Genomic DNA, 144,179 nt, shown 5'->3' with positions numbered 1-144,179 from the left:
AAAAATCTTTAATAAATAAATCAATCAACCGTAGGTTTTAAAAAAGAAAAAAATTAAAATACACAGGATTATAATTTAACAGCAGGCTGCCAAGAGTCAATTATTTTGCCACTCAGTCTTTTAATGTAGTGGTTTTGAAAGTGGTCTGTGGATCTGTGAAGCTCAGGCAGTGGGTCCATGGTTGTTACTGTTGCTGTTGTTCTTCTTCATCTTACTGGCATCAGGTTGAATTTTCCCACCGTGTTATTGGGATTGACTCTGGATCAACACTGACCAGAATGAAGTGAATGAATAAATTATTGTACATTATTTTAATGAGGAATAGTTTCATAATCTTCATAATATGAATCCATTCTGAGAGAGTCATTGGGATTTACACTTAAAGGGCTTCCTGGTTGCAGAATGTGTGAACATTTTGATGAGTTTTATCCATTTGGTTATAATAAGCTCTATACCTTGATGCTTTTAGCCACTATGGTCCTGAAGACCTACCTGAAGACTTCTGGATCAGGTACGTTAGATATGGGATACAGCTTAATTCTCTGGAGCTTAGATCTATTAAAGTATGGCTAGTGTGGCCACTGCTCTAGACCAACTATGTGTCCTTGACTTGGTATTTTAAAGACATCATGACCTCTTCTAGTTCTCCAGCTACTAAACAATCTCCGCCATACCTTTTCCGTCTAAGATTTTGAAGAAAGTTGCCACCCAACAGTTCTGATCTATTATAAGTATTAATTAACAAGTATACTTGATTTAATTATGTTTTTTTAAGCATAGTATCAGTGCTGGTTAAAGTGGTTAAAATTCCCTGCTGCTTGTGGATATGTTTCTGTCTTGGCACTGTTGGACCCAAGTGCTGCATTTGACCATGATATTTTAATAGACAGGCTTGAAAAGACAGCTGGGATTTTGTTTGTGTTTCAGGGGACTCGGTCAAAAGACAAGTAAGCTTTAGTTACTGAGAATCGTGTGTCAGTGCGGAATAACAGTGGAAAATTGTGAACAGCTGGATACAATTATTTACTCGTGATAATAAGCTCTCTTGTATAACAATATAACTCCTTTTTGCAACAGTCACATTCACTGCTATATATCTGCTATGGACAGAGCCAGATGTAGAAGGTCACTGTCTTCCAAACTCGGACACAGTGATACCTCTTTTTTTTTTTTAGTACAATCAATATGCACATGGAGTACTTACTGTATATACACTCTTCAATCTGAGAGTGAGTCTTACACTCGGCTCTCTTCACACACACAGCTTGCTCATATAAAGGTGGCATATTGAAAATTTTGATCATTTATCATAAGTATCACTCAGAACATCTCTTGTTCCAACCTCCTCATTCATTCACCCACCATCTCGATGATGAGTGATTTTACACTGTCTGAAAAGGGCATGCAAGACAGAGCACATCAGTCCACTGTAATATAACTCCCTAATACCCACAAATTAAGATCAATGTAAAGCAAAAATGTGGGGGGGGGAAACGGATACAAAACATTTGTTTCTTTAAATGGTAACCCATCGGGATATAGCAATACAATATCCCACACTAAATATCAAGGAAGCAAACGGGAAAATAAAATACAGCTCGTGATTCATCACACACATGACGTCTGCATCAAGCAGTTTGAATTAAATAAACCAAATAAACCTTTTTTAATGAGGACTGCTGAGAATTATCTTTCAAGAAAGATTCTGGTTTATTTGTTCATGGTTTTGTGCATGAGATTTTAAAAGTAATGAGAGCACTAACAGAGGCAGGAATAGCTTGAGGTCTCACTAATTCTGCAACAATAAGCTACAACAATGTATAGCCTGCATGGACCAGAGATTTAAATAAACATTTACAAAGAAAGTATTTTAGTGATTTGAAGAAGTCTTATGACAGCTAGCTTAATCAAATGATGTGAATAGCCTATAGTGTCAGCTTTGGCAGAACTTAGGATGAAGGCAGAAGTATACACATGCATGTATTCTGTATATATGTAATATGGCAAAAAAACAGCTAAATATTAATGATGTCAAAGGTTGCTGTCAATGCGAGGTATTTTTTATACCTCCAGACCAATCAGGTCACAAGTAGGGAGCAATCAAGAAAAGAAAATGGAGGATAAAATAAGATGGTGCCTAATGAATGTCATCATTTACCGCATACTGAATAGAATATTCCAACTTTGCTTAAAAAAGTGGCTATTTTACAAGTTTTCTGCCTTAAAGTCAAACAATCAGCTTTTCATGCCTTAAAATTCTGCCTCTGAAGCTACAGCAAAGACAAGCAACATCCTCAATCACAGAAATCAATGAATCTTGTATAATCTTCATCACTGAGAATAAAAAAATCTAATCCAGATTGCATCTTGGGTCACTGCTGCCATGAGCTACAGGCGCTAGGTTACGACTGCGCTGTGTCCTTCACATGAGCTGTTGGGTTTTTTTGTTTTGTTTTCATATCAGTAAAAGGCTCTTGAACTAGCTCTTTTTCTGAGTGAACAGCGTGAATGCAGTATACGGTATGGAAGTACACACTCACAGACACTGAACAGGTTATTTCACTGTCACTCTGATTTATAAGGAACATAGCAGGAGAGGAAAAAACCCCAGAAATTGCCATTGTCACAAATTTCATGGTCACCGGAAGAGAAGTGTCAGTGGAGTGGGAGGGAGAGCGGGGAAGAAAAACTCGACTTCTTCGCCAAAATGAATTTCAAGCCTCATTATTGATTCCTGCATGAAAACATTAAACTGCTGCCACCTGTTCTGCGGGAGAGTCTAGCCAATATGACCATGTGCACAACATTTCCACACACACACACACACACACACACACACATTATTAATGCAGCTAATTAATGTTATGTGTATACCAAAATCTTCAGGGATTCCCTAAAGGAAACATCTGGCTCGCTTGATTTTTGTTTTTAATTTAATTTAATTTTATTTATTTATTTATTTACTTTTGATAGCTGCAGCTTTTTTGGAAAGAAAACAACAGGTTGTCTCATGAGGACCAGCCGAATGTCTCCACAAGATCAAAAGTGTCAGTTCAATTTTATTTCTAGAGCCCTTTTTTACAATGGGCATTGTCACAAAGCAGCTTCACTTTCAATTTCAATACGGCATATACATTTGAAATTTATAAATTTATTCCTAATATTTATCCCTAATATGAGGAAGAAACCTTGAGAAAATCCAGAACCTCATCCTCATCTGGGTGACAAGGGATAGTGTAATTATAAATCATTTCCTGTACTATATAGTTTACTACATAGTCAAAAAGTGCAATGTGTTACCAGGAAATTCTTTCTAGTTTTGGCATGAAGTCTGACTTGTTGAATTTATCACCTGGTCACTGATGGAGACTTAAATATTGTAATTGTTTATAACAATTACAGTCCAAAGCCATCTCCACAGTTTCTAAGAGCCATCCTCAGTACTCTTGTGAATCCCCATGTGGACCCATCCTCAGCAGCAGATATACTTATCCTTGTGGATAAGAATTCTGTATTTGGTCCCAACTAACCAGGTTAACACTAACCAGGTTTCTGATTAAGGCTGGCGTTTGTATTTTTTATTAGTAAATACTTTTGAATGCTTTCGTTTATCATTGCTGGGCATGAAATCACTGTTTTACATTTCCACTTGGAAACTTGATGGACAGGGATGTTTCGGATGTTGCTTCACCAGGTGTACATAAGATCTGCAGTGAGGGTGTGAACAATGCGGCGCTCACAATCGATCGTTTCCACAAACACACCAAAAGAATTTTTTTTCCCCCTTTGCTTCACATCGAGACATATATATCCCCATCCGAGAGTGGAACACAATTCTTACAAATAAACTGTTAAATCAGTACAAGGAATATTTGTTTTTGTTCGTTTTGTTGTGTTTTTTGTCATGTTACACATACTGTATGTATCCTACAGACGTAATAAAGATTCCAAATGTTACAGCAGTCCCAAGTCTATAAATCTGGAATTTCACAACTAAGGTTAGTCAAAGCAGAAATTTCCTAATTATAAAATAATCAAATCTGGGGTCATTTAATCAAAAAAACATTTAAAAGGCAGGTTTCTGCCAGCAGTCAATCCACCCACACAGCAACGTAGGTTTCATTAGCTCTCACACAGATTCAACCTCTCTGCCTCAGTTTCACTCGGTTTCACTCGGTTCCTGTCACTGAAGCTGAATAGAGCATTACAACACTGCTCATAATAATCTCAGTTCCTTACCCGATACTTTCATTTCCCTCAGAAAAGCTTCAGTTAACTTTGAATGACTTTTTACACAGGGCATGAGACAAATGGCTCAGTAAAATGAGTACGTGAGTCAGACTGATGAGAACGTGGCTCAAATCGAGCTTCTTCGTGTGATATTGAGTGTGTCTGTGTATTATCAGGGTTAAAAAACACACTTTGTACACACACTACACAAAAATCATTTGATTTTTCAGCATTCCCAATGCACCTACTAGCATGTTTTTGGGAGGAAACCAGAGAACCCAGATGAAACCCCATGCAAACGTAAAATACAGAGCTCAGGACCGAACCAGGGACCCTGGAGCTGTGAGGCGGCAATGCTACCTGCTCCTCACCCACTCTCCACTGAGTTCCTCCTATTTTACAGTGCCAGAGATGTTGGTGTTGTGAGGAGCAGCCGGTACAAATAATGATGCTTTATGTCTGAAAGCCACAGTGGCAATTTCTACAGTGTTTTATATGCACAAGACAATATAATATGGAAGGAGACACCGAACTGAACCTGACATGTGATTTACGGCAGGATGTTAGCATCATTATGTAATCACTGACACCTGCTGGCTCCGTAAACAAGTATCATATATCACTCCTAAAAAGAACTTTTGTCACCAATTTCTCTCCTCAGCTCATTGAAACATCACACAAACTTGCAGTCTGTTTCCTTCAAGACTGCCCCCTTAAACATGGAAATCTGAAGTAAATTAGAAGTCGTTTGTATCACTTCACTTCATTGTCCCAGTGTCTCTAATGGCATGGATTTATTCAGCCATACCATTCCCTGCAAACGTATTAAAACTAATGTTTTGACATTTGGATTTGAGATGGAATGAAAAACGAGACGATAGATCCGAATTTCAGCTTTCATTTTCTGATATTTAAATCTCAATCTGTTGAAAACAAATTAAAACATGACCTTCCACTGGCAGTGGGTTTTGGATCATTGTCTTAATGCATGATGAAGCTCCAAATTAGTTTGGATGCATTTCTCTGTAAATTGTCAGACAGAATGTTTCTGAATTTCTTCTGCTGCTCCATTTCACTTCCAGCATCAATGTAGCTTAGCGAGAATGTTCCAGAAGCTGCTGTGCAAGCCCAAGCCAAGACACTACCACCACCATGCTTCACTCATGAGCTCATATGTTTTGGATAAGGAGCAGATCCTTTCTTTCTCCATACTTTTTCCTTTTCATCTTTTTCATCTTTACTAGAAGTTAATCTTTATTCCATAATTTAGAGAATTTTTTTCATAGTTCTCACAACTTCACAATCACTGTGATGAACACTCATCAATTACCTGCTGCTGGTTTTCTTGGCTGAGCTGCCGGGTTATACCAGTGCTTTCTTTATTAATTATTTCCCTCTTTTCATTAGCTTCAAAATGATTTGATAATCTCAAATGAACAGCTCTCTGATTTTCAGGTTGGTTTTTCCTTTTTAACAGCAAATGCCGTGAAACCCAGAGCTCAAACCAAACGTAAGCATTCAAATATGTTAATAGTTTAAACTTGTTTAAAGACATCTCTGTAGATGTTAATGTCAGGAAATGAAAGTGAAAATCATCCCATGTGCATCTTTTGATGAACCCAAATGTCTTTCAAATCTTGGCGTTCCAATACTTTTGGAACAGTCTGTATTTCTATTACCTTGCTATTTCTCTCGTCATTCTCATTTATTTCTGTCTAATGTATGTTCTCATTATAGTTGAACCAACACATTGCAAGTGCCTTAAAAAAAAACCTGTTACTGTGTTTCACAGCTTCACTTTTTACTTGCAAACAAACCAAGTCAGACAGTTAACAGATGTTCATCATCAAGCCTCAGATTCCACAGGAAAGAAGTCCAAGAAAACATCTTTCCCAGCACACAGACCCTCTTCCTGAGCTGAGAAGAACAACAGCTCTGTTTCACTGTGGTTTACTGGCATCTGTGGATAGACAGAAGATAGAGAATGGAGGCAGGTTGTTGCTGGAATTGGGGAAAACAGGTGTGTTGGGAGCGCTGAACAGCACAGCATGATTTGTGAAAGGGGAAAAAAAGGCGAATTCCAGTCACAGCATGATATCACTGTCTATTCCTGCATGAATTTTCATGCTTTATCACCATGCTTTTCTGTCACCTTTATCACCAGAAGCTGAAAGTTCCACTAAGATGTAGCCACATGGTCTGATTGTGGAGAGTTTACAGATTGGTGGATTCATTTAAGGGGAATTACATATCTTGAATTTAATGAGAATCACTCCAAAAAATGACTTAGCACATTGTAGCAGAGGACATTTACATGTGCAGTTGTACGGACAAATGATGTGTGTGTAGCAATGTTCTGGCCATATTGAATTTTCTCATGAAGTGAAGAAGCAGTGGGCTGTGGACAGGTACAAGGAAGGAAATAGCTTTTTATACATATAATTTTTTTTATATGGTGGCTAGCAGGATCACCCTGACCAGAGCTTATCTGCATTTCTGAAGATAGCTATAGAGCACTTGGGAAGAGGCTGGACTCCATGCCCTGACTGGGATGGGCTTATCACTCATCTCCTCCTTTCCTGCTCTGGTGAGGAAATTGATATTCAGAAATCTACTTTCACATGGAGTCATCCAAGCAAGCAAGAAAGAAAGCATACACCTTATCATCTGCAGTCTCAGTCACAGGAGCTTTACTTGTTTCAGGCTGTAAGCTACATGTATCTGATCAAATAAATTAAGAGGAGAAAAGGAAGCTTATTAGCAAGCCATTATAAAATGTAGAGAAAAAAGAGACAGCATTCCTCGAGGCTACAATTAACAGTGTGCAGGTAGCATCGACTCCTGGCTACCCTACTGATTATAGAAAAACCTGAGTAAAATGTTTTTTACAGATCTATATGTATATCAGACTGGGATACGAATGCAGGAAGAGGAGCAGGGAAAATTGAAGTCTTTAATGTCACAGTGAAGACCTGGTGCGGTACGCATGCTAAAACAGCTCCGAATTTCATTTCAGACTGCTCAGTGGGGAGGTTTACACACCAGGCTCCATCCAGCGCACTGCACAAAAACGCTTACATTTACATCCCTAAATGGTTCTTCTGTTCCTCTCCCTCTTACCTGATATCAGGACCATTTTCTGAAGCAAAGAACCCAAAAGATGCTTTAAGGCACAGGACACTAATGTCATTAAGGTTCTAATGAGCGAGGGTGCAACATGACTCGGTGTGAAACTGTACACACATCTGTATCAGGAAGCTTTCGCATTATGCAAAGCAAAAATAAATAAGGGTATTCATAGCCAGAGAGACCTGATCCATTTATTTCCATTCACTTCCAAGTTAAAAGGGGGAATAGGAGAAAGGATCTGTTTCTTTTTTTTTTTTCTTTCTGAACCAGTCTCGGTAGTTGCACCAAATGACTCTGCTAGAGAAATGACCCCAGACCTGGCCATGACTGACGATGTGTAAGATGAAAACCATTAAGGCTACTTTAAGGTCCTTCACTGATACAGGCTTTTATCCTCACCCCCAATTTTTCCCTCTTCCCCACCTGTCTGATCAAAAAGAGGGATGAATCTAACGGAAGCTCCACAGCTTTCAGCAGCTACAGATCCAGATGAACAAATATGCCAAGTCTTTCGTCTGTTTAACTTTCTGACTGAGATTGAGAGGTTATTTTCAGAGAGATAGTAGTTTCTGAGAAAGGGAGGTTTTTTTAGCTGTGGATAGAGGGAAGAATTTGGCAATGGCTAATCAGCTAGTTAGTATTAAACCACTGGTGAGTTCACTGTTTTTTCATTTGCTACACTAGACGTTTTCTCAGTGGTGGGTCACCACGATGCTTCTGATCCATCAGCTAATGTTCATTTGGTTCGGAAGTTCGTGGAGGCCTTTTCATTTATTTAATAAATCTGCATATTACAGATCATAATGTATGATGTCCACCTTCTGATTTATTCATTAAAATAATCATTGAAAAGCATTCATAAAATATTTAAATAGTTTCCTCTGCAACATGGAATCTAACGAAGGCCTAGACCTTAAATGAACGACTTTCCGCTGATGTATGTAAAAGTGTGTGAAATGTAAAAAGATGAGCTTCTTCCTCAGTGGTAGTGCAGGAAGCTGCCTGGAAATAACCAGTTCATGATACTACTATAAATCACAATCACTCAGCAGGCTTTAAAAGTACTGTCATTGTACTTATTTCCAGAATTCTGCTATGAGGTTTTCTAATCACATTTCACAATTCAAAAGAGAGAGAGAGAGGGAGAGAGAGAGAGAGAGAGAGAGAGAGAGAGAGATTAGATTTATTTAATTGAGTGAAAAAAAGTCTCTCAGCATTACAAATGAAGTTACTCTCTGCATCTTGCAACAGCACAGTAAAAAAGGGTCTTCAGTCTTGAAAAGTGAATACTGGAAAATTTTCATTCAGAACCATGATAGCTGATAGAGGAGCGATTACTTCTATGTGGGAAGCACGCAGTAAAATCGCTTCCCTGCTGTGGATGGAAGGAAGGTGTGATTGAATCTAGACAATCTACTTCAAATGCCTCATTTCCATTTGATCCTTTAAGAACATTTATGTCTTACGTGATCAAGGTCAGTGTCAGATGAAGAGATCTGGTTAATCCGAAATCTTATCCTGATTCCTTGGAAGAAATTTCAAGAATCAGATGTTGTACAATTGGTTCTAACACATACAGAGGTTCCATAACTAGCAGTTGCAGTCCCACATGGAGGTCCCTTTATTTATAACTGCAGGGTTTTTTATTTATTTAATTATATTACAAATGAATATTATTTACAATTAAGAGTGGAAGAACTGCCCTGACTCTGACTCAACCCCACTGAACACCTTCGGGATGAACTGGAACACCGACTGAACCCCAGACCTCCTCACTCTTACAACATCAGTGTCTGATCTCACTAATGCTCTTGTAGCTGAATGATCACTAATCCCCACAGACACACTCCAACATCTAGTGGAAAGACTTCACAGAAGAGTGGGATGTTCATCAAGCACACATGAGTGTGATGGCCTGGTGTCCACATACTTTTGTCTATGACTATAACAGTAAGAACATTAAAAGCATTTTATGAGGTGAGTTGTTAAGTAGCTAAAGCTCTGAAAGCAGATGCTTGGAAAACATTAATCCTGGCAACACCAGTTGATATGGTGAGAGCAATGTGCAGGAATGAAGAGGCGCACAAACATAAATCTATTCCGCTTTCAAATAGCGTGCTGAAACAAAGGAGATTTGCGATAGCAAGCAACCTCAAGAGCCCATACGAAGCGAGTGAACAGTTCCCTCGCGAACACTCTTCAAACGGATGTTAGCTGTGAGAGCCGTGATGCTCCTGCTCTTACTTACTTTGCTATATGTGAAGACTCCACACATGAGGATGTTTTGTACTGCTTTTGCAGCTACATGGAAGAGAAGCAGATCCCATGGGATTGAAATAGTCAGATTTTGAGCACACACAATCATCATGAACGACGTGCAGACTCTCGTTATGGATGTGGCTCCCTCTGGTGTGTGGACACACTGCATGGTCAACCACGAGCAGTTTCCGAGTCCAGACCTTGGACATGTCGGGTCTATTGAGAAATATATTTAGCCTTACACACACCCAGAGTTTGCTAAGCTTTCCTAACGATGGGGTCTGAGCGCAATGTCTTGCTCTTTCACACTGAAGTCCATCGGTTGTCAAAGGGGAAAAGTGTCGGAATGATGCTTTAAAAAACTGTCAGCTTTTTGTGCAGTGCAAATAAAATGAACCTTCTCACATCTGCTACCAATATATTCAGAAAACTAAATGAACTGAACATGAGTACGCTGGGAGAAAAGAAGATTACACTGCAGATGAGTGATCAAATCAGTGCATTCAAAAGGAAGATTGCTTTTTTGGAAGAAAGATTATACCACATTTCTTTTTGGTTGATGTCAGAGAACAGCACTGATCAGTGTTTCCCAACAAATAAGGAGATGTCAGTAACGCCTGCTCGAGCACTTTCAGACACACGATCCAGATTTGTCGAAAAACCAAATGAGCGGTTACACAACCTGTTTGTCTTCAAGAACGCTTCAACTGATCTGCCATCGCAGTTGATTGAGTATGCTTTGGAAGAGTGTTGGTTTCTGTGCATGCACTGAGATGATGGTTTATCCTACAAGCTCCTGAAGATGGGTTCAGTGCCCTTGCCTGCATAAAATCCAAGAATGGTTCTGTTGCTGCAGAAATCAGATGCACTGCCTTCCTGTTAGGCTGGCAAGTCAGTGCAAGGGATATTGCTCTGGTTATTAATCATTTATATTAAATGAAAATGACAAAATGTTATAGTCCATGATGTCCATTTGGGGATATTTGCTCCTAAGTGCCAGAACCTGGTGTCAGACCTCTGTCCCGTGCAGCCAAAAGAATAACACTCCTGGACGTGACCAGTGAGCACTGTGGATATATAGATGCAATCTGTCCAATAGGAGAGATTTTTCACTGTGTGCAACCGATTACATGCGAGAAATCGATGTGCTTTACCTCAGCTGTGATGAAAGAGCCAGTCTCTCATTAGACGACAGCTTTACCTCAAGCTTCCTTCTGACCTCAAGGAAGAAGGGCTTTAATTAAATCCAGTAGAAGGGACCGAGCAAGCAGCCAAGTTCCAATTACTGAAACCAGGGCATAAAACTTCACTCTGCCAAAGTAAACAGAGGGAGAGATAGAGAGTGTGTATTGATTAACACCACAGTGCTCATGTTCATCACTTTCTTTCTCCCTCGAGGTGCTGGCAGGCTAATGACGAGACAAATTAAGGCAAGAGAGGGAGGCACTTGTTACATCGCTGTTAACCCACCTCAACCCAGACCCTCTGCCTCTCGTCCTTCTGCTCGGCAACCCCACGAAACTCGTAGCACTTCAAATGAATAATTCACTCAGGTACTCCAAAAGAGATGGGATATTAAAATTACATAGTTGCAGTGGCACATCTGTCAGGTGTTGTGACCTTGCACTTGTCTCTACCTCCTGATGATTAAAAGAGTCTGTGTGAGTTTCTCTCTATTGCTTTACATTAGCTAAGTGGCAAAGCAAATCAGAGCGCCAATTTATTTTTTTTCCTCTCACTCATGCCACTGTAGAATGTGGATGGAAATCCCTAGCAGTGTTACTGTCATTTTTTTATATATATTTCCCTCATTTATTTCCATATTATTACATTCCATACTCTTATTATTATTCAATATTTTTCAGAATTTTTTTTTTAAATTGTATTTCTTTGTCCTTATGGTAATGAGGGAAAGGGATTTTTTCCACACTAAGGTGTATTGAGGAGACCTGAGTGAGCCGGGAGAATCAGTGAGGATTTAGGAGTACAGGTTTGGGAGGCGAGCTCAGAGATGATGATAGAAGAGACAGGACCATCCACATGATTTCATGACCTTTATGTGATACCGTACACTGTGCTGTTAAAGTGTGTGTGTGTGTGTGTGTGTGGATGTGTGAGAATATGTGCTGGCTGACCAGAAAGCTTTTTTTGTTTAGTTTTGCGTCACTGAATTTTTTCAAGCTGGAATCAGTAAATAATAGATATGCTGATGCTTTAGTTTCTATTATATGTGTTATAGCCTATAAACCTGCTGCAGCAGCTACACACAATAATTCCAAATTAGCCTTAAAACTGCCTCTCAGCACTGACGTCAATATCATAGTGTTCACATATGATTAATGAAAAGCCTTGAACCGCATCACTTTCTCTGCCTGGAGATTAGGAACATCTGTGCTCGAACAAACTCATTCAGCAGTGTGTTTGAAACATTTCAGAGTGTAAGATGTTGGCTACGGGTCACTTCCTCCACACTGATAACCACTAGAGGATCACCCTCTATATCAGTGCAGTAAACTGGAACAAACTGTCTGCCAGAACATCCACACGAAAGAGGAAATCATCTGAGCTAGCATTTTCAGACAGGTCAGCCCTACATATCTGACTCTCTGCTGCAGTTTGTCTACTGTTTATTCTACTATTTAGAACCCATGCTGGAGCCAGACATGTAGAATGGGAATTCTGAGAATAAGTATAATATAAGTATAATATAATAAGTATTATCAGAATTATTAGTATTATCATGTAAAGGTAAAAATGTATGAAGACAAATAAAATATTAAGACAAATAAAACTAAAATAAATTTTACTTGTATAATTTTATCATTTTGAAAAGGTATGAGATTTATTCCATCCATCCATTCATTTTCTGTAGTGTTTATCCTATACAGGGAGAATGGAGTCCATCCCAAGGGATTAGGCAGGAGACACTGTGGATACTCTACAGGCAATTTGGAGATGCCAGTCAGCCTGCCATGCATTCCTTTGGACTGAAGGAGGAAACTAGAAAACCCAGAGGGTTAGAGATGGATATTGTGGGTAGTGCCAACCTATTGGCATGGCAACCCTTCTGGCCAGCCCAGTAAGATGTAATTATTAGTATTAATAGTCATCAGTGTAAAAAGGGGAAGGCTTTCCAAATCTCGTTGTGAGGCAAATTCCCAGGACTTACTGGTCCCAGTTCCCAGGACCCAACAAACAAACAATTCAAAATCTTTTTCCACTTTCAGAATTCAATAATTCGATGCATTACATTAGAATTCTTCATTTAACAATTAGCCAACTGTGTGGAATTTGTAATTGATTGGTTTGTTTGTTTATTTGAGTTTGTGTGTGTGTGTGTGTGTCCAATAGAGATCCTACATAGATACAGACAGCCATTGTATGTAATTTTGATTTGATTAGTATTGTGACCCACCCTTTTATATCATCTTAATTAAGTCTAACCTGGCCATCTCTCTGTGAAAGATCTGCCTACACCCCTGTTGTGTACAACATGTTCTTTTGCAAGCTAGAGAAATGGTTCATGGGGAGTGGAGTGTTGTTTTTACAAGCGAACAGCAGATAAACTATTCCCATCTATTTAAGCTTGACGTGTATAAATAATGCTGTGGTGTGGTGTAGCTCAATTGGTTCCCAACGGCCAGCTCCAGGAAGTGGGATGAGGGACCAGCAATCTTTCCCCCACTGTACGCTTTCACTCCAGACATAACAACATAAAACACACAACATCACAACATAGAAAGTCCCAGCTCTGATTAATAGACTCTACTGGACAGGGAGAAAGGTGTTTCCATACAGAACAGAAGCAAGATGGAGACTTTTCTAAACTGAAAAGGCAGAAGGAATGGAAAGGCAGAGAAAGGACAAGAAGACAGAAAAGAAAACAAATGACAAATGAAAAAAAAATTCTGCCGGTCGTGATGGCCAGAAGAAATTTTCTGGCTGTCTTAAAACTTCCCAAAGTGAAAACATCTATAAATCTACAGAGTGTCAGCGAATAAACAGCAAGTTTCAGACCAGTAATTCCAATCTCAGATACGACTGTCCTGTCTAAAAGCAAAAAAAATAAAATAAAATCTTTCAGAGTTCCTCCCACGAATCAAGCATTGTTTACCACTGACTCTGCCAGACTGCGGGAAGAGTTTCCTGCACTAACCCATCAGTATTTTCAGCCAGACACCAGATTTCACAGCCGCCTGCCTACCAGTTAAAAAGCATAGTGGTAGTCATCCCCTACCACTGTGGAATAATAAAGACCACAAAACTGCAACTTTCTTAACCAAATTTCTTAAACTGGCATTGGACATTTCTAGTAAGTCATTCTGCACCAGCATACTGGCTGCTCATCATAAACTACTGTTCATCTACAGAGCATCAGGAATTATGTCCTGCACCTGTATCTTCTCACGTGACTAATTTACTGACACTGCTCCACAGGACACTCCACTCACTCCCTGCTCTTCCTGCTGAAGCGAGGATCAAATACAAAACTCTTGTCCTTGCTTTCAAGCCTTGAAAGGCTCAGCATGACAGTTCCTCTAAACCATGTGTCTGAACTACACCCCAGAGAGGCAAGTCAGATCCTCGCCTTCAGCAAGCCTGGGATCTTCTTGGTTTTAGATCTGAGCATGCTCACAAGGTAAAGACGTGTTGTTTAAATGCATATGCCTCTCAACTAGTTATACCAGAGCTATTACTTTGTATAGGCTTTTTTTTTTTTTTTCTTTTGACTTTCAACTCCCAGACCATCTCCTCCCTCCTGGAGGTTGCGTGTGAAATCACTCAGTAAGAAACGGACCATTGGTGCAGCCAGCTGGCATAATCCAAATGAAATAGAAAATAAATGTATATCATGCAGTGGTGGCTGCAGGATTCAGTTGAACTGTATGCACACAACTGCCCACAACCACAATGATTCATGTTCTCACACACACACACACACACACACACACACACACAGTCAAAGTCACCTTTATTATCATTCTGCATATTGCACAACTCGCTCACATAACTGGATTACTGAGGTCGCTCTGGTATGTTTTGCTATATTATGGTATAGAAACCTGCCTGTAAATTAATCAGACTTATTCACAAAGGACTGTATGAAGAGTTAAGTTCAACATCAAATGTAAAAGAAGGCAAATACTCAAATAGTCTTATATAATGAGATTATACTCAATTCCACTCATATTAACTGGCCACTGTCTTTTACAGTAACATCATTAGCACCTGATGAAGCTGATCCTAATGATTACACTCACCAACAAAATCCCCAGTAATCAGATACAGACTTATTATGTAACAACAGCAAAATAGCATCACAGGAAAGAAAGAATATCTGGAGATGGACTGTTCTTGGATCAGAAATGATTGAGCTACTAATCCCCATATACCCTCTCAGTGATGGTGTGTTAAAAACGAGAAACAGCTTGTCCAGGGGAGAAATACTTATTCTCATTATTTCCTATAAGCATTTTATCCTCATTGCCAGTCCCATTGTGCATTTCTTGAGCCCCTGGGGTCTTTGCCACTAGGGATTTCTGTAGACCACTGGTGATTCCTATGGGTTTAACAAAGCTGCAGGATCCAAATCCATGCATTTAGTACAGCTAAATCATACACACACCTACACTAGCCAGTCACTTTATCATTGACATCTGTTCAGTCATGCAGTTGTCCATTCAGCCAATCATGTGGCAGCAGTAATGCAGATACAGGTCAAAATTAATACAGTTAATGTTCACGTCAGACATCAGAATTGGGGGGAAGTAATCTCAGTGACTTGGCCGTGCCATGGTTGCTGTTTTTCTTCCTGCTGAACTATTTTCATGCACAACATTCTCTAGAGTTTATATCAAATGGTGCAATAAAAACAATATAACATACAGTGAGCAGCAATTCTGATGAGAAAAACCAGACTAGAGGCTGACAGGAAGGCTATGGTAACTCATAACCACTCTTTACAACCAGGATATGCTGAAAAGTATTTTAGAATGCACAATATACTGAGTCTATAGGCAGATTTACTACAACGGTAGAAGAATTTCTGAGAAACAAGTGGCGCACTGAACTGAACTGTTGAACGATAAAGGTCTGATGAATCTCGATTTCTGCTGCAGATGGTACTGTGGTACTGATGGTACTGTATTTGCTGGTGGCAGTGGTGTAATGGTGTGGAGAATGTTGTCTTTGCACACAATGGGTCACTTAATGCTGACCATGTGCATTCTTTTATGGTCAAAAATATCTGCTTCCAGCAGATATGATGGATCAGAGCATGTCATGGATCACAATCTCATTTCCAGCATCTTGTTGCCTCCAGTCAGGTTGTACAGGTTGTACTTACCCAGTTATTAACACAATGTCCCTAATCAGTGTAAGCTGAGTGTGTGTGCAGTTTTCAACAGGCAGTTAAATTGCATGAAGCTAAAATGAATTCTTGTGTCAGCAGAAATGTCTGTTGTATGTCCAGAGAATGGGACGCTCATCCCTAACCACACTTCAAGCATCTTCGAATGCTGCTTAGGGATTTATAAACTGATCTTTTGTGGATGATGAAATCACAAAGTTCTCCTTTCAGACGTTGTTGGGAAGTGGCCTAGGGGTAATGTGCTGCAGCGTTAGTCACCTGGGCCGCTCTGGACTCGAAGAAACTGTAGTAAACTGTTAGAATGTTATGAGTTCATGATTCCATTCTTTCTCCTAAAGAATGATTTTCAGCCTGGTTGTGTGGAAGCCGTATGCTATGACTCTATAGGCTTAATGATTAATGACCTGACCATATTGTATTGTGCTGTTTACTGAATATGTTGCATGCTGAGGGCACGGTGGCTTGGTGGTTAGCAAGTTGGCCTTACACCTTCGAGTTCGCTCTGTGTGTATGGAGTTTGCATGTTCTTGAAGGTTTCCTCCAGGTATTTCAGCTTCCTCCCCAATTCCAATGCATGCATTGTAGGCTTGATCTGGTTTGAATGGGTGTGTATGCGTTTGTACCCTGCAATAGACTGGCATCCTGTGCAAGGTGTATCCTACCTTGTGCCCTAAGTCTCCTGGCATAAACTCCAGGTTCCCCACGACCCAGAAGGATAAGTGGTGTAGAGAATGAATGGATGGGTGGGTGGAGGTTGAATGCTTGTTAGAAGTGAAGTGAAGCTAATTTTCCCAAGTTGGTGACATGTGCAAGTGTCATTCAAAAACATATCTTTTTTTATATTGTACACTTGGCCTATGAGACTCAGAACATGCGCTGCAATTTTGTGTTTTTATTTTTTTCTCCAGAAGGTTAAGGGTTGAGTGTTTTGCAGACATTAGAATAATAATATCAGAGTAAGCACTAAGTGATTGTAAAGGGCATCCGCTGTAATAACTAAATAATAAGTATAAAAACACAGTTCAGAGCTGTATTGCACTTTTCTGGACGTGTTAAATGACCTCATGTTGTAGCAGGAACAAGTAGTTTCCTAAAGCAGTAATATTTTATAGGATTTGCAGTGAACACTAAGCTGTCAGACAGTTAGCTCCTGGTTGAAATCCTCTCCATGGCAAATTTGCAAGTGAAAGTTGCTCACCCACAGACCATTGCACTGAGGGGCATTTTGAACAGTCGCATTAAAGGTATTAAAAAAAAATAGATACCTCCATAAGTCATTGTGAGAACTGGAGAGGAAAAAATCTGACAAACTCCTGCCATTGCTTGCAGAAAGCCTCACCTGCTTGACTGTGGGAGCTGCCACACTTCATCTGGGTGTAATGGGTTTTTTTTTTGCTGTGCCTCCTACAGAAGCTGGTACACTAATGGATGAATACAGGAGACAGTTATGAGCCAGATGTGAGAGCTTCTTGGCTAAAATCCAGATTATTTACATGAACACTGTAGCTGAAACACTTTCATTTTTCTGCAAAGCTTCTGTAAGCCAACTGGCTATAAAATAACAAAAACTGACATCTTAGTGAAAAATACTTTGGAAAGAAACCATTTAATCCTCCTGTTGTCCTTGAGGTCAAATCTGTCCCATTTTTAAATGCTTTTTTGTGTCAGAAATATGGTTTATTGTATGTAAATGAGGTCTAATGACAAATGGAATGAAGTTCATTAAAACATGTAACAGAACTGAGTGATAATTTTACATTTCATGTTTTAAAAACAGTTAAACCAGACTGAGTCAATACTGACCTGCGAGGACAGAAGTCACACGGTCAAGGGGAAGACAGGACGAAGGTTAAGGAACAATGCTAGGTTTATTGACACGTTCATTTGGCGAGCTCCTTATATTCATTTACTTGGTCAGTGGTTTATACGATTATGATGAGCTAAAAATTGGCTTTCTCACATGATCGATGTTTAATCTTCTCGGAATATAATAACACTGCATCCTGCACAACACTGCATACTACTACAGTAGCTAGTACGATGTACACAGGTGAGGGACTCAGTATATAACACAGCTCATGACTGGGCATCTTGAAGGATGCAGTAATACACAACTAAGTGAAGGGAGAACAGTTTGTGTTTGTCTTCCTAATGAGATACCATGTGTCGGAGGACCAGAAGCACATTTTCATTCTTTCAGTTCCACTGACAGATACAAAAAAAAACCCAGGTGCACCATCTGCACTCGCTTGCTCTTCCTCACCCTCAGCTTTTCTCAGTTTACACAACAGCAAGCTCAGCAGCTGCCACGCTGGCCGTCTACCTGAGAGCCATCCTTCCAAGCCATAATCAGCAGACGACTGGAGGAAGCTTCAGGAAGCTTTTCTTCTCTCTCATATCTCCTACGCACACACACCCACAGATACTCGGTGCATATACAAAATACACTACAATAAACCTCTGGAATAATGGAGGTAAGCCTGAATTTTTATTATTATTATTTTATTATGCTTTTTTTTTTTTTTACCTCACACGCAGATTTTCTGTGTTCTCTGGGAAATGGAAATCCTGCTACTTTCAGGACTATGGATTTGGATGGAGAATTATACTCCCTTATGAGCTCTAAGAAATTAGAGCGCAATTTATTTTTTTATCAATTTATATCTGAAGATTCAGTCGCATTAGCACAGAAGATCCCTGTTCTCTAGTCATGCCGCAACACCAACTTCTTTTAGTTAGCTAGGACTCCCATGTTAATGGGGTGAGTGTGAGCTACTGCACCATTAGAATAAATAAATACACCTCCAGCTTTAATAACCTGTTGTTTTAGCCTCATTACTTGGCCTGACTGATGAGACTGAGGGCCACAACATGTGAAAGCAAATGAATTCAATAGTGATTTGTCTGATCATTTTCATGTAAATCTGCAAGAGACTAGAATACGATCATTTCTCTTTATTTCTCTCTCTCTCTCTCTCTCTCTCTCTCTCTCTCTCCCTCCCTCCCTCCATCTCTCTCGCATTCTCCTTCTCTCCCTCCATCTCTCTCTCTCATTCACCTTCCCTCCCTCCTTCTATCTCTCTTTCCCATTCTCCTTCCCTCCCTCCATCTCTCTCTCTCTCTCCCATTCTCCTTCCCTCCCTCCCTCCATCTCTCTCTCATTCTCATTCTCATTCCCTCCCTCCATGTCTCTCTCTCTCATTCTCCTTCCCTCCCTCCATCTCTCTCTCCATCTCTCTCTCTCTCTCTCTCTCTGTCTGTTTAAACTAACCTTAATATAAACACATTTCTAATGACCAGACTAGATGTAGAGTGAGCGTGATCAATTCTCTTAGTATTAAACCAGTAACATTGTGAAATCCCTCCTCTTATATTTAAGCAGTTAAAGCATGCATGGTAGAATAGCACAGTGGGAAAGTGTCTGTTGTGAAACACCAGCGTTAGATTTTATTTTGCGCTTTGAAAATACACAATGTACAAAAACTAACTGTGTTAATGTTACTCAATTAAATCCCTTGACGAACAAATCTGAAATAAGTCGATTCAATAAGCTTTTTCTTCATAATAAGCTTTATTTCCTCTTAGTATATTACAACGAACCAAATATAAGAATTATTAAACCTATTTCTATACATTTCTTCTCATTTCAGACTTTTGTATTCTGTTAGCAGATACAGTCATTTTGCTTCTTTTCCAGAAATAAATACTTAAAATTAGATAACCAAACAATTTCAAGCTAGAAATATTAATCTAAATAACCTTATATTTGGTTGATTTTAATTGTATAACAGGAATCATACAAGACATTTGCTGAAATTCAAGATGTGTTAATATAGTGTGAATGTAGTGTGAATTATCATTACTAGGTTATAAGACTCACAGCATCTTAGGAACATCATCCATTCATCCTTTCTTTCTCTGTAGCTCTTATTACACAGGGTCACGCAGAGGCTGGAGTCTACTCAGGACACAAGGCAGAAGACAATCACACACTACAGACAATTTTGAGATGCCAGTTAGCTTACAACGCATGTAACGGACTTGGGGAGGAAACCGGAGAACCCTGAGGAAACCCTGGAGAGAACATGCAGACTCACATATACAGAGCAATGGTGAGAATCAAACCCAACCCCAGGGATGCAGAGCTACCCAATATCAAGCAGAGCTTCAGTTAACCAAATGAACTCGTCTAAACAACCAATAGCTGAATCAATTTAGAGTCTGATGATATAATATCAGATCTCTCTTAAGTAGCCTGCTACAGAGGGTACAGAGGTTAACCAAGCAACTAAGTGACAAGTCAGGAAATACCACAAACCTCTGTTGACAGCAAATAAAAAATTGGTGTAATTTCTATACTTCTATTCTAACTGAACTGTATCACAGGCCTAAGCTTCAGCAGCAGAAGGGTGAATATGCATGAAAGTGGAGATCGGGCTATGAAGCGCTGTTCGCTGTGTCAGCTCAGAATGAGTCAAAAGTATGTGGAATGAGGAGGTGTGCAATGAAGTGTCATCAGGCTGCGAGAACCCGGTATAATGCCTAGTTTTTTATTCATTTAATATATACAGACACACATCGAGTCAGAGAAAACTATCTATAAGAGCTACATTTGGAGAGAAAAGCTGCGTGAAGGATACTTGAGCTGAATCTGCTTATGGCGAGAGAGAGAGTGGGGATCGAATAAATCATCCCAGGAAGCGGTGCTGTCTTACATTGCTGATGGGATTAAATCACACATTATGGCTGAGACTAGCAAATGATCATAACACAACAATGTGCTGTCATCGTCGCAAGAAGCAAACAAGGTCGTTGGAACGTTATAAAGACAGAAGTGACTCGTGTTGTGCTGATGTATGTGAGATCTATCTGGGAAGCGTTCCATGTTACTAAATCTTTTACTGTCAGCATGCTAGATGTCACAAGAAGCTTAAATATTGACCTGTTTAATCTCTGATTCCTCTACGACTGAGCGGTAAAAACCTATAACCCATTCTGACTGGCTGACATCCTTCAGCAGTGTCGTTGCATTAAAAAACAGGAGCAGGAAGAGGAAATCTGCAAGAGTGCAAGAGCAGAAAAATGAGCATATGTGCATAAACACAGAGAAAGCAAATCTGCACAAATCATTTTGAGAGGAAGGTCCATGAGCAAGCAGGACAAATTTGTGCATGTACATGTATTTTTGGATAAAAAAAAAATAAGAGTGTGAGCAAACAGCTACTGCAACAGACCTGTTGTTTTTAATGCACAATATATAAGAAAACTAGGATTATTAGCTGACCTGGTGTGGGGCAAGAGTCCTTAGAACTGAATTAAAATGTGAAGGTAATAAAAATGGCGTCACAGATCATGACTGATGATATTTAAATTAAAACAGAGATATTTTAAATGTCATATCAAAGCGTTCGTGTGTGTTTATTTTGTCACTGGTGTGTATACACAATCCCCTCCAGCAGCACTGGAACAGCAAGGTCAGTTCTGCTGATGAGATTCAGGTTTGAGATCAAAAGATGAATATCAGAATTTCAGCTTTCATTTCCGTATGCCACCTTTTGTCTGAACCACCTATTTTTCAAGTGATCCAAGTTATTGGAAGGTCTAGATCTGTCTTGTTATTCACGTTTGCTCTGTTAGATTGATTGTTTAAACAATTAATTGCTCTGAATGTCTACTCCTGCTTTGAGCTCTGGGTTTCAACTGTGAAGACTGCATTTGTTAGAAAAGAAAGAAAATCAATCAGAACCATTGCACAAGCACTGGGCATGAACAATACAACAATCTGGAATGTCCTGAGAAAGAAAGAAACCACTGGTGTAGCAACCAGACCTGGAACAGGTCAACCAAGGAGCTGATAAGAGAAACGTTGGGAGAGCTGTGCAGAAAAACCAAAAACAACAGTCAGTGATGTCACTAACAACCTCCACAGGTAGTCACAGTATGAAAGGTGTGCAGAAATATAGAGACCATACCACAAGATACCATTCCATTCATCAGCAGTAAGAACAGATTGGAATTCACAAAGAAATACAGAGATGAGCCAAGAACCAAGATGAACCTCTAATACTGTGATGGAAAAGCCAAAGTGTGGAGAAAGAAAGCTCCTGATCCAAATCATACGAGCTCATGAGTAAAGCACGGTGGTGGTAGTGTCACGGCTTGGGCTTGCATGGCTGTTTCTGGAACCTTCTCACTAACCTGTATTAATGATAGAGCTCATGATGGTATCAGCAGAATGAAGTCAGAAGTTTACACAATCATCCAGTCTGGCCTTTCTCCACAGAAATGTAAATCTGATTGACAGAAACTTCAACATGGAGCAAGACAATGACAATCAACAAAGCACTGAATAAGGTTGGCCAAGCGGATCAGCTGACCTTAACTCAACAGATCTGCATTTCATCTGCTGAAGAGGAAACTGAAGGGAGAAGACAAACTGCAAAAAGCTGCACTACAAGCCTGGGTCAATGGCTTAATGCAGTTATTGCACGCAAGAGATAAGCAACCTAATATTAACTTAAGAATGTCTGTTCCTGTACTTTTGCTCACCTTACAACTTGGTGGTCTGCCACAAAAGGTGCTATATTTCTAAGATGTGTAACAGATCTAGATGTAAATATCAGGAAATTAAAGCTGAAATGTTGGTCTATCGTTTCATCTTTTCATTTCAAACCCAAATTTCTTCAGTGAATAGCAAAAACACAAGATTTGTCTTGTCGTAACAATACTTTTAGAGGTGTATTTAGTCTTTTTGTCTTTGAGATGTCTTATGATGAAAATATATTCACCTACTAAAACGATAACGAACACAATCCATTAAACCCTCATGTTACTAATATTAAAGCATTATATTCATTGAAGTGAAAATGTTAATGCTAATAACGCGGCCTGAAACTATTAGCCACCCGTCATGTCTGTAGTGCGACTTCCATTTCATTGTTAAAGATTGAATTAGTAGCTCTTATTACCATGAAACTTAAAATAGTGGACTAGAACAGGCACCATGTAGCTTTTTTAAGGGCCTACACTCTCTTCTCCATCAACAGATTCATCTTAGATTCATCAACTGAGTTGAGGTGAGCTTCAGCTTTCACATAAACCTCGCATTGTGAATGTTTTAAAAGCAGTTGTACGTGCAGGTCTGGATAAAGATCCTGCAGAGAAACATATTTAACTGCAGTGTGGATGTGGATATTGTAGATACATGGCCTGGAGCTCTGGCTCACCACCACCATGACTTCCACCAAACAGTTGGATGCCGTTTGGTGAAGGGCTAAGAGGTGAAGAAGTGGAGGTGTTTATTCTGAGGAATTGGAGGGATGTGCTGTGAATATATTCACAAACTAGATGAATTCTATGTTTTATACATATATATGTATAAAACATAGAATTCATCTAGTTTGTGAATACAGGTCAATTGTGTAACTAGGAAAAAAGAGAGAACCGCTGTGAAGCAGTGCTGACCAGACACTGAAAAAGTTCAGGTTTTATTAATATCACCTGCATACTGATGAACTTTTCCAAAGGTGTTGGATTTGCAGGTCACATGATCAGCACTGAAGCTGAAGGCAGTATATTAATGAGAGGTTAGCAAGTCTGTATTGCTTGATGGTGATCATGGTGAGGATGAGGATGAGGTTACCCGGTGTTGTGGGTGAAGTAAACTTTGAACACCTCACAGATCTGATGAAGGCAAAGAGAAAGACATTTGTGAAAGACGTATCTGCTGGTGACACAGATCACCATAATATTAAATATTATATTAAGTAAATATCACTAATTACACTTTTTACACCTGTCAAGGGGTAGATCAGTCAGGAGCAGCCATGCTGCAGCCCCCTGAAGCAGAGAGGAGTAAGGGCCTTGCTGAAGGGCCCAACAGTGGCAATTTGACTGTGCTGGTGCTTGAAGCCCAATCTCCCAATCCACATCCCAGACCCTTAACTAGTTGAGCCACCACTAAACATTAGTCAGCAATTGAACTGTCACTTCTTGAGTTTGGTGTGTGACTTTGATGACTGGGTCAGGTTATCTCCAAAACAGCAGGTCTGGAAGATGTTACTGGTATGTAGTGTTTAGTGCCTACCAGAAGCTCTCCAAGGATGGACAACCAGTGAACCAGTAAAGGGAGCCTGAGGCTGGTTGATGCTCTCACCTGTCCACTGCTGAAGGAGCCTACAATGGGCCTGTGAGCATCAGAACTGGACCATGGAGCAATGAAAGAAGATGACTTCTTATTTTACATAATGTGGACGGCCTGGTGTGTGTGAGTCACACATACCACAGCACACCTTCAACGCTCTTGTGAAGTCCATGCCTCCATGGCTCAGAGCTGTTTTGATGCCACAAGAGGAACAGCACAACATTAGGCAGATGGTTTTAATGTTCTGGCTGATCGGGGGATGTACCATACATTTGTATGAGTGTGCATGCAACTGTCTATAAGTGTGTTTGTCTGTGATTATTGTGTGTGAGTGTGCATGCAGGTGTGTGTGTGCATGCAGGTGTGTGTGTGTGTGTGTGTGCGTTGGTGGGAACCAAATGTCCTGACAGGAATAAGAATATCTGACAGGTCTGACTTTGTGGGGGACATCTGACTGGAAAACTGCTCTCTCATTTTTTTACACAAGACTGTAGCTTTTATTAAAAACCTAAAACAACCACAATGTTTCCTTTCGGTTTATTGGATTTGGAATAAGTTTAGATGTAGGCATAACATTAATAATTATGTCAGTGAAAGCAGTGGAGTGCTGCTGAGTGGGAAATGGAAATATGCTCAATAAAATCACTGTGATTTGTACAATACAGTTATAAGTGTGACTCACTCATGCGTTTGGGGGAGATGACGCTTGAAAACCAGCAGATGCTTCTATATTATTAACATTGCTTATAAAAAATAAAGAATGCATGATTCTGATTGGTTTAAGTAGGGTTGTTTGTTATAGAGCAATTATTGAGTGAAACAGTGTTATTTGACACGTATATAAGCAACTGCAGATGTTTGGGTTGTGTTTCATGTTGAGCAGCCACTAATAAATTTTTGGAGCTGTGATAAAACATTTTAAAGGTGTTTAAAACTGATACAATAGTAAGACTGTGTGTGTGTGTGGGTGAGAGAGAGAGAGAGAGAGAGAGAGAGAGAGAGAGAGATCTTCTAAACATATCATCTGGTAGTTTGGTATGAGACCGTATGAAAGCTACTAAGCACATGACCTGATGGTATTTTTTCATCTTAAATGCTGAGAGAAAACTGACTGTTCATCTGTAGAGATCATGACACACGAAGCACAAGAAGATAAAGAATCTCTGAGTAGTTCCGACTGCCTGCTTTTAAATGCTATAAATCCTGTTGACACTTCACTTCTGGGAGCAATGAGAGAAAGTTTACCTACAAATACACGTCTAGATACACAAGCGGATATACATATATGTGTGCATAAACACGCATACACACACACTAATGACAGTCATGTGTTGTGTTATTGCAGTACTGCAGTGTGAGTCATGGTAGCTGACATTCTTCTAGGGGGAAGATATGTGCTGCTATGTCACATGCATCATTAGCCATTGCGCAGGCATATTGTACAGTGTGTCTACATTAATCAGTCAGACTCGGGTCAGCTAATAAACCTTAGTCAAACACCAACGAGCCTTGTTCATTAAAGTTTGCTTGTTAATTGGGCGTGCAGCATTACGCATCGGCTCCATAAAAGTTATGTCTTTGTTTAAGCTACACAATATCTGAAGCTCAGTGGTGCCGAAGATACAGCTGAAGTATTATCTAGAACGAATTGCCTATAAACCAGCTGCCATTATTTAACTAATCAATCCTGTCATTTGTGACACATACAAAAAAAAAAACAACAAATGAAGATTCATCACCAAACATTTCATGTTTATCTCAAAACCAAAAGGCCAAGGATGATGAACGCTCGCACACCACGGCCTGCAACAACAGGCTAGAAGTGTCACACTCCCCAACTGCATTCACATCACATCACCCAGGCCCATGAGGAATAAGTGCAGTGTCCCTTACACCTCTCAGCCACAACTCCTCCTGACACACAACAAACAAGTGCAGAGAAATGACTCTGAAGCCCAGAAGAATTTTATAGGTAGAGCTCTTCATATAGAGTGAGACCTACAATGCACTCAAGATGCAGCTTCATTCCCAGCAACTGTTTTAGATACAATGATGAGTGAAAAACCTCAGCAATATGGACTGTTGTATTGGTGCATCATTCGGCTTACCTTGAATAGACGCAGGATATTGGCCACCATGATGGAGACGGAGCTGGCAGATGCTCCTATCACTCCTACTATCTTATCAGGCTTGGCAAAGACAGGGGGGTCACCATTAGCACAGCGTACATCCGAGCCATCGCGCTCGATGAGTGCTTGGACAAAGGTGAGCGACTGCTCGAGGGCATATGTGTCCCGGGAGCAGGTGTCCAGAATGCGAGCACCGAGGGTCACATTAGGCAGCAGCTCCGGATCCTTGTTAATGAGGTCGATGGCAAAGAGCATGGCTTCCAGTCGATGGATGCCCTTCTCTTTCTTCAGCTCTCCGCAGGGCACTCCTCGTTCACCACGGGCATGCACGGGAAAAAGGCCGCCCAGGATGATGTCGCCATCTATTCGGATGGAGTGGGCATACTCTGTTGGTAGAGGCTCCAGACGTTGAGAAAATGATGGCAACCAACAGCAAATCTCAACCGTCAGGAGAAGAAGGAGATGGTACAGAGCCCAGTTCAGGATAGTGGATTGTAATGCCATAGTGTTGCTACAGAGGAATAGGAGATCCAGAAATCCCAATCATTTAACCAAAATGGCAGTGGTGGTGGATGGGACTATCCATGTCCTTTATACTTAATGCTGAGGTCAAACCTCCTGTGTCACGCAGACGTCAGCACTGGGATTTCGCGATGCTCCACACATGTCTGAAGTACATGTGTTGTGACAGAGAGTGAGAGATAAGCGCAAAAACAGAAGAGGAAAAAGGAGAGGGGATGTGAAAGCTCAGGTTCTACTCTGCTTTGTGCTGTATCTCCGGCTGATCCTGTAAAAGAGATAAACACTGATTGAGTAGATAAGCTAGCTCAAATGCAAATTCGAGACTCTATTGAACATTTCTTTTTGTCTGTTCAGGTGAATCATGATAAGCACTAGGCTACATATAGCCACTAGCAGTGTGATTCTTTCCTTGATTATCAGCCGGATTAGTTTTCCCTTGATTATCAACCATTAGATGTAGAGCTTGTAGTCGAAAGTAATTGTGATGGTTTGTAAATGTTTGTCCCAGCACACCGTTTTAATAGGTGTAGTCATGTTGTAAACACTGAGGTTGTTGCAGCAACACAAAGCATTGTGTGTTTATCATTGGGAATGAAAGATAGAGGGTTTTGTGGGGGGGGGACCTCTATTGTGACCTTTTTTCTCCCACCACTATGCATGCAAGATCAATGTGTGCAGCTGCGGACTGAAACTGCACCGCATTCAGACGTCCTCTGAAGTCAGGACTACAGAGGCAGTCTCCTGGACATCACAGACATTGCTGTCTTTTGCTTGATGTAGCTCAACTGATACAATTCCTGACCCATTGCAGCTGGACAGGACATACCACTGCACTGCACTGCTTCAGAGACGTGTCATGTTGAATGTTTCCATCTGTGGCTCACCCATAGTCTATTAGCAACTGATTAATAGACATTATCAAAAGAAGAAGGTTTTATTTGTAACATACTCATTAGAGTCAGCTGGCTTTACATCCATTATGAACACAAGTAATCGTATATGACATGTATACGGATTCCCCTGGGGGTTTAGTGTAGTTCTTCATCAGGGCAAAATAAATCAGACAGACCCACTCATGCTAATGAGGCGGAATTGATGGGCGGCCACAAAATTGTAGCTCTTTGATCGTTAGAGGTGACAGAATGATGGACGCGTTATTAAGCTCCCCTGGCACTGTCCCATCACTTTTTTCTTTTCTTTTTTTAATTTACAAGTATCGGTATGTGTCAAACCGTGTCATCTTCTTCTGGGGATTTGATTATATTTTCTCCAGCAGGACTGCTCTCAGGGGGATCCAAGTGCAGAAAGTGATAGCTTTACTGAATTCCTCCCTCTCTCTCTCTCTCTCTCTCTCTCTCTCTCTCTCTCTGGCTAGGTTTACTCCTTTTTTTTCTTCACATTGCATATTTTCAGCTCAAGTTTAGATGATTAGTACAGCAAAGCCAAGCCTTTCAGAGCCAGAAGAAGAAAAACGACTGAAAGGAAATCAGCTATTCACTATATCGTCTATGGATTTGCGCATACATTGCCCTCTATTCACAAGCATTTTAGGTCTTCCCCTGCCTTGTAATAATAAGCTATAACAAAAATTTGTTTTATTTCTTAAGACCTGCACTATTGTAACGCAAGGTGGTTGTAAAAAGAGCATTAGGAGAGCTGGTCCACGTCTCTAACTTCACTGCAGACCTCAGCAAGTCGCCTCATCAATTAACACACACCTCTTTACTTTAGGCATTACTGTGTGCGACATATTTATAACGCAGCTTATTAATATGGTATATGATGTATTTTAAAAAAAAAAAAAAAAAAGAAAGAAAGAAAGAAAAGAAAAAGAAAAAAAAAGGTGAGGGGTAATTTTCCCCCTCCCCATGATTCGGCATCGCAGAGCGCGTGAAACAAAACGGCAACCTCGTGCGCATATGAAATATGTTTACCCAAAAAAAACAAACAAACAAAAAAAGTATGATGCTAGTAAAATGCAAGTAATGGAAATCTTCAGTCTTACCTCCTGTCCTGGATGCTGCTGATGGTGCGTTAAAGCGCTCGTGCTTTGGTGCTGAAAAGAACAGCGCATTGAGCGCGAGACCGCCAAACCAATCACAAAAACAGTCTCCACGACTGTCACTGGTCTTCCCCCTGCTTCCCTCCCTCTCTCTCTCTCTCTCTCTCTCTCAAACCTCAGACAGCGTCCTGTCCAACTACACAGATATCATTAAGGAATTTCTGTGATGAGTAACACTTTTACCCACTGAAACGCATTCTTTGCGCGCGCGGCATGGACCTTGTTGCGGTGTATTACGTCACTCAGTTGTTGTGTCGAGGACTGAAAACGTGTCTCTGCAAAGACGCAATAGATCACGTAATAGATCGACGTTTAATAATCTGTCAGTATCATGTAGAGAGGTACAGGTAGCGTGTGTTATTTGGATTATTTGAAATACTTAGCATGCCTGAGAGATTAAACACTGAGAAAGAGATGGATAAAGAAAAGCAGTGTGTACATGAAGAAAAAGGAGAGTAAACATACACACTATTCTTTGTGTAGTATGTTCTTAATTGAGGCGCACGTGCAGAGACGGAAAAGTCCTTGGTGACGTTTTACTGCCCTCTAGTGCTGACTGTGAAATAATGAAATAACTTGCTCTGTGTGTGTGAGAGAGAGAGAGATAGACAGCGTGGCATATTGTCACACATTTTACTTACATTTCTTAGGCATTGGATTAAATGTCATTTTGAATTTATTACACCAACCTTATTTCAGTATGGAGTTATAGACCGTTATATATAAGAAGTGGGTGTGAAATCTGCCACATCAGTGGGTAAGCTGTCACATGGGACACGTCTTCATTCACACCTGGCATGAACACGTTTCCTGGGAATCTGAATGAAAGTTGGGCAGCGTCAAAATGTGTGCACTGTGTCCAGTGTGTATGAGGACACAGTGGACACATGGTAGCTCAGTGTTCGTTGCACTGGCCTTGTGATTAGAAGGTTATGAGTTCAAATCCCAGCACCACCAAGCTGCCATGGCTGGGCCTGTGAACAAACTCCCAAACTGCTCAGTTGTGTAAAGAAAGATAAATGCAAGTTTCTCTGCAAACAAGCTGTTCTGAAAATTTGGTTTAAAAATAAATTCAACATATAGTATTAGTGGGGTCAGAGACTTTCTAACCATTGATTCTGTTCTTAATACAATTAAATACAGACTCACTTATTCGTGTAGTTATCCAATCAGACACCCACATGGCAGCAGCAAATGTATAAAATCATGCAAATACAAGTCAAAAGCTTCAGTTACTTTCACACTGTAATGAAGAAAATGTCTGATCTCTGTGACTTTAACCATGACATAGATGTTGGTGTCAATGGGCTGATTTCAGAAACTGCTGATCTCCTGGGATTTTCACACACAAGAGTCTCTAGAGTTTATACAGAATGGTGCAATGAAGAAAAATCAACCAGTGAGTTCTGTGGCTGGAAACGCGTTCATGAGAGTGATCAATGGAGAATGGCCAGAATGGTTCGAGCTGGCAGAAAGGCTACCTTAAAACTGGATCCCTGCTGAAGCTCACAGATTGTAGGGCTAAAATTTAGCACCAGTGTGAGCCAACTTGTCTTGTGCCAGCAGTCCAGGCTGGTGGATGTGGAGTAATAATGTGGGGAACGTTTTCTTGGCAGAGTTTGGGCTGTTAAAACCAATAAATCATTACTTAAATGCTACAGAATGTTAGAGTATTGTTAATGATAATATGCATCTCTTCATGAGCACAATTTACCATCATCTAATGATTTCTTTCAGCATGATGATGCACCATGTCACAAAGCAGAAGTCGACCTCAAACTGGTTTTATGAATATGACAGTAAGTTCAGTGTTCTTCCCAGGGATCAGATCTGATTCCAGTAGATCACCTTAAGGATGAGGTACAGTGAGAGCTTCACAGCATGGAAGAGCGGCTGAAAAATCTGCGGCTTCACACAGTAGGATCTCCAAGGATATCTTGTGGAATCCATGCCATGACAATCTGAGGCTGTTTTGAGAGGAAAGGGAGGCTCTACATGATAAAGTGCTCTGTGAATGTATAATGTAATATATCAAATTTACAATAATTTCACATTATATATTAATAAACCTGGTGGGTAATTACACAATCATTTGTTTCTAAGATTCAGTCAGTGAGATTTCTATGCTGTCTTATACTGAGACAACTTGCCCTTAAATGATATACTAGCAGTGAGTGTTTACGACATTGGACTATTGATTAAAGGTCACAAGTTCAAATCCCATCACCACCAAACTGCCACTGCTGGACCCTTGAGCAAGGCCCTTAACCCTCAGCTGCTCAGCTGTATAAATGAGATAAGTGTAAGCCGCTCTGGATAAGCGTGTCTGCCAAATGACTGCATCTAACATGACACTTTTAATCTGTCCTCTACTCAGGATAAAACAGAATTCAACAGAAATCTGAATTCATATCTTGGAAGGTTTTATTGCATAAAATGTGATTTTTTCTGTGCTTTTATTTAAAAAAAAAACTTTTTATGCATAGTTAAAAAAATAAGACACTTATACTCACCACAGATCAGTCAACTTTGAACAAGTCACACAGAAAGAGCTGTTCACTTTAATGTCAAACCTCAGCTGTTGATGTAAAGTGTGATAAACCTGATAAACGTACCCCCAAGTGAATCCTGCTCTCCCCTTCATACATACTATTATCATATAGCGACAAATAAAACACTGAACCTCGATATTCCCATTTTTTATTGGCAGAAACTTTTGAAATTAGATACATTCCTTTAGCCCTAATAGAAAAGTATAGCTCTTTAACTTTGTCAGCATTAATATTACATCTTAAACCAAAAATGAGGTCTGTTGAAACATAATGAGCCTTTCATTCAAATTCAGCAGGAAATAATGCTGCTGTGGGCAACAGACATCTCATACAAGTGTGGGGAAATGCGTGAAAAATTAAGAGTACAACTAAAACTTCTCAAGACCAAAACGTTAGACTTCTGTGAATTAAATGACCGATATCAGTTAATGATTGATCCCGTACATATGAGCTTTGTATTACAACATAAGGAATGTCTGTAGATGGAACTTGCTGAACCTTTGATTTAAAAAAAACAACCAAAAAAAAACACCTTTTATATGATTTGGTTTTAACTTAAATAGTGTCTGTCTAAAGGCCAAAAACTGTCCAGGTTCTGGGTCATTTTCCCCTCAGTAATGAAAAAAGGAAATATATATTTGCATTGAATACCAATGAGTTTCCCATGCCTCATCAGCACCACTGCTACAGCCTTTAACTCTGGAGCTTCCCCACATGGTCTGGGGCTGATCCACTAAAACTGGATCCTGAAACAATATTTTCCTCACTTCTTGGCTGAGATTGAGACACTGCAGTTTAGCAATATCTTCAGGCAGGTCTAGTAAGAGAATAGATTGTTTTTTTCCCTTTGGAACAGTGGTTAACACCAATAATTCAGTTCAATTATAACATCCACTGTGAGGTCTAGACAGGCTAGACGGCTGTGTAGCTGAAGGATACAAGCAAACTTCTTTATTACCTACACAAGTCCATCAAAATACCAAAGCTATGAACCAGTAGAGTCAGATATTTACAGGTGCAGCATTATTCTGTGGTCCAGTCTTCTTTATTTTTGACATAAGCAGCTCTTTATTCCTGCCTTGCTGCCAGAAATCCAGTGTTTCTCCCAAAAGGGATCTGAGACAGAAGGAGAGAAAAACCAATGTGAGACAGCAGAGCATGGTCAATAAGTCTGGTAAAACACAGTGACTCTTCATCTGTTTTGTAGAGGCAGCAGCTTCACCCGGCAGAACCCTCAGGCACAAGCGGACCATGACTAAACTCTAATCAAACGTCTGTTGTTTTCAGACTGCTCTAACATACGGTTTCTCAGAGATCAGGACACTCCGGAAAGAGGAATGAAATTGAATATGGACGCTCAAAGCTGTTTAACTGTTACACTTCTAGAGACATGAGAGAGCAAGTGTGTTGTGTACAGAGGCACTGCACAGGGACGGAAAAATGCAGAACACTTAAATGCATCAGACTTGACAGCATTTACACAGCTTGCATGGGCTCTTTACTTTTTAACATCATAATCCACTACTACAAGTTAGCACTCAAAGGTGATGTTTAATAAAAATGGCAGATGAATCAATGAATGACTGACAGACCAAGGCTGTAATATTATGACATGTATTATTAGTAATGTTTCTAACCAGTGCGCTTGTCTAACTCAATTTCCCTGATTATAAAGAGGAGCTTGATGTGGCAGCCTCACTGTCTGTGAAGGTGAATAAAGAACAGACCGAGTTCATTAACAAGAAATAAAATCTAACAAATGCATGTTTAGCTTAGGGGGTATCAGGTGAACGTCAGTCCAACAAAATATTAACATACGCTAAAAGGTATACAAATCAACAGACACAAATGTCAGCCATGTTGAACCGTTTCCCAGATTCTACGAAGGACGTTAGACATGTGAGTAACTAATAACTGAGTAACCAGTAGCCTGTTTTTCTGTCTATAGACTGCTGCAGAAGTTCGAGTGCTCACATTTGTTTTTGTTTTTATGGGGAAAGTGTTGGGGTTTGGGACGAAGGTTTAAAAAAACTGGAAAATGAGTCCCATGGGGGAAAAAAGGTTCATCTGCCTCAGACCAAGTGCTGTGGGCAAGCACACGGATGAGCCATCTAGATAGCATTTTAAAGGAAGTCCCTCCATTGCCTCATCTCTAGCTTGGCCTGACAATGTCAAACCCCAGAAGACATTTAAACCCAGAGGGATTTTGACACAGCCTCATTTCTTTCCGAGAGAAATACTTTTTTTTTTTGCTGGGTTGAAATTCTGACCCTGTTCCTTTATTAAAGTTTGACAAGAGGCTTGGCAGAGATGGACTGAACTCTGGAAACACACTTACACACCTTTTAAGTTCATTTCAGAGCTTCCACTCTAAAGCTGATCCACTCTAAAGAAACCTCCTCTTTGGATTTTCATAGATTGGTCAATTAGCATGCGAGAGGCTACGGCAGCTAATAGTACTTTTCACTCACCAAAGAAGGGACTTGGAGCGTGTGCTCACGCCAACTGTTCTGCCATCAGTCTTGGCTGCATTGCGGTGGCTCCTCTTATGCGACTCCAGGTAGACCTTCTTGGCAAAGGCACGGCCACACATGTCACATGCGTGTAGTGAGAAGTTCTTGGTGACGCGCACTTCAGTGTTCTCCTGTACCTCTGCTCCATTGGGCGTTCCATTCGAGTTCTGGTTGCACATGACAGATAGAGTGTGTAGAGAAAGGCTTTGCCTGCGTGTGACTGGTGGCGATGGAGGTGGAACATCCTGTTTATGGATTACAGGAGGCACAGAAGATGAAGGGCTGACCTTCTGTGGGCTGTGTGACGATGTGGCGTCTCCCTTGTGATGGCCATCTGGATCTTTTGGGTGGCCACGCTTTACTGAACTGCCAAATACCGTTTCAACTGGCTTCTTCACAGCACGGCTCTCTAAACCCGGCAGGATCTTGGCCAGGTAGGCGGAGTTTTTCTTGTGCACGACAGAGACATGTCGCAGCACATCGCGCTTGCGGCGGGACTCGTAACGGCATTGAGGGCAGCGGTAGAACTTGACGAAAATGTCACCCCCGCTGTCTGTGTGTAGCTCGATGTGCTTGGCGAGATTCTGCCGCGAGCTGAACTGCCGCTTGCATAGTTTGCAGAAGAGCTGTTTAAAGTCGAAGCCCACAGAGAGCTTGGGTTTGCGCATCACTGGAGATTTCTCGCTTTTGTCCTCCTCCCGGGGCCTCTTGAGGCACTCGTGTGTATGCTTAGCGTCTGTGCCCTCCTCGGATTGAAGCTTTTTGCCAGCTGAAGAGCTGGAGACAGTATTTTTGCAAACAAGGATCTTGTGAACAAAATGCATGTGCCTCTTGAGCCGTGCCTGTGTGCTGTAGCTCCTCTTGCACAGCAAGCACTTGCAGGTGGCCAGGTTGTACTGAGGCAGGGGAGAAACTCTCTTAGAGTCAGGAGAGTGTGGGGCACATGGCACAGCAGGCGTGACCTCCACATCACTTGACTTGGTGGAGATATCATGTGTGACCAGGTCACACCGAAGGCCACGGTGGACCTCCTCAAAGTGGCGCCGGACGTTGGCGCTGGTGGCAAAGGTTTTGGAACAGACTGGGCAGCACTTTCCACTGGGCACTGGCGAGTGCACTTGCCGCTCCTTCACCACAGACAGCAGGCTGCTGGGCACTGTGCGCGTCTCAGTAAACTTACGCAGCTCTTCTAGCCGCTGCTTGTGCACTTCCCGGCAATGGCGGTGTACACTGCGCCGTGAACTGAAGCCTTTGCCGCACAGGCAACACGTGAAAGTCACATCATCCATTCCACCACTGATGACTTCCTTCTCACCTGCATTCTCCTGTTCGCCCTCATCTTCATCTCTTTGTGCACCTTTGTCTGCATGTGCCTCGTCATCTTCTTCATTTGCTTCCCCATTCTCGCTTACTCCACCTGAACTATGTTCACCCATGTCTTGCCCCTTGCTCTCTTCTTGGTTGTGTTTCCAGTCTTCCATACTGTGTGTGGAGCTTTGGCATGGAGAAGGAAGGTCCACATCACTCTGTTGCATCAGATGTTGAAACACAGCGTTCTGGTTGCCTGGAATGGGCTCCAGTCGCACCACGTGTTCCTCCGGTTTGGGATAAGTAACTTCCAGGAGCTCTTTAATGGCTATACTCTGCCTGCAGTTTCCTGAGGGATCTACAGAAATGAGATGAGACAGCTTAATAACTCTTACAATATCATACCTTTGCACTGTAATTATATTACATCATTTGAACTATTGATATAATCTTCTACAGAGCTGCAGGTGACAAAAGCTGAAAATACTTACCTACTTTTCAACTGAGGAAAAAAAAATCTGTCAGATATAATGAATGTGTGGACAGACCTGGTTCTGGTAGCCTGGGAAAGCAGTAGAACTCCTTGTGTGTGATTAGGTTAGGAAGGCCACGGAAAAGGCTCCGACAGAGCTTACACTCAAATATTGTGTCCACCTCTTTGATTAATATGTGTTTCAATTGTGTAGTACCTAAAAAAAAGGGGCACAAACGGGCAGTTTCAATGCTCGAACCATGATTGAATCATAAATGCTTTAACCCTTGCCTCTTCCTCTTTAAGATCCCATCTAAATAGGCCAGAATTGTAAACGCGATTAAAATACATATGATACCTGTGCGAAAACATTCAATGATCTGCTGAATGCCGGACTTGGACGTCTGGAGCTGTCTTTGTAACAACGGAGGGTCTCCAGGTTCTATACAATATGCTGAAACACACAGAGATAGAGAAAAAACGTTCAATAAAAAAACCTAAATAATCTATGAGCAGCCTGACACAAAATGTGCTATACTGCTATACTGAGCATGAATATTGATGGACTGTACACAGCAGTTTTGCATTACTATTAATCGTGGTTATGCCATGAGACACATTCCCAGGGCTTTTTCGGGAACTCAGGAACTTCAGGCATTTCATTTTTCTGCAAGAATTACGATTGATTTCAATTTATCGACTAAAGGCTGGAATTCAGACTAGGATAAAAACAGCATTGGGGGTTGAGGTGACAACTCTGGATTGAGTCAACATTCCACTGAAGTAACTCTGAACCAAACCCAATAGCACTTCTTATAACTAAACAGTTATATCTGTAGACGTGTTTGTATCTCTGATGGATTTACAGCTAATAATGAAACATACAGACATGTTTGTTTGTTAACTATATAACTATATATAAAGTTGGCTGTTTGATGAGGGAAATCTACATCACTCATCAAGCTCATGAGCAGGTTAGCTGTCTGTGGACCAATCAACAGTAAGAATGTACAAAAACAAAGCTCCTGTGTGACCACTACTTAGCCTTCCACATCTGCTCACCAAACAGACCTCCTGCCTGGTACAGGAGATTTATAAATTCACAGATCATAGTTCACCAGGGTAATCCTGACCCAAAGCAGTGGTAACTGTTACCAGAAACAAATGCACCTTTCACATCCCATGTCCTTTCCCCTTTTTGTGACCTGGCTGACAGCAGACAGCAGTTTTGTCTAAACTCTGATTTAGCACAGTTTTCATGCGTCTTCTGTATCGCAATACCAAGGCTAATCTGTAGACATTGAAACCTGTGTGCTACTACACACTACTGTTCTGGCTGAGAATAGATATATACACACAAAGAACACATGGTCTCACCTTCATTCAATCATTCTGAACCACTACAATGTTAACCAGACATCCTGATAAGCTACCCAGTACCCATTATCCATGCTAGAGTTATCTGTTTCTCTCTCTCTCACACACACACACACACACACACACACACACACACAGGTGTAACAATCAAGATTAGACCAGTATGTGTGATAGAGTATTAATACTGAATGCTATAGCTGCTATAGATCACAGTTTGTGTAGTAACTGAGGGACAGAGAGCAGGTGTTATTTACTACCCTTGTCGAGTAGCTGGGTTTCAAACAAAGCCTTGATGCCAACAATACTGAAACACAGTGAACCTTAATGTCTCTGAAGTACTCGAACATGTTCCTGTGTGATTTGGAAATCACCTGAATGTAAGTCAATAAGGCACTGGTTGTAGCCTTTTGTTCTAGCACAGAAGGTGGACAGACAGCAGATGGTGGATAAAGCAGGAGATTCAGTAGGAAGATTGATGCAGGAGCGACTGTAGGATTTACAGCTTGGTGGTCCAGCTTGAGGCCAGCGTGACCTGTGGGGTTTTTTAGTGCCCATCACAGAGACTTTATACTAGAAGTGTTTTATGGCTGTATGAGTTTTTCTTGGAAGGCTGCCAGCAGGTGGGCAGCCGATTGGAGAGGTGGTGGGCAGAATATAGACACAAACACATGTCCTGAGGGGAAAATATAAGGTTTTTGTCAATGCCTTAAATGGAATATTGACATTTTTGTTGCAACTCGCATCCCATCAACTGATGCATGTCGTCCAGTGCACTAGAGCTCACTAGCATCCTCCAAAAGGATTTCCCAAGCTAGCTTTGCTGCTAAAGCAGGTAAACAGTATAGAATAAAAAAACATAACACGTGAGAGAAAGGCCAGAATTTTTTAATCTCAGCTATAGAATGGATAGTTCACACTGACCACCACCCCCTGTACCACGCTTTCAACCAACTGCCCCACTACTGGCACCCTCAATCCAGCTTAAAGAGCAACTAATTTAATAACAATTGGCTTCAGTTAACGATCCTTTAGTAAAGTAGTTTGTAAATGTTTGAATCTTGTTCTAATACCGATCACAATAAAATGAGGAGTGATGGCAAAAAGCCTCTCTCATGACAGCATTGTAAATTATATTTTGAATCTATAGCAATAAAAAGATGGATTATTTGACAGCACCTGTAATGGTCAAAGCCTGGAGCCAAGTTAGGGAAGAATGTGGCACCTTGTAGCTTAACACATACCTGAATGGTCAGTTATCAGCTGAATGTACAAAACCACTGGGTGTTGGCTTTAGACAGGAGTCCCAGACCATGACGTCAGCTCAGAAAGGAGCACATCCATGTTCTCAAACCATATCTTTGTGCTCGACTACCTCACATGAACACACCCAAGTGACTGTAAATATATATTCTTAGAGACCAGGCAGTGGGAGGGTTACCAGAGAAAATGTTAGGGATTTTAAAATCCTGTTCCTACAGTGGTAGTTTTCAACCACAAAAACAAAGATCTTAATACAAACACTTTTGGAACATGTGACCATGTGACCATGATTTAAGGATGTCTGTACTCTGTTGTTTTACTTGCATAATTGTCTGTTGGTTTATTGGAAATTCAGGTCAAAGGCAGGTCAAGCTGGATATTATTCATTCATTCAGTCAAGACCAGAGCTTCATGTGAGCTGCTCTCACAGGAAGTACATCGATCTGTACTGGAAAGCTGCTATACCACTGCGTAGAATTAAAGCTTATTAGCTTGGCAATGCAAGCTGAGTGTGTGTAAAGCTGCTTTCCACATCTCTGTCGGTGGTTAAATGAGCTTTTCACACTTCTCAGTGCTGTATCAGCTCATAAGAGAAACTCAAGAGAGAGACAAGATAGCCTGTGTTATAGAGGAATCAGTGACTTCTGTGATTACATTTTGCTGAAGCACAAACACAAATGCCTTTATAAAACTGATCAGCTTTAAGATATTCATAGACTCACTAGTTTCTGTCACGTGTCTCATCTGTCAAAACACACCTTTATCTTCTACTGACAAATAAATAAGAGTGTTGTTCGGTTAGAGACACACCACCACCACAGCAGCAGAACCATCAGCAGCACCACCAACAGCAGCAGAACCAACACCACTATCAGCAGCAACACCAGTAGCACCACCACCAGTAATTATGTTAAATTAGTCAGTGACCTGCAGCACACAGTGTTTGAACATTCAATCATGACAAGAGGAAGAAAGTATACCAGATATGCTCTTTAAACTTTCACTGCACTCTACTCCCTACACTGACCCCAATTCAAATGAGGGCAGACCAGAGGCATTACCTAACCCTCTTCTTTTCACTTCATCCCTTTGCCTTCGTAGTGGTCAAAAGAAGAAAAAAAATTCCTTCCACTAATGTGCAGCACTTGACTGGCACTGTACACTTATCAGCCTAATATAAAGAATATAATAAGCGATCATGTCATGTTACACCCTCTTCCCCCTTCAAATCAATCATCAGAATGAAAAAGCCAATATACTTGATTCTGTGTGTGTGTGTGTGTGTGTGTGTCGGGGGTGGGAGACTGAAGTACAAATTTGTGTCTCAGCATTAGACTCACCACCACCACCATTAACTGTTATTAAACAACTACAGTTTCTATTCTAAATAAGACTCTCTGATTAACTGTAGTGAGACTTAATAATGCCAAAAGAAGCCTTTAAAGAAAGTCTCAAACACGTCTCTAAATCAGTATTATGTACATCACCACAAGCTCATCTATATAACAACCAGCAGCATAAACACGCAAACACACATCAACCAACAGGACAGATATGTTTTGGGTTTTTCTTTGTTTTTACAAGTTCCAGTATATGTTATATAGGTATGGAGGAACAAAAAATGCATCTTGCTCACTCAAAGAGCACAGAAACACAGCAATGCTAATGATAAAGAAGAAAGCACCATGTTTGTTTAAGAATGCCCAATATTCACAAGAAAGTCAAACTCTGAGGGTTAAAACCAAAGCACCAGCCACTCAAATATGCTGTTTAACTTGTATGTCACATTATGTAACTAAAATGCTTTCCAAATTCCACATGGTCCTGCCTCATGCCACTTAAAGCACTGTTCACACATCCCATTTCTTTAAGATGAGAAGCCAGGACACGGATTGTACTGAATTCAGCTTTAATTCCAAGCTCTGCCATGATGTTCGCTAGAAAGGCGCCAATTAATGCAAGTCTGGACAGCTGACAGCAGACCGGGTCCGGATGAAACAGCTACATTAGAAACACTCAGGCAGCACTAACGACTTTAAAACAGTCTCATCTGAGTCACTGACATCCTGTAAAGAAATGCAAGTGAGGGCTGCGACTGCTAGCAAGCCACTGAGTAAGGTTTTCGCAAATCATCCAGATCAGACAAAGCCTGTTGTAATTCACCCGCATAAAGCTCCAGCATGGGTTTAGCTGGATGTGGATTACGCACAAAAGTCCACGAGAGCAGGCGAGATTTCAATTCAATTAGCTGTATTAGCATTAACGTATGCAGCGGCAAAAACTGCCACAGCATTAAAGAACAGACTATTTTCTATATTTCTACATTTAGTTCTACCAGCTCTGCTCATCCATACAGAGGAATAAAGATTAGAGAACTGAAACTTATATCAATCATAGAGACTATTAATAACAGTGACAATCATAATGAAATAGAATCAGGGAGAAGACAAACTGTGTGTGTGTGTGTGTGTGTGTGGGCAAGTTTTACATCTTAGTGGAGATAGAAATAGCTGACATTTGGCTGGTCCCCATGAGGAACAAAAACTATATGAGCCAAAATGGTTTATTTTGGGGTACTGAGGTGAAGGTTATGGTTGGATTTAGTTGTGGCACAGGATGGAGTAGCTGCTATGATAATCATGACAGAGAAAGTTCCTCAGCAGTAATGCTGCATTTCATACAGAAAAATCAGATGTAGGAAGTCATGTTCATCTCCATGTCAGGCTTTTGTTAGCAACTAGCTAGCCAGCAAACTGTATTGTCAGTGCTATAAAAATTAATGTGAGAGAGTGTTAATTGATCCAAAGTAGATACTTTGGATCTAGTGTGTTAGTGTGTGTGTGTGTGTGTGTATAGTATAACCCATTAAAAGGTAAGAGGAGCCGCTCTGGTTCCTGCTCATGCTGTGAGCTGCAGTAGATTTGATGTTACCTGCTGAACTCTTTGGAGAAGAGGCCGTGCCATGTTTCTGAATTAGAAGTGTGAGTTGAGTTTTTTATTTTCTTTGAGTTTTTCCCTAGTCTTAGCTCAGAAGTTACACCCTTTATTTGTAGTGCAACAAGTATCATGTATAGTCCCCTTGGAAAGCACTGGAACACGAGGCCAAGACTTTTGTCATCAGTGGATAGCAAAAACATGGGCTTGAGCTCAAAAGTCCAATGGGATTATATCAGAATTTCATTCTTTACATGTAGAATTACACTGAACATGGCACAATGTGTTTCAACTCATCTGTTGTCAAGTGAGCAGAAATATTGGAACATGTGACTGAACATGTTTCCTGTTACCCAGCTGGTAACCAAAGTGATGGAAAGGCCAGAGTGTGGAGGAAAGAAAGGATCAGTGGTGGTAGTCTCATGGCTTGGGCTTGCATTGCTGTTTCTGGAACATTCTCACTAATCTGTATTGAAACTTTGTCAAGCAGCAAGACAATAATCCAAAACACACTGCCAGCTCAACAAAGCATTGCATCATGGGGGAAAAGTGGGAGGTTTGAAGTGGCCAAGCAAATCAGCAGACCTTAACTCAACTGATCTGCATTTCACCTGCTGAAGGGAGAAACAAAAAAACTACAAAAAGAAGAATTCAACAGTTTGGTGATGCCTGATACAGCTATTGCAGGCAAAAGACATGCAACCGAATATTAAGTGATATTTACTCTGAGACTATCTGTTCCTATACTTTTGCTCACCTCACACTTAGGCTCTGCCATGTTCTAAATTGTTCAATACTTCTAGATGTAAATAACATGCAATTTCTGATCTTTAGTTTCATATTCAATTTTTAATCTCACACCAACATATCTTAAGTGCATAGCAAAAACGATAGAATTGGCCTTGCTGTTCCAATACTTTTGGAGGGAGCTGTGTCTGGGGTTTTGAGTTTGTTGTGCTTCGTTAGAAAGTTTTCACTTGTTGAGGTTTATGCTGAATTTTAGAAATTGGGACTTTGGAAAGTTACTTCACTTACTTTTCTGTCAATGTGTGTTTGCAAAACAAATCTTAAAGAAAAGCATCAGAATGAAATCCCCAAATTAAGTACACAAACTCCTTTAGGAAGAGCTGAGCTCATCCTCTGTGAGGTTCAAGAGTGGCATATCCTTCACCAGGGAATACGATTTTCCATTAAAACATGAGAACTTTCTGAAACAAATTTCTACAATAGTTTATTATGCAGTGACCAACACCTCATAGCTCACAGGATAATTGGCCGATGAACGTGCTGAGGGTGAGAATTAAACACCCACTGCAGGAAAGCTTGACTTACAAGAAGATGCACATAAATATTTTTACATGAAAACTGAATGGGTTTATAGCTAATAACCCACAGAGGCTATAAAAATTGAGGTAATTAAAAAATAATGCACAAAGCCTAAAAACAAACAAATAATGGAGAATGAGAGATTTGACAGGATGAGGTACAACAGTTCTTTTTTTAAACAAGTATGGAAGAGAGATATCCACCTGAGAAGGTATCGCAACTTTTAAACAAAATATTATGGGTTCTCGTTTATATATATTAGGCATATGTGCTTGGTAAGTGTGTTACTGCCCTCTTGTGTACGTGTCAGTGTTATGTACGTTAGTGTGTTTTCAGACACTCTGGTACCTTCACTTGATCAGGCCTTGACTTTGGGATTTCAGCCAGAATTCAACAGCAGAAAGGTGTTTGTGTGTATTTGTGTGGAGGATGGAAGGGTGTGACCCAATGTCTTTAGAGGTCATGAACTCTGTTGACTCTTTTCTCTACAACAGACAAAGGAATGTCCTGCAGTCCCCTCTGACCCACTTCAGACAATGAGAACATGTGTAGAGTTTTTCCACAGACACTGCGCCAGTGCCGGAGCCAATTCAGTCCCACATCAACTCCTCTCCAATATTGTTTTGCTTAAGCATCAAGGCATCATCCTGGTCACGTGATCGCCTTCTTTTGTGCCGAGGCTGCAAGTTTCCCATCTCATCACAAAGACAGGATTCAACTGCACTCGTGTAATGGCCGGTTGCCTGATTGCTCCAAAGTGCAATGATCAACATGCATTTCTGCTACGAGTCTCATTACTTTGAAGCCCATCACTTTTTTTTTACCAGTCTTCAGGTCAGACCAATATTTAGGACAGAATCTATACATTTATTCATTTATTTTTAAGATATAGTGAACCTGTAGTGCATTTCTGCTTATAATATTAAACATGTGCCTAGAACACTTATTTAGCTTTATACAGAAAAGAAAAGTACATTGGTGTGGTTGTTTGTTATACAAAAATAAATAAAAATATAGCTGCAAGCAGCAATGACGGGCCCTCGCACTATGGGTCATCACTACACGGTGCCACCGCCGCCCAGGCGCACCAGACACAGTGAGCACAGTGGGTACATGCATTAAAAGGGAAATACCAAAAGGACAAGAGTGACAATTTGGGTCTAATGAAAGTGATCACAGCAACGAAAACTGACTTTCCTTCTAAACTATATAAGGACAAAAGGGACAGTATGGGTGTAATGAAATAGATCATAGCAATGTCCAGTGATGTCCAAAGGGACAATGACTCTCCCTCTAAACTATATTACTATATCAGTTTATTTATATATATATATATATATATATATATATATAGAAAGAGAGAGTGTGTGTCACTCAGAAAACTGTATACACATGTATAAATTTGTATGTAATGTATACACATTTCAGAATTTAAGAATTTTTTTTATACAAAAATATTTTTCTTTTCCTGAAGTATATATACATTTTTTGGTTGACTCTGTATATATGAATTGTGAAAATGAAGCAATATTGTAAAAAAATTTAAATAACGGGATAAGAGCCTCTAGTGGACATAGTCTAGTACTGCAGGAGTCAGGTGAAAATGGACTAGTCAATGGACTGATAAATGTAAAAATTTGTTGTGAGCCGTTTGAGCGTCACACAATCATGAAACTTAGCCTGGGTTTGGTGGCGGTTGTATCAATGTCTTGAGATCATATTAGCCTGGGTTTGGTGGCAGTTGTATCAATGTCTTGAGATCATATTAGCCTGGGTTTGGTGGCGGTTGTATCAATGTCTTGAGATCATATTAGCCTGGGTTTGGTGGCAGTTGTATCAATGTCTTGAGATCATATTAGCCTGGGTTTGGTGGCGGTTGTATCAATGTCTTGAGATCATATTAGCCTGGGTTTGGTGGCAGTTGTATCAATGTCTTGAGATCATATTAGCCTGGGTTTGGTGGCCGTTGTATCAATTCCCTAGGAGGAGTATTTCAAATTCCATTGGGTGCGTTTTGCAAACAACTCAAAATACCTCACTTCCTGTGGATTAGACTTAATGACATGCAGTGTGAAAGTTGTTCAGTTCAATGAGATCTAAGTGTGTACCAAGTTGTACATGGATACGTGCAAGTGTGTAAGGTTCCAGGGGGTGCTGTAACGGGTGTGTGCCACGCCCAGGGCCGAGCCACAGTGACGTCCTAATGGCCACAGATTCCAACCTGTCTGCTGATTTTCAAGAGTTTTTGAGCATGTTAAGGGGTCCAAAATGCCCCGAAAGTTTGAATATATATATATATAAAATTCTAACGAAAACAATAGGGCTTCCACAGCTACGGTGCAAGGCCTCTGGCCTCTGGCCTTGCTCCTTCGGTGCTCGGGCCCAAAAAAAGATTCGTTAATCAAAGCGGTTTGTGAAATCTATCAAATATTTCTTATGAGATCGTTATATGACAACTATAATACCATCAAACCTATTTCTAGCTTTCTACACCTTTATTATTAATTTTACTAGACACTTTTACTGTATTATTTATTAGTTAGTATTATTTAGCATTAGTATTATTCACACTTTAAATGGTCTTATTCTATTGGCAGATCTAAACATACACAACAATCAAACCAAGACCATCTCAAGCTGAAGTGATTTGTTTTAAAACAATCTAAAAGAGAAGCTTAAGGTGAATTTGTCAGTATTAAAGAATGTTTTTCTTGATATCGCAGTGAGAGTAGTGGTAGTTATTCTTGTCCTGGCATGAGGAGATGTTTTTGGCTGACATTCCGGAGAAGGGCATCAGCCAAATGCTATAAATGTAAATGTTAGGATCTAGGGGCAATAATGAACCACAAATCTTCAGTCTCGGTCATGGTGAGAAGCACAGCTTCATATTTTCTGTACAAATGTGAGGAGAATTTCATGAGGTCATGCTCTGGTACACCCACCGATGCAGTTACTGACCCCTCCCTCACTGTGAGGGTGGAGTCATTTCATTGCCACTACAAGTTACCCCACTAAACTTCTTTACTTCACAATCATTAAAAAAACATGAGCACATTTAAGGTTTTGATTTATAATGGACTGGCTGTAGATCACATTCTGCTGACTTTTGGTCAGTGTTTCTTTTATCTTTCCAGCCAATATGGCCACCAATCAATAATGTAAAACATGTGAGCCTAATCTCGTGACATGCACTGAGGGGAAAATGGAACAAAAAATGCTGAAGAAGTGAAACATCTCAACAATCTGGCAGTTTCACTGTCTTAAAGCCACTGCTATTTTCAAAGTTCATAAAAACCAGTGAGCCTCAAGGGGAAAGAAAGCAAATAATGTTAACACCAGTAAACTTAAGACACTTAAGAGTACATCATGAAACAGACTCCAGCAATGAACCAGTACACTGAACATTTCACACTAAACAACAGACTGAAAATGGGAGATTCGGCTAATTATTCATCACCAAACAATATATGTTTTGTTTGTTTTTTTTGCTGCACTCAATTAGAGGTCATAACTCATTCCCGACCTCTGACCAGGAAAAAACAAAGAAAGCATCATCTCAGGAAGGAATTCCTAATCAGCAGTTCGGGGCGGTCTTCAACTCCCAGGTCCTCAGAGTTCAACAAGGTGACATCAACTCTACATGACTGCTCACAGCATGAACAGTAAACACTGTGGCATGCCTTAGTATTACATCAGTTATACTCGACACATACAAGTATCTCCTTTAGATCAATCTACACAGACACATATTCGATTGTTAGACCTTTAAAGGAGAAGTTCACTTCCAGAACAAAAATATACAAATAATTTCCTCACCCCCTCGTCATCCAAGATGTTCATGTCTTTCTTTTTTCAGTCTTAAAGAAATGATGTTTTTTGGGGAAAACATTTCAGGATTTTTCTCCATATAGTGGACATCAATGGTGCCCGTGAGTCTGAACTTCCAAAATGCAGTTTAAATGCAGCTTCGAAGAGCTCTAAACCTCGATCCCAGCCCAGGAGGAGGAGTCTTATCTAGACAAACCATCAGTTCAGATATACTTTTTAACCACAAAAGCTTGTCTAGGACTAGCTCTGGGACACGTGTGTGTGACGCTAGGTACTACGTAATCACGTCGGAAGGTGAGGTAGGCGGAACAGTGTTTACTAGCATGGAGAAGTTGTTGCATGTGGAATGACAAAGTTATATCTTTGTGTCAGTTTTTTGTTTAACTTTGTGTCATCCCTCTGAAGCTGCAGTTAAACTGCATTTTGGAAGTTCAGACTCACAGGCACCAGTGAGTCTGAACCCATTATCAGTGATAATGGGGGAAAAGAATAGGTGTGAAATTAAATACATTTACTGTAGCTTGGATTCATCCAGACTGGTCTTTGGTGAATATGTAACTTTAAGAGTACAATTAGGCTGTGAACAGAATTCTCAGGATTTTACAGTACATTAATCACAGCTCTGCAGTCCAGCTCTGTGCTGTAGTTCTACTGACCAAGAGCAAAGAACGAGAGGCCTTACCTGGCATTTGGTTGAGGTGCTCTGGCCTGAGCATTGGGACTTTTTCCTCCAGCTCATCTGTCTGACATGACTTTTCGTTGCTTGGGATCTCAGCTGTGAGATCCTCCATGTTCTGAACTTGCTGAGCTGAACCTCTGAAAAGAGCAAGGAAAAAAATATTGATACAGTGCTGAAAGGGCTAAACGCTAATGCAACTTCACTGAGAGGAAAATGACACTAGAGCAGGCTAATAAAACTGTCATGAAGCAGCATAGGTCAGCACTAAAGGAAATAAGACATGCTATAGCATATTGATCAAATCGTAGCTGGTGCTTAAACAGCTCATGCGTGGCTTTGTTGCCCACATTACTGGATGTGTTATGGACAGTGGAAACTGACCAGTCAGGTTTGGAGAAAGGACACAGAGAAGTGACTCAGAGTGTACTAATGATTACTGAGATCTTACTCCAACACTGTCTCTATGCCTGCTCTTTCAGGCCACTGAAACTCCCATTTGCTCTTGAAAGCAAAAAATATCAGCAGCTAGCTGAATTCCTGTGTCAGAAGTTTGCGCTAATGTTCACAGAGACAAACAAAAGGAAAAATCCCTAAACCATTCGCACCCCTGCCTGTGACACTGTTATTCAATTAGGCTGCAGTTCACAGTCTGATTGTAATGAGTTCATCTGGGAGGAGTGTCTGTTCACCAACAGCCCGCTTCAAACCACTCGCTGAGACGCTCATTACTCCAAAAATAGCACAAGACACTTCATTATCTGGATTTGTGGATAAATATGAATGTGCACTGGGAGCATCTTGATGACAAAGGAAACTATCTTGTCCTCAGTTTGTGTTTTTTTCCCTTCTTTTGAACCACAAACTTTTTTTCTATTGGAGAAATAAAGGGCATGGTCTGAGCACTATGGATAGTCCACACAGAACATCTGACATGAAGAACATTTTCAGACTTAATACAAGGTTCTTGGAATAAAAAAAAAAAGAACACTAGATGGCGACAAACACCAGTTCCAGTTGAACAGCTGAGCAAGAGTGCATAAACTACTAAAATATCATCTATCTAGACCTGATAGGATGGAATTATGGTTATTGATTTCAACAATATATACATTATTGAGCTCAACTGTTTATTCATATGCATAACAACGAGTTCTTAGCAAAACTGAACTTAAATGTAATTTCTGTCTCTGTCTGTGCCTCTCTCTTTGTCGGTCGGTCAGTCTGTCTGTCTGTCTGTGTCCGTCCATGTGTCTCACTTAAGTTTGGTTAAATTAATTTGTAAAAGACACAACAGTAGAACTCAGGGCAATGTTTAATAATGACCACTTATCAGTAAGGTTAATATGTTAAAAAAGGCTTCAGAGAGAATAAAGAATGAACTCTGCAGCAATGGAAAAAGGTCATATGATCTGCTGAGTTCAGATTTACCCTGTTCCAGAGTGATGGGTATATCAGGGTAAGAAAAAGGGGCAAATGAAGTGATGCAAACCCTCAGACCTAGTGGTTACTGTACACGCTTGGGGGGGGGGGCAGTGTGATGATCTAGGGTTGACTCAGTTGCCCACGTCTGGGTTCGGTGATGTTATGGGCCAGAAGGTTTATCAATAGATTTGTTTCTTCCCTGGTGGCACCAAGATGTCCAGGATTCATCAGGCTCAGAGTAAGAGTGGTTCAGGGAGCATGGGGCAATAGTGATATCTATGTGGCTGAACAACAAAACATTAAAATTTTGGGTCCATGGCCAGGAAACTCCCCAGGTCTTAATCCCATTGGGAACTTGTGGTCAATCCTCAAGAGGCAGGTGGTCAATCAAAAACCCACAAATTCTGACAAACATTGATTATGCAAGAAAGGGCTACCATCAGTCAGCATGTGGCCCAGAATCTGACTGACAGCCAGGGAGGACTGCAGAGGTTTCATCACATCTGGGAACATTGTAACATGCCTGGGTTCCTGGGTGTAGTAGATTGTAGTAGATCAATCTACTACACCCTACTACATCATCAATCTACTACACTATCAATCTACTACACCCTACTACATCATCAATCTACTACACCCAATCTACTATACCCTACTACATCATCAATCTACTACACCCAATCTACTACACCCTACTACATCATCAATCTACTACACCATCAATCTACTACACCCTACTACATCATCAATCTACTACACTATCAATCTACTACACCCTACTACATCATCAATCTACTACACCCAATCTACTATACCCTACTACATCATCAATCTACTACACCCTACTACACCATCAATCTACTACACCCAACATCAATCTACTACACCCTACTACATCATCAATCTACTATACCCTACTACACCATCAATCTACTACACCATCAATCTACTACACCCTACTACACCATCAATCTACTACACCCAACATCAATCTACTACACTCTACTACATCATCAATCTACTATACCCTACTGCACCATCAATCTACTACACCCAAAATCAATCTACTACACCCTACTACATCATCAATCTACTATACCCTACTACACCATCAATCTACTACACCCAACATCAATCTACTACACCCAACATCAATCTACTACACCCTACTACATCAATCTACTATACCCTACTACACCATCAATCTACTACACCCAACATCAATCTACTACACCCTACTACACCATCAATCTACTACACCCTACTACACCATCAATCTACTACACCCAACATCAATCTACTACACCCTACTACATCATCAATCTACTATACCCTACTACACCATCAATCTACTACACCCTACTACACCATCAATCTACTACACCCTACTACACCATCAATCTACTACACCCAACATCAATCTACTACACCAAACATCAATCTACTACACCCTACTACATCATCAATCTACTACACCCAATCTACTACACCATACTACATCATCAATCTACTATACCCTACTACACCATCAATCTACTACACCCTACTACATCATCAACCTACTACACCCTACTACATCATCAATCTACTACACCCTACTACATCATCAATCTACTACACCCTACTACATCATCAATCTACTACACCCTACTACACCATCAATCTACTACACCATCAATCTACTACACCCAACATCAATCTACTACACCATCAATCTACTATACCCTACTACACCATCAATCTACTATACCCAACATCAATCTACTACACCATCAATCTACTACACCCAACATCAATCTACTACACCCTACTACATCATCAATCTACTATACCCAACATCAATCTACTACACCCTACTACATCATCAATCTACTACACCCTACTACATCATCAATCTACTACACCATCAATCTACTACACCCAACATCAATCTACTACACCCTACTACACCATCAATCTACTACACCCAACATCAATCTACTACACCCTACTACATCATCAATCTACTACACCCAACATCAATCTACTACACCCTACTACATCATCAATCTACTACACCCTACTACACCATCAATCTACTACACCCAACATCAATCTACTACACCATCAATGTACACCATCAATCTACTACACCCAACATCAATCTACTACACCCTACTACACCATCAATCTACTACACCCAACATCAATCTACTACACCCTACTACACCATCAATCTACTACACCCTACTACATCAATCTACTACACCATCCATCTACTACACCCAACATCAATCTACTACACCCTACTACACCATCAATCTATTACACCCTACTACACCATCAATCCACTACACCATCAATCTACTACACACATCAATCTACTACACCCTACTACAGCATCAATCTACTACACCATCAATCTACTACACCCTACTACACCATCAATCTACTATACCCAACATCAATCTACTACACCATCAATCTACTACACCCAACATCAATCTACTACACCCTACTACACCATCAATCTACTACACCCAACATCAATCTACTACACCCTACTACACCATCAATCTACTAAACCCAACATCAATCTACTACACCCTACTACATCATCAATCTACTATACCCAACATCAATCTACTACACCATCAATCTACTACACCCTACTACATCATCAATCTACTACACCCAACATCAATCTACTACACCCTACTACACCATCAATCTACTACACCCAACATCAATCTACTACACCATCAATCTACTACACCCAACATCAATCTACTACACCATCAATCTACTACACCCTACTACACCATCAATCTACTACACCCAACATCAATCTACTACACCCTACTACATCATCAATCTACTATACCCTACTACACCATCAATCTACTACACCCTACTACACCATCAATCTACTACACCCAACATCAATCTACTACACCCAACATCAATCTACTACACCCTACTACATCATCAATCTACTACACCCAATCTACTACACCATACTACATCATCAATCTACTATACCCTACTACACCATCAATCTACTACACCCTACTACATCATCAACCTACTACACCCTACTACATCATCAATCTACTACACCCTACTACATCATCAATCTACTACACCCTACTACACCATCAATCTACTACACCATCAATCTACTACACCCAACATCAATCTACTACACCATCAATCTACTATACCCTACTACACCATCAATCTACTATACCCAACATCAATCTACTACACCATCAATCTACTACACCCAACATCAATCTACTACACCCTACTACATCATCAATCTACTATACCCAACATCAATCTACTACACCCTACTACATCATCAATCTACTACACCCTACTACATCATCAATCTACTACACCATCAATCTACTACACCCAACATCAATCTACTACACCCTACTACATCATCAATCTACTATACCCAACATCAATCTACTACACCCTACTACATCATCAATCTACTACACCCTACTACACCATCAATCTACTACACCCAACATCAATCTACTACACCATCAATGTACACCATCAATCTACTACACCCAACATCAATCTACTACACCCTACTACACCATCAATCTACTACACCCAACATCAATCTACTACATCCTACTACACCATCAATCTATTACACCCTACTACACCATCAATCCACTACACCATCAATCTACTACACACATCAATCTACTACACCCTACTACAGCATCAATCTACTACACCATCAATCTACTACACCCTACTACACCATCAATCTACTATACCCAACATCAATCTACTACACCATCAATCTACTACACCCAACATCAATCTACTACACCCTACTACACCATCAATCTACTACACCCAACATCAATCTACTACACCCTACTACACCATCAATCTACTAAACCCAACATCAATCTACTACACCCTACTACATCATCAATCTACTATACCCTACTACACCATCAATCTACTATACCCAACATCAATCTACTACACCATCAATCTACTACACCCTACTACAGCATCAATCTACTACACCATCAATCTACTACACCCTACTACACCATCAATCTACTATACCCAACATCAATCTACTACACCATCAATCTACTACACCCAACATCAATCTACTACACCCTACTACACCATCAATCTACTACACCCAACATCAATCTACTACACCCTACTACACCATCAATCTACTAAACCCAACATCAATCTACTACACCCTACTACATCATCAATCTACTATACCCTACTACACCATCAATCTACTATACCCAACATCAATCTACTACACCATCAATCTACTACACCCTACTACATCATCAATCTACTACACCCAACATCAATCTACTACACCCTACTACACCATCAATCTACTACACCCAACATCAATCTACTACACCATCAATCTACTACACCCAACATCAATCTACTACACCATCAATCTACATCATCAATCTACTACACCCTACATCATCAACCTACTACACCCTACTACACCATCAATCTACTACACCCTACTACATCATCAATCTACTACACCATCAATCTACTACACCCAACATCAACCTACTACACCCTACTACATCATCAATCTACTACACCCTACTACATCAATCTACTACACCCAACATCAATCTACTACACCATACTACACCATCAATCTACTACACCCTACTACACCATCAATCTACTACACCATCAATCTACTACACCCTACTACACCATCAATCTACTACACCCAACATCAATCTACTACACCCTACTACATCATCAATCTACTACACCCAACATCAATCTACTACACCCAACTACATCATCAATCTACTACACCCTACTACACCATCAATCTACTATACCCAGCATCAATCTACTACACCCAACATCAATCTACTACACCATCAATGTACATCATCAATCTACTACACCCTACTACACCATCAATCTACTATACCCAACATCAATCTACTACACCATCAATCTACTACACCCAACATCAATCTACTACACCATCAATCTACTACACCCAACATCAATCTACTACACCATCAATCTACATCATCAATCTACTACACCCTACATCATCAACCTACTACACCCTACTACACCATCAATCTACTACACCCTACTACACCATCAATCTACTACACCCTACTACATCATCAATCTACTACACCATCAATCTACTACACCCAACATCAACCTACTACACCCTACTACATCATCAATCTACTACACCCTACTACATCAATCTACTACACCATCCATCTACTACACCCAACATCAATCTACTACACCCTACTACACCATCAATCTATTACACCCTACTACACCATCAATCCACTACACCATCAATCTACTACACACATCAATCTACTACACCCTACTACACCATCAATCTACTACACCCTACTACACCATCAACTTACTACACCCAACATCAATCTACTACACCCTACTACACCATCAACTTACTACACCCAACATCAATCTACTATACTATCAACCTACTACACCCAACATCAATCTACTACACCATCAATCTACTACACCATCAATATATTACACCCTACTACATCAATCTACTATACCCTACTACATCTTCAATCTACTACACCCAATCTACATCAACAATCTACTACACCCTACATCATCAATCTACTACACCCAATCTACTACACCCTACAACATCATCAATCTACTACACCCTACATCATCAATCTACTACACCCTACAACATCAATCTACTACACCCTACATCATCATCAATCTACTACACCCTACTACATCATCAATCTACTACACCCTACTACATCATCAAATCTACTACACCCAATCTACTACACCCTACTACATCATCAATCTACTACACCCAATCTACTACACCCAATCTACTACACCCTACATCATCATCAATCTACTACACCCTACATCATCATCAGTCTACTACACCCTACATCATCAATCTACTACACCCTACAACATCAATCTACTACACCCCCTACAACATAATCAATCTACTACACCCAATTTACTCCACCCTACATCATCATCAATCTACTACACCCTACATCATCATCAATCTACTACACCCTACTACATCAATCTACTACACCCAATCTACATCATCAATCTACTACACCCTACTACATCATCAATCTACTACACCCAATCTACTACACCCTACTACATCATCAATCTACTACACCCAATCTACTACACCCTACATCATCATCAATCTACTACACCCTACATCATCATCAGTCTACTACACCCTACAACATCAATCTACTACACCCCCTACAACATAATCAATTTACTACACCCAATCTACTCCACCCTACATCATCATCAATCTACTACACCCTACATCATCATCAGTCTACTACACCCTACATCATCATCAGTCTACTACACTCTACAACATCAATCTACTACACCCTACATCATCAATCTACTACACCCTACATCATCAATCTACTACACCCTACATCAATCTACTACACCCTACATCAATCTACTACACCCTACATCATAAATCTACTACACCCTACAACATCATCAATCTACTACACCCCCTACAACATCATCAATCTACTACACCCAATCTACTACACCCTACATCATCAATCTACTACACCCTACTACATCATCAATCTACTACACCCAATCTACTACACCCTACATCATCATCAGTCTATTACACCCTACATCATCAATCTACTACACCCTACTACATCATCAATCTACTACACCCTACATCATCATCAGTCTATTACACCCTACATCATCATCAATCTACTACACCCTACAACATCATCAATCTACTACACTCTACATCATCAATCTACTACACCCTACATCATCAATCTACTACACCCTCTACAACATCAATCTACCACACCCAATCTACTACACCATCAATCTACTACACCCAATCTACTACACCCTACATCATCATCAATCTACTACACCCTACATCGTCATCAGTCTACTACACCCTACATCATCATCAATGTACTACACCCCCTACAACATCAATCTACTACACCCAATCTACTACACCCTACATCATCATCAGTCTACTACACCCTACATCATCATCAGTCTACTACACCCTACATCATCATCAGTCTACTACACTCTACAACATCAATCTACTACACCCTACATCATCAATGTACTACACCCTACATCATCAATGTACTACACCCTACAACATCATCAATCTACTACACCCTACAACATCATCAATCTACTACACCCTACAACATCATCAATCTACTACACCCTACAACATCATCAGTCTACTAAACCCTACATCATCATCAGTCTACTACACCCTACATCATCATCAGTCTACTACACCCTACATCATCATCATCAATCTACTACACCCTACATCATCATCATCAATCTACTACACCCTACATCATCATCATCAATCTACTACACCCTACATCATCATCATCAATCTACTACACCCTACATCATCATCATCAATCTACTACACCCTACATCATCAGTCTACTAAACTCTACATCATCATCAGTCTACTACACCCTACATCATCATCAGTCTACTACACCCTACATCATCATCAGTCTACTACACCCTACATCATCATCAGTCTACTACACCCTACATCATCATCAGTCTACTACACTCTACATCATCATCAGTCTACTACACTCTACAACATCAATCATCAATGTACTACACCCTACATCATTAATCTACAACATCATCAATCTACTACACCCTACAACATCATCAATCTACTACACCCTACAACATCAATCTACTACACCCTACAACATCATCAATCTACTACACCCTACATCAATCTACTACACCCTACATCATCAATCTACTACACCCCCTACAACATCAATCTACTACACCCTACATCATCAATCTACTACACCCTACAACATCATCAATCTACTACACCCCCTACAACATCATCAATCTACTACACCCCCTACAACATCAATCTACTACACCCTACATCATCATCAGTCTACTACACCCTACAACATCAAGTTACTACACCCTACATCAATCTACTACCACCTACATCAATCTACTACACCCTACATCATCATCAGTCTACTACACCCTACATCATCATCAGTCTACTACACCCTACAACATCATCAATCTACTACACCCTACATCATCATCAGTCTACTACACCCTACATCATCATCAGTCTACTACACCCTACATCATCATCAGTCTACTACACCCTACATCATCATCAGTCTACTACACCCTACATCACCATCAGTCTACTACACCCTACATCACCATCAGTCTACTACAGTCTACAACATCAATCTACTACACCCTACAACATCATCAATCTACTACACCCTACAACATCATCAATCTACTACACCCTACAACATCAAGTTACTACACCCTACATCAATCTACTACACCCTACATCATCAATCTACTGCACCCTACAACATCATCAATCTACTACACCCTACAACATCATCAATCTACTACACCCTACAACATCAATCTACTACACCCTACAACATCAATCTACTACACCCTACAACATCAATCTACTACACCCTACAACATCAATCTACTACACCCTACATCATCAATCTACTACACCCCCTACAACATCAATCTACTACACCCTACATCATCAATCTACTACACTCTACAACATCAATCTACTACACCCTACAACATCATCAATCTACTACACTCTCTATAACATCAATCTACTACCCCCCCACAACACCAATCTACTACACCCCCCTACATCGATCTACTACGCCCCTCTACAACATCAATCCACTACACCCCCTTACATCAATCTACTACACTCCCCACTGCCCCTAATACTGCCCCTATGTCAATCTACTACACCCCCATCCAACATATCTACTACTGCCCCCATAACGCTCCCCCAACACCACCATTAAACAATAAGAGAATCTTTAATTCTAGTCTTTTCTAACAATTGAACCAATAAGCTAAGTTCTAAACACAGAATTGGGCCTGAATCTATTTAACTGTATACATTATTAGTTGATAACATTTATTTCACTGAATGAAGGTTTGTTTATATTGTTGGTATTTTAGCGGGATTACATTCACTGGTCCCTGCTGTGGGGATGGGCAGAGGTCAGTGCAGTAGAATAATACAGCCAGTATGTAATATTTCAGACTACAGGTAAATTTTACACATTTAGCTGCACACTGTAATATCAGACATCAGATCCTGTAACAATCAGCAGAGCCGGGAACTGGATTTATTTTTGGAATGGGAAATCTTTACATATAAAGATACTTGACTGTTTTCTTCTGTTAGGATTAAGTTGACTATATTTATAATATATAATAGTTCTATGTTTACAATGTAATAGATTTTTGGGGGTTTAACTTTGAGGAGCTACACTTTAGAGCGTAGTAGCTTTTAAAAGATCAGATGGATTATCGGTATTGGCTGATACTCAAGGATTCAGTATCGGCATCGGCTTCCGAAAAGAAAAAGTGGTATCATGCCATCTCTAATTTTAACCAGCACTTCAGCACCGTGAGATGTGAGCCCCTGTGAGCCAGTGGTGTCTGTGCAGTATGCAGACACTCACCACGCTGCAGGTCTGGTGTGAATTTGAGACATTACTACTGATCTAGTGTGAAAATGTTGTGTAACTCTTAACATCACGCTCATTTAGATTATAGTCTGATCGGATTACACACTCTGCCAGTAATACAGAATAATATTAGCAGCATGTGTCTACATGTTAACTAGCCTTAATCAGCTTCAGTGTACAACAGCATGAGAGTGTTAGAAAGGCACTTTGGATGGGACAGAGCAAGGACATGCTGCTGTCCAGAAACTGATACCCACATCCACACACTCCCCTCAAACACTCTCACCAGCACAAGTCAATCAGTTTAACTTCATTCTGTATAGAGAAGTGGAGCAGTGATTTACTGCAAGCAACTTCAATATAATGAAATTCTTTTACTGACTGTGTAGCAGAAAGAACATTACATCTTTTCCTATTAACATACACTACATGTTCCTGATAGTTTTGTCAGTTGCAGCAACTTTCAAGGGACAAACTGGAAAGTGTCTAACAAGAATTCCACTTTAATACAGTGCTTTAAAAAAATCTCTGAACGCTTTAAAAAAGCACAAACCAGAACATACTCATGTCTGTGAAGACATGCTGCCATTTTAGCAGACAAAAAATATCTGGCAACCTTTCAGACTCCATCACAGATGCTGGTCATTCAGTTTGAGGGAGCAGGTACAGTCATCTCACCACCTGCAGCCTGACAGATTTACCAAGACTTCAATCCCAACAACCAATCACTGATCACCACTGCTCCCAATGACCAATCACTGAACACCACTGTCCCTCCCAATGACCAATCACTGAACACCACTGTCCCTCCCAATGACCAATCACTGATCACCACTGTCCCTCCCAATGACACAGATCACCACTATTCTGAAATGACACAGATCACCACAGATCACCAATCAACACAGATCACCACTGCCGCTCCCAATGACCAATCACTGATCACCACTGTCCCTCCCAATGACCAATCACTGATCACCACTATTCCCACAGATCAACACAGATCACCACTGCCGCTCCCAATGACCAATCACTGATCACCACTGTCCCTCCCAATGACCAATCACTGATCACCACTGCTGCTCCCAATGACCAATCACAGATCACCACTGCCACTCCCAAAGACCTATCACTGACCTAGGACTGCTCCCAATCACCATTGTGATCCACACTTGCAGTGATACAACAGAGCTTAATCAAACCTTATATGGGGTATACTTTAAATATTTACATACAAATAACATAAGCTTCACAAAACAAAAGAAATAAAAACATAAATCCACAAATGAATAATAAAGTTCACAGCCTCACTCCATGATCAGTGAATCTGTGCATCCTCTGGTGTTTGTGAAGTGGCTTGTATTTATTCATAGATTTCTTGAAACTTTTCTCACACTGACTTGCGCAGTTCCACAAATAGACATGTTTTTCACTAAAAGAGTGGAACAACTTTTCACCCACTTCACTTCAACCAATCACAGCGGTTATCTGTTTGGTCACTAAGTGCCAGAGAAGTACTTCTGTAAAGAATCTTTGGTTGTGGTCAGTGGTGTTACAACACATGATCAAATAAGATCACTAGGTTTTAGCACCACTGTGACCAAAAACAACAGACCATAACGTTCCTGTAGTGTCAGAAAATTAAATTAAATTCTAAATAAATAAACGAAATTCTCAGAGTGTGGATGATGCTACAACACTCATCTAAAATTTACCAACAAGAGGATAGCTCAGGATTGCACACAGCTCACTGGACAGCTACCAATGTGCTAGTGACCATGGAGAAATGGAACCAAAACATCTGGGATTTAAAATAAAATAAAAAAAATAATAATAATTTTAATAATTTGCACAAATGTCTCCTGCTTCCAGCTCATTCACTGTAAAAGCAATGCCACAATTTTACACTCAGAGTCTGCGGGAGCTCCTGAAAATAAACAATATTCAGATGATTTCTGTAAAAACGCTTGCACACTACACTCTTCACGCTTTTAGGCTGGAGAAAGCCATCAGACTGTATGCATCGTCATACATAAACTACTACAAAGGTAAGAAAATACCTTATAATAGAAACAACCACCCAAGCTAACGTTAAACCAACACTACGACTTTATTAACACTAGTGAAAAACAAGCTGACTGACTGACGCGCTGTACTGCCAAACGTAAACAGCCAGCGGGAGACACTCAGTTCACATCCTTTTAAAATATCAATACATCTCTACAGCATCTCCTCATAGTTATATCATGACAGGACAACATGGCCTGAAAACAAACAGAGGATGAATTACGTCACAACAGTGTCTGTTTCTGACTTATCAGCAAGCAAAACAGTGATAAGGTGAACAACACACACAACACCAGAGGCATCACTGACACCAACCTCAAACAAGCTGACCCGTGCACACGTGAAGAACTCCGTCATCACTTACAACATAGTGCAATGAATAAAAATCACGTGCTGGGCCTTTAAATAACTTCCCAGGAAAAACTGCTGTTAAAAGATTTGCCATGTAATAAATGTAACTGTGTTATCATCTAGTCCTAGTGGAAATGCAGTGGAAAACAGATTAGTTAGGGGTAGGAGAAAACAATCTCGCGCCGTACAACTACATCATAACTATTTAATAAACACGCGAGCCTCGCGTCGATGACGTCATCGGTCACGTGGGCGCACAGGAAGCCTTTAGACGGAGCAGCTCGTGAAGACTTTGGCGATAGCAATGAAACTGCTGCGAAATGGACCTCAGATGTACAGGTTAAAGCGTTAGACTGAGTGATCTTCCGCAAACGGAAAACACACAGGGAGATACAGAGTGTTAAAGTGACATTGTTTCATCTAAGGGCCTTTATAAAAAGCGCGTATCAGTGACGCCACCTCGGGGCGCGTGCAGTGTGACACACTAACTAAACTTTGCGACTGAACACATCCTGCGAGTCCTAAACACCAGGCGCACAACTCCGACCAAAACTTAAGACAAATGTTTTTCTTCCTAATCGAAAGTGTGTGTGTGTGTGTGTGCGCGCGCGCGCTGTGGGAGGAATCAGCGATGCGATTTCGACTCGCTCGCCTGTTTCCTCGTCACGTCCTCCGAGGACGCACGCATGCACACGCGCAGCTAGCTGACCTGTTGAGGCGGGTCCAGGGGCCAAACACACATCAACAGCTGTTCCACAACAAGCCTGAAGTACTTGCTTTTTGTTTTTTACTCGACGCAGTGCTGCGTAGTGTTGAAGTTTAGCGGAAACAGCGCGGTGTGTCTCTGCGCTCAGCGGCGCGGTGGTTGCGCAGCTCCTCTCTGCACGCCGCCGATGCTAGGTGCTCGCGTGCTGGGGCGATAACTTCGCTCACACTCCACTGTCTTTTTTGGCAAAACTGCCACACAGGAGCGCAAAGGCACTTACCCACTCTCTCGTGGAGAGGCACGATTTGCATGAGTCCCCCCTTCATTATCCTCCACAAAATCTCTTTTTACACGGTTGTATTTTCACCCCCTGCTCTCAAACCGCACTGTTTTGGATCACAAAAGAGCAGATTAAGTTTATCAAAAGAAGTACAAAAAATGCATTTTTCACGCCATGACAGGGCCTCTTTACAGACTACAGCATGGCCGAGAGTGTGGCGTAAAAACGGGCTGAGCCGCCAGACAACAGCGCTGCGCGAGCACAACGCAAACCCGCTTGCCATATAAACAGCACTAAACGACGACACCGGAGCGACTGGAGATCAGATATCTAATCGTACATGATCCGAAAACGCCCGTGTTGTCATGAAGAAATGCTGCGCTTTGCACCTCGGCGCTCACCTTTTCCAAAGCAGCGGCTTGGCGCACAGGACCGGTGACCCTTCCGGCTTTGCGCGTCTTCCTCTCCGTTATATGTTTCAGTAAAGAGCTCCAAGAGCAGCCCGCTGACGACAGGAACATTTAGCCGAATGTATTTTGCTATTCGCAGTCGGCAAAGGCGACGGAAAAGGTTAGTTTTGTTCGTCGAAACGGACCCTTCCCCTAGCACGCTCAGGCAGAGCCGAGAAAACGGTGACGCCATTTTCTGCAAAAACAACCACGTTCTGCGAGCTCAAAGTCGCGTTTTTACACAGTTTCCAAGCCCCGTGACGCTCAAATCAAACGCGTGGAACAAGAAAGAAAGCCACTGATGCTTGTTCTTACCGGTGTTGGTTCCCGAAAGCTGAGTAAAATCCGATTTTGTTGAGTACGACGCGTGTTCGAGCCGGGAAGCTACTCCGAGTTTGCGTCCCTCCTCGCAGAGAGAGGTTGTGTTTAAACGCCTCCAAGCACGCGCGCACACACACACACGCACACACACTCCGTCCGATCTCCTCCCAGTGCACGAGGACAGAGCTGGCTCAGACTGCACTCACAGCAAGTGCACTTTCTTCTACTTTCCCGATTTAAAAGTGATAATAACAACAATAATTTCACCTCACGCGTCGTTTATACACAGAACAGAAACCTCGACTTTAACCTTAGCTTTAAGACACACAGCAAAACAGACAGAGCACGGGCTTTTCACGTTGCGCGCGCACACACTTCCCAAGCGAGTGATAAACACACGTGATTCTTGTTTCGCACGACTCAAGAGACAGGAGTGTGGTCATTCTGCGGTCAATTTGTATTTATAAAACATATGCAACCTTATCCTCCAGAGCTTCTGCGCCGTATCGTCCACACGAAGCGCTTTCTTCATTTGCACGCGCACACACGTGCGTGTTGAGGAAAAGTTGACTCGAGCACAGAAAGCGAAGTGGACATCGATGATAATCATCAAGTGTGGCGAATAAAAATCTTTTATTTCTCATTCCTGTCTGCAGGTGCTGCTGCTGCTGGAGGTTCGCGTGCTAATTCAGGTTTACAGAAGTAGCAGCTGCGTGAACACACACGCGCGCGCACGTTCACGCGCCCTGCCGTGTGCGCTTGAAATGCACACAGCGCCCACCCTTCAGCCGCGCACGCGCCGGGTTTTACGCGCAGTCATGTGAAGTTTTATTAAAACGGTGATGTGTTTAATCTATTTATTTCTACTCAACGTGTGATAGATAACTAACAGTGAAACACGCTATAAATATCACCAGACTTTATCTCTCTAAAACAAACAGACTTTCCAGAAACTTCTATCACATAAAATATTAAACTCTACTCAGATGACAGTGTTTGTGTTTCAGGACATCTCAGTTCATCCATGCTCAGTAAACTGGGGTAAAGAAATAAAACAAATAAATACATTTAACTTTATTTTTATAGTAGAAAGTTTAACTGAGGAAGGTTTCTGCTTGGTGTAGCTCTAAAATAAACTCCACAGACTCACTGAGCAAATATTTATTTTAGAAATATAATCCAATGATTTCAATAAGGATCATTATCTCAGTGTGTCCAAATACTGGAATATTCTGGAGCCCTGTATCTTTACTACTGTTGTTGTTGTTCTAATTCCCTGAGCTTCCACTAACAGAAGACATTAGGTCTAATTTCAGTTTAATTCCATTTATTTGTATAGCGCTTTTAACAATGGACATTGTCTCAAAGCAGTTTTACAGAAGTTTTTATAGAAACTGACATTATTTATAAGCTACTTGTTTTTAATTTTTTGAGGTTTGAATTAAATTCACTGAATTCAGGTGATCAGGCTCATAACTATAAGAACTCAATAAACAGTATAATCATTTTGATTATGATGGATTGGGATAATGGTTTCTGTAACACACACACACACACACACAGCTCTCCTAGCTATGCTTCATAGTAAACCTGTAGTCATGTGAGTTATTGAGTTTTGGCTTAAACCCATTCAGTCCAAGTGAACAGTTAAAAAAATATTAACAGATATAGTGATGGTGGGTTTTAAAGTGAAACTTTTATCTAAAAAATTGCGGATCTAAGCTAAGGCTAAGCTTCACAAACCCATAAAGTTTAGTGGAGTATATACACTGATCAGGCATAACATTATGACCACTTGCCTAATATTGTGTCGGTCCCCATTTTGCTGCCAAAACAGCCCTGACCTGTCCTGCACAGTGCATTCTGTCACTTTTCTATCAGAACCAGCATTAACTTCTTCAGCAATTTGAGCAACAGTAGCTCATCTATTGGATCGGATCACACGGTCATCAATGAGCCTTGACTGCCCATGACCCTGTCACCGGTTCACCACTGTTCCTTCCTTGGACCACTTTTGATAGATACTGACCACTGCAGACCAGGAACACCCCACAAGAGCTGCAGTTTTGGAGATGCTCTGATCCAGTGGTCTAGCCATCACAATTTGTCCCTTCATTAAACTCAAAGCTCAAATCCTTACTCTTGTCCATTTTTCCTGCTTCTAACATCAACTTTGAGGACAAAATGTTGACTTGCTGCCTAATATATCCCACCCACTAACAGGTGCCATGATGAGGAGATCATCAGTCTCATTCACTTCACCTGTCAGTGGTTATAATGTTATGCTGTGTATTTGTTTATTATCCAGTCGTCAGGTGTTTCTCTTGAACTTCTGTTTTTCTCTCTAATCTGATTACCTACCAGTTGACCAGTTCCAGCTCGCAGCTCTTACCCATCATATGACAGCTGTATACTGGGTATCTTGTTGCTTCCTCCACTTCACACACTCACAAAATTCTGCCTACCATCTTCCACATACAGAAGCTCACACACACATGACTGGAAAGATGAGAAGAGCATCAGTATGCCCCTCCCACCCAGGAAGCATGGCCAGTTTTACTTCTGTTAACAGCTACATTTCTATTTTCTTGTATATCCCTGATCAGTCGTCTGCCCCCAGACATTACATTTACTCTGATCTCGAACACAAGGATCCAACCTGCTCTAATAACTGAGTCGTATCGGGTCTCTTGAGGTTTTTACTGTTCTGGGAAATTCTGAACATACTTCTGTAATTATTATGTTTGAGTGCTCTACAAGAGATGTTAAAGCTCAGTGTTTCATAGAGTTGTATATGAATATCAAAATGCTCAGCATAATGAGGGGAACTTCGTGTCGTGTGTTATAGTGACATCACGCACATGTCTACCCCAAAATAAGCAGAATTACAAAATTACCACAATATATGAAAATGACAAAAAACACTCAGGACATCAAGGAGAAGTGGGTCCACTCACCTCCAAAAGTATTGGCACCCTATCTGTCCACTCACCTCCAAAAGTGTTGGCACCCTATCTGTCCACTCACCTCCAAAAGTGTTGGCACCCTATCTGTCCACTCACCTCCAAAAGTATTGGCACCCTATCTGTCCACTCACCTCCAAAAGTATTGGCACCCTATCTGTCCACTCACCTCCAAAAGTATTGGCACCCTATCTGTCCACTCACCTCCAAAAGTGTTGGCACCCTATCTGTCCACTCACCTCCAAAAGTATTGGCACCCTATCTGTCCACTCACCTCCAAAAGTATTGGCACCCTATCTGTCCACTCACCTCAAAAAGTATTGGCACCCTATCTGTCCACTCACCTCAAAAAGTATTGGCACCCTATCTGTCCACTCAACTCCAAAAGTGTTGGCACCCTATCTGTCCACTCACCTCAAAAAGTATTGGCACCCTATCTGTCCACTCAACTCCAAAAGTATTGGCACCCTATCTGTCCACTCAACTCCAAAAGTGTTGGCACCCTATCTGTCCACTCAACTCCAAAAGTGTTGGCACCCATTCTATCCACTCACCTCTGAAAAGCATCAGAAGTAACGACTAATTGCTTCGTCAAGCCAATATCAAAGTTTGTTATGACGAACTTCTAGGTGTTTTTAACGTTTTCCATCTATGGGTTCATTTAAATCTCTAATTTCAACCTAATCATTTTGTTAGTTTTATTGATCATTTTGTCTTTATTGCTTGTTATTTTCACTGTAACAGGTTAGTATGTGTATGTGTTTAGAGTTACACATGCTCATCTGATGTGTTTTGTGGAAATTATTTTCACATTTTTCTAAATTGGAACATTTTCGTGAGAATTTCATGAAATTAGGCATTTACTGTACATTATATTGTACATTATATGATGGAGAAACAGTCATGTAAATGGAGAACATTATGGAAGTCAGAGAGCCTTGCTGAATGGTTTTACAACAAATCATTAGTTAAAAACGTCTCTGCTCCCGATCCGGTGTACTAATGTGATTATATATGAGTTTTCCCATGTACATTTAAACAGCACATACAGCAATGCAAAATTTTGAACAGTTTTCTATTACATTAGCATTTAGTAACGTTCTAACATATCACCCAGACTCAGCTTACAGGTTTCTCCTTCACAGCATGAGGAACATCCAAGCATTTCTCTCCACTCATGTTTCTCAGGTACGTTTCCTCTCAATATGAGAAGAATCAGTATTGAAATGAGTGTGTGTGTGTGTGTGTGTGTGTGAGAGAGAGAGAGAGAGAGAGAGAGAGAGAGAGAGTATTTAGGTAAAATCAAGACGTGTGTAAGTTTTTAAATGTGTGTGTAAGAGAGTATTTAAATGTGGGTGTCCGAGGGTGTATGAGAGAGTAAGAGGATTTAAGTCAAATCAAGACTTGTGTGAGTCTTTAAATGTGTGTTTGTGTGTGTGTGTGTGAGAGAGAGAGGGAGAGAGAGAATAGTGTGTGTGTGTGAGAGAGAGAGAGAGAGAGAGAGAGAATAGTGTGTGTGAGAGAGGGAGAGAGAGAGAGAATAGTGTGTGTGTGTGTGAGAGAGAGAGAGAGAGAGAGAGAATAGTGTGTGTGTGAGAGAGGGAGAGAGAGAGAGAATAGTGTGTGTGTGTGTGTGTGAGAGAGAGAGAGAGAGAGAGAGAGAGAGAGTATTTAGGTAAAATCAAGACGTGTGTAAGTTTTTAAATGTGTGTGTAAGAGAGTATTTAAATGTGGGTGTCCGAGGGTGTATGAGAGAGTAAGAGGATTTAAGTCAAATCAAGACTTGTGTGAGTCTTTAAATGTGTGTTTGTGTGTGTGTGTGAGAGAGAGAGGGAGAGAGAGAATAGTGTGTGTGTGTGTGTGTGAGAGAGAGAGAGAGAGAGAGAGAGAATAGTGTGTGTGTGAGAGAGGGAGAGAGAGAGAGAATAGTGTGTGTGTGTGTGTGAGAGAGAGAGAGAGAGAGAGAGAGAGAGAATAGTGTGTGTGTGTGAGAGAGAGAGAGAATAGTGTGTGTGTGTGTGTGTGAGAGAGAGAGAGAGAGAGAGAGAGAGAGAGAGAGAATAGTGTGTGTGTGTGAGAGAGAGAGAGAGCGAGAGAGAGAGAGAGAGAGAATAGTGTGTGTGTGTGTGAGAGAGAGAGAGAGCGAGAGAGAGAGAGAGAATAGTGTGTGAGTGTGGGAGAGAGAGAGAGAGAGAGAGAGAGAGAGAGAGAGAGAGAGAGAGAGAGAATAGTGTGTGTGTGTGTGTGTGAGAGAGAGAGAGAGAGAGAGAGAGAGAGAGAATAGTGTGTGTGTGTGTGAGTGGGGGGGTAGATGTGTGTGTATGTGTATGAGCATGAGACAGTGGTATGGTTAAGGTCTTGGTCACTGATTGGAAGGTGGTGAGTTCAAATCCCGGTTCACTGAAGCTGCCAATGCTGGCCCCTGAACCCTCAAATGCTCAGTTGTATAAATGAGATAAATGTAAATAGCTCTGGATGAGGCTGTCTGCCAAATTCTACAAATGAGAGAGAGAGAGAGAGAGAGAAATAGAAATAGAAATAGAAATAGACAGGTTTTTGTCAGTAGAAACCTACACCAGGAACTCCATCATGGATGTGAGTGAGGGGGAACGTGGTGGTGCTGGCTGCAGGATGTTGAGGTGTAGGTCAGTGTGGCTGCTTTTATACCTCACAGCATGTGCACTGGACAGTCTGAGAGAGCATCAAGAGCATTCACATGGCAGCTCCGAGCGTCAGGGGGCTGGTGGGTGACTGAGCTGAGATGCACAGAACATTTACATCAACAATCAATCAACCTTCAGTCTAAAAGAATGTGTAAAAAGAATGAACAGATTTCAGGATCTTATGAAGCTTTATCTTTTGTTCAGTCATCTTCATACAATCTATTAAAAACTGAACAATGCTCCTGTTTTAATGAATAGCTTCATTTCACTTCACAATAAGTTGACATGTCAGGTTTATTCAGAGACAGTGGATAAGAAGGGAAAAGCTTTCTGCCATCCAGTCCAGCTCTGTGCTCTGAGGTGTCAAGACTGTCAGTGAGTGAAATCAGTGGATCTGGAGTGGCTGAGTGTCCAGTGTGTCCACTTCACCCTCTCTACCTCCTTCTGTTTAAGCACATCTACTCAACAATTTATCTTCACGACATCTCAGAGCTTGTTCCTTTGCGTCTGACAGGTTCGACATGAATTGTGATGTCAGATATGCTGCCATGATACACATCATATGTATGTAAAGCAGGTGGACGCCTATTATTTCCTCTGTGCTGTTATAACAAGCTCTACTCTTCTGATGTTGTAAGAGTGAGGAGGTCTGGGGTTAAGTCGGTGTTCCAGTTCATCCCAAAGGTGTTCAGTGGGGTTGAGTCAGTGTCTTAACACACCATGTCTTCATGAAGCTCAGGGGCTTTGTGCACAGGGGCATTGTCATGCTGGAACAGGGTTCGAGTCTCTTAAGTGAAGGGAAACGCAATGCAGCAGTATATAAAGCCATTCTGATGCAACTGTGTACTTCAGACTTTGTGGGAAAAGTTTGGGGAAGAACCACATATGGGCATGATATTCAGGCGTTCACATACTTTTGACCACATAGTGTATTTTTTGATAGTTTTAAAAACAAATTTCTCCTGAAAAGGCAGTAAAGCAGACATGGGCTGCATGTTTCCTGTCTAACACAACTTTCTCCAGCCACATTTATCTAAAATGAAAAATTCTACAGTAATTGCAGACATATGTGTAACACTTTTATTATGTAAATAGGCCTCATAAGCTTACAGGTGCATCAGGTGAGATGAATCTTTTTCTTTTTCAAGATCAAATCTCTAATAGTTAGGAGGGTTTGAAATGTAAATGGTTCTTGCCCATTTTCATGAAGCTCCACCCCCAGGATCTACAGTGACCTTTGGGGTTAAAGGTCCATAAAATGATTGACAGGAACTGCATCCAAACACACACAAGCAGTCCAAACCTGTTTTCTCAGAGACGTTATACACTTTTGCTATAACTTCATTGCATTCTTTCAGGTTCTACTTTTCCTCCATGTAAGAAAAATAAAAACTCTTCATTGTTTATCTACATGTACTCCTTTTTTAAAGTTTTGTTTGCAAAAACACAAAACCATAAAATCCCTTATCTAAAAGCTATAAAAGAGGACATAAATGCCACGTTTGGCTTTAAAACAATTCCCACAAAAAAGAGAGAACTGGCTCCAGGTTTGAGGAAGCTGAAGCTGCGAATCATGGGGTCTCTGAATCAGAGGACTGTGGAAGCAGAGTTTCTACAGATATTGAGCGTCTTGTGTGTTGCCTTGAAATTTTATTTCTCCTTTCCATAAAGTGTGGACGGTTTTCTAGTCTCCATCCCTGACTCAGCTCCTGGAATTGGTTGATCAGGTTCTACGCTTTTCCTGCCCAAACAGCTTTATTTATCTTCGCTATTTTGACCCTGGTAGCGAAGCACTGGACTTCAGTAGCCTTGTTCACTTAGAGGGAATCATCACTGCAAACAAATCCATGACTAAATATCTTAATCCTTGAGGAAACATTTCTATCCTGATGGGCATGGTCTCTTAAAGAGTGACCCCTACACTCATCCTCAGCCAATCAGCAGAGCTCACTAAATGATTTAATGAGGATGAAAATAACAGAAACAGCATGCTGTCGTTTTCACACTCACCAGATCTCAAACCACTACCACCATCAACATACTAGTACATTACAAATACAAATATCTGTTGGAAGAGTCTTTATCCTTTCCAGAGACTTGTACAATTGATACCAGAGTGTATGAAAACTTTTTTGGACAACTTGTGCTAGCTTGAAACTTAAGCATTAATATAGGCACATGCTCAGATTATCACAGTCCAAGCACCTTCTGCAGATATCTCCCTATATAACTTGCCAGGTTATATCGAATGATAAAGATGACATAACTGAACCTAGAATTGCTCACAAAACTTAATAAGAATGAAATATGTATAAAATGTTGAAAGCCATTTGGCGTCCATGTTTTTGTTTTAGGAATTAAAATCAGCTTAATCAGACTTCAGTCTCTGAGATTTCTGAACATGCTCTCTGATGTTATCTACACCCAAAACTTTGCACTCTGCACCTCCTCATAACATAAACAAAGATTTCTTCCAAGCTTAGATCCATACATCAGTTACAGCTGTTTTAGTCAATCTAGCTCCGCCCACTTACTCTGATTTGCATGTGAACACCAAAATCCTAGCGCTAGTTTGCAAAAATATATTTAGCATACTGTGCAAATTTTCATAAATTTGACTGAGTGTGATTAAAATCCAAGAAGCAGGTTTTTACTTTCTCAGCCAAAGGATTTAGAAGAAAAAGAAATGTGACTATTAAACTTATTTTCCAGTTATTGTTATTTCTGTGTGAAAAACCACAAACAGTGCCCCCATAGAGTGGCTGGTTTGAGTGAGCTACCTGAGCTAAATCCTGAAATTCTAGAAATTCTAGTATCAGTTTGCAGAAGTATGTTTTTCATATGATGCACAATGTTTGTGGACGGGGTTAAATGGTCTAAAGCAGTTTTTTTTAGAGTTTGAATGAAAACTGTACACCATATTTCCCCCAGAGATGTGTGTAGTTTTGTCTGCACAGACATGAATAGCGCCCCTATTGGCCAATTTGAGTAAGAGTGATTAGGATAGTAGTGGTTCTCTATCTGGACCTACCATTCCAGCTGTCCTGTGTGACAATAGGTCATCATCATCATCATCAAAGGTTAAATAGCCCAGATATGCACTCAGCTGATAATATTAGCTGAAAATTATTTGTTTCTTGAGAACTATTTATTTAAACGTATCTCAGCCCCGCCCCTGTTCATTAACATGCCCCAAGCTTTACATATGACCTCAGAACAGTTTCCTCTATTACACCTTTCAGGTTTTTTGCAAATCCATGCAGCTAGTCATGAGGAAAAAACGGTTTGAGTAAATTAGTCCAGAGCTGTTTGGCGTAGGTTTTGATCATTACCAAGGTTCACAATCTGCAAAAGTAGATTTCACATATTATAAAAATTGTCACAAATTTAAGTGGGTGGAGCTAATTCTGTATGGCTTGAGCACACCAATCAAGCTAAGGTAAGAAATTAAACTGGACATTAAACAAACACAAATACCTGCATAAATCTGTGCCTAATGGCAGCCATTTCTTTAAAAATAATTTGTTCATCATCAAATATCAATGTATTGATACAGCGTACCAAATTTCAGCTCAGTGTAACAACAAGATTCTGATCATAAGCAAAGTTTGCCTATAAGCAGACGCTCTCTATGCAGCAAACTTTGCTTATGATCAGAATCTTGTTGTTTATACAACTTTCATATTTGGTGCAAATCCATTGTCTGATGAAATTAGGCTCCTCCTCAATAGTGTAGATTGATGTGTTGTGGTCAACTTGTTTCAGATCATTACTGAAGTACACACTCTGCTGAGTGGTTTGTCATCTTAGGGTCCTAAAAACACAAATAAAAATGTATGTTAATTATCATAAATTAGAATGGACACAGCTAAATGGCTCTTGGTGTTTTTTGCAATATAAATCCGTGTGCTATTGTTTGACCATTGGGCCTCTGTGGGTCTCTTTATGTGCCTGGGTTTTTGGGGGTTGTACTGCACCTTTCCTTCAGATTTGGTGTCAGGAGAATCATGAGAGACAAAACAGCCCAAAATAGAAAAGCACACCACTAAAAGAGGAGAAATCCTGAGTCAGCATTAAACACTATCACAATGTCTTGAGTGACCACATGTGATAGACCCAGAGATCCCAGTCTCCATATCTGCTGTTAGAAATCAGCTGTCTTTATTCTAGATTTAAACTAGGAAAATTTCAAAGTCTATTTCAAAGTTTGGCAGCCATTTAGAAAATACTCTAATGTGGTGTTTATGATGTGTGGTGTTGATGGAGCTCCTGCCCAGTGGATCCAGTCTATTCTAATAACCTCTACAGTTATTTTGATGGATTGAGCTGATAGGGAAATGTACAAATTCTTGTATCACATTTTACACATAAATCCTCAGAGTTAGCTTGTGTTACTAAATGGGACATGGGAATACGATTAGTTTGATGTATGATTGTACTCTGATGGACAGGAATGTCAGACACTCAGAAAGTTGGTCCAGTTACACAGTCTTGACCTCGGAGTCGGAGATGATTTTGCACTGAATTTGGGTTTCAAATGTTGATTCCCAGGTTCCTGGTTCAATCTTGTGCTCTAGTTATTGTATGGGTTTTGCATGCTACTAAAAATATGCTGGTAGGTGGAATGGAGTCTCTAAACTGCCTGTAGATGTGAAGATGTGTGTATGTGTATAGGGTACTGAAAATTAGTATCCGCTCTCAGCCCTGAGAAGGATAAAGTGGTCACTGAAGATGAATGTATGATTGTTAGGACATTTTTCACACCATGATTCCAATATTATTGGCACCTTCATTAAAAAAAAAGGTTAGGATAAAATACACTCACTGTCTATCCAATCAGACAATCATGTTAAAGCAGCACAATGCATAAAATCATACAGATACAGAAATAAGAGCTTCAGTTAATGTTCCCATCAAACATCAGAATGAAGAAAACGTCTGATCTCTGTGGTTTTTGGGCTGGTTTGGGTATGTCAGAAGCTGTTGAGCTCCTGGGATTTTCACACACAATAATCTCTAGAGTTTACACACAGAATGTTGGGGAAAATAAAAAACAGTGAGAAACAGACTGTCTTGTGAGACTCAGCACAAATTTCCCAGGGTGAAATGTCTGAAAATCTCAGATGCTCAGCAGCTTCTGAAATACTCAAACCTGTCCATCTGACACCAACATCCATACCCAAGAGTTAAAGTCCCAGAGCTTTTCTTCATTCTGATGTTTGACGTGAACATTAACTGAAGCTCTTGATCTGAATCTGCATGAAAGAGCAGGCAGGTGTACAGGTGTTCCTAATAAAGTGTACAGTGAGTGTATACCCGTGGTTCATTACAATATGAGAGAAATCTATCCTTAGTGTAGCATTTAGATTAAGAAAACAAACTATGACAACTATTTGCAATGATGTAACTGAAGCATTTTACTTTGTTTTCTCACTTGAATGTGTAAGAAGCAATAATCTATGACTTCCTGTGACTCCTTGACACAGAGGCAAAATTCCTTTAGTCATCATCATCATCATCATCATCATCATGGGACACAGAACACACAAAGGAAATTAGGCAAAAGTGTGTTGACCTTCATCAATCAGGCCCTGGCTATAATAAATAACCAAACACCTAAAAAATATACAGATTCACAGTTAGGGTAAACATGTAATGTTTAGAACAGGAGCTGTGATAAACCTACCAGGAAGAGGACAGGAGTGTATTTTGCTCCACACACAGATGGTTCAATTCAATTCATTTGTAGAGCGCCTTTTACAATGGACATTGTCTCAAAGCACCTTTACAAAAGTAGAGAAACAGACCAGGAAAAACTCCCTGAGATGATATGAGGAAGAAACCTTTAGAGGAACCAGGCTCAGAAGGGAACCTCATCCTCATTTGGGTGACATTGGACGGTAAATAATGTAACTGTAACTGATTAATGTCCTTTCTATAACAGCAACCAATGGCCCATGAGGAACTATTAGGTCAGTGTAGTTTCTAAGGTCATTATAGACACTAATTCTTTGCTGTCACAAGCTGACAGATGAAATGGCAGATCTGTGACGGTGTGAAAGTCCCCAAGTGGCTCTGTCCACAGGCTGCTCACACAGCATCAGTGGGCACCACCAAGCAACGAGACTCCGACCAGGGGTAGAGGCAGTGGTCACTCTGGAAACTGGCAAACAGTGGGAGTTCAGGAGTGGGGTGTATAGGTCAACAGAGAAAGACAGAGAGAGAAAGATATTAAGTATGATTCTGATCATGTGATGATTAAAGACACTGTAGATTATGTGTAAAGTGACAAAGCTAGACAGGGTTAGACAGACACAACTTCCAGGCTAACTCACTATTTATAATGTGTGCCAGAAGAATGAATATACACACTCACTCACTTTCAGTAACAGCTTTAATCAGGTCAGGGTCACAGAGGATCTGGAGTATATCCCGGGAACGATGGCTATGGAATGGGAATCTATCCCGGAATGGTACGCAATTCCAGCGTGAGGCTGGAATTCAGCAGACAGAAAATCTAGCTCAAGATAAAAGCTGAGAACCTTGAAGTAAGAAAGCTATCTACTGCACCGCGCGCACACACACACTTACTTTTGACAGAAACATCCTGTTTCTCTGGAAACTGTGTACTTTGTGGGTTTAGGTGATTTCAATGAGGAGGCTGCTGGGAATTTCCCATTAAGAGCAAAAGGTTTAGAGTTTTCTCAATGATAGCTTTCCTCTCGCTGCTTTATATATTTCTAAAGCGCTACGCAGCATTCCCAATGCTTGACCAAGAAAGCTCAACTGACTCAATAAAGTAACTGAAAATGATTTATGGATCAGATGAAATGTAAAACACGCTCAAACCTGAAAATACACAAGACTGTGTCATTGTAGTGAAGGCACAGGGTGAGAAAGGTGAAAGGACACGCTGAAGATTCTGCTTTCGGTATCAAATTGTAGGGTTTTTTTATTTAAAAAAAGCTTGTCTTTTGTTGCTATTGACATTCACAAATAAAAGCAAAGTAGTCATAAGCACACACTGTGCAAAAGCATATGGACTTCTCAGTAGCTGTATAAGCAACAGGTCAGAGCTCAGCTTCCCAACAACAGCGTGCTGACATCTCCTCACGTTCAGACCCAGCACTCAGGACTGACTCCTGCTGCACCATATGCTCCTCATCACCTCTGGGTTCAGATGTGTTCGGGAATCTCACCCCAGAGGGAGGGAGGGAGAGAGGGAGGGGAAGGGAGAGAGGGAGCAAGAGAGAGAGAGAGAGAGAGAGAGAGAAGGAAAAAGAAAGGGAAAGAGAGAGATAGGGAGAGAAGGGTAGGGAGAGAGCGAGGGAGCGAGAGAGAGAGAGAGAGAGAGAGAGAGAGAGAAGGAAAAAGAAAGGGAAAGAGAGAGATAGGGAGAGAAGGGTAGGGAGAGAGCGAGGGAGCAAGAGAGAGAGAGAGAGAGAGAGAAGGAAAAAGAAAGGGAAAGAGAGATAGGGAGAGAAGGGTAGGGAGAGAGAGAGAGAGACTGGGAGAGAAGGGAAGGGAGAGAGAGAGAGAGAGAGAGAGAGAGAGAGAGAAGTGTAGGGAGAGAGAGAGACAGAGAGAGAGAGACTGGGAGGGAAGGGAGAGAGAGAGAGAAGTGTAGGGAGAGAGATACACTAAACATAACTGCAGTCTACAGCATTCAGACAATTCCTTTTTTTCTGCTTCACCAGAACTGTGTGTGTGTGTGTGTGTGTTTTCTGTAAAACTGGGCAAAGGTCATTTTCAACATTACATTCTGATGAATAAAATTACATTTTTGTTTAAAGGAACTCTGACCTTACATAAGCACCAGCAGCCAGGGCATGACACAGTGGGAAAATCATCAGCTTCAGTTCAGGGAGTGTGGAATAAAAGCAGGATGTTTTCTAGCCATTATTAAAAGCCATAATTAATCAACACCTTCTAGTATAATGCCATTTAAATGATGAAAATCTATCTATCAAAATTTGGTTCTAGACACCACTGTGCACCTCAGTGACTGATGCAGATAAGCAGCTGGATGAACTGGGATGTCTTTACTGACCCGCTCATGTGGCACATGTCTGATTGGTTGTCCTTCACATATTTTAATCCTGAGAATAATTTCTAATCAAAATCACTTACAGAGAAAGAAAATTGGAGGTCTCTGTGGCGGTGTGCAAGGACCACTGCACTGCTGCTGCTCAGGGTGACTGAGAGGAGGAACGTTCAGCAGGCACTGTGATGGACATGTCTGAGACACAGGACAGTGCAATATCAATAAATAGATCAATAGTGTCCTGCTAAACCTGCTGCAAAAGGCAAAGCCTACACCAGGAAAAAGAGGAAGAAGAAAATAAATAGAAGAATATGATGAGATAGAAGAAGAAGATGATGATGAAGAAGAAGTGATAAAAGCAAAAGAATGAGCTAAAAAAAGATGATGATGAAGAAGAAGAAGAGAGAAGAAGATGAGATAGAAGAAGAGAAGGAGAAAAAGAAGAAGAAGAAGAGGAAGAAGAAGAGAAAAGAAGAAGAAGAAGAAGAAGAAGAAGAAGAAGAAGAAGAAGAAGAAGAAGAGAAAAGAAGACTAAGAAGGGAAAAGAAGAAAATGAGCTAGAAGAAGAAGAAGAAGAAGAAGAAGAAGATGATGATGAGCTAGAAAACAGAATTAAAAGAAGAAATAAGATGATGGAGCAGGTGATGGAACAGTTAAAGAGTTAAAGATCAGACATTCCTTAAGAACGTTCTTTAGAAACCCCCTTCCTCCTGACTCTGAGCTGGATTCAGTACTGTGAGGTTGATCTTGGAGATGTCCTGGAGCAGTTACAGCACTATGCCTCATCATCCAGCTCATGAATCACTTCTGATTTGTGTAAATGTTCTCTGAACCCTGTGGCAGTGAGAGCACTGGTCACTGCACTGGCCTAACAGAGACAACAACTTTCTCTTCACCTCACAGTTCTCTCATCCCACAGTGTGGAAGAAGATCTGCAGAACTTTGTGAACCTCGTTCGCTCACTGAGCGCTCTCCTGAGTCCTCTGTGGAAGCACACGGTACACCATCAGGAAGGAAAAGAGCGAGCTGCGCGGGGTTAGGGTTCGAGCTCTGGCGGGTTTTGCATAGCAGCAAGGCAAAACAGGGCAATAACGACACAGATACAGGGCGAGTTCCTCCCCCGCGCGGTAGGCGGGGATCTGTGTTATGGCATTGCGGATCACACAGTTACACATGTCCTTACACAGTATTGGCTGTTACTGACAGAACTGTACACATATCTCTGCCTTTTCCTCATTAGATGCCTCATTATACCTTTATAAATAGAAACATATTAAATTCCTGTTCAGACAAAAGTGCAAAAAAAAAACAGGGGAATTGGTACAAATTGTCTTCTTCACAAAAGCATTCATGTTATAAAGAACATTTCTGTGACTTAGTGGGAGAAAAAAAAGAATCAAAGCTTTAAGTGACGCTAAAGGTGTGTTTAAGGTGAACTAGAAATCCTGATCTTAACAATACAATGAGAAGAAGAAGAGGAGGATGAACTGAGATAGAAGTAGACAAAGAAGAAGAAGAAAAAGAAATGAGATAGAAAAAGAAATGAGATAGAAGAAGAAGAAGAACTGAGATAGAAGTAGAAGAAGAAGAAAAAATGAGATCGAAGTAGACAAAGAAAAAGAAAATGAGATTGATGATGATGATGATGATGAGTGACATTAAAGGTGAGTTTAAGGTGACTAGAAATCCTGATCTTAACAATACAACAGGTACAGGTTCAGAACTAAATAATAATAATAATAATAATAATAATAATAATAATAATAAAGTATTATTATATAAAGACTTGTACTAAATACATATGAATCTTATTAAACATTTAAAATCTGTCATGGTGAAAGAATCAAATCAAATTGGGAATAAAGTGGAAAATGCACAGAGATGGCCGTGTTTCTACACACAAACATTTTCATATGCACCAAAAAGGGACAAAAACAACTCCGTCACAGAGTGTAAATGTAACAGGGTCAGAGTTCACCACGGGGAAGAAGTTCACTTTAAACATGATGTTAAAATGTTATGGAGAACTGGTTTATCTCAGATTCTCCTCTCCGGTGTCTCAGGGCTGTAACAATCTGTTCTGGAGAATCACAGAAGCCTTTTCCTCATTGTGATTTTGTGCGTTTGAGCGCCTCTTAATATCACACAAGAGCTGAGGTCACTCAGGACAAAGAAGAAGGAGGGGAAAAATGAGTTATTTGTTTTCTATGAACCATCTGAAGCTCGGGGAAGACGGAAGCTTCTAGAAGCCTAAGAGCTGAAAGACACTAATAATAAATATTAAAAAAAACAACAACAAAAAAAAATAAACAGATATGCACTCATATTTCCAACAATAAGGTGTCTATTATAATAATACTTAATTTTTTTATAATGACATACAAATATACCTTTGAGCAATGCCAGAAGCCAGGTAAGTTAGGAAAATTAATATGCAGGATAAATTATTATACAAAATTGAACACTATGCTAGTTTGCTTTCCAACTTGGATTGGAGTCCTGAACACTGGTGTACAGAAGAACTCCAAAAATACTCAAAAACCTGAATTCACCCTCTTTAGAAAAATACAGCTTGCCAAAAAAAAAAAAAAAGCATTTATAAAATATTCCCTTGGTGAAACGCTTTATTTTGTTTGTCTGTTTTGTTTTGTTTTTCTCCTCAGCAGCCTGGTGCACAGTCCAGGCATGAAAGGACACTAAGTGCACTTTAGATCCGGTCAAGTCTGAAGATCCTGCCTCGCTCTTCCAGCACACACTGACGCAATCACATCCAACCATTTGTCTTTAATCTTATGCTTCCCATGCTGCCATGAAAAAAAAAACAACAACGTAGAGTTGATGTACGATGTACAAAAAGTCACGTCTGCGTCGGCGTGTGCTTCCTGTGACAGGTGACCAGAAGGAAACGGCAGGATTTATGTTTTCTTTAAACTGCTGTTATGTAGACGACTAGCTGCTGTACCTAAACACAGAGGTTTTGTCAGTGAACAGTCAGGGTGCTCAGGCACACACCCTCACACACAGTGCGATGGGCTCCACAGGGGCCACGGGGGTGACGGCGCTGCATGCAGGCCAAGGCAGGTTAAAGGTCACCACCGTGTGGATAAGAGAGAGAGAGAGAGAGGGGTTAAAGGTCACTGATGCGAAGCTGCTTTACTTGTTCCACCTCAGCCAGTGTCACTGATGCACCTTGGACTGTGAACACACATGAAACAACAGAAAAAGCCTTTATAGCCTTGTTCAAATAAATAAATAAATAAAAACAGATGAAAAAACATTAAATTATTATGTACATTATTATATTATTGATATAGATTAAGGAAGTATATTATAGATGGTGATATAGTGATATAACAACTAGCAAGTGGAAAAACAAATGTAAACATTTTATGAAAAAGGAAGAAAGAATAATAATAACAATAATCTCGATGTATAAGTATGTGCACCCCTTAACTAAGCACATATTGTGAGTAATACAGCACTCAGGCTTTTTGGGCTAGACTCTGACAACTTCCTGATTTGAACACATCTTGATTTAGCAATTTTATTTCACCCTCGCTTACAAAAATGCTTTTCCTTCCAAAAATGTTCCATCAGGAGATCTGCTGTCCACAGCCTCCGTTCACTCTGACTGGACCAGTCTAATATCTTCTACTGAAGCATTGTTGATTTGTGCTTCGGGTCATTAAGCTGAATTTTTCCTGCACCTGTCTAACAGATGCCTACAGGTTTCGGTGCCAAAATAGACTGGTATTGGATTCCCAGTTAAAGATAACAGCCCCAAGCCATGATGCTGCCACCACCATACTTCACCTGGGGCATGGTGTTTACTGGGTGATAAACTGTCTTGGTTGGGATTAACTCTGTTCTACTTTGGTCTGATTAGGTAACACATTTTGCCACATGGTTTGGCAGAAGTTCTTTTGTACCCTACCCCTCTCTGATCAATACCTTTCAAGAATGAGATCCTGTCCAGGATTTTTAAGCTCTTTTTGGACCACAGCTTCAGAAAAAAGCCTTAATTTCAAGCTGATCAGGAACAGCTGATGTTTATTTGGGGTTAGTCAGAGTCACTTCATTGATGACACATGTATGATCATGACTTTTAAACATAAGCTTGACTCTGATTGCTTCATCCTGAGAACATGACCCGTTATACAAGGCTGTGTGAACTGGTCTATAGTTTTGACATTACAGGTTTTACTTTTCCCACTTTTGTTATGTTTTTTCCTACATGAATGTTATTGGTTTCTATAGAACAGTAAATGTGGATCGATCATGACTGGTATATCTCTGTATATCACAGAAAAGCTGCAAGTGTAAAAGGCAGGAGTGTGTAGACTTTTATATCCAGAGCAGAAGCACCATGGAAATCACATGAAGTGTCATGATTATGGCTCATCATAAACATATCATCAGCTGTAGATTGTAAATTAAACTCTATTGTGCTTATTACTGCTATTTATGTACTGTGACAATACAGTGAATAAAGACCGTGTCTTAACTGTTATTTATGCTCAGAGTCATTAGGTAACTTGTCTGAACTACATGTCGTACTGTAAACTTTCCCTAACAGCATCCTGAGATCCTGCTGAAGGCATCTAACTGTTCCTTTATAACTTAAATACAATGCAATGTATACCGTTTCTTAATTACTTCACTGTTTTGGTCAAATTATGCGTAGAGGTAGGCGAGTTCTATGACAGGGAAATTTAACTCACTGTGTAAATTAGCCATTGTTTTCACTAAATTAGCCATTGTCATGTCTGGAAAAATGATAGGTTAGCAATTCACTGTCCCTTTCGTCACACATTTCTAACAGCATTATCTTAATCTCCATTATCTGTGCCTCATAACAACTGTGTTACCATGTCTCATCAGTGAGCTCATGTATGAGGAAGAGGGCAAAAGACGTGGTTAGTGTTTACCCTCCCTGTTGTGTAATAGAGGAGAGCTTGAGATAACTGGGCAGGAATTTGCAAAAGAAAAGGAAACTGGTTTAAAAACAATACAGGATACTGCAGTCAGTGCCGGCTAAAAGGAGGAACAGGAATAGATGTTTCCTTTGCTAGCTAGCTACAACACTCAGTTCACAACGTGTGGCTAGAATGTTCTTCATTCATCGCTGCTAAGACATAAGCCTCAAGACACAGGACTGGATTATGTTTATATGATCGATTATGTGTCTATAACAGCAAGGCTATCAAATAAATCTTCACAGCAGGATATTTGTAAAGCACAATATTCCAGTTTTCTGTACAACCCGAGTGTGAAGCAGTAATCCTGTTCATGACTAAATGGATAAATATTGAATTCATTTACAATAAAGGCTTGTGTGATCCATCTGAGCTGTTTTTCACCATTTTCTAGCTAGCTTTGTATCAAATATTAGCTAGTTGGCTCGACTAGTTCTAACATTAGGAGGCTAGCCCACAGTGTAGCATTAAATTAAAATACTGTAGTAGAATTTAAAACTTTGGTCTGCTCTGTCCAACATCTCTATTTCCATTTTTCCACTCCAAAGAGCTTCGTGACATCCATCTGGATAACTAGCGAGGCGTCTGATTAGCGCAGAGAAGAGAAGAGGGAAATGGTCACTAAGCCAAATGTTGACAGAGCTAAGTAAGGACTAAGGATAAAGAAATCAAGACTGTGTCCAAAATAATTTACATAAATGATAGACAAATATGTTTTGTCTTTGTTAACCACCAGGATCTTATTAGCCTAAGATTAAGTGACATCACAGTTACTGCTACTCTGACAATGATAATAAACTGAGGACATTAAAACACCCTGATTATTTATATTACAGCCAGAGATACTGCTCAAGCTGCAGAGTTAGGAAATGAATCTGTCCCTTCTGATTTGAGAATTCATCCTAGTGCAAGGTTCTTTATTGTACAAGAATGAAATATTTATCCATTCCAGTTATCATACTATGATATTTTTTATATGGTAGTAAAGCAGTATCAGACACACAATCTATAATATAAACATAAAAACAGCTTGTAGAATGGAAACTACTAGTCTAATGTGCTTACAATGAGCGTGCCACTAAATCTCAGTGCTCACCAGTCTGGAGAGGGCGCTGTGGGACGCCTCAGCGGCTGTCGACAGCAAAGCAGTGCTGTTCTTCTGGAAGATTTCATTGTGCACCATTGTTTTGGTCACTTTGCCAGCTCGCTCAGAGCCCGAGGTTTTGCGTTTGCGTCCCTCTGTGGATCCGCACGGCAACAGGCTTTGGGACAAAACTGCCCCGTGATTGGCTTTTGGCGCCTGTGGCAGGTTTAGCTCGATGCTGGTGTATCTGTCCGTGTTGCTCAGGCCCTGACTTGCCCCCGGCTGGCTCGGTTTGGACCGCATGCTCAGGGCCGCTGTGCCGTTGCTGATGGGCGCAGGGCCTGAGAGATGGTAACCACTCCCATTCCTCTTCTCAGCAACTGGAGGTGGCTTGTGCTTTTTCAACAACAGCCCTTCTGCAGAGGGTTTTAATGACTTGGATGTTTTATTCAGCTGCACTTTGGATTCCTGGAGGCAGAAAATTCTGGTGCCATTCTGGGAGAAAGGGGTGGAGCAGGACATCGTGGAAATAGGGTCAAGCTGTGGAGCGGGGCTATGGAGAAGGGTCATGCTCAGAGGCGATGAATCAGACATGCTAGGCACGCTGTCTGCCGCTAGAGGGACTTTCCTACAACACACAACATGTGACATCATCACACAAACACCATTTATTCAACCTGGAGTCTCAAAGCTCCTTTAAATGTCTGGAAATCTGCTGATGTCGTGGTTTCACTGCTTTTCTGCTAAACAAGCTCTGAAGTCTGTTGTCGTCATGCTAGTTTACACAAGCAACCAGTGCATGACCGAACTGCGCTCGTTTTATACACGGCAGAGTTTCAACACCTTTCCACATGTGAGAACTGCACAGTGAAGCAGAAAAAGATGTCTGGAAAGACAGTCCATGTGTGTTCTCTTACCTCCACATCTGAGCATTGACATGCTTCTCCACCATGCAGTGCAGCGCAAGCCTCACCCTGTCCCAGTGTCTGTCAAACACGTAGTGACCCTGACCCATCAACCGGCTGCTGAAGGCGCACCACTGACCAGAAGAAAGGACAAAGAAGGGGAAGAAACTTTATTCATAGGTGATACTGGGGGAAAACAGACACATCCATGTTTGTCTTTTGCTAGCAACAAGCTCACGAGCTAACTGTGATGAATATTTTACAGTGACGTATAGAGTCAGTGTTATAGATTTAACACGTGATGATGGATCTAAAGCTAATACTTGTGTATATACAGTGTAACTCATTAAAGGTAAGAAGAGCTGCTGTTGTCTCTTCCTGCTGTAAGCAGCCGTGTTGATTTGACATCACTTGCTGAACTCTGAAGCTGAGGTATCCATGAGTAGAAATTTCAAGCTGAGGGGCATTTTCTTTGTTTCTTTTACCCTAAGGTCAGAAATTCTGTGGTAATTCACATGCAGTATTAGATATAAGAAACCTGCTTTTGGCTCAGACTCTCCTGTACAACTTTCCAAAGTTGTATTGATCTGAATTAAATAAGATTGTCTGAAGATGTTTGTGGATTATGGGTTGGATTATGATTTTATTTTATTATAATTATTATTATCAGTCTACATACCACTGCTTTGCCAGATATCTCAGTTAATTATGAAAGTGCTATCAACAATTAAACATAGCTAGCTAACAACTTACAAACAGAAGAAAGGAAGATTTCGCTGATTTTTGGTTTCTCACTAGGTAACAAATACAGCATGTGGTCAGAAATGTAGTCTAGGATGCATACTTTGTAAAGAACATGGAAACAGCTTCATGTCCTAATAGGTTGTGTTGCATTTATTTGTGCTCTCATGATATAGTTCTACACACACTGTCTACAGTTATCTATCTGCCAGTCATGTGGCAGCAGCACAAAGCATAAGCTCATGAAGATGCAGGTCAAAAGCTTGAGTTAATGTTCATATCAAACAAAAAAGTCTGATCATTGTGGCTTTAACTGTGGCATGGTTGTTGGTAGCAGATGGGCTGGTTTGAGGATTTCAGAGATAGATCCACCGTCTATAGGAATTCAGTAGGGAGCAGAGCTGACACAAAGAACACTCCCAGTATCACTGTGCTATTATATGAACTATCCCAATTTCACAACATTTACAATATGTACATTAACATAATACCATGTAAAATAACACCATGAATTTCCTCTCTTGTCTTATTTTATTTTAATCACTTAATTACAAGTGCGGTGAGCAGAAAAGCATCTCAGCATACACACAACTCATCAAACCTTACAGTGGATGAACTACAACAGCAGAAGTCTACATCAGGCTTCACCCCTGACAGCCGAGAACAAGAGTCAGAGTCTATCATGAGCACAGACTCATTTAAACTGGACAGTGAAGTGAAGACAGGACCAGGTGATTTTTTTAATGAGTCTGTGATGTGACAGCTTCAGATTTATGAGGAGTGGAACCCAATGTTCTGCTGTTGTAGCTCATCCACCTTTGGATGTTTTGTGCTGAGATGCTTTCCTGCTCACCGCGAGTGTAAAGAGTGATTAAATGAGTTATTACATCCTCCCTGGAAGCTGTGACCAATCTACCCATTTCCACCCACAGAACTGTCTCTCACTCAGTGGTTTTTGTTTTTTCACACCATTCTGTGTAAAATCTACAGACTGTTGTGTGTGTAAATCCCAGGAGATCAGCAGTTTCTAAAATACTCAAACCAGCCCATCTGGTACCAACATCTATGCCAGAGTTTAAGTTACAGAGATCAGACTTTCTCTTCATTCTGATGTTAGATGTGAACATTAACTGAAGCTCTGGACCTGCGTCTGCACTGTGCTGCTGTCACATGATTGGCTGGTTAGATAATTGCACTATTGTGCAGATTGTAAGTGTATGTTATACAGTTGATTTTTTCAAACTTATTTACATTTACACAAATCTATTTAAAATAGTCCTACTGATAATATAATATAATATAATATAATATAATATAATATAATATAATATAATATAATATAATATAATATAATATAATATAATATAATATAATATAATATAATATAATATAATATAATATAATATAATATAATATAATATAATATAATATAATATAATATAATATAAACCACTTTGGCCCAGCGCTTACTCTGGATAAAGCTGTACTCCTGGCCTGCTGCTTTAGGCACTACTATATAAACTACTGAGGTTCACATCAAATCAATTTACACTGGAACTCTGAGGATTTCTAATGGCGGTCCTGTTGTTCTTACACTAATGGGTCGTGGGTGGTAAGAGGAGTAATGACATGACGTTTTCTCCAGTTCCTCAGCAAACTCAGCTTCCGCCTCATCGCTGGATTCATGAACATCACCACCGTATCTCTGGCAGCTGGGTATTGTATCAGTGGCAGGAAGAGTTGTGGAACTGAGCACCACTGCACCCCCACCACCAGAACCTCTGAGATATAAAAGAAGTAAGTAAGTATAATAAAAAAAGAGAAGAAATAGAAACAGAAGAAGAAGAAAACAGGAAGGCACCGGTATGATGTATCAGAGTGGTTGATAAAAGAATGAGAGAAGTGAGATTTAAAATCAGAAAAAGAGATTTCTAATAAAAAATTACACTATAATAATATTATACACTTCTTTCCCAAACTGTTACTACAAAGTCTGAAGCACATACTTGTATGCAGTAGCGTTAAAATTTCCCTTCACTGGAACTAAGAGACTCAAACCCTGTTCCAGCATGACAATGCCCCTGTGCACAAAGCCCCTGAGCTCCATGAAGACATGGTGTGTTAATGTTGGAGTAGAAGAACTGGACTCAACCCCACTGAACACCTTTGGGATGAACTGGAACACCGACTGAACCCCAGACCTCCTCACTCTTATCAGTGTCTGATCTCACTAATGCTCTTGTAGCTGAATGATCACTAATCCCCACAGACACGCTCCAACATCTAGTGGAAAGACTTCTCAGAAGACTGGAGCTCATTATAACAGCAAACACATGGGAAATAAATCAGGAATGGTTTGTTCAACAAGCAAATATGGGTGTGTTGGTCACAAACATTTGGCCATACAGTGTAAATAAATAACAAAATGTTTTTCATATAGTGTAGGTGAGATCTTCGAGTCCTCAGTAAGAGCAGTTCTCCATCTGTGGCCCACATGAACATTAGTCAGAGCTGGTTTTATTTGTCTGTAGGGATATTGATTGAAGTGTAATGATTAATCAGTTCAGAATAGATACTGATGAAGTGTTAGGTTAGGATCAGCACAGTAAATTCAGGATGTAATTACAAAGCACAACAGCAGGAAGACTCTAGCACTGCTTACACGTATTAAAGCCTATTTAAAGACTTCGATCCTTTGCAGCATTTGATTAACCTCGGAAGTGTGAAGTCAGAACTATATAATTTTATATCTCCATTTATTTGAGCTACGAAAGTGTTGCACATTTAATTAGAAAATCCATTATGTCTGTATGCTGATTGATCTAAAGCTAATGCTTGTATGTACACTATAATTTATTTAAAGGTAAGAACTGGTTCTTTGTTCACTGTTCCTGTTGTGAGCAGCCATGTTGATTTGATGCTTAACTTGGGGTTAAGGAGACAGTGCTGATTTACTGGGCAGGGATTCTGAGGTGAGGGAGTGGTTTTCTTTGTTTTGTTTCCTAGTCTGCGGTCAGAAATTACATGTTAAGTCGAATGCAGAATTAGATATAAGAAACCTAGATGCCACTTTGGCTTTGCCTGCTGGACACACCAGAGAGACTGCTGTTTTGGAGATGCACTGACCCAGTCGTCTAGCCATTACTACTGGGCTCTTGTCTAAGTCACTCAGATCCTTACTCTACACCATTATTCCTGCTTCCAACACATCAACTAGTCAAACCTGACTGTTCACGTGCTTCCTAATATATTACACCTGATGACCGGTGCCACTGAGGACCACACTGTACTGTAAATGGTGCTGGATCATTGATTAATTCTGTTCTATTAAGATGAATTAATCCAGATTAAGTATAATTTATACTAAAACCTGGTTGTCTTTGCCAGGGAGTTAAAATTGTTGAAGTGCAGCAGGAAGTCTACATGCACAAACCTAAAACATATAAAAAAGTTCAAAATCATCTACATGTGTCTCCAACCTTGTTTGACATTACAAACACAGCCTCAGTGCTGTTTTATTAATTATATTCATCAAATGATAATTTGTGAGTGTCAATATTTTAAGAGGCGGTAATTTGCAACAACACTGCACTATTTATTTTCCTTATTTAATTAAGATCAACGTATCCCTCATATCGTGTGTTATTTATTTGCTCTGGAGTTAGCTCTAGCTCCAAACTGCTCTCTGGAATTAGCTCTAAGTCCAGTCCACACTCACCAGTACAGTGTTTCAGTGAGTTTTTCTCTTAGGTCATTTAGTTTGTACCTCTGTATGTGTGTGCTGGCCAGACGCAGCTTGAGAGTAGGAGTGGTCTTGCCGTTGTGACAGACTGAAGGTGTGCTGGAAGGAGGACTGAGGGGCTGGGTCGACTGAGCTGCCTGGCCACTCGCTGCGTCCCTCTTTTGCCCTGCGTCTTTCTCCTTAGCCCGGTTCTTATGCTCAGCCAGAAGAATATCGAAGTCCTTCTTCCGACCTGGGACTGTACGACGATGAGTCAAAGAGTGGGTCTGCGTACACAACAGTATCTTTAGCTAGCCAGAAATCTTGTCCAAGATGATTAAAACATTGAGTATTTGACTGAAACATGTGACTAACCTTGCACGTAAGAGACCGAGTGCAAGGCCGCTGGCTCTCTGGATCTAGGACTCCACAGTGTTTATTCGGATCATAGACTCGACCTGATATAAAAGCAACAAATGTGATCATTTAAATGTTATCGGATGTTATTAAACCTCAAAATTTAAGATGGAAGAGAAATGATCTCCTATACACAACTCCCTGTACACACAAAAGCCCTTAACTGATCTCTCATTTACTAATCTCTCGTTACACAATCGCTCATTAACAGATCTCTCATTAACAGATCTCTCATTAATGGATCTCTCATTAACGGATCTCTCATTAACGGATCTCTCATTAACGGATCTCTCATTAACGGATCTCTCATTAATGGATCTCTCATTAAAGGATCTATCATTAACAGATCTCTCATTAAAGGATCTATCATTAACAGATCTCTCATTAACGGATCTATCATTAACAGATTTCTCATTAAAGGATCTATCGTTAACAGATCTCTCATTAAAGGATCTATCATTAACAGATCTCTCATTAACGGATCTATCATTAACAGATCTCTCATTAACGGATCTATCATTAACAGATCTCTCATTAACGGATCTCTCATTAACAGACCTATCATTAACAGACCTATCATTAACAGATCTATCATTAAAGGATTTATCATTAACAGATCTCTCATTAACGGATCTATCATTAACAGATCTCTCAGTAAAGGATCTCTCATTAACAGACCTATCATTAACAGATCTATCATTAACAGATCTCTCATTAAACAATCTCTCATTAACAGATCTCTCAGTAAAGGATCTCTCATTAACAGACCTATCATTAACAGATCTATCATTAACAGATCTCTCATTAAAGGATTTATCATTAACAGATCTCTCATTAACGGATCTATCATTAACAGATCTCTCAGTAAAGGATCTCTCATTAACAGACCTATCATTAACAGATCTATCATTAACAGATCCCTCATTAAACAATCTCTCATTAACAGATCTATCATTAAAAGATCTCTCATTAACGGATCTATCATTAACAGATCTCTCATTAACGGATCTATCATTAACAGATCTCTCATTAACGGATCTATCATTAACAGATCTCTCATTAACAGAGCTCTCATTAAAGGATCTATCATTAACAGATCTCTCATTAACGTATCTCTCATTAACAGATCTCTCATTAACAGATCTCTCATTAACAGATCTCTCATTAAACAATCTCTCATTAACAGATCTATCATTAACAGATCTCTCATTAAACAATCTCTCATTAACAGATCTATCATTAACAGATCCCTCATTAAACAATCTCTCATTAACAGATCTATCATTAAAAGATCTCTCATTAACGGATCTATCATTAACAGATCTCTCATTAACGGATCTATCATTAACAGATCTCTTATTAACGGATCTATCATTAACAGATCTCTCATTAAAGGATCTATCATTAACAGATCTCTCATTAACGTATCTCTCATTAACAGATCTCTCATTAAACAATCTCTCATTAACAGATCTATAATTAACAGATCTCTCATTAACAGACCTATCATTAACAGATCTATCATTAACAGATCTCTCATTAACAGATCTCTCATTAAACAATCTCTCATTAACAGATCTATCATTAACAGATCTCTCATTAAACAATCTCTCATTAACAGATCTATCATTAACAGATCCCTCATTAAACAATCTCTCATTAAACAATCTCTCATTAAAAGATCTCTCATTAACGGATCTATCATTAACAGATCTCTCATTAACGGATCTATCATTAACAGATCTCTTATTAACGGATCTATCATTAACAGATCTCTCATTAACAGAGCTCTCATTAAAGGATCTATCATTAACAGATCTCTCATTAACGTATCTCTCATTAACAGATCTCTCATTAACAGATCTCTCATTAAACAATCTCTCAGTAAAGGATCTCTCATTAACAGATCTCTAAGTAAAGGATCTCTCATTAACAGATCTCTCATTAACGGATCTCTCATTAATGGATCTCTTATTAATGGATCTATCATCAACGGATCTCTCATTAACGGATCTATCATTAACAGATCTCTCATTAACGGATCTCGCAGTAACAGATCTCTCCTTTACCGATCTCTCGTTAACGGATTTCTCGTTTACTGATCTTTTGTTAACAGATTTCTCGTTGACCGATCTCTCGTTAATGGATCTCTTGTTTACTGATCTCTCGTTTACTAAAGTGAGCAATGAAGCCTACTCTTGGTTCTGAAGGGCAGCAGCTCATTTTCATCAAAGTTGTGTCTGAACACAACAGAGATATTAGTCAGATTCATTAAACTGGAGTATGATATCAAATCAGGTGAGTGGAAACAATCTTCAATCCACTAGCATCTTATTCACATCATATGCATACAACACCAGATTTAGATATTGTATACCTACGTAACATGTGACTCAGTTTCAGGATTACCTGAATATACATGGATGGCACTGATCAAGCAGCATTTAGAGGGCATCTAACTTTACTGTTCTTTACTGTTCTAAAACAAGGCAAGAACTGGCCACTTGGGGGCATTGCCCATGAAGTGTGCTTGGATCTTTTGGCTATAAATTTTTAGCATTACTCTATTTACTGTACATATGATAGTTATTTAAGTTACTGATACTGATTTTTGGTGATTCAACTGCAAATCCAGCACATTTCATACTCATTTGACCACATGTAACTTTGATGAATAGAGGCCAGTAAGAAGGAGCAGTTGTGGGTTTATAAGGAGCATATTTCACAAGCAGCTGGGGCTGGTTAATAACACTGCATAAATCAGGCCTGGGGTGAGGCCAGGGCCTGCACAAACAACATATGGAGAGGAAGAGCTGTCTCATCCAACAAGTCATAAGCTGGAGCCTGTCTACCAGCACAGCATTCTCCCTGCTAACTCCCAGAGCTCAGGCAGAGGCACAGAGCTGGGAGGGCTGTTTCCTACAACAAAACTTCACCAATTATGATCTATTAGCAACACAGTTTCACTCTAACTGACTAAGCTGACTTTCAGATTGTTCTATACAGATTTATTATGAGACAATTAATAAAGCGGAACTACTGTAAATAATGGGATGTGGTAACTTAGTGGTTAAGGTCTTGGATTACTGATCAGAAGGTTGTCAGTTCAAATCCCAGGTCCACCAAGCTACCACTGCTGGGTCTCTGAACAAGGCGCTTAAGCCTCAATAGCTCGGTTGTATAAAATGAGATAAATTGTAAGTCGGTCTGGATGAGGTCGTCTGCCAAACACCAGTAATGTAAATGTAAAAATAAATACATATGAAGCAAAAACACTATGTGGGGTAAATAAGCTAATCTTCTAACCTGAAACTCTCCTATGACTGCTGCTCTTTGCTCCGTTCAGATGCTTTCGCTCGGTCGAAGACGGTGAGACAGCAGGTCTCCTGTCCACTGAGGACAGAGAAGGAGATGTAGCAGGTCTTTTTTCCTGTGAGGAGGGAGACATGGTGAGCCGCTTGTCCAAGGGAGACGACCGTGACGGGCTCGGCCGCCTGTCAGTCAATAACGGGGGTGTGGTGGAGCGCGGGGTTACGCTGCCCCGACCATTCACAAGCTTTTCCTGATTCCTGCAAGATGCTGGTGATGCATGGGTGGACTTTAGGGAAGAGGAGGATGGCGAGAAAGACGCAGAGGATGAAGACTGGACAGGAAGAGACGACCCAACTGTGGATGGAGTAGAGCTGACTTTGATTTGCGCTCCCTCTGAGCGGCTGAAACAAGGCATCTTCTCCAGACTCACCACGGGTAAGGAAACACTACAGCAGAAAGGCAGTGAGAGGAAGAGATGAATATACTATATACCACATATAAGGATGAATGAGCAGAATTAGGGTTAGAGAAAGGTTCGGTTCACCAACCAGGCTTTTGTTCGGGCTCCTTTGGGCGGATAGACGGCGAGAGGGGCTTTGTTGAAGCGAGAGTGCGGATAGTCGCGAGGCACACGAAATGGCAGAGGCTCGAGGTCACTCTGACTCAGAGACATCTTAGCCTTCAGAGGAACCAGAGGGGCCCGTGAACCACTTGAAGAACCGTGTCTCCTCTCTGTAGAACATATATGTGTAGATAGAGGATACTGCATAAGAATAAAAAAAAATGAAGATGATGTCACCATAACTATACCAGAACCATTAAGTGCTTGACTTCTCAGGCAGCCTTTCAGTTACTTTATCGGACAAAGAATGAGAAACATAACTACATACCAAAGATTCTGTAAATCCTATGAGATGAATGTTAAACGTCATTATCCATATTCTGATCTCAAACCTAAATGTCTTCAGTGTAAAGCAAAGAAACAAAATAATTGGCCTTGCCATTTCAAATACTTTCAGAGGGGATTGTATCTGTATCCCTACAATATACAATTTATTAGGAACACCTGTACACCTGCACAGTTCATGCAAAAATCATCCAATCATATGGCAGCAGTGCACTGCACATCAAACATCAAAACGGGGGGAAATATGTGATCTTAGTGAGATTGACTATGGTGTGACAGATGGACTGGGGTTTTCACAGAATCTTACAAAAATCAAAAACTATCCAGACCTTGCTGATGAAAAAGCTGTAGACTAGAAGAGATGTCACCTGGTCTGATCTCGGTTTCTGGTGTGGAAAAAAAATGGTAGGTTTACAATTTGACATCAGCTGCATTAATCCATGGACCATGGATATCATGCAGTGTCAAGTTTAAGCTGCTGGTGCGGTTTAACAGCGGGGAATGTTTTCTTGGCTCACATTGGGCCCATTAATACCAGCCAACTATAGTGAATACTAAATATCTGAGGATTGGTGCTGACCAGTCACCAGAACTGAAGCCAACAGTGCACCTTGTGGTATGTGTTAGAATGAGAGATTCACAACATGAAAATGTGCAACTGACAAATCTGCAGCAATTGTGTGATGTACTCAAGTCAACATAGACTTCCAATTTCAATGGAATGTCTTCAACACCTTGTCATCCACACCATGTAGAATTGAGGCTGGAAAAGAGGTATCTCCATCCAGTGTTAGTATAGTGTTCCTAAAAAAGTGCCCAGTCAGCATTTGCAAATATCAGCAAATGAATTGATGCTGTATTCAAAGAGACAGAAACAGAGTACCCATGAGGAGTGGTACGGCTGCACTTACGGTTCTTGCTGTGCATGGCTTTGAAGGCGTTGGGGTATGGGTGGCTATCCTTTCTACTCACTGTACAACTGGTCCCCCAGTACCTACAAGTTCAAAGTTGTAAAAATTAGTTAAACACACAGTGAACACATACACCCACAAACAGCATAAAGGCTAATGATTTCTCATTAAAAGTCACTACATGTTACATTATTTATAATACACACTGTAAGACAGGCAGTTATTCTACATTCAACTAAAGCTTGTAACTTGGGACTCCAAGTTTATAAAAACAAAGAAAACATCTCCTCAACTCAAAATTCCTACTTGCCAACTCAAAATGGTTTCCCCAAAACTTTAACAAGTGACATTACATCAACATGGCAGATCACAGAGTGAACGCTAAACAACAGCACTTCTTACCTGTAAATGAGTTGGAGTGTATATGCATGTATTTACTTTAGCTCAATCAACACAGACATATTTGTTTGTTAAATCTCTGACTATACAGTTTAATGTTCATGGAGGAAAACTCATCACACACTTCACTCATTACAGTTATCTGGCTAGCTTGTCGCTAACAAAAGATAAACATGCAGGTGTCCATGCTTCTTCCTACTTTGCAGCTTTCAATGTACAAATTGAAAACTACGTAATTTCAATCTCCCACCTCTGATCTAAGTTAAATGCAAGATTGAGAAAGGGCTGGATGGATGGATAGACTGATATTCTGACAGACAGACAGACAGACAGACTGACTAAGAGTCTGTCCCCAGAAATTAAAATGATTCCCATCAGCAGCATTTTACCCTTAACCAGCAACGATCATCAGTGGCAGTGGGGGCATGCTACCAGCAGATAATGTGTGATTCTCACCTGTCTCATCATGAACGATCTACAATTTGTGTCTCTTATTTGTTTTCGAGCAGCAGATGTGCTTCAAAGCCCTCACACAGACTGAGAGCTGCCAGGCACTCCAAAAGCCCACCAGATCTCCAGCTGTGTCTTCTGTCAAAGTGCCACACGAGATGCACACCAAGATGGCCTCCATGGATCATCCTGGTCCTGGATCCTGGCATTTCTTGGAGCTCATCTGAGCTTCTGAATAGGGATAGCCAGAATGCCATTCCTATCCTTGCTAGTGGAGGAAGCCCGACTTGCCACTGAACAGCTGGCATGAACATGTTCTGAGTATTCCAGCATAAAGTGGGCGGTTCTACAGGACAGTGGCCAGACACCTGAAGAGTATAACCAATGCTTATGGTCACCACTACTCCCTCACTCACTAGGGTTTGGAAAGCCGTTTACTTATTCACAGCAGCTGAAGGACTCCTACCATCTTTAGCTGAGAGCAGAAGCGTGGGATGCGATCAAGTTTGTGGTACTGGAGCAAATAGTCAGACTCCTGAAAAGAACTGAAGAGTGGGTCCAGAGCCACCAACCTTCTTCCTGATCTTGGCTTCCCTGGTTTCCTCCCCGTTTTACCCTCCCCCTCACCGCACCACTTTCCTTCACCTTAGTTGTCTCACCAACTCCTTCTCTCTATATGCAGGTAGAACCTTCCACACCCAACAAGACTGCCACAAACCAGGTTTCTAGGCATGATGAGGCAAGCCTGCCATTTACAGAACCAATGTTCCTTCATGGAAGCTGAAAGATTGACCCTGACTAGCCACAGGCCTCCTTGATCGAGCAGGAATGTACCTTGTGTTAGTGAGTATACAAAAAGTACACATAAAGCCCTGGTGAACTCAAGGTGTAACCAGAACAACATCCATCAAAGCCCATTTTAATGCAGGGCATTTGGAAAATGCATGAATGTTGAAGCACCAGGATGTCTACAAGTAAAACTAGGAGGACAGACCTTCTTTCAGTGCATTCTGGACCTGAGAGCAACACTTCACAACTTGCCTAACACAGGGGAATCCTACTTGCATCAGGCTTAGAATGGCAGTTCCAGCTACATGATAAAGGGTACATGACTCAGGGAATTTCCACCATTAGATAAAGTACTCATTTTACTAAACCACATCGAGGACTAAAATTACCTGCAAATTGGCAAGTATCCTTTACAGTCACATCGAAAATCAGTGAAGTCATCTATGAGATGAGGCAAAAGGATAGAGGTGATGCACTCCAAATAGACCACCACAATCTCCTGAAACGTTAGATAGATGTGGTACCTGTGGTTCCAGAGAGGGATTAGCTGTGACCAGTGATAAATCTAAAAAGTGAAGCCCAATTCACCATGGGCTGTTGTGAAAACCACCTCTTCCCATCCCAGCAAGCACCAGTTGCCAGGTCACAAGAGGAATGTGGTCATACAGACCTCATAGAGCACCACAGTGTTACTGGTTATCGGAAACTTAAAGCTATGCTCAACATTGGAGTAATCAAGGAGTAACACACTGACTGGAGCATCCTGGTGGTGCTGAAGACAAAGTACTAAATTTGACACATATCTGATGCTACACATTGATGAACTGCTTGATCGTTTATGCCAGCTCACTTTATTTGACAACAGACTTAACTAAGAGGTACTGCCAGATTCCGCTGACTCTAATATCTGAAGAAAAAATGGCCTTTTCCATTCAGTTTGTGTAACACCAAATTATAACCCTTCCGTTTCACTTGTTTGGGCGCCAGAGATATTTCAACACATCATGAACATCCATCATGGGTGCATGCTCCTGATTTTTCTCTCCATTCTGTTCTGCAGACTGACATGTAGGACAGAGGACTGGGGAGTGTTTGTGTGCCAGGTACTGTTCAGCACAATCCGGGAGGACTGTCTGGTCATCAAGTGCACAGTCCTCAGCCTATTATACTACTTAATGATGCACCACTTTCCCCCTGTTCTAAGCACACCCTGCTCCAATGGCTCCACCACACATGCTGATTCTCACCTGTGTCTTATTACTTGCTTTCAGTTTTTCCGTAGCTTGCTAGCGAGAGAGAGAGAGAAAGTGTGATACCACTTGGCAGAGCTTGTGAGACACACTACACAAGCACACACACACATACTCCAAGGAGCATGAACTTGAACCTGATCGACCGAGAGCTGTGAGGCTGGGATGGACCCGTTTCCTGTTGTTGTGCTGTTGTTTGGGTTTTTGAAAGTGCACTGAAAAGTGCACAGTGAATAAACACAAGTCCAGTGTTTTCTAAATACTTCCTGAACAGTAAAGAAGGTGGTCACCTCAAATCAAGTTCTTCTGGCTGATCATCTACGATGAAACATTTCTATCCTGTCAGGAGTGGTTTCTTCCAGAAGAAAATTTCTCCAAACACAGGACATGAAAGCTCAGTGATGAGAATGTAAATAGTGTATATCATTTGATGTGGTTACATTCACCTAATCTCACTCCAACTAAGCACCAAAACAGCCTTAAGGAGTGTGGATTGTGTTAAATTGACCAGTATGTTTGTTAAAGTAGAGAGAGTTATTTTGACTTGGTGTGTAAATCGATTACGCCTTACTGCAACCAGATGACATCATCGTGTGTCATTCATGTCTAAAGCCAGATCTGAACTGTTTGGTTAAATTCTGTTACCAACATGATGTCCAAGCATCCATCTATCTTGTATACAATTATCTACCTATATATCCATCCATCCATCCCTCTGTACATCCATCTATCCAGTATTCATCCATTCATCCAAATATACAACTATCTATCCATCCATCTATTCAATTATTCATCCATCCATCCTAACATCCATCCATCTATCCAAGAATCCACCTATCTATCCAAACAAATATCCAAATATCCATTCATCCAAGTATACAACTATCCATCCATCCATCCATCCTAACATCCATCCAAGTATCCATCCATCCAAGTATACCACTATCCATCCATCCATCCATCCATCCAAGAATCTGTTACCAACATGATGTCAGAAATGATCAAAATCCATGTTTCATGTTACATGAGATTTTGGAGTTGCTCTTTATAATTACTTACTGACAAAACCAATATTCTGTTCTGCTGTTAAAGCTTATTATTATTATTATTATTATTATCACAGAAAATAAATTCTAAACTTGATTCCCTGAGCTTATATTCTTCCTACACCAATCTCACCAGACATCCTTAGCCTGTTCTGACTTTAGACTCAGTTAGACTCAGTTACACTCCTAAACGTCTTAAGCTACAGCCATTCAATTCAGGCTGTCCTATTCAAGCTGCATTTTAACTGATTGGACTGTTTTCCCGTTGTGGATGAACAAACATCACCAAAAGTCCCAGACGCTCACACTGCTGAAATGTTCAGAGCCTGGATCGTGATGTTCATGATTGTCAAAATTCCCACACCCGTGTGTGCAAGACCTCTCTCACTGTCAATGTAGCTGTGACAAAGACTCTCACTTCTTCTATCTCTCTATCCAAGAATCCATTTAACTGGCTGGCTTTAGATATTCAGTTAGCCAGATCACATTTATGCACCAAAAGCAAAACACCTTACACCTATCTATAACTCTGTATTGAGCTCCATGCAATTTTTTTGAGCTCTTATTCCTTTGATGTTTTTTAAAATTAAATAACTGACCTCACATTGACCAGTGTATACACCAATCAGCTATAACACTGTGAACAGGGCCAGGTGAAGTGAATAAGACTGATGATCTCCTCATCATGGCACCTGTTAGTGGGTGGGATATATTAGGCAGCAAGTGAACATTTTGTCCTCAAAGTTGATGTTAGAAGCAGGAAAAATGGACAAGCATAAGGATTTGAGCTTTGAGTTTGATGAAGGACCAAATTGTGATGGCTAGACCACTGGATCAGAGCCTCTCCAAAACTGCAGCTCTTGTGGGGTGTTCCCAGTCTGTAGTGGTCAGGATCTATCAAAAGTGGTCCAAGGAAGGAACAGTGGTGAACCGGAGACAGGGTCATGGACGGCCAAGGCTCACTGATGCACGTGGGGAGTGAAGGCTGGCCCAAGTGATCCGATCCAACAGACGAGCTACTGTTACTCAAATTGCTGAAGAAGTTAATGCTGGTTCTGATAGAAAGGGGTCAGAATACACAGTGCATGATGGGTCAGGGCTGTTTTGGTAGCAAAAGGGGGACCAACACAATATTAGACAGGTGGTCATAAAGTTATGCCTGATCGGTGTATATCTATTTAAAAATGAAGATCTTTGAGTTAAGTAGATTAATAAAAATCTGTCAGGGAAATCAGCCACAAGACGAGCAATCACGTATAATCCCTAATAGATGGGCCTGCCCTGATTACTACTAAGACACAGCACAGTAAAACCAACCTATTTATTTGCAAAACAGATAATAACAGCTCTCACTGCATCCTGGCAGCTGTCAGAATGCTGCCAAACCCAGACATTATTCTGGGTTTTTTGGGACAGTGTGCCTTAGCCAAGAAGTCTTGAGCTGTGTGTAATGGCTGTGCTGTTTGTATTCCTGAAGAGAAAGAGACAGGCCCTGGGGAAGCCTTGTACAATAGAGAGCAGCTGAACAGAGACAAACATTTGAGAACCAGCCCAAGGGCAGTACTCTGACCTCTGACCTGTGTTGTGGTTAGTGAGTGGCCCACTCAGGTGGGAGATATGATGATTCTAGTTCATAAACAATAAAAATATCTTGTAATACTATACACAGTGGTGCTGAAAATAGTTAGAAGTGGCTTCCTGAATATATAACACATAGAAAAGCAACTGAAAATAAGGCATAATAAAAAAAATAAAGAAAACACAAAGCTCTGACTTTGAAAATGTTCAATAAAAATGTAAAATGCAACACAACATACTGTATTCAGTATTTAAAGGTACTGGCCATGTACCTGCCACCTACCCCTGTACTGAACTACTTAAAAAGAAAACTACGTGGAAAAACCCACAGGATTCTCCATTTAACGTCACACATGTAATGATTTTCCGTGAGCATGTGCTCATGTACACATGAATGAAAGAGTGCTTTTGGTGGAATGTATTGTGAGGAAGTCAGGTGACACATCTCCGTCTAAATCTGTGTAAAAATCTGCAGCCATTTAGAAACATTACAAGATCCGCAGAATATCAGAGTCTGTATGAGTTTGTGTCAATTTCTGTGATTCCATATATCCATCCATCTATTCATTCATTCATCAATCTTTCCAAGTATTCATCCATCCATCCATCCATCCATGAACAGTTATCCATCCATCCATCCATCCATCCATCCATCTATCCAAATATCAATCCATCTATCCAAGCATCCATCCATTCATCCTAACATCCATTCATCCATCTATCCAAGAATCTACCCATCTATCCGTCCAAGTATACAACTATCCATCCATCCATCCATCCATCAATCCATCCATCCATCCATCCATCCATCCATCCAATTATCTATCCATCCATTGAAGTATCTATCCATCTATCCAAAGATCAATCCATCTATCCAAGCATCTATCCATTCATCCTAACATCCATCTATCCAAGAATCTACCCATCTATCCATCCAAGTATACAACTATCCATCCATCAATCCCTCTATCCATCCATCCATACATCCATCCATCTAACCAAGTATTCATCCATCCATCCTTCTATACAAGTATTCATCCATCCATCTATCCATCCATCCAAGTATAGAACTATCCATCCATCCAAGTACAGTGAAACCTTGACTTACGAGTGAATCAACTTACGAGTTTTCCGAGATACGAGCCGTCGCTCGGTTGATTTTTTGCTTTAAGATACGAGCCGAGATCTGAGTTACGAGCGAGCGAGCTTACTCCACCCGCCACTCGGTAGCCCAGCGAGTGGTCAGTTCACGTGGTTATCTCTCCAGGTCGTGCGTTGGCGCTGTGTAACGACACTTCCTCAATCATTTTCCAAACATTTTTAAAGGGAGGAAGAAACAAACCTCCTTGGACAGGTTTTTATTGAAACACCCTTAAAGTGAAAGCGAGGAAAGTGTGGAGAAAAAGGCAGAAGTCAGTGAAGAAGAAGATTAAGTGAAGTGAAAAAAAAAATTAAAACAAACAAAAAAAGTAGCAATTAAGTTTAGCGATAAAGTGTAGCATAGTGTGTAAGTTAAATTTAGCAATTAATTGTAGCATTAAGTGTGTAGCGAGTAAGTTAAGGTAAGCGATAGAGCACGAAATGAAAAACTCCGCCACCCTCCTCCGCCAATCTCCTCCCCCTCCGCCAGCATCTTCATCTTTCGTCTTCGTCGTTTATTTCTTTACATTCTCTTTTATTATGTATTATTATTTTTTGTATACATTATTTGTTATTTATAAAGTACATTTTTCTTATTTAAAAAAACACGTAACAAAAAAAATGGGTGTGGTTTTTGGGGGGATGGAACGGATTAATAGCATTTCAATTCATTTTAATGGAGAAATTTAATTTGATATACAAGCAAATTGAGTTACGAGCTCGGTCACAGAACCAATTAAACTAAGTCAAGGTATTACTTGTTGAACTATCCATCCATCCATCCATCCATCCATCCATCCATCCATGAATCTGTTGCCAACATGATCCAAATATCCACCCATCCAATTATCCATCCATCCATCCACCCTAACATCCATACATCTATCCATTTATCCAAGAATCCACCCATCTAGCCATCCAGGTATACAACTATCCATCCATCTGTCTATCCATTCATCTATCCAAGTATCCATCCAAGTATCCATCCATGCATCCATCCAAATATACAGCTATCTATCCATCCATCCAAGTATCCATCTATTCATCCATCCATGTAAGTATCTTGCTGGGAAGTGTACTCTGTCTGAAATGGTCATTAGGACAAAGGTGTTCTTCTATCTAGGTGTTATTCTTTTTCTATAGAGAAATTAGTTCAGTTGTCCAGTTGAGAATATAGTCTCAAAACAAAAACACTTAAAAAATCATCATCATGTTGTGATCTTGTCGTGAAACTCGTGATATGTCATGATGGTTTCCTGAATGTCTCTGCTGAGGTGAGTGTACTCAGTGCTCAGGTGTGTCAATAGCTCTGTAGGAGTCTGAAACAGCTGGAGCTGCACTGGATCAAAGTCCACCTACTTCTGCGGACAGCCACATCAGCCATATCACGGCCTGGTGTGAAGGGGTTTTTGTTTGTGTTCACGTACAAATAATGAGAATTAACCCAAGCGTCCTAAAAACCTACTTTAAGTACTTCAGTGTATTTTAACAGTGCACGTTTTTCTGCACTGTGCATGTGTACTGACTAACACTGTCTTTATAAAGATAATGATTTCTTTGTGTAGGAAGTGTTTCTGTGTGAGAGAATGAGGAGAAATAAAAATGCTTAACAGGATAAACTACAGATTTTTATATCATGCAGCATAATGAGCTCTTACACGGGCATTCATTAAGAACAGTGTTTTGTAGGGAATAAGGTGGGTTCCATTTTAGAAAGATTTTTTTACTCCTTGATTTTTTTAAAATAACAATTCCAAACTCTAGAAGCAAATTTGATAAAGTTTAAAAAGCACAAACTGTTATCATGAACTAGTTTTTGACATTTGTCAGAAATGTGTGTGTGTGTGTTGGTTAGCATTAGTGTTTGTGTAGCCAGACAAGCCACAGAAACCAGAAACAGATCAACGACACCACATATTTTCATAAAAGTCTCTCCTTCTCTCTCTCTCCTTCTCTCTCTCTCTCTCTCTCTCACACACACAGACACACACAGACCGATCAGCTGCCTGTTTATATCCGGTCGCCAAAATGCAGGAAGACAACCGCCAGCTAGGCCTAGCCCTGGCCTGGTACACACACCATGCAGACACACACACACACGCACATACACACACACACGCACACACACACACACACACACACATACACACGCACACACATACACACGAACGCACACACACACACACGCATGCATACAAGCACACAGAGTCACGTTTTAATTAAAAACTTCAAAAAGACACTGCACTGAGAATGAAACCACACCAAGAAAAAGCCTCTCTCACACACACACACACACACAAGCAGCATCTCCTCTGTCAGCAGCCGACACGAACAAAACAGACAGCGAGAGAAGCAGAGAGCGGGAAAAGAATAATGGATGAGCGTGTCTTACAGCCTGCAGATCTCGCTCTCTCTCTCACTCTCCTGTCTGTCAGCTGGAGGTTTGGAGCTGAGTAGCCGGGAGTCACTGACCCCTGTGCTGTGCCCTGACAGCCTGGCATCTGCATTGTGCCTCAGTGTCTCAGCCTGGGTACTGGGGAGGAGCTGAAGCGCTGACACACACACACACACACACACACACACAGAACCTTTTCACAACTGCCCCTCCTCACTACAGTTACAGCCAGCAGGGGGCTGAAGCTGAACGCACGCTGTCGAAAGTTTCCATGTGTGTCACCACCTACTGCACACACAGCTTCACTTTGCCAGAGCATGTGGGCGGGGCACCAGAGCAGCCAATAGGAGCCGAGCAGAGCAAAAACGAAAGTAAACAACAATCTGCTGACAGAGAAGAAACGCTGTCACGCTCTCACACGCACTCTCACACACACTCCCTCTCACACACACTCTCACACACACACTCCCTCTCACACACACTCTCACACGCACTCTCTCATACACTCGCACACACTCATACACACTCCCTCTCACACACACACTCACACACACTCACTCTCACACGCACTCTTACGCACACTCTCACGCACACTCACTCTCACGCACACTCACTCTCACGCACACTCACTCTCACGCACACTCACACACACGCACTCTCACGCACTATCACACACACTATCACACACACTCACTCTCACGCACTCTCACACACACGCACTCTCACACGCACACACTCTCACGCACTATCAAACACACTTCCTCTCACACACACACTCACTCTCACGCACTCTCACACACACTATCACACACACTCACTCTCACGCACTCTCACACACACTCCCTCTCACACGCACACACTCTCACACACACTCTCACACACACACTCACTCTCACACGCACTCTCACACACACTATCACACACACTCACTCTCACACACACTCCCTCTCACACGCACACACTCTCACACACACTCTCACACACACTCACTCTCACACGCACTCTCACACGCACTCTCACACGCACTCTCACACGCACTCACTCTCACGCGCACTCACTCTCACGCGCACTCACTCTCACACGCACTCACTCTCACGCACTCACTCTCACGCACTCACTCACACACACGCACTCTCACACGCATTCTCACACACACTCCCTCTCACACACTCTCACACACACGCACTCTCACACGCACTCTCACACACACTCCCTCTCACACGCACTCTCACGCACACTCTCACACGCACTCTCACACACACTCCCTCTCACACGCACTACCTTACACACACTCTCACACACACTCCCTCTCACACGCACTCCCTCTCACACACTCTCACACACACTCCCTCTCACACACACTCTCACACACACTCCCTCTCACACACACTACCTCACACACACTCCCTCTCACACACACTACCTCACACACACTCTCACACACACTCCCTCTCACACACACTACCTCACACACACTCTCACACACACTCCCTCTCACACACACTCCCACACACACTCCCACACACACACTCCCTCTCACACGCACTCCCTCTCACACGCACTCCCTCTCACACACTCCCTCTCACACGCACTCCCTCTCACACACACTCCCTCTCACACACACTCCCTCTCACACACACTCCCACACACACTCCCACACACACTCCCTCTCACACGCACTCCCTCTCACACACACTCTCACACACACTCCCTCTCACACACACTACCTCACACACACTCTCACACACACTCCCTCTCACACGCACTCCCTCTCACACGCACTCCCTCTCACACGCACTCCCTCTCACACACTCCCTCTCACACGCACTCCCTCTCACACACTCCCTCTCACACGCACTCCCTCTCACACGCACTCCCTCTCACACGCACTCCCTCTCACACACACTCCCTCTCACACACACTCTCACACACACTCCCTCTCACACACACTCCCTCTCACACACACTCCCTCTCACACACACTACCTCACACACACTCTCACACACACTCCCTCACACACACTCTCACACACACTCCCTCACACACACTCCCTCTCACACACACTCCCACACACACTCCCACACACACTCCCTCTCACACACACTCTCACACACACTCCCACACACACACACTCTCACACACACTCTCACACACACTCTCACACACACTCTCACACACACTCACACACACACTCCCTCTCACAATCCCTCTCACACACACTCTCACTAACACTCCCTCTCACACACACTCTCACACGCACTCCCTCTCACATGCACTCCCTCTCACACACACTCTCACACACACTCCCTCTCACACACACTCCCTCTCACACACACTCTCACACACACTCCCTCTCACAATCCCTCTCACACACACTCTCACACGCACTCCCTCTCACACGCACTCTCACACGCACTCTCACACGCACTCACTCTCACACGCACTCACTCTCACGCACACTCACTCTCACGCGCACTCACTCTCACGCAGTCACTCTCACACACACTCCCTCTCACACGCACTCTCACACACACTCCCTCTCACACACTCTCACACACACTCCCTCTCACACGCACTCTCACACGCACTCTCACGCACACTCTCACACGCACTCTCACACACACTCCCTCTCACACGCACTACCTTACACACACTCTCACACACACTCCCTCTCACACGCACTCCCTCTCACACGCACTCCCTCTCACACACTCTCACACACACTCCCTCTCACACACACTCTCACACACACTCCCTCTCACACACACTACCTCACACACACTCTCACACACACTCCCTCTCACACACACTCTCACACACACTCCCTCTCACACACACTACCTCACACACACTCTCACACACACTCCCTCTCACACACACTCCCACACACACTCCCACACACACTCTCACACACACACACTCCCACACGCACTCCCTCTCACACGCACTCCCTCTCACACGCACTCCCTCTCACGCACTCCCTCTCACACGCACTCCCTCTCACACACACTCCCTCTCACACACACTCTCACACACACTCCCTCTCACACACACTCCCTCTCACACACACTACCTCACACACACTCTCACACACACTCCCTCACACACACTCCCACACACACTCCCACTCACACACACTCTCACACACACTCTCACACACACTCCCACACACACACACACACTCCCTCTCACAACTCTCACACACACTCTCACACACACTCTCACTAACACTCCCTCTCACACACACTCTCACACGCACTCCCTCTCACATGCACTCCCTCTCACACACACTCTCACACACACACTCTCACACACACTCTCACACACACTCTCACAATCCCTCTCACACACACTCTCACACACACTCCCTCTCACACTCCCTCTCACACTCCCTCTCACACTCCCTCTCACACACACTCACTCACACTCACTCACACTCCCTCTCACACTCCCTCTCACACTCCCTCTCACACTCCCTCTCACACACACTCCCTCTCACACACACTCCCTCTCACATGCACTCCCTCTCACACGCACTCCCTCTCACACGCACTCTCACACGCACTTTCACACACACTCTCACACACACTCTCACACACACTCTCACACATACACTCCCTCTCACACACACCCTCACACACACTCACTCTCACGCACTCACTCTCACATGCACTCTCACACACACACTCTCACACACACTCTCACACATACACTCCCTCTCACACACACCCTCACACACACTCACTCTCACACACACTTTCACGCACTCTCACTAACACTCCCTCTCACACACACTCTCACACACACTCTCACTAACACTCCCTCTCACACACACTCTCACACGCACTCCCTCTCACATGCACTCCCTCTCACACACACTCTCACACACACTCCCTCTCACACACACTCTCACACACACTCTCACTAACACTCCCTCTCACACACACTCTCACATGCACTCCCTCTCACATGCACTCCCTCTCACACACACTCTCACACACACTCTCACTAACACTCCCTCTCACACACACTCTCACACACACTCTCACTAACACTCCCTCTCACACACACTCTCACACACACTCTCACTAACACTCCCTCTCACACACACTCTCACACACACTCTCACTAACACTCCCTCTCACACACACTCTCACATGCACTCCCTCTCACATGCACTCCCTCTCACACACACTCTCACACACACTCCCTCTCACACACACTCTCACACACACTCCCTCTCACAATCCCTCTCACACACACTCTCACACACACTCCCTCTCACACTCCCTCTCACACACACTCACTCACACTCACTCACACTCACTCACACTCCCTCTCACACTCCCTCTCACACACACTCCCTCTCACACACACTCCCTCTCACACTCCCTCTCACATGCACTCCCTCTCACATGCACTCCCTCTCACACGCACTCTCACACACTCTCACACGCACTTTCACACACACTCTCACACACACTCTCACACATACACTCCCTCTCACACACACCCTCACACACACTCACTCTCACGCACTCACTCTCACATGCACTCTCACACACACACTCTCACACACACTCCCTCTCACACACACTCTCACACATACACTCCCTCTCACACACACCCTCACACACACTTTCACGCACTCTCACACACACACTCTCATGCACTCTCACACACACTCCCTCTCACACACACTCTCTCACACACACACTCTCTCACACACACACTCTCTCACACACACACTCCCTCTCACACACACTCTCTCACACACACACTCTCTCACACACACAGAACCTTTTCACAACTGCCCCTCCTCACTACAGTTACAGCCAGCAGGGGGCTGAAGCTGAACGCACACTGTCGAAAGTTTCCATGTGTGTCACCACCTACTGCACACACAGCTTCACTCTGCCAGAGCATGTGGGCGGGGCACCAGAGCAGCCAATAGGAGCCGAGCAGAGCAAAAACGAAAGTAAACAACAATCTGCTGACAGAGAAGAAACGCTGTCACGCTCTCACACGCACTCTCACACACACTCCCTCTCACACACACTCCCTCTCACACACACTCTCACACACACTCCCTCTCACACACACTACCTCACACACACTCTCACACACACTCCCTCTCACACACACTCCCTCTCACACACACTACCTCACACACACTCTCACACACACTCTCACACACACTCTCACACACACTCCCTCTCACACTCCCTCTCACTCACTCACACTCCCTCTCACACTCCCTCTCACACTCCCTCTCACACTCCCTCTCACACGCACTCCCTCTCACACGCACTCCCTCTCACACTCCCTCTCACACACACTCCCTCACACACACACTACCTCACACACACACTACCTCACACACACTCCCTCACACACACTCCCTCACACACACTCCCTCACACACACTCCCTCACACACACACTCCCTCTCACACACACTCCCTCTCACACACACTCCCACACACACACACTCTCCCTCTCACACACACTCACACACACACTCCCTCTCACAATCCCTCTCACACACACTCTCACACACACTCTCCCTCTCACACACTCACACACACACTCCCTCTCACAATCCCTCTCACACACACTCTCACACACACTCTCACTAACACTCCCTCTCACATGCACTCCCTCTCACATGCACTCCCTCTCACACACACTCTCACACACACTCCCTCTCACACACACTCTCACTCACAATCCCTCTCACACACACTCCCTCTCACACACACTCCCTCTCACACACACTCTCACTCACAATCCCTCTCACACACACTCTCACACACACTCCCTCTCACACTCCCTCTCACACTCCCTCTCACACTCCCTCTCACACTCCCTCTCACACTCTCACACACACTCCCTCTCACACACACTCCCTCTCACACACACTCCCTCTCACATGCACTCCCTCTCACACGCACTCCCTCTCACACGCACTCTCACACACTCTCACACGCACTTTCACACACACTCTCACACGCACTCTCACACATACACTCCCTCTCACACACACCCTCACACACACTCACTCTCACGCACTCACTCTCACATGCACTCTCACACACACTCTCACACACACTCCCTCTCACACACACTCTCACACATACACTCCCTCTCACACACACCCTCACACACACTCACTCTCACACACACTCTCACACACACACTCTCATGCACTCTCACACACACTCCCTCTCACACACACTCCCTCTCACACACACTCCCTCTCACACACACTCTCTCACACACACAGAACCTTTTCACAACTGCCCCTCCTCGCTACAGTTACAGCCAGCAGGGGGCTGAAGCTGAACGCACGCTGTCGAAAGTTTCCATGTGTGTCACCACCTACTGCACACACAGCTTCACTCTGCCAGAGCATGTGGGCGGGGCACCAGAGCAGCCAATAGGAGCCGAGCAAAAACGAAAGTAAACAACAATCTGCTGACAGAGAAGAAACGCTGTCACGCTCTCACACGCACTCTCACACACACTCCCTCTCACACACACTCCCTCTCACACGCACTCTCACACACACTCCCTCTCACACACACTCCCTCTCACACACACTCCCTCTCACACGCACTCCCTCTTACACAAACTCTCTCACACACAAACTCACACATACTGTCTCACACACTCTCACACACACACACTCCCTCATGCTCCCTCACACACACACTCACACACACACACTCCCTCATGTTCCCTCACACACACCCTCACACACACTCACTCTCATGCACTCTCACACACACTCCCTCTCACATACACTCACACACACACACTCCCTCTCACACACACTCCCTCATGCTCCCTCACACACACTCTCACACACTCCCTCTCACACACACTCCCTCATGCTCCCTCACACACACTCTCACACACTCCCTCTCACACACACACTCTCACGCACACTCCCTCATGCTCCCTCACACACACTCCCTCTCACATGCACTCCCTCTCACACACACTCCCTCTCACACACACTCCCTCTCACACACTCCCTCTCACACACTCCCTCTCACACACTCTCATGCACACACTCTCACGCACACTCCCTCATGCTCCCTCACACACACTCTCACACACACTCCCTCATGCTCCCTCACACACACTCTCTCACACACACTCTCATACCCGCTCCCTCACACACACTCTCACGCACACTCCCTCATGCTCCCTCACACACACTCCCTCTCACATGCACTCCCTCTCACACACACTCCCTCTCACACACACTCCCTCTCACACACACTCTCTCACACACACACTCTCTCACACACTCCCTCTCACACACTCCCTCTCACACACTCTCACGCACACACTCTCACGCACACTCCCTCATGCTCCCTCACACACACTCTCTCACACACACACTCTCATACCCACTCCCTCACACACACTCTCTCACACACTCCCTCATGCTCCCTCACACACACTCTCACACACACTCCCTCATGCTCCCTCACACACACACTCACACACTCCCTCATGCTCCCTCACACACACTCTCACACACAGTCCCTCATGCTCCCTCACACACACACTCACACACACACACTCCCTCATGCTCCCTCACACGCACTCTCACACACACTCCCTCTCACATACACTCACACACACACTCCCTCTCACACACACACTCCCTCATGCTCCCTCACACACACTCCCTCATGCTCCCTCACACACACTCCCTCATGCTCCCTCACACACACTCCCTCATGCTCCCTCACACACACTCTCACACACACTCTCTCACACACACACTCTCTCACACACACACACACACTCTCACGCACATTCCCTCATGCTCCCTCACACACACTCTCACACACACTCCCTCATGCTCCCTCACACACACTCCCTCATGCTCCCTCACACACACTCCCTCATGCTCCCTCACACACACTCCCTCATGCTCCCTCACACACACTCTCACACACACTCTCTCACACACACACTCTCTCACACACACACTCTCTCACACACTCCCTCTCACACACACACACACACTCTCACGCACATTCCCTCATGCTCCCTCACACACACTCTCACATACACTCCCTCATGCTCCCTCACACACACTCTCACATACACTCCCTCATGCTCCCTCACACACACTCTCTCACACACATACTCTCATACACACTCCCTCACACACACACTCCCTCATACACACTCTCTCTCACACACACTCCCTCATGCTCCCTCACACACACACTCTCACACACACACCCTTCATGCTCCCTCACACACACTCTCTCACACACACACTCTCCCACACACACACTCTCACACACACTCTCACACTCCCTCATGCTCCTTCACACTGTTACACCCTCTATCACACACACTCCTTCGCTTTCTCACACACACTTCCTCACACTCCCTCACGCTCTTACACACTATCTTACACACTCCCTCGCTCTCTCACACACACTGTCTCACACTCCCTTGCTCTCACACTCTCACACACACTCATTCTCTCACGATCTGTTACTCTCCCTCACATGCTCCCACACTCTTACAGGCGCTCTCTCACTCTCTCTCTCTCACAGACACACACACACACACACCCTCCCATTCTCCCGCTCTCTCTCACATGCTCTTTCCCTCATGCTCCTACACACTTGCTCTTACACATTCTCACATACTCTCTCACACTCTTGCACAGTCCCTTGCACAGTGTCTCGCACATACTCTCTCTCTCTCTCTCTCTCTCTCTCTCTCTCTCTCTCAAAGCCACAAAACGAGCTCCAATCATCCAACACCTGGGAAATCCCCAGATCTAATGTAAAACCAGTCAAATATATTCCAGTCAGTCATTTACAAGCTGCTCTTGAGAATAAACACAGATTTCCTCTGCAGGTCTTCATCAGTCCTGCCTTGTTCCACTGAGCAGGTAGCACAGCACACACTGCTGTTAAATTCCAGCACTAATATCCAGCACTAATATCATGACACCACTGCCTTCACAAAACAAGTGGAAAAAACTCAACAACCAAAACAAACATGCTTCATATCAGTTCCTCCAGCATTGTGTGACATCACAACACACATTCACCCAAATCATCATCAGCTTGCAGAGATCCACACACACTGGCTTACCGTAATGGTTTGGGAAGCCCACGAGTTCAACACCAGGCTGGTAAACATTGCATTCGGTGCGAGAGACATGCCCACAGGCTGAGATCTGACCATACACGTGCATATCTGTAGGGGAGAAAGGAAGATCATCAGTTCCACAGGATAAATGTGAGAGGGTCATATTCATGATCTTTATAACTAAACTGCTCTTTTACAGAGTTTTATCCTCATGCATGAATCAGCTGTAACACCTCCAGCACAGTGGACTTTATTCCATTCAGTAAATTGTGGCGGTCAGTTAACGAAATATCATCATCTGTAGTTTACTGAGGATTAATAAAACTGTTGTTATTGGATAGTTATTAGTAGCAATGGTGCTGATGATACTAGTGATTTTTTTTGTTCTAGGCAGACAAGGAGAAGTGTGTACTGGAGGCATGAAGAAAGAGACCAAGACCAAGATCTGCCCTGCTGCCCCCTCCCAGTGCTAACATCAGAGACAAATACACACTGGTGATGATTTAGGCTGCGTCTCAATCTGCTCCCTAGTTCAGTAGTCAGGGTACCGATCAGGGGGTCGGCCATTTTAAGGGCTCTCTCTCTTTCTCTCTCACTGTCTCTCTCTCTGTCACTCTCTCTTTCTGTCACTCTCTTTCTCTCTCTCTCTGTCACTCTCTCTTTCTGTCTCTCTTTCTCTCTCTCTGTCACTCTCTCTCTTTCTGTCTCTCTCTCTGTCACTCTCTCTCTTTCTGTCACACTCTCTGACACTCTCTCTCTCTGTCACACTCTCTGACACTCTCTCTCTCTGTCACACTCTCTGACACTCTCTTTCTCTCTCTCTCTGTCTCTCTCTCTCTCTGTAACACTCTCTGACACTCTCTCTCTGTCACACTCTCTGACACTCTCTTTCTCTCTCTCTCTGTCTCTCTCTCTCTCTGTAACACTCTCTGACACTCTCTCTCTGTCACACTCTCTGACACTCTCTTTCTCTCTCTCTCTGTCTCTGTAACACTCTCTGACACTCTCTCTCTGTCACACTCTCTGACACTCTCTTTCTCTCTCTCTGTCACACTCTCTGACACTCTCTTTCTCTCTCTCTGTCACTCTCTCTCTGTCTCTCTCTCTCTGTAACACTCTCTGACACTCTCTCTCTTTCTCTTTCTCTGTCACTCTCTCTCTTTCTGTCTCTCTCTCTCTGTCACACTCTCTGACACTTTCTTTCTCTATCACAAAATCCTTTTCCTAATAAAAATCCCACAATGCATGGCAAAAACCCCAGCATGCTTGGTATGATCTCTTACTGGAAATGACATCATATTTTATCTTCATCTCCAAATGTAAGTAGTGTTCTGTTTTGTTTAATTCAACTCAATTTCAATTCAATTGATTTGTATAATGCTTTTAACAACAGACATTGTTTATTTTTATTTTTTTTATTTTGAAAAACCCACTAAGTAAAAATGTTACAGGAATATGTTACAGAAGTTATAATTCTCATTGACAAAACACTGACGAAAATGTCACAAAGATGGCTCCTGTCTCTTGTTGTGATGCACGCTGCCGGAAATGGAGACATCTGTGTCCCAATGTGTAGCGGACTAGGGAGCTGATTGAGAAACATCCACACGCTTAGGGAAAAAATGTATTTATAAAAGCATGAAAGAAACTGCCTCGGATTCTGCCAAGGCAAATAAGAGTAGTGTAGTTTCCTGCATGGGCCACGTGCCTAATGAGCCCCGGTGCCAGAACCCAATCTTAGAAAACCCTTCTTTAGTGAGATCTGGACAGACAGTCAATTCCCCAGCTGCTGAATGAAGCCACCATATCATGACCAGGTCTGTCCACACTCCTGGGGTCATTACACACCATTTACAGCTCCAGCAGACAAACATAAACATCTCTTATATAAAATAATCATCCAGGCAATCCCAGACCTGGAATAAGTGTGGAGTCAGCACAATCATTCTGCTGTTGATCAAATTAATAGTATTTTATTGTAAAAAAGTCAAATCATTTATTCAATAATGAATGAAAACATCTAGAGAAAACTATTCTTCAGTCTGCTGACGTTAAACAGGAATTCAGCCGGACGATTTAAAACTGAGGGCATGAAGCCTTTATTATCACCACACATACATTACATCACAGTGGAATGCTTTTCTCTACATAGCCCAGCTGTGGGGTCAGAGTGCAGGGGCAGTTATGATACAGCACCCTGGAGCAGAGAGGGTTAACTGTTGCTCAGGTGCCCAACAGTGGAGATTGGTGGTGCTGGGGCTTGAACCCCGTTTTTTGTGGATGTTTCTGCTCACTCAGTTATTTCTCTTTGCACTCAACCTTTTTTCCCCCAAAAAACTTCAAAATCTAAACTAAAAAGGTCATTCAAACCTTGTAGGCTTTTAATTTAATGAACACAACAAACAAACCATTTCATTTCATCAGCACTCAGGAGGCTCAGGAGTGGTCAGACCCAATGCAAATAAATGTCGCCTACTGAAAGGCCAGGTGACTTAAACAGGAAGGGAAAAACAAAAGAAAGGCAAAGTTTGCATAGATTTAAGCAATCCCAACACACCTGAGTCTGTGTTCCTGTTCTGTTACTGGACCAGGGAGTGTTGAGAAACTGTGACTTTTTGACATAAAGATATTAAAAATGGTGGACTGCATGCAGGCGTGGCATCAGGCTACAGCAGATGTGAGGTAGAGATATTTTACATTATCACAATCATTTATTACCATGGTATCATGAAAATAAACAATATATTTCTTTACTTTTCACAATATACTGTACATCACAGTTCACTCATTGTGTGCCTGAATGAATTTGTCATGCAAGTGTGTGCTGCCCTGAAAGCATGAAATATTCAACAGAAATCGCAATACATCATTAATAAAATATAAAGTAACATATGCTATTGAACACAGTGATTAAAAATGTAAACAAAATATTGTTCAGTTCTTTCTAATTTATTTTTTATCAACATGTTTTAACCATTTCAGGACTCTTCCACATGCCTATGGTGAAAGATATTATTATCTTCATATTAATATAATAATAATAATCACTGAACAATGATAAATATTAAATCCCTCACTACTGTTCCCAATGTCCAATTACTCATCACTACTGTTCCCAATGTCCAATTACTCATCACTACTGTTCCCAATGTCCAATTACTCATCACTACTGTTCCCAATGTCCAATTACTCATCACTACTGTTCCCAATGTCCAATTACTCATCACTACTGTTCCCAATGTCCAATTACTCATCACTACTGTTCCCAATGTCCAATTACTCATCACTACTGTTCCCAATGTCCAATTGTTCACCACTGCTGTTCCCAATGTCCAATTACTCATCACTACTGTTCCCAATGTCCAATTACTCATCACTACTGTTCCCAATGTCCAATTACTCATCACTACTGTTCCCAATGTCCAATTGTTCACCACTGCTGTTCCCAATGTCCAATCACTCATGACTACTGTTCCCAAAAGACAATCACTGCTGCTTCTAGTGCCCAATCACTTATTACAACCATTTCCAACAGTCACTGATCACTACTGCTCTCAATGCCCAATCACTCATCACCTACTGTCCAGTGATCACTACTGTTCCCAACACCCAATTACTCATCACTACTGTTCCCAATGCCCAATCACTCATCACCTACTGTCCCTAATGTCCAATCACTCATCACTACTGCTCTCAATGCCCAATCACTCATCACCTACTGTCCAATCAGTGATCACTACTGTTCCCAACACCCAATCACTCATCACTACTGTTCCCAACACCCAATTACTCATCACTACTGTTCCCATTGCTGACTCACTACTCACTACTGTTCCCAATGCCCACTCACTGCCCACTACTATTCCCAGCACCCAGGCACTCATCAAGACTGTTCCCAACAGACAATCACTACTGTTCCCAACACCTAATTACTCATCACTGATGTTCCCATTGCTGGCTCACTGATCACTACTTTTCCTAACACCCACTGACTGACCACTACTCTTCCCAGCGCCCACTCACTGACCACTACTGCTCTCCACAATAATTAAAGTTGTGTACTTCATGACTCCTCACTATGACTGCCTGTTTTATTCTGCATTCCTGACAGCTATAGTGCATTTTATTGTAAAAGGTCAGTATGTGTGGTGACCGAAGAGGATTTCTGTCTATAAAAAAATAAACGTGAATGTGTTATATTCTATTCTAATTTAAAAAAAAAAACCTTTCAAATCTGTATAAAAAAAACCTTCAGTCTTCATATCTACCTTTATTTACAAGTTGATAATGACTGCATAAATAAATAAGCTTCTTTTTGAAGGTGCTTGCTCTGCCGTCCCCTGAAATCAGCTGGACACACACACACACTGAAGTTCACAGTAACACAGGAGAGAGAAACGCCCACTGACCTCTCAGTAATACTCTCTTACTGACCTTTCTGTCATTTCACCTGATGGACATGTAAAGAAAATAAAACGGCGTAGTTATTTATTTATTTATTTTCGACTGAAACTTCATCTAACAGTAGCTAGGTGGCTGTCTCGATCAGGCGAAACGGCTCTGCACGGCACACACACACACGCACGCACGCACACACACACACACACACGCACACGCACGCAGGCCAAACTTGGACATACTCGCAGTGGTGTGTGTCACTCAAACGCGCATCGCAAAAAGTAAAGCCGAAGCGTGTGAAGGCGACATGGCGGCCGCCTGCAGCAGCACCGACTGGACTGTGTTTAAAATTCCCACTCTGTCCATTTTGCTCTGTCTTTGAGGTCCGTGGAGGACACGCAGCTACTAGCGCAATCTCAGTTGAAAAAATAAAAATAAATATATATATATGTATATAAATAAATATATAATTGGATAACAAGTGCAAAACATACGTCAGTTACGGCGAACACAACGACAGCGTACACCTACTGTCCACGGAGTAGAAGTCTGCCGCGTTGGTGAGGACTGGACACGGTTTGCTCATGAACGGGTCCAGACTTAGTAGTTGGCGAACCAGCGTCGCCATTGCTCTTCCTTCTTGTTGCTTGCTTTTTTTTCCCCTTTCCTTCGCAGCCAGCCGAACCAGAATGGCGAAACGCGTGACGTCATGCTCGGCTATGTTCGGCTCAGATCGTCGCTGCTCTAGTTCAAGATTTTACCTCATCTTACCACATGGTCTCATTTTGAATGCGGACAAAAAAAGACACCAAACCTTACACGTCCAGTTAATTCGTGTCGGAGTGTGAATGAATGAACTGATACATGTCCAAAAGTATGTGCACCCCTGCCCATAACTCATATGTGGCTCTTCTTACAATGTTAGAGGCTTACAGTTGTCTTTGTACACTCTACCATCACAATTTCTCTTTATTGGAACTAAGAGATGTTCCAGCATGACAAAGCCCCTGAGCTCCATGAAGACATGGGGTGTTAAGGACATGGAAGAACTGAACTCAACCCCACTGAACACCTTTGGGATGAACTGGAACACCAACTGAACCCTCCTCGCACTTACAACATCAGTGTCTGATCTCACTAATGCTCTTGTAGCTGAATGATCACTAATCCCCACAGACACACTCCAACATCTAGTGATGAAACCTTCACAGAGTGCATTATAACAGCACAGTAATGCTATAGTAATGCAGTGCCATGGGAACAGGATGTACATCAAGCACATTTGAGTGGTCAGGTGTCCACATACTTTTGGCCACAACGGGTATCATATTAATATAATAAAATCTGAATTATATACTGCTGATTTAGACATCCTGGGAATTTACCATTAATATATATAATACATAAATTTATTATAAAAACGTGAATTAAATATAATATAATGATGGCCAATATGTTTTTTCCTGTAAAGACATATTGAAGCTTATCAGATTAATGAATTCATCCGTCTGTTGCTATAAAAAGACCAGCGTCTGAAATAAAGCTTAAGCTCTCTTGCTGGAATATTGGGGCTTTTCTCTTCAACAGAAATGTTTTGTTTGTTCCCAAGATGAATGCTAATCAGTGAAGTCACAGGGTAATAGGGCAAACAAAAGGTGTTTTATACCCACATTTGCCCACATTTCTTCAGTGAATGAACGAGCTTTCTCCCCTAGTGTTACACCATTAGATAAAAATACCAACCCAGTTTCTCAGATCTTAGATCAATCTCAGTTTTATTCATTAAATATAAAAGATATTGCAACAAAAAGGCATTAAACGTCATAAACATTCACAGATATATAAGTAGTCAGAAAAAAAAACAATTCACAATGTTCAAAATGTACAAGATTTCTCCAAGTGAAATACTTTCCTAAAGCAACATCACTTCAGTTCTTCCTGGATCTGATATCAACAGTGCTGCTCCCACTCCTCAGTCACTCCCAATAAGCTTAAACTGGGTTAAATGGTGGACTACACCCAGTTATGTTCAATGTTCCAGTATATATAATTAAATATATGATATGAAATTGCACAGGTAAGTAAAAAACCTTTTTCTCAGCAGTGGTAGATGGTAAACTGGTGTACATTAGCGTTTGGTAAAAATAGATGTCGTTCTAAGAAGATATTCAACTTGAAGAAATTACATTCACCTCTAAATGAAAACTATTTCAAAATAATTCATAACAAACTTTGTTTTACTAAAAGGCTCGCATACAACATAATACTTGTGGCAAATGTAAGGAAATCTATGCTGAGGTTATATGTATGCAAGAATAGAAAAATTGGCAAAAAAAGCTGGACAAAAGTTTATGTTGACTATATTTAAAAATTTTTTTAAAGAATATGAGTATGAGGAGAAAAGAAGCAGAAAATTCTTACACAAATGAGACAGATTCCTAACTCACTTTTGAAACAAAAGAGTCCATGGAGTTTGTGGGTCGATACGGTCATGTGCTTGCCTGGGAGATGCCTCTAGATAGGGCCAGGGCCCCGGCCACGCTCTGCCTCCTGTCGAGAACTGCGCTTCTGTGAATGCCAACATGTTTCCTTGTAAACAAACCAGGCATTACCACTCCAGATGATCAGGTTCAGGAAGCCAAACACCTACACAAAGCAAAAATGTAACATAAAAACACCATGTAAAATCTGCAAATCAATATTTTGTAATGAAGAAGAAATGGTATCCACATCCGTACCACTGATATATCCAGCGTGCGCATGCTGGAAAATTCAGTGACCTCACAGTTGACCTGAGACTTCAGACTGGTGCAGATGCCCTCCGTCCCGGTGGCATGCTTGACTTTCTGCAGCCCTTGTGCCCAGGCTGATGAGCAGACCAGCCACAGAAACGCAAATGCTGCTGTCACCAAAAAATCCTACAAATCACAGACAGAAACATTCTCCATAGCTGCTGGCTGTAAATGTGTGATGTTCAGATGAAGGAGTACGAGACACACAGACTGGGCGAACATGCAGCATTTATCGAATTGAGAGAATTTTCCAAAGTGTCCTCTTTCGCTTTAATTGCTGCTGCTGCTGAGAGCGTCACACTTTTGTGTATCATCTTTCCAGGTGGAATCAGGTGTGTCTCCTGCTTGGTTGGAAAGAAAACCTGCACCACACCAGCCCTTAGCAGATAAGACCCTTAGTATAGATAATAAACCGGATTCAACAATACTCATACTCACAAACACTGGGCCAAAGTCAGAATCCCGGTACACGTGCATGTAGCCCACGTACACCAGCAGAGCTATCATGCAATAGAGGAACGCCAGGACAGCCACGGCCACGAAAAACTCAACAGAGGATGAAGAATCCCCCATCAGATGTGTGGCAGACATGGTGCGGTTGCACAGAGTCGCATTGTCTTCAACCAACAGCACCTGGTTTAACCTGAACACAACAGAAATAAGTTTCAAAATCTTAAGAATCAGCCAGGAACCATGTGGATGGTTAAAAAAATCTGAAGTGGATTTAAAAAACATTTGGAAACTCTGACTTTATATTAGTCGGTTTTCTAATGTGTTATTTTACACACTCAGGAGCATGAAATGCTTAATGGATAATATCTGCATAAATCTGTCTGAATACATAAATAAGTACACAAATAAATATGGTCTAATGTTAGTATGTTATAAAAAAAAATACTTTTAGATTTGTTTTATAAAAAGACTACTCTGTCTGAACTCTCCAGGGGGTATTACAGGGGTAACATCCTAGTGTGTTATTGTGATGTCATAATTTATAGACTATAGCCCTACAACATGATATTATAGTTTCCCGTCATGATAATAACAGTGTATTAAAGTGAATATGAAGTGAAAGGTAGTGAAACCTACCTGAATGGGTATGTAAAAGTGACATTAAGGGTCTCATTTTTTCCTTCACCACATAACAGGGAAATCACATTCCTGCCACTGTAACCACCGCAGCATCCAAAAGCAAACATAGCTGCAAACTGGTTAGAAAGACAAACAGATCATGTATAAAAGCTGTTAACACTGAACAATGACTAGATACGGCTGTCATCAATTCAAATGGCTTTTTATTATCTTTATAGCTTGTATACATAGAGCATGCACTATGTGCTATGTAAATAAGAGTAGAAGCCATTGTAATAGTAAAAGTTGTCTCATAGCAGCTAAAGGTTTTCTCATGTGAGCATAAGCAGGACAGGTATGTCAGCGCTAGCTCAGTGGTTAAGGCACTGGATTACTGACTGGAAGGCCATGAACTCAAGGCCCTTAATACTCAACTGCTCAGTCTTTATGCCCTAGAGAAGGCTTTCCAAAAGTACTTTTTTCATCATTTAACGAGCTAAAGTTATTGATCAAATCTGTGCCAAGTAAACCAGGATGTCCTTATTCAATTAAACACACATATTCACACACTGCTCATTAACTCAGTGATAAGCGTTAGTCTGGTGCTGTAGTTAACTCTTCTCAGTCTTAAGGTATAATTTTGTGTTATGAATTATCATCTCACTGCAAGTCGAAGCATGGTGATAAATGAATGAGGAGGAGCAAAGCAAACGGGTGGGGCACAGCGAGGGGACGGAGCGTGGGATTGAAGAGGATGCAGAGGGTATTTCTCTTCGGCTAGGGTTACAATCAGTGTCCATTTTTTAAATACATATCTTCTGATGTATCTATTGCATTTTTGTACATATCTAGCCAATCAGGAACATTTTACTGGGGCACAGATAAATTACCTGTGTATATATATATATATATATATATATATATATATATATATATATATATATATATAGTAGCTACGCAGTTAAGGTCTATTTATGTGTTCAATTTATCCAGCAGCTTTCTAACATCCTTGGTGGCTTTAGACAGTATGTAACACAACTGACCACCAACATTATCCACAGTTTGGGGGCCGTGTCACTACAGGAAACAGTTAAAACAGCTTGTGGCCGTGAAATAAACTTGGAGAAGCTCAGAAATGTAGACAGGATGGCAGCATAGCAGTGAAGTGTTACAAAATAGCTGATTCTGAACACAGGAAGCAATAGCAAATCCAATCTAGCTAAAACAGCATGGGTTTGATATGAGCTGATTGTCCTAGTGTGTGTTAATACTCTTGCAGCTCATGTATTAGAGTCTGTTCAGAGTTTTATCTGATAGACCAATACAGAAAACCTTTTAATGATCATTGTGAGAGCGAGCGTGCTAATGCCTTTAAGGTTGAGCTCAAATCCCAGAATGAACAGATGTTGTTTTGCACCTCAATCACAAGCTGCTTAAAGTTCAAAGTATCCACAATCAAAGCAAAAATATCTCAGCTCAGTCCTCCATGGTGAGTTATATTACATATCCTTTTCCCACTCTGCAGTTTTTTTGTTTAAACATCTGGTATACAGTTTTGTATCCAGGTTTGCTGAATCACCATCTTCTGCACAGAGCAGACTTCTGCCAGATGTTCTGCTGCTTTGTAGGAGCTGTGTGCTGACTCATTAACTTGGTGATTCATTATGGCAACTTTTTTCTAGAAAAAGTGCAATATTTTGTAGTGGCATGTGACCACAGGAATAAAACCTGAGCAGGATGCGCCTTCCTATAGTGATTTACAGTACATCCGCTCGGTTTTGCCTTTTATATTTATCTAACGAAAAAAAAGCAAAACAAGGAGGATCCTCCTGCTAGTCTGAGGAATGTGCGTGGTGCTGGTAAAAGCAGTCCTGCTGCATGTCCGGCTGAGGCTAAACATCTACAAGGAGCTCATCGAAGACTGCTGAAGATCCATCGAGGATTACAGTGAATACAAATAAAACGAACAAGAACTATATAAAGCTTTCCAAAAACTTTGCGCAACGATGACACAAGAGACGCATAAAAAGAAACAACGCAAACACTGTTCATAATTAAAGCTTTTCAAAATAAACAATCCTTACAGCTTGATTATTACTTTAAGTTTTTGTCTTCAGGCCTTAAGGGTTAAATCCAGCAGAAATGGTGCAGCATGGATCAGAGGAGCAGCAGCACCAGTGCGCCCATGCAGCCCTGCTTTACTTACCCACTCCACCAGTTTGATGAAGCCCAGTGGCTCTTTAACTGGGCTCAGGTTTAACCGAAATCCCGTCTGCATCTTTTGTATAAATCCCTCTAGGAGACAAGCAAGAATCTGGTGTGGTTGAAACTTTCTCTCTAAATTCAGATTGCACTTTTTGACAGAGTGACGTGGTTTTTCCTCCCTAACGATGCTGGCGCTCCTCCTCCGCCTCCAGACTTAACTCCACACAGCAGGACTAATCACACCACGACTTAACACACACACACACACACACACACACTGGTTGACGTAAAGTGACGCTAACGACCAACTCATGTGATTTGCTTTTTTTAATTGCACTTTTTCTTAATTAAACAAACCTCTCACATGTGAAGCGGCACCACGCATGCGCTACAGAACTCATGAAATTCTCAACAACTGGAAAAAAGTGCGGTCTGATCTCATTTCTTTTCAAACTGCTCTCATTTTCCCTCAGACTGAACTGGGGATGTTTACATGAATGTAGGTCATTGGAAATAATAATCTGAAATCATGTCCAGAGGCGATAAAGATTAGCCATGTGAATTGGCGCTAAAGGAGAATTCCACAAATTCCTTCTCTGCAACAAAAGCATTGTATTAGAGACAGCTGACACACAGGAAGACCAGAAGAGTGATACAGAAGGGTGTTGTGGGTCTGTGGACACCGGATAACCAGTGTCCATCACATGCACATGCATCCTGAAACCTTCAACAAAGTGACCAGATGATGTAGTATTTGATAGCCTTTAATGTAAATATCCTTGTCATATGATCACCATTTCCTTTCTTATTCTTCACTCTTAAAAATGTTGGTCCTAGCTGGAATACACTAGCAGAATGACGTCACAAGTCAGTCTTCAGACGTGGAAGCAGGGTTTAGTGTCAGAGTTAAAACAGTGAAAAAACTCAACTACACAGTGATCGTTTATTCGATCTGTGGTGTCCATGGCGTATTTTTGGCTTTGTATTTCTAGCTTTAAACTAGTCCGGATTGACAAAAAATTCTCGAGACAATGAACAATGTCTACACTTGAAGGTCTAAGACTGATAGAAAATGACTGAATGAAACAAATTGAGCTTCATGGTTATTCCTGTGATGTCACTTTATCTGAGGACAGACATCCGTGACATTTTTTCAAGCAACTTAGATCACAGAGGCGCTGAAGTTCTTAGCTATTGAGGTGCTTCTCTTAACTTTTATAGTGTTAGCACATGTTGGTGTTATCAGTATGGAGCTACTGGTCACTCCACAAGTGCAGATGATTCCTGTTTTGGTAACGGTGTAGACTCTCAACCTAAGAAGCTGAAAATGTGATCACATTTCTATAATATTAACTCTATGATTAGTCGAGAAAACCCGTGTGTTATTAAGGTTCATCATTGAATGTTATGGGTCAAATGCCGTGGACAACATCGAGCAGTGCTTGTTGTTGGTCCTGCTGGACAGCTAGATAAGGCATGTGAAGGTAAAGCAGAGGTGCTGAAGTAGCACAATGGTCAGGAAAACATAGTGAGCTTAACAAGTGGACAGTGTTGGAGGCTGCAGTGAAACTGGACAGAGTATCGGATATTCTGCATAGATATGGGTGAATGGAAACGACTGCATTTTAGCGAAATCTAACCGCACAAGCTCGGTGGTGGAGGGGTGTGTCCACTCATCCAAACTAATGGTACATATCCACAGGGCAAAGAAGACACACATTAGCATGGGACTGAGAGGTGAGTGCCACACTGAGCAACAAAGCATTACATAGCTAGCTTGTAGGCAGTACAGGAGAGATGGATAACAGGTTGTTGGCTAACGAGTGAGCCGAAGCTGGTAACAGTGGTACTCTGAATGGATCCAAAAAGCATAAAGGATGCTCATCACATCTGAGAAGAGTTAGATGAAATCAGATGATGAGTATGCTGGCAGCTTTAGAGAAGAGGTTACCTGTAGCTGATACACAGATGGGTTTGGGGATTGATATGAATGAGACAAGAAGATGTGAACTATGGCTGTAGATCTGTATTTATACTCACTTTTACTTTATTAGGAAAATCTGCTCATTTATATAGTTATCCAATCAGCCAATCAGATAACAGCAGTACAATCCTGCAGGCCATGATCTTTAGTTAATCTTCACATCAAACATCAGAATGAAGGAAATGTCTGATCTCTGTGACTTTGACTTTGGTACCAGGTGTGCTGGTTAGAGTATTTCAGAAACAGTTGAGCTCCTGAGATTTTCACACACAACAGTCTCTAGAATTTATGCACAATGATATGATAAAAAATGATCCAGTGATCAGAGGATCTACAGACTGAACCAACTTGAGAGAGATGAGAGGAGAATGAGCAGACCTATCTCAGCTGACAAGAAGTCTACAGTAACTCAAATGAACATTCTTTAGAACTGTGGTTAAATCCTGAGGTGGATGAGTTACAACAGCAGAAGACCACATCAGATTCCACTTTTGTCAGCGAGAAACAGAAATCTGAAGCTGTAATGAGAACAGACTCATGCAAACTGCAGAGATGAAGACTGGAAAAAGACCAGGTGATCATTTTTCATATCTTCTAAAATCTCCAGTCTGGGGAAGTCTCTCATGATAGAGTCAGATTCTTGTTCTTGGCTGTGAGGAGTGTGATGATGTGATCTTCTGCTGCTGAAACTCATCCACCTCAAGATTTGATGTGCTGCGTGTTCTGAGATGTGGTTCCGATCACCGCGATTTTAAAAGGAGATTATTTCAGCTACTATATCCTTCCTGACTGCTTAAAATAATCTGTCCATTTTCCTGCGATCTCTCTTATCAACATGGCATTTCCACCCACAGAACCGTCTCTGGCTCAGTGTTTTTTCCTTTCACATTCTAGTCTAAACTCTAGAGACTGTTGTGTGTGAAAATCTCAAGAGAGACACAGTTATACTCAAACCAGCCCATCTGGTTCCAACATCCCGTCACAGTTAAAGTCACAAACCAGATTTTTCTTCATGCTGATGTTGGATGTGAACACTAACTGAAACTCTTGTTCTCTATCTGTAGGATTTTGTACTGCTGCCACATGACTAGAAATGAGGTATCCATGACATCCTGACCCCTGAAATTAAAGTATCCCTTCACTGACCTTTCAAAAAAAACTACACCCGATGTGATATTGCCTTTTATTTACAACTACCACTTGTACAATCGTTCTCTAAATTGAAACCGTTATGCTAATGATGTGCTACTGCGTGACTGAACACTAGGGAACAAAGCAGCTGTGTTTATATCACTTATCATTTTCAATGCATTAACATGAGATTTTTCCATTAAAAAAAAACAAAAACAAAAAACAAAACACCAAAGCAAAGAGAGAGGGTGGGATTTTAATGTGCTGACAATTTAGTAACTGCCAGAGTCACTTAAAATAGAGAACCAAAGAGGTTCAATGACAAAAAAACAAAAACAAACCAAAAACTGGGACACCCAACATATACATAAATCTATCAGACAAATTAAAATGAGCAGGCATCATAAACTACATCTAGAGCCACAAGACCAAACACACACACTCTCTCTCACACACACACACACTCACAAACCCCAAAGGCTGACTGAACAAATTCAGCCATAATGAAACTCAGCAAATAAATGGATTCTTCGCCTGGTATAAAATGGGAATTAGACAAAAATAAGAACAATATACTTCTATTTCCTCTAAGCAACCAGCTCTCTTTAAATAAACAATTATTATATACAAGAGAGAAGGCATTTTGGCCACATATCATATCATGTATGGATATTTACGGTGAGTATTGTGACAATATTTACTTCAGTCATAAAAAATAATGATTATGGAGATTGAATGAACAGTTAGTATACAAAATACTGAAGCCAAGCTGTTCTAAAATGATCCTCATTAAATAATAAAACCGACATATTTTTTTTTGTTCTCTACATCATAGAAAACATAGGCAAGTGACATTTGTACTTGTACAAAAAAAGGTTGTTTTTTGTTTGTTTTTTTCTTCCCCCCCCCATTACAAGACACAGCTACTTTACAGTGTTTACACTAGAGAAGATTCCTACAACATGATTTCACATCTAACAATGTATTTGGATAGTTTCCTCTAAAGGAAGGGAAATTTACCTAAGATGAATAAGGCCAAAAAAATCTAAATCGGAAAAGTGCATCCCTTCGAATTAGCCATCTCGATTGCATAAAGGAACAGCATTAAAAAGAAAAGACCTGGTCCGTATACATGGTGTTCACATTCAGCAACGTTTCACAAATCTCTCTCTCCAGTCAATCAAGCACATGAAAAGAAATCTACAGTTTTTTTTAGAATATGGTCTCCCACAAACATCTGAGAAAATAGCAAAGCCTCAACCATTTGGTCATGTACAATTACCTCATTAAAAGAGTTTAAATTGAAAGTTTCTCATGTCCAGTTCTGCAGCTCCGCTGACCCGAATCTCTGCACAGCTTCCCCGCTCCCAACACACCAGTTATCAAAGCCCTTGACGTGTTGGGTCGGGCGTGCAGGAAGCGGAGAGCTCATGCATGGAGACGAGAAACGGCCAATTTAAATCTCGTCTTTTATTTTAGATTATTTTCCCCCAACGTTAAAAGGACACGTTATAGAGACTACAAACCGAAAAACAGCTGCATACACAGAACACAGGGTAGAGTGAGAGTTTCTTCCTCTCTTTTCTTTACTCTCGCTCTCTCACTTCCCCTCTTTTATTCTCCATCTGTTACATTCTCTCATTTTCTTTATCAGTGCTGGGGTTTTTAAACATCTCCAACCTTGTGGAGTTAAGGGTTTTTAAGAAGGAGGAAAGGGGAAGGAGGAGTGTGTGTGTTTGGACAGGAGGAAAGAAGCTTTGGCCTCTCAGTGAAGCAGCTCCTCGACTTCACTCTGCTTGAGCCGGGCATTGTCTCTGACCTCGTCAAAGGTGTACGTCTTTACGATCTTCCCGTTATGGAAGACTGTGTGCAGCAGATCCTGAAACAGAACACATACGATGATATAGATTTTACTCCAACCAAAGCAGAGAAATAACAGTCTCAGATATTTACAGCTGAGCTAAAATGGGTTTTTTAGGCTAAAGACATTCAAACCCCATTTTTCACAACTCTAAACATTTCACGTGTTACCACATATATTTCCTGTGTGAAATCTACTTCAGCACACATTTCACCTAATAGACAGATTTGTTACAGCGTTTATTTACTAAATGGGTCAGAGGTTTTACCTACATTTTGTTACTGTTTGGTGTAACTGTCATTCAATTGCCACAAGCTTCTCACAGATTTTTTTGCCCACTCCTCCTGACAGATCTGGTGTAAATCAGCCAGGTTTGTGAGTCTCCTTCCTCTTTCTGTTCAGGCTACAGATGTTCTCTAGGATTCAGGTCAGTACTTTGTGATTGCTATGCCAATACTTTCACTTTGTTGTTGGAGCTCTATTGTCCTGCTGCAAATTTCCATCTGATGTTTTGAGGTTCTGCTTCATGTCTTGTATTTCTAGATATTTCCTCCTGTCTCATGATGCCATGTAAATTCAAAAAAATTTCTAATTTCTGTTCTTTTAGGGAAAAACTCACCAGAGATTGTCACCTGAGATTAATTGTTTGTTTATAAAAGTTGGTGAGTGATGATTTATGCTTCTGGCAGGCTAATGGGTGAATCTGGGTTTGGTGGATGCCAGGAGAATGCTATGTACCAGAATACACAGTATTAGTATTAATACTATATATCAGTATTAGTGCAATATTAAAGTGTGGTGGAGGAGAGATTAGAGTCTGGAGCTGTTTTTCAGGGTTTGCATCCCTTTTCCCGTTCCAGCATGCCTGTGCCTTTGTACACAAAGCAAGGTCAGTAAAGACATGGTCTTAGGAGTCTGATGTGGAGGAACCTCAGTGGCTTAAAAAGAACTCTGACTTGAGGTGACACATCCCCTCATCCTCATGGGGTTCCTCATCCCCACAGAAGATATTTGAGATGAGTTAGAACACTGAATATAAGCCAGTCCTTCTTGTCTGGGATTAATGACCGACCTCACAAAGGTTTTATTGACGGTATGGACAGAGTTTTCCATAGACACACTCCAAAGTCTGGAAGAAAGTCTTCACAGGAGAGTGTAAGCTCTTAACTGCAATGGGGCAACTCCACAGTAATGCCCTTGGTTTTGGAATGAAATGATCCAGAATGCTCCTGTAAGTGTGTGGGTCAGATGCCTGCATAATTTTGGCCAGATAGCATGTGCCCGATGCCTTCAGCACTTCCTCTATTGTTGTCTTGGGGTTCAGTTTTCAGCTTTATTTTTATCCATAGGAGTTAATTTGTGCCTCCATCATGAATGATGAATGAAGTGTGGTCGAAGTTTTTTTTTATATCTGCGTACAATTGTTTGTACACATGCTTGTGGTACTGGACTGTGGTACTGGACTGTGGTGTGTACGGGATCAGACCTAACCTGGAGGTCAGAAGGTCCGAAAGTCTCTGGCTCTAAAGGCAGACACTTAAATACAGCCAGAGGAAATCTGACAATGAACTATTCATTCTTTTCTATTCATTCATTTTTCTGTTTAAAGAGTCAGTGACCAGTGCGCATTTAAAAGAGGGAATTCTTATCTAGTCACTTAAAGCAGAAATAATCCTGTCTGTAATGGATTGTTTTAAAATGATCTCTGATGTTACATGAAATGTGTGGAGTTTTGAGAAACTGCGAAGGAATAGCTTTAGCCTTGGTTTCTGAAAATATGTGGCCTTAACTGTATAAATCCATGCATTATATTTATATTTAGTTTCTGTTCTCACTCACATTATAGCTTTTATAAACATGGTCTTTCCCTCACTTTCACCCGTCTTTTTTTTTATCAAGTTGCTGAGAAACCAGAAATTGCAGTGCTCTGTCTTATAGACTTTCCCTGACACCAGAGACTCTTTCCACAAATGTTAAATAAACAGATCCTTATATAAAGCAGTACCAAAGCTTCTGTTAGGTTTTAGCTTTAGCTCTTAACATGCATCTTGAATCATCACTGCTGGGAGTACTCTCAGAGCTGTGCTGTTATAGATAATTCATCAACACCTTCAGATTCAAGAATTCCTCAGCACTGTACGAATAATACATAATAAAATGTATTAATACATTTTATTAATACACAATAGTAATGTCACAATAGGGGAAAATAAAAAGCGAAAGAATGTACCTCTCCATACTCCTCCAGCTCACCCTTCCCCTCCTCTAGGGTCACATAATCTCCACTCTGCGTCATGTGCAGAGACAGGCGACCCTTCTTTGACCTCTTGTTGGGGTCTGCTACAGGGTCTTTGAAGACGTTTACCTGCAAAGAAAGCATGAAAGTAGACTTTACTTAATTTTTATATATATTCAAATATCTGAATGCAAATTAAGCAGTGGAGGCTGACGGGAATAGTTGTACGGACACACGGAAGGTATCGACCAGCCCACAAGCAACAGATTATAATAAACACCATGGTTTTGTCTGATATCGATTTTATCCAGTGCAATTTGGGAGCGTCTATAAAATGGCCGCGTTTAGATGAGTCTCCTGTCAATCATGCCATCTCGACATGGAGGTGGGGTTTCTAAACAGAAATATTTTTCTACGTTATTTGGACAAGAAGTAAAAAAAAGCTTGACTACTACATCAGTAAGTTTAAATAGAAGAGCATCGTATAACTTTATTTTAGTTGCTGTATACTTTTGTTTATCATAAAAAGCATTTCTCTTGCTTTTTCTCTGCAGTTTTCTAAACTAACCGAATGAGAGAACTCAAAAACTAAGGCTGCCTTTCTGACATCTTTTCCTGGAAGAAGATCCATTACCTTTCATCAATCTGTATAAAACTGATGTCCCTAACAGTTGCACCTATTAATCATCATCATCATCATCATCATTACTGTCATTGCATATGATTGTAGATTTAAATTCTCACACAAACACACCCATCATCACAAACACTAGATCCTAAAGATTTCTTCTTCACTTTATTGACTATAGAACCTGCTTCCTGCTAACACAATCCCTTTATCCAGACCTGACTACTACTGAACTCATCTGTATCTCCTCCAGAGGGCATGAAGATCACTGCTGCTCACAGGGTTATATCCTCCTGAAGGTCCCTCATGAGGTCACACCAGTGGCTCTCTAGTGCCATAAGATTCAAACTAAAACCTGCTGTATTCAGACAGGTGTGTAGGTAATATAATCCACATTATTTACATACCCTGCTTCAGAACTACAGACCTGCACACAACTCGGCTCTCACCACAACAAAAGCAGCTGCTACTGAAGTACTCAGGGGGAAAATACCAGTAATAAAAGGTGGATTAAACATGTCAGATATTTAATGGAGTATCAAATCTCAAAGCCTGGAACTGGACTTGGGAAAGAAATGAGTTTTGGAAATGGAAATGTTTACATATTAGAAATCTTGACTTGTTTTTCTTCTGTTGATTTTTATTATATTTCTAATTTATGATATTGCTGCTGGGATAAAAAGTGGAATTGTGCCATCATGAATTATAATATGCACTTGTTTTAAAATGAATTCCCTCTATGTTTATTGAACTGAAAGACAGCATTGGTATCTTCGAACAGAAGAATGTCCTGAATGTGTAAACAGGATTTAGAAGAACTTGCTATTCTTAAAAGTATGGAATGATATTCCTTACAGGAAAATAGACACTTTCTAATTCAAGGAACAGAAAATCTTTGCAATTTTTGTCCATTTCCTTGAAGGGTGCCAATAATTTTTGAGCCGACTGTCTTATATTTTAGATGTAAATTGCCTGCAAACATGCAAAATATTTACACCAGACACCAAATTTTTTCAGTGCAGTTTTCAGTTCTGAAACAGTGATAAAGGGTAAATTTAAGCAGTGTTCCTAGAAGGCTCACCCCCAATCCATTTGTCACCACGTAGCTGCACTTGAAGGAGCAGTTAAGAAGATCTCGGGTGAGTTTCTGCAGAAGTGCGCCTCCTGATCCGAACGCGATGTTTTCGATGCTCCACCTGTGCTCCTTCATCCCCTCCACTATCTACAGCGTAATCAAACACAAAACAATGACCACCGGCTAAAGCAAACACTGCTGATATTCAGTGTGTAAAAGAAGACTTTATCACATATATATTACAGAACACTAACATTCTTTTCTTCACATTTATCAGCTTACTAGGACTTTGGGGTCAGAGGTCAGGGTCAGCTACAATACAGCACCTCTGGAGCAGAGAGGAGAGAGTTCTTTGGTGGCCCAACAGTGGCAGCTTGAACCCCTGACCCTCTGATCAGTAACCCAGAACCATCTGAGCAACCGCTGCAATAATAGACTAGTATAGATGCCAGGAAAAGATGCTGTACCTCCTGCAGCGTATTGATGTCCACACCGTCACCCTGAATGACCCGAATGTAGGGAGGAAGCACCTTGTAGCCTTTGGAGTTCTCAACAGGAATAAATTTCTTGCCTAAAATCTCCAAGACCTGTAAAATAAGGCAGCGATAATCCTATGAGAATCAGCCCTTTATCCTTGCGTAATCTGTAACATAACAAGTTGATTGTTTTTTGGGGTAAACATGCTGATGGCCAAAAATGTTCTTCATTACCTTCAGTACAGTGTCTAGAGGATTCCCGGAGTCTGGCCGCACTACCAGAGGAGCATCCGCACTCCGTTTCTCCACCAGCTCCCTCAGATCCTCACCCCAGATCTTCTCACAGGCGTTGTAGATGTCATAGCTGTCGCTGACTATGGACACGGGCACCGAGGGGAACTGCTTCACAATGTGCTCAAAGGCGTCTTTCTCGTGGTCTTTACCCCATGCTGTGATTGTGCTTTAGAAAAGTGGACACAGAGGGAAGTTAGAGTGGATTGATGTTTTATATAAGTATATTAAGTATAATTTCATGCACACACCTATGGCTTCTATTTAAAGCTTATTCATGCTAGCTGTAAGTCACGATAGCCACACGGGGGCAGCACAGTCCACAATGTTATAGTGGCAATGACAGCTCAGTAACATACCCACAATGCATTTCACCATGAATTCAAGCAGCACTAATGGTCCAGAATGCAGGAAGCAATTCTGTCATCAGCACTCTAGGATAAGCACACATACTCCAGAAAGATTCTATGAAATGTAGTGCAAAGTGGGAAGATACTGTGGGCTATACAGCCCAAGCCAGGATGTGCTTCGTTGTACCTCACAGGCATGTTAAGCATGGTCATCCAGCACATCTACAGCATGCCTGTGTGTGTATTAATAAAGAGTCCAGACCGTTACTGAGTGTTTCCATCAGAATGGTGACTGTGGACACATCAAACCCACCTGTGTTCTGCAGCTGGAACTGAAAATCCAGGCACTGGGTCTTTTGTGCCATAGTACTTTTTAACAACTCCAATCCCAGCCACCGTGTCTGTTCCTTTGAAGTTTACCAAGTGTGCCGAGGCGCCGATGCCTGCAGTCTAGAACCAAGAGCCAATAAGAGTCCTTTATTTTAATTGTGTACCACTGATGAGTGTTATCACAACATGTCCAAATATATTCTTAGTCACCTCTTGTGATGAAACTCCTCTGTAGCCAAAGTCATGTAGCTTGTATTCCAGTCCCTCCAAAGTTCCTGATGTTTCCATGAGATGCTTGGCCAGGATCTTCTTCTGCTCACGGGAGTTGGTTGCGACCGTGATGGGATACCAGATCTGAACCAGGATAGTCTTTGAGAGATGACATTAGGAGAAATGTTTATAGTGATGGACTACTTCAGATTAAACACCATACAGACTTTTCTTCTGTTATAACACTGACTCTACAGTACACACGACAGTTTGAGGAGGTGAATATTCCTCTCTCATCACAGTTCGAGGAGACGCCTATGGATTTCTCACTCAATAAGTTGAAAATGAGCCAATTCTCACATTAGCATTAGTACTTGGGGGTAAATCTGGGGAAAATCGTACAAAAGCCATTGTATAGTGGGCGTTAATGTTTTGTTTTGAACCAGCCATCTAATCTCACTAGCCCTTGCAGTCTCTAGCCCCTAAACAATCTCACTCAGTTTGATTACTACACATATTTAGCTTCTTTAATTGTATGCTAAGGAATAATTTTCACATGATAACCATCCGTACATAAGCCGAGCTCCGTTCCCTGATTTACAGACATATTTACACGGTTATTCAGCAACGATACTGATAAACACGGGGAAAAAACAATAATGTGAGTCATGTAGCAGGAGATTATTTGGTGCCTTACGGAGTGAGACATGCACATGGTTGAGGCAGTCACATGCTGCTAAAGTGTCATGTGTCACAAATCAGGTAATACCCATTCCTCGTCTGAGGAGAATAACCACCTGAGCAGTACTACTGAACCTGACCTCAGTAATGTCTTTAACACATAATCATGCTGGTCCTTACCTTTAAATACCTTTAAACCCTCACACAAAGTTGAAGGAAGTTTGGATTCAAGTTTATTGCCCCATCAGCATTAACAGCTATTTCATGGCAAATACAGATATTAATGAAATGCTCAATAAAATTCAGCTCATCTAGAAAAGGGCAAACAATTCTGACATTACAGCATGACCAAAGTTGAAGGAAGATACAAAGTAGTGCCAAAAGTCGCATAACATCAAGAATAGATAAGTAACGTCTGGCTGAGAGACAACACAGTCTGGGAGCCAAGGGCATTTCTCCAAGGCCTCTAAATTTACCTACTACACAATCAGTCTGTTAGACAGTCAGCCTACAGCCAGACTCAAACCAAGAAAATACACACATAGTACTAATAAATCAGGAAAACAGTGTATTTTCTACTGTTTTTAAGATGCTCATTTTAAAAAATTTTATAATTGCTTATTTACAGTTTTTAGTGGCACACACACACCAGCAATTAACTTACAGCATCACCTTTAAACATAAGGCTGGTTCCTGTTTTCAGTGTGACTCAGTATATACGTCAAGGGTTGCTCAGGACACCAGAGCTGAAAACTATTAAGTCAGTAAATTACTGTAAATAGTATGTTACTCCAGTGGTGCCTCCAATTAACCTGCTGCTGAAGCACACACTGTACAGAGCACCTGGAGACATACAGCATCAGAGTGAGTGGATAACACTCAACTCTGGGTTCTGTGTTTTTATTTTATATAGGACATGAGATTAGTTGTAACCTAGCTGTTATTTGGCTTAGTGCTAATTTCCGACCCACTGGTGACGGCAGACACACACACATACACACACACACACAGATATGGCCCTTCCATTTTTGATTTGAGATGTTCCAGAAAAATGTGCCAGCAGGCCAAGCACTCAGAGATAAGCATTGTTATAAAAAATATTATTGCCGTCAGCCGAGATAAAAACTCAACAATCAGGCAGATATTCTTTAAATCCTATAAACAAGTATAACACACACACACACAGATCGCGATGAGGCGAGTGTAGCTTGTTAGCAATGCTGCAATTTCCTTAAAACATCTTCTGCTGTTTATTATGCTTCATCATGTTATAGAAATTACCGTCATCAGTATTTATTTGAGAAAAGTTTTGGCATGCTGTGAAACACTGACCTCCACCCAGTTGGTAAGCCAGTAGCACTCAGGATCTGTGCTTTCCACGGTGAAGAGGACATTTCCACGCGGAATCACACTTCCCTCCGGCACAGCCTTGATCTCAATGGGCAGATGGCCATCATACTTCTAAAGCCAGAAACCACAAAAACACACGGTATATAAACTCGAACGAGTTGTTGTTCATGATCCCAATTCAAGTCAGAGAGAGAGAGAGAGAGAGAGAGAGAGAGAGAGAGAGAGAGAGAGAGCACCAAGCTCACAGCATCTGTGAACAACAGTCATCATTTAGCAAGCTGGATATGAAGAGATTTAATTATTAGTGAAAATTGTTAATCCAAGCACTTTAAAAAAGAAATGTGGGATTTATGAAAATTCTATAAACCTCAGAAAAACCTTTCTATCCTACTTGTACTCCTGCATGAATATACACATAAGGACACTAAATTGCCTTGACATGATCTACTTCAAACAAACATTTACTTCCAAAACTACTGGAACATGGTGGTGGTAGTTCTTGTTGTTTTTGTGAAAATACTGAGCTCCGAGTTTCACCTGTGAAGGCTGCATTTGTAAATAAACCAACATAAAGACCAGAGAGCTGTCTATGGGAGATTACCACTCCATTTTAAAGCTATGAAAAAGAGTGAAATCCATCAGGGCCATTGTAAAAGCACTAAGCATGGAAAACACAACGATCTGGAATGTCGTGACTAAGAAAGAAACCACTGGTGTAACAACCAGACATTAAGCAGATCAGTCAAGTAGAAGAATAACAATGATGACAGAAACACTGTGACCTGTGTGAAGAAAATCTCACAAACATTCAGTTTGATGTCACCAACAACCTCCACAGGACAGGAGTGAAGTATCACTATCTGGCCTTCAAGGAAGACTTCGAGGTCAGAAATACAGAGACCATGACACTAGATTCATCAGCAGTAAGAATCAGAAGAACTAGATTATAATTTACAATGAAACACAGAGACGACTGAGGGGGTATCTTGTTCCAATACTTTTGGAGGGGCTGTGATTTGCATGGAGCACTTTTTATACAACATGAAGTTTTATTACTTTTATGGCTTCCCATGTGCTAGCGTACTTGGTCAGAGACGAACAATTTTACACACAATTTTACTACAAACATGGATGAATTATGCTCAATGTGAGTATACACATTTATACATAATATCCCTAGAGGAATAGAGAACACCACAGAGTGAAAAATCTCAAATGAAAGAATTTAGAATAGATGCTGTACATAAAGTTCGTATAATAATACATCAAGATATTACAATACTGAACAACCGCTACAATATTCTGTAACTTAAAAAGCCTGGTGCAATGTCCAAAAACTGCAAGAATGTACCTCCAGTATGTAGTTCCAGCCTTTCTCATTGAACACGTCATCTTGGAAGTGTTCTCGGTACACCTCCCGTGCCTCCCGAATCTTCTCGGGAGTGACGACCTTCCCTGTCAGCCAGGAACGATCACAGAATGAGTGCGTCAGTGTGGAAGAGAATAATAATAAATGATAATAATAACAATAACACTTTTCCAGCATATATCTATGAATATAGTTGTTGTGCCCATGTTTGGTACTCATAGTACACTGGGAAGTAGGGGAACCTAATTTAGTTAAATATACATGATCTGGCAATGAATAAAATAAAAAATGCCACACCGCCTTGTGTGATTAAAATTCTCTGAAAGTCATTCAGTGCTTATGGAAGGAAATTCAGTCGAGCATCCGGTGATGTCATAGCTGTCCAATCTGCCTGGTAACAAGAAGCTGTTAGAAGAAGTGTGTATATATCCTTACATACTGCACTGCTGTTTTATCAGCTTTGTCAGGTGATGAATAAATGATGATGAAGAGCTATTTTCCGGAGATCTACTACTCGTGCTTTGTATCTGCTCTGTAAGGTGCTGGGGGGAAAAAAGCTGGGGGAAAAAACCTAGGGTCACAGGGAGCGAGGGACCAAGCGGACTCAGGGGACTCGGGGGACTCGGGGCACATGTCAGGGGATAGATTCTCGATAAAATACCAGACACATGAGTGGCAGATCAGGTAAACATGAAGAAGAAGGAATAAAGCATTAGAAATGAGTGAAGATGAAGCAGGGTATGTGGATCTGGTAACCAAACACGCTTCCTGATGTGAGAGACAGAGAGAGAGAGAGAGAGAGAGAGAGAGAGAGAGGGGATGTGTGTGTGTGTGTTATTAGTTCTGTCTAGTATACTACTGGCGCCTGTCGAATGTCTCATTAGATACACAGGTATACCTACTCGAGAGTATCAAGCGATCTTAATATTTAAAGAAATTTTTATGACACAAAATGATACAAAACCAATAAATTCCTGAAATAAACAAATTTAATGAGGAAAAAAATGGTACAAAATTAGGTACTGGTGCTGCTGGTAATGGTGTTACTCAGTGCTCTATAATGCCTGAAGCTGTCTGAGGTGTGTTTTCCTCACACACTAAATGTCAGGCTTCCATCAAGTTTTTGGACGATCGTTACGATCCACAGAGAAACAAACATGTGTCACAATGTCATACACACATGCTGGATCACAGACTGGTGATACAGAGACACAGGAATCACACTACAGATACCTTTTAAATATTTGTGAAGAATGTACTGCAAGCCGTAGAAGACCGTCTTTTCATATTTAACCCTCCGGGCTTTGGTCGGATCCGTCTTCTTCTCACGGCATTCGAAGTAGGAGTACACTTTACTAGTGTTGGGTGGGTACTGTTTATAGTGCGTGACCTGTAAGGGACGGAGAGAAACAAACAAGGATCAGATCTAATGTTCAACAGAATCAGAGCCGAGTTCAGGAGAGCAGCTGGAGAGAGTATAAGGAGAACATTAATTAGATTCAGACACATAGTGTGAGATTTCACAACAACAATAGGACAAGAACAACAAGCACTCACAAGCTATATATATATATATATATATTTCACTGTTTCTCTCAGGAATGGTCCGTGTTCAGAATCTGAGGTGAACCGGGGGGGTCACTCGGGGTCAGTGATGGCTGGTTATTAAAACGAAATGCATAGCATGGCTTGTAGCCATGGCAACACTTCTGTATAACTATATAAGTGTGCTAGTTATTTGACTGGCAGTGAGGGATAAAGACATCCAAGACCCAAGACAAGGGTACTTGAGGTGGACGTTTTGTTGTGATTGTTACAGCCAAATATACTCGATTTTGCAGTCTTTTTTTCCTGTAGTAATAGTTTCTGCAGAAAACTTGTTGAATTTGTGAAATTGCAAATTTCTACTTTTAGCAGAGAGGACAGGTATGTAATGTTTTTCTCTGAGAGATGTGTTAATGATGGATTTGGGTGAATGAGTGTTGTCATGACGACTCCAATTGTGTGAAAAAACTGGGCTAATTTTGCAAGATTGCTTGAATTTGTGTTCATTTCTATATTTGGCTGGCTTTACTTAATTAAAAATCTTTTCATTTGAATCAGCCAAAATAAAATGAACAAATAAAAACAAGCAGGTAAACAAACAAACAAATAAATAAATAAGTCCTAGAGGAGTTAAAAACCAGCCGTTAAATGATGTCGTCCTTGGTGTTCCAACACTACCATTACAGAGGTTGGGACTCGCATCTTGCTGAAGGGGGTTCAGGTAGAGTGTGATGTACGAACACGCTCGGGTTTACCGGTAAACAGCAAAAATCCCAGACTGAGTGGAGAGCGAAGACTTCTGCCTGGTCATTTACTCAGTCAAGTGTTTTTTCATTTATATATTTAGCTTCAGCATCCTGGTTTGGGGTCATGCTGAATCCGGATTCTGGGAACACTGGGAGTACGATGGGAATACAGCATGGATGGGACACTGATCTGTTGCACCACAGCCAGTCTACTAAAGAAGTGGACAGACTTGTGTAACCAGAGCTTAGACCCTGAGCTGTGAGGAGACAGCTCTACCCACTGCCTCACCGCCTCACTGCGCTGCTTTCAGGATTCATTCTACACCCTAAATATCAGTCTATAATTTGTAGCATACACACACAGTTACTGCATTACAACACACACACAGACAGTTAACAGAGTAGACTGAAGAACATGCTAGGACTGTGCATGAACACCTTTCAAGTTTGCACTAGCCCAACTCCGACAGCTCCGTTTCCCTGAATGGAGCAATGACCTTTTCTTTAAGGGCAGCACTGGATGCACTGAGAGCCGCAGGACTTGATCTCCATCACACACTTCCGGCTTCCATTTTGGCGTCTCAGCTACACTTTATCCACGACCACTCGCTTTGCTGGGTGTCTCTCTCTCTCTCTCTCTCTGGAGAGCTGAACAGCTGTAGCTAGGCTGCACATGCGCAACACAAGAAGGAGGGGAACGACATGCTCTCCGTTCCGAGGACACAGCAATGGCAAAAGAAAAGTGCAGTGTGTGTATATATACGCGTGGTTTTTAAAGCACTTCTATATCACAGATCATCAGCATTTAATCCGAGTACACTTGAATTTTTTATTTTTTTAATGCTCCTCACCACAATGCTCATGTTTCCATAATACTATTCTTTACAGCTTAACAGGTCCAGTGTCATTTGGACACAATGACAGCGATGTGGTTATTTAACCAAAGTGTTAATAAGAAACTATTTCCAAAACCACACACAAGCTATCCCATTGAAAAAGGGCCAGCTCACACTGACCGTACACAGCAACACAGACATGTTGCAGTGATGCTGACCAACACGGACATAAGAGCAGCTGAGTGCCAAATGGAAGTGTAAACATAAGCACATAACGTCTGCACTAATACCTGTAATAACTGGTAACTACATATCCCATATGTACACAACAGCAGTCTTACTTAGAAGCTAACGCTGTCTGTTTTTTCCTCCCCCAGTTCTCTTTTTCTCCAGCACATCTTCGACTTCACACGGCACCACTGCGTTCATACTGCATGTGTATTTCACACAACCAGCCACGCACTGGCTATTTAAAAATGGACAACTCGCGCCAAATGTCTCGCTCTATTCATCCTTCATTTATAACAAAAGGATCATAATAACAAAAGCAGCTATTTGAACTCTTTTCCAAACTGTTTGCCTTTTTCCGGGTGTAGAACCACACTAAATGTTGTCAATTATATAAATTACTCCATGCACATGGTCACAGTCTTAAACAGGAAATCTTTTCTAACATCACCTGCCCCACCTAGGAATCCATTCACACCACCTAAAGCTCAAGAGTTTCAGGTAAGTGAGAGGATGAAGCACAATGACATGTCAAAACACACACACATTATTTATAGAGTTATTAAAGGTTTCTACTCCAGCAAACACTACTCACTCAATGCTGAGTCTACAGCATATCCTTAAAAAACTGCAAGTGGGACTCTGGTCATCGTCCAAGGCGTCCAGCTCATTCATGACTTTACTGTACTCTCATTCATGAAACTGTGAATCAAGATCCTGTATTCCTAATTCATTATGGGAAAAAATGTTCTATCCCAACAAATAACCCAAGCAGGATTTACACAGCATATATTATCATGTTGTTCATCAAATTCCCGGCAGTCATCACTCATAACCCGTTAATTTACAGTAAACATGTGAACACAGCATCAGGTTCCTGCTACTGTGTGATGTGATGACGTGAAGCGCCGACAGCTCGGTGAACGTTATCAGTTTCATATCAAAACTTCTAAACGCAGATTTTGTTTTAAAAAATGAAAACACTTAGAGCTGTCCAGTAGTTTCCAGGCTGGCTTCATGTTAGTGCATTATGTCATGATAAAAACCTGGGGTCTTTCCAAGTATACACACACACACGCTTGTGAACTTGTGAGAGCTGTGTGGTATGAAAAGTTCACCCTCTAATGTTAAATCTCTTCCCACATGACACAATGAGCTGTAAATAAACCTTCCCAACACATCTAACCCACTGTCTGGAGCTGGATATAGACTTGGAAGAGAACGGAAATTTACTGCACCTCAGTCAGAATGAGTTCATCAATTTACAGACTGAGCTGTGACAGCAAGGATACTGGTTCTCATGCAGTGACCTCTCACTGTAGGTGTGTGTGTGTGTGTGTCACTGAGACACTATCCTACTGTGCAATGTTTGCTCTGTTTCTCACACACATCAGCTGTACGTTGCTATGAAAAGGAGCTGATTAACTATGAGCGTGCATCCTCGACCATCACGTGCTTCACGTCCACAGCAAAGTGCGCACTGCCATAAAGAAAAGGCTGCATGGTAGCTTTCACTTTCCTCAAAGTGAGATATCAATGCTTTCAGTTTTGCTTCCAGGAGCGGATGTGTGTATGTGTGTGTGTGTGTGTTAAAGCAAGGACATGTCAAGTCATCCTCAGTACACGAGGAGCTCATTAGGTTCGCTGCAATCAATCATCTACAGCCTCATGACGCCCTGAAATCTGGAGCCGGCTCCTTACCTTCTTCACCTGTCTGTCTGGAGGACGGAGCCGGGCAGCAGTCAGCTTACTGACCCTAACGTCCTGTAAAAAAAAAAATCACTCTACCTGCCATATCCTCCTCCCGGTCTGGCCTACCGAGATGACACACACACGCGCGCGCGCGCGCGCGCACACACACACACACACACACTGAGCGCAGCCCGAGACACAACGTGATGGCCTCGACAATACGAAAGCACCTTTCCCCGTTTCATCATTCATCATTCAGCATCCAGCATCCAGCATCCAGCGTCTTCCGACGAGCCGAGCCGCTGATCCTGGACCTGAGACCGACATAAAGCATAAGCGTCTCCTCACCTTGTACGAATCAGTGGCTAAGAGTATATTGAAGTCAGAATCCCTGGTCTCCATCTTCCCCTTGACTGGAGGTGCCGCTGTCAGCTCCGTTGTTCTCGACGCTCTCCACAGGGGGAACTCACAACCAAGCACGTAGTTAAACAGGGCGGGCGAAGAGCGCGTGCGGAAGGGCGGGACTTACACAAGGAATGGAGCGTTGCTGGTGACGTACGCTTATGGGCGGGGCAAAACAGAGCAGTCCTTGTGTCTTGTCTAAAATGGAGGATTATACGGTTTACGGTCACTTCAGCTGATCTGAGATATAATGGTGTCATAGTTTTGGCCTCTAACCTACAGCAGAACATTTAAGATTTGTGGAGTGTCCTGGATGGATTTTATTCGTGACTACAGTATAGCAAAAGTCCAAAAATAGTGCAGTGATGTAGTGATACCGGGGTTATGGACAATATGGCAGCAGGCCAGCATCCTAATCGGGGTGGGGGGGGTGTACAGAAAAGAGGGCTTAGTTACAGTATTAAACCTGATCTATTAACAGAGTTAGTGGAAAAAAACTCGAGTGAGAAAAGATCAAGTCCTGTGCTAATTCAGGATGTTTAAAGTTTAAAGTTTACAATCGACTCAACTTTCACTCCAGCTCCCTGGTCCATAGTGGTGTTTTCATTGCTCCTAACACTCCTGGTTAATCTCATTTACAACTCTTACTTGAGGTTTTAGTAAAATAAAAAATAATGTCCAAAAGTATGTGGACACCTGACTTTCGCACCCACCCCAGATAGCAGCCTGGGCTGAGTCTGGTCCACATTCAGCACGTCTGGCTTATTGCTGGTGCAGTGTTTCTGTGTCAGACAGCATTAGACTGAGCCCTGGCTGGAGTCTGGAGTCTCTGGTCAACCAAAACAAACATAAAGTAAACTGTATCTGTTTGGCTAGAGTTTGGTCCGCCAGAAATAGAAAATATTCCAGCTGAGCTCTGGGTGGGATTTGGTTAGCTGAGGAAGAGTAAATCTAAGATCTCTGGCAAGAATGTGGTTTATAGTAACACAGGCTTGTAAGATGTGTAGTGTTAAGTGGTTCATATTTATTTTATACATATTTATAAATTTAAGTTTGTCAAAAAAGAATAAAAAACGGAAAATGTGTGTTTATAGTTTAAAAAGTATTTAAGATATTTATTCAAATAGCAGACACTTTCATCATGAATATAAATGAAATAAATATAAAGAAGAGATGATGGGCTTGTTGAACTTCCCGTGTCAGATTCAATCCTCCTTTACTGCTATAAAGTGCTCCACTCTTCTCTGAAGGCTTTACACTAGAGTCACCCCAAAGGTTTTCAGTGGGGTTATATAGAGTAATTCAGTACATAGCTCTTCTCCCCTTCATTATCTGACCTTCCCCTTGCCATTACTCACACTGGACACTGACACAAATGGGATAGCTTGGGGTGGGATAGATATGACTCAAGGATTTATATCGAGGCTACCCCATGTGCCAAATTGTATTCCGAATAAACAGTTTTCTTACAGTGTAAATTATGTGGCCAAAGGTATATGAACACTGAGTACTGGACATCCCATTATAAAACCATGAGCAATTAATACAGAGTTGTTCTCCATTTGCTGTTATAACAGCCTCCACTTTTTGAAGAAGGCTTTGCAATAGAATAGACTTGGCTGTGGAGGATTTGTGTTCATTCAACAACAAATGCACAAGAGGATATGCACTGATGTCTGGCACAAACTTGAAATTTTAATTTGTCCCAAAGGTGTTGAGTGGGGTTGAGTCAGAGTCAGGGCTCTGTAGAGACCTTCCACTCCAGTTCTTCCACTCCAACCTTAACACACCATATAGAGCTTGCTTTGAGCGCAAGGCCATTGTCATGCTGGAACTGGTTTGAGTCTCTTAGTACCAGTGAAGGGAACTTACAACACTACAGCATATATAGACATGTATAAACAATTGTGTGCTCTGTAGCACCAGTTTGGGGAAGAACTACATATTGTTGTAATGACCAGATGTCCACATACTTTTAGCCATATAGTGTATGTACAGTAGCAAGAAAATGTAAATGAACCCTTTGGAATTAGTTTTCTGTATTAATTAGTCATAAAATATCATCTCATCTTTATCAGAGTCAAACACAATGTGCTTAAGCCAACAACACACAAACAGTTATAATCTTTAATGTCTCTATTGACATCCCATTACACATTCACAGTGCAATGAAAAAACTAAGTGAACACTTTTTAATAGCTAGTTGATCCTCCTTTGACAGCAATAACCTCAACCAAGCGTTTCCTGTAACCGCGGATTAGCCTCTTTTTTTTGTTTTTTGAGGCCACTCTGTAATAGATTTACTTTGATGTTTAGGATCATTGTCCTGCTGCATCACCAAGCTTCTACTGAGCTTCATCAGCCACACTGTGATCTCTTAATCAATTTGGGAATTCATTTTTTCCTCAATGATGGCAAGTGGTACAGGCCCTAAATCAGTAAAGCAGACCCACATCATGATGCCCCTTCTATCACTGGGATGATGTTTTCATGAGGTATGTGGTGCCCTTTTTGGCCTCCTGGTGGTCCAGCAGCAGAATCCTGAGCTCTCATTGCCACGGCTTGGGTTCGATTCCTGGGCAGGGATGCCACCCCAGCTGCTGAAGAGTTAACTCTCAGTCCCGGGTCCCAAGATAAAAATGGGAGGGTTGTGTCAGGAAGGGCATCCGGGGTAGAACCTGTGCCAAATCATGTGGATTGAATGATCCGCTACAAACAGCAGCCATTGTGCAATGGCAGGGTCTGCTGTTTGTAGCAGATCATATATAACATAATATATATATATATATATATATATATATATATATATATATATATATATATATATATATATATATATATATACATATATTATTATTATTATTTTAAAAATAAAATATAATTATAAAAATAATAATAAATTAAAAAAAAAAAGTGATGCCCTTTTTGCTCTAGACATAGCGCTGCATGTTCATTAGTCCACAAAATATTTCACAAATTTCAAGTGTGCAGAAATGTTAACTATTGTGTAGCACATTTGATGCTGATTTGAGGTGATTTCCTCAAGTCTTTAGCTGTAACTCTAGGGTTCTTTTTTACCATAATGACAGTTGTACTTGGCTGGAATGCTGCTTCTAGGGAAGAGTAGC

At 41.4% G+C, this 144,179-nt stretch overlaps 5 protein-coding genes across 16 annotated transcripts in view; all 5 read right to left on the bottom strand.

Moving 5' to 3' along the window:
* The window catches only part of grm8a (glutamate receptor, metabotropic 8a), a 211,252-nt gene extending 182,221 nt beyond the window's left edge, over positions 1-29,031 (bottom strand). The window contains exons 1-2 of one of the 2 annotated variants that reach the window (XM_058417469.1): positions 28,788-29,031; positions 26,240-27,047 (exon numbers count right to left, since the gene is read on the bottom strand). In XM_058417469.1, coding sequence (XP_058273452.1) covers positions 26,240-26,764 — 525 coding nt within the window. In that variant the 5' untranslated portion in view covers positions 26,765-27,047; positions 28,788-29,031. The remainder of the gene's footprint in view (positions 1-26,239; positions 27,048-28,787) is intronic. The other variant, XM_058417470.1, reaches the window with a different exon arrangement.
* A 2,497-nt stretch (positions 29,032-31,528) lies between these two features.
* Positions 31,529-62,538, bottom strand: znf800b (zinc finger protein 800b). Of its 2 annotated transcripts, XM_058417473.1 has the most exons (6): positions 62,328-62,533; positions 47,097-47,230; positions 36,048-36,143; positions 35,766-35,906; positions 33,868-35,575; positions 31,529-32,512 (listed from the first exon to the last, which is right to left on the bottom strand). In XM_058417473.1, coding segments are annotated over exons 2-6 (2,055 nt in total). In that variant the 5' UTR covers positions 47,206-47,230; positions 62,328-62,533; the 3' UTR covers positions 31,529-32,511. The 2 variants fall into 2 exon arrangements, with proteins under 2 accessions (XP_058273456.1, XP_058273454.1); XM_058417471.1 differs by lacking the exon at positions 31,529-32,512 and having other exon boundaries at positions 33,864-35,575; positions 62,328-62,538.
* A 12,347-nt stretch (positions 62,539-74,885) lies between these two features.
* Positions 74,886-116,253, bottom strand: atxn7l1 (ataxin 7-like 1). Of its 10 annotated transcripts, none has more exons than XM_058416850.1 (12): positions 116,094-116,253; positions 111,168-111,272; positions 92,978-93,060; positions 92,396-92,452; positions 91,708-91,922; positions 91,154-91,605; positions 87,806-87,888; positions 87,476-87,717; positions 85,304-85,490; positions 82,981-83,102; positions 82,076-82,691; positions 74,886-79,198 (listed from the first exon to the last, which is right to left on the bottom strand). In XM_058416850.1, exons 5-12 carry the CDS (start codon positions 91,830-91,832, stop codon positions 79,181-79,183), a joined length of 1,845 nt encoding a protein of 614 aa, XP_058272833.1. In that variant the 5' UTR covers positions 91,833-91,922; positions 92,396-92,452; positions 92,978-93,060; positions 111,168-111,272; positions 116,094-116,253; the 3' UTR covers positions 74,886-79,180. The 10 variants fall into 10 exon arrangements, with proteins under 10 accessions (XP_058272833.1, XP_058272826.1, XP_058272827.1 ...); XM_058416843.1 differs by having other exon boundaries at positions 91,708-91,891; XM_058416844.1 differs by having other exon boundaries at positions 91,708-91,891; positions 116,057-116,252.
* Positions 116,254-117,309: 1,056 nt separating this feature from the next.
* sypl1 (synaptophysin-like 1) lies at positions 117,310-121,869 on the bottom strand. The gene is made up of 5 exons (XM_058417385.1): positions 121,632-121,869; positions 119,444-119,562; positions 118,793-118,997; positions 118,301-118,480; positions 117,310-118,208 (listed from the first exon to the last, which is right to left on the bottom strand). The coding sequence occupies exons 1-5, from the start codon at positions 121,701-121,703 to the stop codon at positions 118,077-118,079; spliced, it is 708 nt and encodes a 235-aa protein (XP_058273368.1). The 5' UTR covers positions 121,704-121,869; the 3' UTR covers positions 117,310-118,076.
* Positions 121,870-124,980: 3,111 nt separating this feature from the next.
* nampt1 (nicotinamide phosphoribosyltransferase 1) lies at positions 124,981-141,151 on the bottom strand. Its single transcript, XM_058417384.1, has 11 exons — positions 140,998-141,151; positions 136,836-136,992; positions 135,585-135,688; positions 134,216-134,344; positions 132,203-132,361; positions 131,976-132,112; positions 131,256-131,481; positions 131,013-131,132; positions 130,552-130,692; positions 128,837-128,971; positions 124,981-126,624 (listed from the first exon to the last, which is right to left on the bottom strand). Exons 1-11 carry the CDS (start codon positions 141,049-141,051, stop codon positions 126,511-126,513), a joined length of 1,476 nt encoding a protein of 491 aa, XP_058273367.1. The 5' UTR covers positions 141,052-141,151; the 3' UTR covers positions 124,981-126,510.
* Between the last annotated feature and the right edge of the window lie 3,028 nt (positions 141,152-144,179).

The sequence above is a fragment of the Hemibagrus wyckioides genome, linkage group LG19 (assembly GCF_019097595.1).
Source record: "Hemibagrus wyckioides isolate EC202008001 linkage group LG19, SWU_Hwy_1.0, whole genome shotgun sequence".
NCBI classification, from domain to species: domain Eukaryota; kingdom Metazoa; phylum Chordata; class Actinopteri; order Siluriformes; family Bagridae; genus Hemibagrus; species Hemibagrus wyckioides.
Note: the sequence above shows the minus strand (reverse complement) of the source record. Positions and strands in the feature narration are given on the sequence as shown.

Coding starts and splice junctions, on each gene's coding strand:
- atxn7l1 (XM_058416842.1), bottom strand. CDS start 92,163: ATGGCAAGGCCAATTATTTTGTTTCTTTGCTTTACACTGAAGACATTT. Junction 87,718..87,805: donor CTCGGTCTCTTACGTGCAAG/GTTAGTCACATG, acceptor TTGTGTACGCAG/ACCCACTCTTTGACTCATCG. Junction 83,103..85,303: donor ACCACCCACGACCCATTAGT/GTAAGAACAACA, acceptor TCTTCTGGTCAG/TGGTGCGCCTTCAGCAGCCG.
- znf800b (XM_058417471.1), bottom strand. CDS start 47,205: ATGGAGGATCTCACAGCTGAGATCCCAAGCAACGAAAAGTCATGTCAG. Junction 36,144..47,096: donor GCACCTCAACCAAATGCCAG/GTAAGGCCTCTC, acceptor TGTGTGTTTCAG/CATATTGTATAGAACCTGGA. Junction 35,576..35,765: donor TCCCAGGCTACCAGAACCAG/GTCTGTCCACAC, acceptor TCATTTCTGTAG/ATCCCTCAGGAAACTGCAGG.
- sypl1 (XM_058417385.1), bottom strand. CDS start 121,703: ATGCAGACGGGATTTCGGTTAAACCTGAGCCCAGTTAAAGAGCCACTG. Junction 118,998..119,443: donor ACTTTTACATACCCATTCAG/GTAGGTTTCACT, acceptor TGTTGTGTTCAG/GTTAAACCAGGTGCTGTTGG. Junction 118,209..118,300: donor GCACGCTGGATATATCAGTG/GTACGGATGTGG, acceptor TGCTTTGTGTAG/GTGTTTGGCTTCCTGAACCT.
- nampt1 (XM_058417384.1), bottom strand. CDS start 141,051: ATGGAGACCAGGGATTCTGACTTCAATATACTCTTAGCCACTGATTCG. Junction 132,362..134,215: donor GGCTTACCAACTGGGTGGAG/GTCAGTGTTTCA, acceptor CATCTCTCAAAG/ACTATCCTGGTTCAGATCTG. Junction 128,972..130,551: donor TGGTGACAAATGGATTGGGG/GTGAGCCTTCTA, acceptor CTTTCTTTGCAG/GTAAACGTCTTCAAAGACCC.